We start from the raw sequence: 144,179 nt of genomic DNA, 5'->3' as shown, positions 1-144,179 counted from the left end.
GTACAATATTTTTCTATTTTTATGAATTTTGTTTATTCTTTTGTTGCCTGTGCCTTTGGAATCATATCTAAGAAATCACTGCCAATTTCAATGTTGTGAAGTTTTATGACCCTGGTTTTCTTCTAAAAGTTTATAGTCGCCGGGCGTGGTGGCCCACGTTTGTAACCCCCGCGCTTGGGAGGCAGAGACAGGAGGATCGCGCAGGTTCGAAGCCAGCCGCTCTGGCTTATGAGACCCTGTTTCCAAATAAAAGTATAAAATAGGTCTGGGAGTGTAGCCCGAAGGTAGAAGGGTTTCCAGGAACCCCAGTACCACCAAAACCAACCAACCAACCAAATAAATAAATAAATAAATAAATAAAAAGTTTATAGTCTTAAGATTTACATTTAGGTCTTTTATCTATTTTGAGTTAATATTTGTATATGGTGTTAGGTAAGGGCCCAATTTTATTCTTTTTCATGTAGTTATTATTTTTCAACAATATGTAGTGTAAATATTATTATTTCCTTCACCAAATGTTCTTGGGAACCTTGTCAAAAATAACTTGACCATATATGGAAGAGAAAAAAAACCAAATAGATCAAAGTTAATCAGGAAACCAAGCATGGGAAGGAGGGAGGGAGAGGAAAGGGTTAGAGATAGGGTAGGGGCTGATTGGGTGATGTGTGCGTGTATATCTCCACAAGATTTTTATCTCATTAAGATGTATGACTACAATGCACCAATAAAAATGTATTTAAAAGAAAGAAATTCAGCACTAAAAAAACAAATGATTCAATCAAACTATGGGCAAGTGAACTAAATAGACACTTCACAATGGTTTTGTTTATAGTAAAAATTAATATAATCTTATTGACATGGTCATAGTTAATTGAGGAATTTCAGTGTCCATGTTTATAATTGCTTTTGCAATTTCAGTACCCACATTTACAATCACATTTGTAATTCCTTACCAACCAGTCTTACTTTGGTTGTCACAAGATAATAAGAAAAAGAAGAAATGAACTCTATAAGTAATTTATGAATTTACACCAAACAAATGCTGGAAAATTCGGCACCCTTGCACAAATATGAAAAAGGTATACCTTTCCTCTGACTTTAAGACAAGTTGCCCTGTTATATGCAATAAATACATCAAATGGGTAAGTTGTATATTGCATAAAGGTGATAAATATTATGGAAAGAAAAGAAAAAATAAAGGTAGAGTAGGTTAAGGGGATTTGGTAGGACTAGATAGATCAGGTTGGGTCGCCAAGTTGCAGTACTTACTATGTTGACCAGCATTGGACCCATTAAGATGGTGACATCTGAGCAAAGAATAGATAGATGTGGGAAGATACCTAGAAAAGCAGATGTCCAGAGGAAGAGGATTTGAAAAGAAGACAGCCAAGTCACTGAGGTGCACGTTTGTAATCCCAGCCTTGAGGAGGCTAAGACAAGGGAATCTCAGTTCACAGATAGCCTCAGCCACTTAGTGAGGCCCTCTGCAACTTAGTGGGATCTTATTGCAAAATAAAGAATAAAAAATAGAGCTGGAGGTGTAGCTCAGTAGTAGAATGCCCCTGGGTTCCATCCCCAGTACTCAAAAAAAAAAAAAAAAAAAAGAAGGATCCAAGTGACAAAGGTACAAAGGTAGAAGCAAGATGACCTACCAGGAGGCTGTGTGTGTGTGTGTGTGTGTGTGTGTGTGTGTGTGTGTGTGTGTGTGTGGTGGTATTGGGGTTCCTGGAAGCCCTTCTACCTCCGGACTACACTCCCAGACCTATTTTATATTTTTATTTGGAAACAGGGTCTCTTCAGCCAGCGCGGCTGACTTGGAACCTGCGCGATCCCTCTGTCTCCACTTCCCAAGCGCAGGGATTACAAGTGTGCGCCACCATGCCTGGCCAGGAGGCTTTTTTATTGGTCCAGGTGAGAGATGGCTTAGGTAAAGGTGGTAACCAATGGTGGTGCTAGGAAATGGTAAGATTCTGGTTCTATTCTGAAGGTAGAGCCAGTTGCCTTTGCTAGGATTAGATAAGGATGTGACAGAGGGAAGAGTGGACGATGACTCCAACACTGTTGGCCTGGATGGTTGTAAGACGGATTTTCCATCTTCCCTGAAAGAGAAGAGCAGTATTGGAAGGAATATACTGAGTTCAGGATATTTATTAGATATTCAAAAGAAATATATATATATATTTATATATTTATTTATATATTTATATATTTTATATATATATATATATATATATATATATATATATACCTAGCCCATCACTTAACTCATATCTGTCCCACCTGCCCCTACGGACCTGTGAGCATGAGAAAGAAAAACGAAGACAGGAGGACCGTAGGTTCAAGGCCAGTCTCAGCAGCTTGGTAAAACCCCATCTCAGAATAAAAATGGTGATGTAGCTTGAAGGTAGAATGCCCCGGGTTCAATCCTAAGCACCCAAATCAAAATAAAACAAAACAGAAATAGAAAGGAAAGCTTTTTGCAACGACACTCAGTTTCAACTTAAGACAATAATAAGCCTACCATCGTATTGCTCTAAACCATTGAACTTGTCATCTACATCACTGTAGCAATGGCTAACTATTCTAATCACACAAAAGTCTTCCCAGATACTTATAAAACCCAAAGAGAGCTGGGCGTGGTGGCACAAGCTTGTAATCCCAGCACTTGGGAGGCTGAGACAGAAGGATCACACAGGTTCAAAGCCAGCTTCAGCTACTTAGTGAGGCTCTCAGCAACTCAGTGAGACCCTGTTTCCAAATATATTATAAAATAGGGCTGGGGGTGTAGCCTGGAAGTAGAAAGCCCCTGGATTCCAACCCCTAGTACTACAAAAAAAAAAAAAAAGGAGAGACTCCTCTCTAGGATCAGAACTGCCTTCGTTTGGTTAGATGAATGATGTGACATGTCTTGCACTGCATTATGTGGCAAAGATTCTTTCCCGTTTGTGTGTGTTATGTATGTGCATGTTAATATTTTTTATTGATGTGCACAGTCAGGCTCTGTAATCATTGGATTAGATGACTTCTAAGGTTTCTTCCAAGTCTAAGTGTTAAGATTTTGTCTAATCTGGCCAATGGCATTTGTTTAGGGCTTCACATGTTTGTAGCTCCTTCATCCTGGCAGCTTCTGCTTCAAGTTAAGTGGAGGTCACCCTCTGTCCCTCTGCCTCAGCGTCATTATTTCTGAGGTGCTAAGACCTCCACCTTTTCAGAGGCGTAGCTTACATCTTTAAAATATGAGGGAGGGGTGGGAGAGTGGAGCTGGAGTGAGAAATGGCAGGAGTGACCACACAGTGTGGGGAGGGGCGGGAGAGACAGTGGGTGCTGGAGGATGCCTGTTCCTGGATCGCACAGCTACCCTCAAAAATCCTTTTGGGTAGGGATCTAGCAATAGGGCAAGATTCAGTAAATAGCCCAAATGTAGTAATAAAAGTACCATACTGGAAAAATAGATAGATATTCACAATTGGCAGTTAACAGACTTGCCATTTGAATAGAGAGTCTATGATAGAGAAAAAAATGAAAGCTATGTGGAATATTTGGAAATCTCATGCTCTTAAATGACCCACTGACATCTTAAAAATTCCTAGACAGGGTCCAGCCTTATGTGTAGGTGGATATTGGGAGAATACCACAACCAACAAACACACAGACACTCTAACTTCTAAGGATCATACAAAATTAACAGAGTATACATTTTACCTTTAGGGGAACTCCTGAATACTTTCAGAACTGTGCTTTACCTTAAGGTGTCAGTAAAAAAAAAAAAAAGTAAATCAGGATTCATAACAACCCCGCAAGAATTCTTTCTTTCCCAAGAGATTAAAGTTTACTAGATCAGAAAGGAATTTTTCTTTATCTATAGAGATTATGGATCAGAAAGGAATTTCTTTGTCTATAGAGATAATAGAAGCTTTTCTTTTGTTATTTCTCTTCTGGAAGATTGATTTATTTCTATTTTATTCTTACTGATCTATCTCATCCTACACCAAAGATATTGAAGTGAGCTTTGGATATGCCACAGACCATGTTTCATTGTACTACTATATTCAGACAATGTTTTCAAAGTACTGTAATAAAAGCATTAGGATCCCTTAAGCGATGCTAACTTTTCTTGAACATCTTGAGACTGTTATTTTTTCTTTAGTAACCTTTAATTCTAGCTCAAAGGGCATGGGTGAATTGTGTACATGAGTGAATGCATGCACGTGTGTGTGTGTATGTGAGTGTGTGTTCAAGCACCTATGTTAGAAACACACACACACACACACACACACACACACACACACCCTTCAAAAATGTACCTGATAATTAAAGTCACTCTGGAAGACCATATGTTAATACATTTTGGGGCATTTATTTAAAAAGTTTTTATGTGGTGCTAAGGATTGAACCCAGGAGCATTCTACCTCCAAGCTACATCCCCAGCTTAATTTTTTTTAATTTTATTTTTTATTTTTTGGTGGTACTGGGGTTCTTGGAAACCCTTCTACCTCTGGGCTACACTTTCAGACCTATTTTATATTTTTATTTGGAAACAGGGTCTCTTAAGCCAGTGAGGTTGGCTTCGAACCTGTGTGATCCACCTGTCTCCGCCTCCCAAGTGCGGGGATTACAAGTGTGCGCCACCATGCCCGGCTATTTTTTTTTTTTTTAAACAGGGTCTCACTAAGTTGTGGAGGGCCTTACTCAGTATCTGAGGCTGGCCACCAACTTGTGATCCTCATGTCTCAGCCTCCTAAGTACTAGGATTACAACTGTGCATTATGTTCATCAAAAAATGTTGTTGTTGTTGTGGCACTGAGGATGGAAACCAGGGGCTTTCTACCTCTGAGCAACACCCTCATCCCTATTTTTTATTTTGAAACAGGGTCTCACTAAAGTTGCAAAGGGCCTCACTAAGTAACTGAGGCTGTCTGAGAACCGTGATCCTCAGCCTCCCAAATGCTGGGATTACAAGTGTGCGCCACCATGCCTGGCTCATCAAGATGTTTTTAAAGGATCTATATATAATCTCTAAGTTCCAGAAATGTTATCTAAATAAACATATATAAATTAAGTCAATTTCATTTAAATAAAAGTATGGTACCTGCAATAGAAAGCATGTGTATTGAATTACTATTCATGTAAGGGGAACAAAGAAAAATATATCTGTATGTATATTTTATATGTATATATATTCATACACATATACATATTCACACATATGCATACCCATATGTACACACATATACACACATTCATAAAAGCATAAAATATTTCTGGGAAAATACACAGGAAGGATAGCTAGAGATGAGGTATGAAAGAAATAAACCTATTTGTGATTGTGTAGCAAAAATTAGAATGTGTGTATTTTACCTATTACGTAAAAACAAAACCCCCACAAAATAATAAGATAGAAGTCTGTATCTTAATCTCATTTTTAGTGGTCATGTAGTAGCGTACTCTACTGGCAAGAGGCTGTGCCTTAGGGTCAGACAGGCTATAATCTGGATCCACATGCTACCTGGCGACTTCTTACAGTTCCCTTAACTTCCCTGACCACCACCTCCCTTTCTGTGAGGTGGGGAAAGTGACATGATCACCTGAAAGGATTGCCCTAGGGTTCATGAAAACAATAATCAGAAAGGCACAATAGGCACTCAGAAAACCACAGCCTGCTTTGCTTCTCTGTGTCCAGAGTGATTATGAAGAGGTGGTTGAGGACAACTGTTTTTTCCCTGGGAGGTTGTAGATAACCCTTTGATGAGAAGTTCCTCCCTATGCCACAGGAACACAAAGGAAATCCATCTCCAACCAGGATCCTGGCTGGGGCACGGCCTTGGGGTGGGAATGGCAGGGAGGAGGTGGGTTTAAAGAAAAAGAAGAAAGCTAACTCTTTGTCTTGGTTCATGAAATTTCCCCATTACGTTTTACTCATATTATAGTGGATAGTAAGTCTCTAGCAGTCTTTAAACCTCATCTGCTAACACTCTGCAGGATATTAGCTTTAGCAATTAAAATCTTCCCCTTCCCCAAATACCACCACCCATAAAGCAGGGCTGTGAAAGAGAAAGCCAACCAGCCCTTCACCTGATCCAAACTGTAACTCAATGTTTGTTTAAAAGGCCTTCCTCGAGATGCTTTACTGCCATCTGCTGGAAAATTATAGGTATTATCACAGATTCCTCCATGACTTCAGATTAGACCTCCCTGGGGCCCACGCAGCCCAGAGCCTGTCCAACTTTGAGTATGATGCCCCCAAAACAAGCTTCACAACTCTGCCAAAGGCTGATGCTGCCAAAGGCTGATCCCAGGCGCTGCTAGTAAGTGGCTGTCCCTCTCGGGGAGGGGGGGGGTGCCTACCGTGAATTCTTCCCTGACTTGGTGATGTTCCTTGGTATAACTCTTGCCCATCCGTGGTACCAGATGGAACACAGCTTCCTTTCCCTACAAACTCTAGAATGGAATATCCACAGAGCCCCTTTAGACCATTCGAGAAGCCCCTATAGAAGTCCATGGCCTCCCCAGGTGAAAAAGTCTTTAAGGAGTGTGAATTCATCTTTCCATCACTGCTTGAGACAGTACCATAAATTGTGACAGCCAGGGAAGGCCTAGTGGAATGCAGCATCGCAGGCAGGCTCCGTGGATGGGAAACATATCTGACTAGGTGCCATCAAGACAAGGCAACTGGCCCTTGAAAACTCTGCCGAGGTCTAGGGTACTGGGGAAAGAAGTCCTGTGGGGCTCATCCAGCCGGCCAGCCACCTCCCCCAACCTCTCACAAAGACAGACATGAGGTTTGGCTTCATTTTTTTCAGCCCACTGATTGCTTTATTTCAAATTATCCTAACTACTTAGCATGGTAAATTAAGTCAAAACCCCCAAAAGTTTAAGGAGGATGTCATCTAATCTGATTAAAAGGAATATTCCCATCACAAGCTAGGGAGGAAATGGAAATTACTCTGAGTGCACTGCTATTAAATAATTTGCATAGACTTGCATATGCTGTACATCAGAAAAGCATATGCTCTTTACATTTAATGAAATAATTTTCCCTCCTTCTCTAAAGACTGTTAGAGTCTCTGTCCTTCCATATCTGTCTTTTCCTCTTCCCATCTGTCTCTTTTAGAATGTTAAAATTATTTCATGGGACGGGTACATAGCAAGGCACAAATTACATGAAATATGCTAATAATCTTCCTGCTGGCAGGGCTGGGAGGTCCTGAAGCTGCCCTGCCAAACTTCCCAAACGTCCTCCTTGTCAATCTCACATAATTAAAGGCTCCCTTTACAGCCCTTAAAAGCTTCAGCTTGATTCATCTGGGGCTCCCATGATGGAGTGGGGGGGGGTGATAGTTAAAACCAATTATGTGACTCTACTTTCCAAAATAATGTCTTCCTAACCCTATGGGACAGCATCTAAATCAAGATGGAACTTAAAGGGAAAATCGCCATCAAGCACATGTCATCAGCATCAGTTGAGTCTATGACACTGCCATTGTGGCTGCGCTTGTACCATAATCATCTTTGAAAGATTCTGTGCCTGCTCCGCTTTTCAAGGTCCAAACCCCTTGACGAATATTGGCTGCTGTTAAAGCATCACCCCCATTTTATCAATGGAGAAAAAGGAAGCCCAGATAGATGGACATGATGGTTTAGTGGCTAGAGGCATGGGAAGGAGGGAGGAGAGGTGGATGAAATCTATCTATTTTTGTATTCTCTATGGATAGTCTCTCTTTTTTGGGTAATATTTTAGCAGATCTCATGTTCAGTTGTAATGTAGCCAACAGAGGAATTCTAGTGAATTCCCCAACAAAATTACATTAGGATCAAATGTGATCGTTATAAACACTATCCAGATGTTGGGGATGGACTGGATATAACTCTTTAAGCCCCAAATTACAGTATAATAAATGCAAGCATGGGGATCTGCCAATACATCTGAACTTCGTGTCGGAAACCAGGTCTGACCTTAATTTAACTCTATAAGGAACTATGAGTTTCCCCACTTGTATAGTTAGGATGCATCCAAAGATCTCCAAGTGCTACGGTGTCACAGGTTTAATCAGTTACTTGAAGTGTGACCATATCAGATTCTGGAACCAAGCCAATCCTAATGCAAGCATTTTATTAACACATTTAGAAAGGAAACGGAATTGCAACTAGAAATAACTATCGAAGTTATTAAACAAACCTGCGAAATGGAAAACAATAAAATATTTAGATTACATTTGTCCTTGGTAAATCTCAGGGAGTTAAGATACTATAATAAGCACACACTAAAATTGTTTTACAATATAAACCAGGGATGCAAACTCTTACAGGCCCAGAGAGACAGATAAAATTTAGGAAAGAAAATACTTCATAATATGCGCCTGAATTTTATTTAATCAGCAGAGTTTATATAAATTAATACCTTTGTGCTATAGCTTAAGATCAGCTCTGAATATAGCACCATTACAATTCCAATAATGATAAAGAAAGATAACTATTTCAAATATCCTCGTATCAAATATAAATAATAGAAGGCATTTTGGAAAGCTGGAATCAATAGACTAACCAATTTGTTAAGTACTAAACAATAGCATGACTACTATCTGCATATTTTGTTGAATGATGTTGGAAGAAACAAAAAGTAAAAAGAAATGTCTTAAGGGGTGCCAAATATGCGTCGAGTCATCTAAGAACTGTGTGTTCTTTATCTGATCCTAATTTTGGATATGCCATACTGTAGAATGATCTCCCTCAGAAGAAACTTAAAATATAATGCCAAAGATATGAAATATACCACCTCCCAAAATTCAGAAGTTGAATCACCAATTGAAATAATAAATGTCACAAGTCAGCAATAAGTACAGCATTGCGGGTGGCTACATGGCCCTCAGCATAAAAAAAAAAAAAAGGCTTATTTGCAGCAGTTGTAAAGTACAAAAAACAAAAAGTCAGCTACCAAAATTAAGGGTGAAACCTATTGTCATGCTTATAGTCATTTGATAAGAGTATTTTTTAGAATCATTCACTTATTTGCAGAAGGAAATAAAAAAGGATCATTAACATATCCATTCTTAGAGGAAGTGTTCATCCACAGGTGAATTGATAACCAAAATGACTATTCTACAGTCAATAGAATATTGTTCAATCTTTAAAAAAACTGAAGTACCGATACATGCTACAACATGAAAACCTACATGCTACAACCTTGAAAACATGCCAGGTGAAAACAGCCAGACACAGGACAAATACGATGCGATTTCTCTTATATGAGGTTTCTAGAAGCGCATTCCAAGAAAGCAAGTAACACAGTGGTTAGTAGGGATTGAGGGAGAGGGGTGATGGGCATTATTGTTAATGCTTACCAACCTTCAAGTTGAGATGAGGAGAAAGTTCTGAAAACAGATAGTAGTGATGATCACACAATGTTGCAAATGTACTTAATGCCATTATATTGTACGATTAAAGTGAATAAAAGCTAAATGTGGTGATACTTGGTAATCCCAGTATTTAGAAGGCTGAGCCAGGAGGATCCCAGGTTTTTTTTTTTTGTTTTTTTTTTTTTTTTTTGGTGGTACTGGGGTTCCTGGAAGCCCTTCTGCCTCCGGGCTACACTTCCACGGGCAACACTCCCAGACCTATTTTATACTTTTTTTTTTTTTTTAAATGTGGAAACAGGGTCTCTTAAGCCAGCACGGCTGGCTTGAAACCTGCACGATCCTCCTGTCTCCGCCTCCCAAGCGCAGGGATTGCAAGCGTGCACCACCACGCCCGGCTAAGGATCCCAGGTTTGAGACCAGCCTCAGCAACATAGCGAGACTTTCAGCAATCCAGAGAGACCCTGTTTTTAACACAAAACAAAATTATAAAAGGGCTAGGGGTGGCCTGGCGTGGTGGCTCATGCTTGTAATCCCAGCATTTGGGAGGCTGAGACAGGAGGATTGTGGTTCGCAGGCAGCCTCAGCTACTTAGTGAGGCCCTTTGCAACTCATTGAGACCCTGTTTCAAAATAAAGAATAAAAAAAGGGATGGAGGTGTAGCTCAGAGGTAGAATGCATCCTGAGTTCAATCCCCAGTGTGTGTGTGTGTGTGTGTGTGTGTGTGATAAAGAGAGAGAGAGAGAGAGAGGAAGAGAGAGAGATAGAGATGAGAGAGAGAGAGAGAGAGAGAGAGAGAGAGAGAGAGAGAGAGAGAGAGAGAGAGAGAAAGAAAGAGAGAGAACACCTGTGGCAGTGTCTGCCCCCCGGAGCATACAGGGAAAAGAGAAGATGAGTGTGGACAGAGCAGGTCGCATAGGCAGGTTTGCTCTTGTGCTCAGGTACGTGACTATGCATAAGACATTAGGGAGTGAGGATACCTAATCATTTTAGAAATGTCTGCTCCATATAAAGGCAACAATTTAACCAGAACATAAAGCAAACCCTATATAGGCAGTCTATTCAAGACAAAGAAGGGCACCACATTTTCACTTGTCATTAGACATTAATATGATGTTAGACCTATTTTTGTACTTATAATATGGCTTGTATTTCTATGTATATCTGATAATAAAAAGAAGGTAGAACATGGGGAGTAAAGGAGGGAGATAAGAAGATGGAAAGGCACCGCCAGCACCATCATCTATAGTAAGATTACCATGTGCAAGGGCCTGGAAGTGATTTTTAGGTTTTTATTGTTGTTGTTGTTGTTGTTTTTTCAGTTCTGGAGATGGAGCCCAGGGGCATTCTGCCTCCGGTGAGACCCCTAGCCCTATTTTTTATTCTTTATTTTGAAACAGTGTCTCAGTGAATTGCAAAGGATCTCACTAAGTAGCTGAAGCTGTCCGCAAACCGTGATCCTCCTGTCTCAGCCTCCCAAATGCGGGAATTACAAGCATGTACCACCACGCTCGGCTTCCTGGAAGTGTTTTGCTTATATTTTCTTATTTATTTATTTATTTTTTACAACTAGCTATGTAGTAGGAGCCCTAATTACCCACAAATTTCTTTCTTTTTTTTTTTTTTTTTTGGTGGTACTGGGGTTCCTGGAAGCCCTTCTACCTCGGGGCTACACTCCCAGACCTATTTTTACATTTTTATATTTGGAAACAGGGTCTCCTAAGCCAACGCGCACGGCTGGCTTCGAACCTGCGCGATCCTCCTGTCTCTGCCTCCCAAGCGCGGGGATTACAAGCGTGCATCACCACGCCCGGCCCACATATTTCTGATGCTGAAACAGAGTGGTCAGGTCTCTCCCAGCAAGTAAAAGACAGGAGCCAGGCAGGAGATCCTGTTTCAAAGAGCGGTGATCCCCAAATGGGATGCTTTTCCCCAACAAAGAGCTAAAAAGACATTGTATTTAAAGTTGTAAGAGTAAACATCATATTTAAAGGTGTGGTGGAGCACAGTTGTAATCCCAATACTTGAGAGACTGTGACAGGAGGATCGCAGGTTCAAGGCCAGCATCAGCAACTTATTGAGGCCATCAGCAACTTAGTGAAACCCTGTTTCAAAATAAAAAATAAAATAGGACTGAGGTGTATCTCCAAAGTAAATGTCCCTAGTTCAATCTCCAGTATGAAGAAAGAAGAGAAGAAAGAGGAGGAGGAGGAGGAGGAGGAGGAGGAGGAGGAGGAGGAGGAGGAGGAGGAGGAGGAAGAGGAGAAGTTGTGAGAATAAACAAAGTTGGCAAAGGTAAGTGATAAGTAAAATAAAAAATTAAATGCGAGTAAAATAAAAATAATGTGCGTACGGCGGAGTGTGAAAAACACGAGAGAGGTCCGGTACACGTGGCATGTAAAGTTTTAATGGCACGGCTCTCCCGGGGATCAGGGCGAGGCACCATGGGGCTCGCGCGCCTGTCCGAAGCTAGAGGACGCGGGCTCTCCTTTTAAAGGCATGCATCTCGCGAGATGAGGGTTTACTCGCGGGAATGCCCAATTCTCGCGGGGGTTTCAGCCCCTCCCTTGCCCTGCAGAGGTCATGTGACACAAAGTCACATGAGTGCAGGACCCAACTTAACATTCCGGCCTTTTGATGGTAGGGATAATGGATGACGTTGGACCCTCTAGCTTCTTCCTGCTGTCAAGGGGCGTCGTCAGGGGCCCCAGGCCGGGAGGAGTCGGGAGTTCAGTCCCCCAGAAGGGGGTGCAGGTGGGTGCATAGCTGCAGTGCGAATTGGAGGTTACCCTGGACAGCTTAGTGATGTGCGCTTGAGGAGGCTTGAACAGGCAAGGGCTATTAAAGAAAAAAACAAATCATGAGATTGAGCAGGCGACCAAAAAGGAGACTGGTTTACTCAGTACCTGGAGAGCTACCCTGAGCTGGCAAAGAGGATGGAGGTTGAGGGATCCAGGAGCCATCAGTCTTCAGCCAGGCTGAGTAGGGCCAGCGGCGGGGCCTGGTCTGGAAAGGTGCTCCCCCTGTGTTGAGGCACCTGGGGCCCACCCTTTTCCAAGGGCACTGTTCCAGTGGCCCTCCTGGCCACACACGGAGCAGTCTGATTGGTGGGCGTGGCTTTGCCCCACTTGAGGCAGGTTCCTGGAGGTAGTTGTTGTTGCAGTCCTCCACACCTAGGTGGCGCTCCAGAGGGCTGAGCCGCCACCGCCAGCTGAAGGGCAGCTACCAGGGATCTGCTTTTTGGCAAAGTCGGAGTGTACACTCCATTTCCGCCTGTTTCTCTCTGGAATTAAAGCTTAGATGCCATGTTAAGGTTCTGTCAGCTGTGACGGACCTATACTCACAAAGAGCGCGTCCTGGGGCTGGTGTCCAGCAAGAATGGCAATGCAGACTCCCCACGGGCAGAGGGTGTCGCCCCAGCCCCGGCGTTTCCCACAGCACCTAGGGCGCGCCCGAGCGGGCCGCCCAGCAAAATTGCAGTCTGGCACGGGCCAAGATGGTGACTGTGACATCACCAGGCAGTGACTACGCGCCATCACAAAATGGCAGCTGGCGGGAAAATAAATGGAAGCTGATGGGGGAGAGCATTTGGAAGGATACCAGACCGCTTATAAAAGTTCCTAACTATTCCTGGGCCACCGCAACCTATTTCCCAACTCGTATCAAGGCAGACAGGCTCTCAGGGCATCTGCTAGTATAAAGGTTCGACTCCCCATAATTGGTTCGCGGGCGGAAACGAAGAACAGGAAATGGGCGTCCCCGATTTCCCTGCTCAATCGTTCGGAAACAGAGGTTAAGAGATAGGGAAGAACGTCTTCATTCCTTCTCAAAACCGGAGGATGACCTGGTCATCCGCAGCGTGGTCCCAGTGGACCGGGGGACAATGGGTCACCAAGCGCTTGGATTTTTAGGTCCCAGTGGACCGGGAGACCCAAGTCCGGAACCCGCTAACCAAGGGAAGGAGGCAGTTTACCGGAGTGAAGTGTTGCCAGCCAGCGCTGGCTTCGACAGAAGCGCTGAGAAGCTGCTGGGAGCGTGGTGGAGCCGGGGCGCGTGGATGCCGGTGGCTGGTGTGGATGGCACTGGCGGCTGGCGCAGGTGGGATCAGTGGGGGTGCGCAGGCAGCATGGCTTGCCGGGCCCGCGGCGTGGAGACAAAATGGCTTCCAGGCACACGCCAGACGCTGAGGCTGGGCCCCGAGGAGCACCGCCAGTGAGCCTGGCTCGGGGCGGGTGGGGCAAACCGGCCAGAGGTCCCGGCGGTGACCGGAGAACCAAGCTGGAACGGTGCTTTAGGAGGTACAAGCGGCAGGCAGAGGTCCTGGCCCGCGCAGGTGGTTGGCAGGCAGAGCAAATGCCAAGCTGCCTGGCTCGGGCCAGAAAGATGGCCGCCGACTCCTAGGATTGGTTAGGAGTGGAAAGGGGGAGGGATTAAAGATTGTGAGGCCTCCAGTGAGGCCATGAGGTGGGAGGGGTTAAAGATGGCGAGGCCTCCAGTGAGGCCATGAGGTGGGAGGGGTTAAGGATGGCGAGGCCTCCAGTGAGGCCATGAGGTGGGAGGGGTTAAGGATGGAGAGGCCTCCAGTGAGGCCATGAGGTGGGAGGGGTTAAGGATGGCGAGGCCTCCAGTGAGGCCATGAGGTGGGAGGGGTTAAGGATGGCGAAGCCTCCAGTGAGGCCATGAGGTGGGAGGGGTTAAGGATGGCGAGGCCTCCAGTGAGGCCATGAGGTGGGAGGGGTTAAGGATGGCGAGGCCTCCAGTGAGGCCATGAGGTGGGAGGGGTTAAGGATGGCGAGGCCTCCAGTGAGGCCATGAGGTGGGAGGGGTTAAGGATGGCGAGGCCTCCAGTGAGGCCATGAGGTGGGAGAGGTTAAAGATGGTGGGGCCAAGATGGCGGCCCCCCAGTGATTCCACATGTGCAAGATGGCGGGCCAAAGCTGGCGACCCCCCCCCCCCCAGTAATCCCATGTGGCTGCTTACCGGAATGGCCAGGCCCAGGCAGCAGGGGTGGGCAGGCACAGGGTGAAGGGCGCCAGGGCGCGAGTCCGAGTGGAGGAACCAGCTGGAGCGCGGGCTGGACTTGGCGGGCTGGGGGCTGTTTAGCAGAGTGGCGGCCGCCTAGATGGAGGAGGCAGGCGGCCCCGGCAGGCGGGTCTAAGCAACGCCAGGCGCGGAGAAGACATAGGTGCGCGGTGTGGCGCAGTCCGCGGGCGGCGCGGTCCCATTCCAGCGGCGGGCGGCGTGGGCAGGCGGGAACGGCGGTTTTAGGAGGTCCAAGCGGCAGGCAGAGGTCCTGGCCCGTGCAGGAGGTAGTCCACGCAGGCACGGGGCGGCAGCGGCGGCAGTGGTGGGAGCAACGCCTGCAAGCGGAGCGCTGGTGTGGGACCTCGCAGTCAGCTGCTGGCGGGTCGGAGAGTCCGGGGCTCAAAAAGAGAGTAAAAATAAAAAGAGAAAACAGAAAAAAAAAAAAAAAGGAAAAAAAATGGGGAGGGACCCAAGAGTTCTCCCGGTTCGGCACCAAATGATAAGTAAAATAAAAAATTAAATGCGAGTAAAATAAAAATAATGTGCGTACGGCGGAGTGTGAAAAACACGAGAGAGGTCCGGTACACGTGGCATGTAAAGTTTTAATGGCACGGCTCTCCCGGGGATCAGGGCGAGGCACCATGGGGCTCGCGCGCCTGTCCGAAGCTAGAGGACGCGGGCTCTCCTTTTAAAGGCATGCATCTCGCGAGATGAGGGTTTACTCGCGGGAATGCCCAATTCTCGCGGGGGTTTCAGCCCCTCCCTTGCCCTGCAGAGGTCATGTGACACAAAGTCACATGAGTGCAGGACCCAACTTAACAGTAAGCATCTACGAAAAGGAGCCAATGAGGTCCAAAGAGCATCTTATGTCCATCCTCAAGTGGAAAACAAAGGAGTTTTTTGGGTGGAAACTGAGTTGCACAGAGAGGCGAAGGAAGAGATCACCAGGCCAGAGGAAAAGAAGCTTTCAAAGAATTCAATTCTATCAGGTGCTGTGGCAATTAGAAACAACCCCTAAACCTCAGGGCTTTAAAAAAACAGATCTAATTCTTGCTGGAGATACATTTCCGTTATTGGTTGACGAGGACATCATCCCCACCTAGATGCTCTGCCCCCAGGACCCAGCACCTGAGCAAAGACCACCTGCAGCATGGCCGTCACTGTGGGAGAGGACAGGACAGGGCTGAGGAGGGCCCAGCTCGCAAAAGACTCTGCTCCTGAGGGTACACGCCACTTCCACATGTCACCTTGGTCTAAGTTAGTCATGTGGCCACATCCAAATGCAGGGGGTTGGGGAATGTAATCCTAGCATGGGCCAGAAAGGAATCAGAAATATTTGGCAGACAGCACTAATAACTACCACACACACTACCCTCAGGAGTAATCTCAGTAACAATAACGTTTACATAGCACCGCACAGATTAAAAACATTTCTTACATATATTATCTCACGAGAGCCTCACAAATCAAGGTCTGTGTTATTATTTCCATTTTAAAGCTGAGGAAACAGGTTCAAAGAAATTAAGTTACTTGCCCAAGGTCATGTATTAGTAAGTGGAAGGACTGGGATTTGAACCCTAGTTTCCTGACACCTAGACCAGTCCAGGGCTATTTCCTGGATGCCTCCAGGCAGGCAGATTGGGGCTGATGCCAGATCATGGTGGTTGACAAATCATTTGGAAGTGAAGAAATGGAAGGAGGGACACTAAGAAGCTTAGATCTGATCTTTCCTAGCAGGAGACTGACAGATTATAAAGGAATGTTTTGAAAAGCTTTCTTTACAGTCCTTCAAGGGTGCCCCAGAAAGCATTCACACACTCCTGGAAGGAGTCATAATGGTTTCAGCCTTTTGGCAAATCAGCTTGGCAACCTGGATCAGAAGCTTCTTAAGGAAAGTTCATCTTCTTTTAGAACACTTCCACAGGAATATGACCAGATAAGGATTAGGCTTACATGCTGGGTCATTAATATTACAGAGAAGTATTTTAATAGCAAACAAAACCAAAACCAACTCTTGAGGAGAGCTAACATGCCTGAAGGGAAAATAAGAAAATGTATGGTTTCTCCACGAGACAGACTATGAGGCAACGTTTCAAACAACACTTTTAAAGAATTCCCAGTGGCATGAGGAAAATCATCCTGCAGTGAAGTTAAGAAAGCAGGATATAAAATTATACAGTCTTAAAACAATTATGAAAATGTACACACAACTACACATCCTCTGGGAGGCTGGATTATGAATGATTGTATTTCATTTGGACTTCCTGAGTTTTTAAGTTTTCTAGTGTACAGGCGTTGCTTTGATGAGAAAAAGTAATAAAAGTTATAAAAGAAAAGGCAACTGGCAACCACACAGGATGAAACAGAAAGAAGAACGTGGAGGGGAAAATCTGGTCTTTTATTGGGGGGCATAGGAGAAGAAGGGAGGTTCTTTATTGTTATTTTATTAATTTGGGGATATACTGTCTGTGAGCAGAGGCACAGCCACTATTGGGAAAGCCTTGGTTATGCATTACAGCCAAAATAGACCAGCAGAACAAATCAGTAGTCAAGTACCATAGTTTTATTCAGCAGACTCTTTTTATAGAAAATAATAAAATTAATTTTGACATTAGTCAGAATGTTACTGTTTTTGTGACTAGTTGTCACAAATTTATGGTTTAGAAAAAGATTGGTCTGAGCGACCTGACCCCCTGGACTCTCGCACGAACTACTAATATCCTGGGGAAATTGGTCTCCATTTCCTCATCTGTTAAAAGGCACAGGGTTAAAGTAGGTGATCTCGACAACATTTTCAAGCCTTAAATGCTATGACTATTTTAATCCATATTAATTTCATGCTAATGAAACCAACCTGTAAGGGCATTTGTGTAAAACATTTTCAGCTAGACCACCCACCAAATCAAACTATACTGGAATGCCGTTACATGTGCCAGTCCTCGAGGTGCCATATTAAATTAAAGCAGAGTCCTTTCTCTGGCATTTCATGTTTTTAAAGATGGTTTGTGAACTTCTAGGGAAAGTTGCATATGAAATTTGTGAAAAGCTTTATAATAAAACCATCTTTTTGTTTTGTTTTGAATCTAAAGACTAAAAGGAGCCGATTGGAGGTGGCAGGTGGGGAGCACATTTAAGCACACAAACACACCACAAATGACAACATTTTGGTGCCATTTCCTTGCTTGGGTACTCAGTAAGGCTGAGCTTAATTTTTTTTTTCCTTTTAGATGAAATTGCCCTTAAGTAAGACATCTGGGAAGAATGCTTCCAAATTTAAGATGCAGCAGGTTGAAAATATAAAATAGGTCCTATTCATCTGAATTTCCAAATAAAGACAAAACCTTCAGATGGGCCTGGAGGCACACTCCTGCAATCCCAGTGCTTGGGAGGCCGAGACAGGACGATTGCAAGCTTGAAGCCAACCTTGGCAACTTAGGAAGGCCCTCAGCAACTTCTCAAGACTGTGTTTCAAGAATCAAAGAATAAAAAGGGCTGGGGTTGAGGACGCACGCTTGTAATCCCAGTACTTGGGAGGTTGAGAGAGAAAGATTGAAGTTTGCAGCCAGCCTCAGCTACTTAGTGAGGCCCTTTGCAACTTAATGAGAACCCATTTCAAAACAAATAATAAAAAGTAGGGCTGGAGGAGGTGTACCTCAGAGGTAGAATGACCCTGGGTTCAATCACCAGTACTGAAAAAAAATGTTAAAAGGGCCGAGAGTATAGCTTAGAGGTAAAATCCCCAGTAACTTACACACACCCACCCCCAAATACGAAGGTCTCTGTCCCAACTACTCAGCTCTGTTTTTTGTTTTTTTTTGTTGTTGTTGTTTGGTTTTTTGCTTTTGTTTTTGTTTTTGCTTTTTGTAGTCCTGGGGGTGGAATCTGTGGGACATTCTACCTTCAAGCTATACCTCCAGTCCTATTTTTTACTCTTTATTTTGAATCAAGGTCTCACTGAGTTGCAAAGGACCTCACTAAGCTGAGGCTGGCCATGAACTGTGATCCTCCTGTCTCAGCCTCCCAAATGCTGGGATTACAAGTGTGCCACCACGCCCGCCTCAGCTCTGTTTTTGTAGTACAAATGTAACCATGTACAATATGTGAACAAGTGTGACTGTGTGCCAATAAAACTTTCTTTGCAAAAACAGACTTCCAGCTGTTTGCGTATTCCTGTTGTTAAGCATACATTCTCTTCAGAGTGTGTCCAGTTAATGTTAGGAAATGAGGGTGAAGAGAAGAAGAAGGAAACCCCAGAGTGGAAAGACTGAGAGGGAAGGGGAAGAGCAAGTCAGGAGGATGAGAGAGAATGTGAGGAGGGTGGTAACTTGAGACCAAGGAAGAAATTAAGGTAATACTCAGAAGATGCTAGTGCAGAAAAGGAGACAAAGCCAGGTGGAGAATGAGAGAAAAACAAGGTGATGAGGAGAAATAGCACAGAAGCAGGAAACCTATTTCTCTCATTATCATTTGACCACGGAGGAAAATGCTAAGCAAAGTAATGTTATATTCCTAGGTGATGGGATGTGTGCATGTATAAATGTACCGCTTTCAGACTCACAATGATATATAATTACAAGGCACTAATACAGCTATTTAATAAAAAGCTAAGTTACCTGGGCATGGTGGCGCACGCTTGTAATCCCAGTTCTTAGGAGGCTGAGACAGGAGGATCGCACAGGTTCGAAGCCAGCCTCAGCTACTTAGTGATACTCTCAACAAGTTAGTGAGACCCTGCTTCTAAATAAAATATAAAATAGGTCTGGGAGTGTAGCTCTGAGATAGAATGCCCCTGGGTTCCACACCCAGTATCTCACACACACACACACACACACACACACACACACACAAATAAAGCTTAGTTATTTGTATACAACATGTCTAACTAAATTGGATGTTTAAAAAGTGTTTTTACTCATAGGTTTAAACATTCATTTGAAAACAAAACCAAAGCCTGGCATGATGGAGGAGGCTTGTAATCCCAGTACTTGGGAGGCTCAGACAGGAGGACCTCGGGTTTGTTGACAGCCTCAGCTACTTAGTGAGGCCCTCTGCAACTTAGTGAGATCCTGTTTCAAACCAAGGAATAAAAAATAAGGCTGGAGGTATAACTTGGAGGTAGATTGCTCCTGGGTTCCATCCTTAGTACTCAAAAAAAAAAAAAAAGCAATGTAAGAAAAACAGACTGATGGAGAAAGACTAAAAGTAAAGAGATGCAAAGTTAAAGGAGGTGGAAAGAGAGTTGCTAAATGGGGACAGAAGCTGGGCAATGGTACCTTCAGGTAAGACACAGGGAGACATCCACTTTTTCCTGTTTTTTCAGTCTCTGCCTTCTAGATTTCCAAGTGTCAAGTCAGTCTGCAAACCTTTGGTTTTTCTGGAGATTACTGGGTCAGAACAGTCAGCCGAAACATAAGCAACAATGACATGGTGGTCAGCCATACCCATTTCCCAGCTCTTCACTCCTCCCAAGCAAGTGGTCTTAGCCTGCAAACCACTTGCCCTCCCTGACACGCAGATGTCCTTTCCTCTACTGTGAGCACAATTTGTGCACTGGTCTTAAAGAACAAGGATGGACCAGTGTTTTCCTCCACTGGCTACACCTTAGCATTTTCTCTCAATTAAGAATTATAGCCAGGCGTGGAGGAGCACGCTTGTAATCCCCGCGCTTGGGAGGCGGAGACAGGAGGATCGTGCAGGTTCAAAGCCAGCCGCGCTGGCTTAAGAGACCCTGTTTCCAAATAAAAATATTTTTTAAAAATGGGTCTGGGAGTGTTGCCCGGAGGTAGAAGGGTTTCCAGGAACCCCAGTACCACAAAATAAATAAATAAATAATTTTTTTAAAATTATAGGCAAGGATCTCCAGACCTGGGAGTCCTTCAGCACAGTGGTCCTAAGGACTGAAATCTCCTCTTCAGTTCTGACCTTTTAAACCTTACAACCAGAGATGTAGGTGTGAGACAAGAGAATGAAGGTCTCAGACCCTTTGGGTAGAATTCCATTTAAGCTACCTTAGCTAGATGGGGATTGATCTTTTCCTTGTCTCTTTGATTTCATTTCTCATGCTCTCTCTCTCCTCTAAAGGCAATTCAAACCCCCTTTTTCCAATCCATACAGGCTTTAAATAGTGTTCACATTCAGGAAATTCTTTACATTTAACCCCAATCTTTTCTGCTGTAGTTAAAACCTGTTTCCTCAGTGGAGATTTGGAGCAGCTGGTTCCCATTCTCTTTATGGCGACACTTCTTAGAGATTCATAGGTTTATAAAGGACATCCACACCAACCTCACCTAAGGCACATAGCTCCTTTTGAAAAGCGTTTCCCAAGAACATTCTCCTGTACATATGTTAATGACCAACTGCCTAGTTTATGGAAATCTGACTCACTGAACAGATCTCTACAGCTCAAGATAGACAACAGCCCCTTTCCAGTAACTTGAGGGGGAAAAGAGACATAAAAGGACATCACTGTGTTTTGTTTTGTTCGTTTTGTTTTGTTTCTTGGTACTGGGGATTTGAATGGGGGGGCACTGTAACTGAGAGCTCCACCCTAACCTTTTTATTATTTAAAAAATGTTAAAACAGGTCTCACTAAGTTGCTGAGAGCCTAAGTTGCTGAGGCTGGACTCTTAACTTGTGATCATCCTGTCTCAGTCTGTCAAGTATGGGGCTTATAGGCATGCACCACCGCTCTCAGCATCACTTTTAAGTATATCACATGTACTTAAATTATTAAATACCTATTTGAGGGAAAACATTGTTAATTTGAAGTATGGGGCAGAACAAAACCTCAAACTACACCTAGAGCAGAGTGCTAGGTCTAAAAAAGAAAGCACGTGAAAATGACAAATCTTTGGCCAACTGCCTACACTTCTGCTAGAGAGTATCACCTCTTTGTGGGAGCAAGGTGAGGTATTTTAGACTTTTGACAAATAGCACCCAATGCTGGTCTTGCAGTGAAATTTGTAACTGTCTTCTCCCCATCACACATCTCAAACTGTTTCTTCTCCAAAGCATTGAAAAAAACCAAAAACTGGAGCTACACAAAAGATCTTCAGCTGACTTTTAGGAGCAAACAACATATGTTCTCAAACATCTGTGCTTTTCCCAAGCTTTTTTTTTTTTTTTCCCATTATTGTCAAGAGAAAAGAAGTTTAGTGGAATGTTTCTCCACAGAGGCACAAGTCTATAATACTCCCTGTTGATTACATATAAAAGACACAAAATATTAGTTTATTAAAAGCAGCTTCAACCATTGCCACACAAAGCAGTTCTCCGATGAAACAGATTTATGAAGTAATGGCTGAAAGGTATGCACATCACAAGATCCATGACAAATGTACTTTATTACACGGATCAGAAATTCCATATGTCCTAGCAGTCTCTATACAATGATACACGACACCCAACTAAGACCACTTAAAGGGTTTTGCTGATATTGAAAACTATAAAGACACAATGTGAGAGAAAGTGTTTCATAAGATAGCATAATGCCAAGATAATTAATCACTTTAGGAAATAAAATATATTACGCATATTATAATCTTAATATGTTAGAAAGCTATGCCATCCTTTAAATTAAAGTTTGAAAGTCTTTACCCCATTTATTGTTTAAGGCAGATGTTCATAACATTTTTCTATACTTTAATTTGGTACATGATTGAAGACCAGATTTAGCATTAACAAAATTAAGGCAATTTCATGTATTTTTATTTCCATCAAAAAAAGATAACTTAAGCCTATAATCATGTAGTGTCAAATGACCTCATAGTGTAAAATAAACATGACACATTTCAAAATGGCAACTTTGTACAAGGCATTTCTTGGCTGGAAAGGATTTTAGCAGCTCTCAGGCTGAACACCAGCGTTTGAGTCCGTTCTATTATATTTCAACCAAGTGGCTGGCCAGCCCGAGTTTGATCGTGAGGGTATCAATCCTAATTCATCCCATTTCATCTCCCAGCTTCTTGGTTGCAAGGATCCTTTACAAATTAAATCAGTTTGTCTCTAACTTCCTATCATAGTTATTCATTATATACTTGGGACAGCCTTGCTCACTACTTAATAGTTATATAACTTTGAACATTACCTCTTCAAATCATCCCTTACTGGAAACTCGGAATAAGAGTATTGTTCCCACAGCATTGTTTTATAGATTCAACAATATATGTAAACCATTTAGCAATATACATTCTCCATATGTGGGCGTGTGTCACTTTTACTACTACCAAATGAGTCTTATTTAACATCACATTGTATTTTCTCCTTGCTCTAAAATAGGTGCAAAAGACCCATGACATTCAACGCTGCAAGTTTTAGGGTTCTTTTTGAAAGCAGCCCCAAACCTGGTCCTGGTCCTCCTCACTGCCTAACAGCCCCAGGGACAGAAGGGTAGAAGTACTTTAAAGGTCAGCCCTCATCCTCAAATATATATATATATATATATATATATATATATATATATATATATTTTTTTTTTTTTAATTTGTATGTGTCTGCTGCAATAGTGTTTCTATATGCTGGTAAATACAAGAAAAAATTATATTTTGTGCCTAGCACAAATTTGAATCACTCTGCCATGTGGCATCTGAAGTTAATCACGTAGCTAGTAAGACTGGTCAACAGCCTGTCTGCATTTCAATATTCAATGTCTGTATTTATAGATTTGGCAATTCCTTCTAGTCACTTTAGAACCCTCTAATTTTTGTTTCATAGCTAGAACATCACTAGCTTAAACTATATACCATCATCATCCCTCACTGTTACCACTAGGTCATTTTAGATATTTGAATCAAGTTGTTTATAGACAGGTAATTTTTCTTCTCCAATTCCTAAAAAGCATGTCCTAGATATATGAATCCAAACTTTGAAAACATCCAAATTCCTTCATAAGCAAAAATATATTGCTGCAGATTTTTACATAGCATGTGAAGTAGTGGGAAAAGACACACTTCTACATTAATGTGACAGCAAAATTAAAAAATGTGGCCAAACCCACTACTTGATTCTACCTTAAAGCTCCAACTGCAGGTCACAGTTCTCCATCAGTAGCTTCAGCACTAATGATTTCAGCCTGTATCTTTTGCTTTTAGATAGGCCAACTCAGTCCTAAGTGCTGCCTCAGAAATCCAGGTTCTACAAATCATTTCTCTACTAAAACCTGCTATTCATCTCATCCTAAATGACCCCAAGCCATCATGGGTTGAATAAAAAATAAATATTATGCCCCCAAATTACCTTTCCTTTTAGCAACTTTGGCATCCTTAAGAGGCAAAAATAGCACTGTAAGGGTGTAGAGGGCTCTGGGACCCAACTGCTTGAAAGTGAATGCCAGAGATACTGCTGGTTTTAGTTATACGGCCTGTGTGACTCAGTGTTCTCTTACACGAAGATAGTATTAGCACTGATGATGATAGGATTTCTGGGTGGATTAAATTAATCAGTACTTTAAGCAATTTTGATATGCTTAGTTTATTTAAAAACAACAAAATGTGCTAACATTCAATTCCTAATGTGATAGCTTGAGCTAATTTAAAAAAAATGATTTGGTGCTTAGCTTGAGCTCCACCTGGTGGTTTTACAGCAAGCTGCTCTTTGGAAAATATTAGCCAAATAAAAAGATGACAAAGTTTTAAAAGATAAAATAATTTTATAAAAGTTTAAAGAACTATGCTATACATCTCAATTTATTGTTATCAAAATTATTAGAAGAATTAAGTGGCAAAGAAGTTACCACATCCCCGCACTGATTTTAGAAAGCCAGTGTAAATTTCCTTTCAAAATTAAGAGATGGGAAGAATCTGGCCAGCAGCACAGTTGAGGAGCTCAGGGCCTTAGCACTCTCCACCAGGTACAAGGCAGCTTCTCTTCAGCAACCACCTCTCCAGGAGCCAGGACAATCCAATCCATGATTTCCAAGCGCCTTCTAGTAATTTTGCTAACTCTTAAATACTGAATGGACAAATTTCACAATGGACAAACTTTAGTGAACATCCTAAAGTCACGGAGAGGCCCACAATGAGCTCAAAGCTTCTACCACCAGAGTCAAACCAGAGGTCACTGGCCACAGAGAATGTAAAGAAATCTTTGGCACTGATCTCTCACTTCAACTTAGAGGAAATACTATTAGAAAATACCTAACCAAGTTGCCAAAATTTATGAGTGTCAAGTGTACAACATCCCTAATATAGCAATTTCTATAAGTAAAAGATAAATAATTCTACTAGGTTTAAATTTTTGCAACATTTCTTGAATATATATTTATTTTTCCTTCACAAACAGTGTTATTCATAACTGTAACAAAACACAACAAAGACCATGAGTGATGTCCACCTCTTAAATGACATATCTATCTTGGCTTTTGTGTGTGGTGCTGCAAATTAAACCCAGGACCCAGCACATACCAGGTGAGTGCTCACGACTGACTCCAGTCCTTTCTTAGCTTCTTTTAAAAAATATTTTAAAGTTATTTACTAATTTTCAATGAACTACTGGGCAAATTGAGAAAAACCTATTAATTTTAAGACTTTGCTGGCATTAAATTTTATAGATTCCAATCTCTACAGGATTTGTCATATACTGTCTCCATATTGTTACTCAGCCTAGCAGTGTGCTTGGCATTATAACCTCATGGCGTAGTGACCTTATTTTAATCTATTTCACTTTTGCTTGGTTTTCCTATAAAATTAACATCCTTTTCTGTGCAGATGTACAGCTTTCAGCCCTGTAAGGGCAGAATATTTTGTCTTGTTCCTTATATCCCTAGAAATTAGAAAAGTCCCTGGCACAAAACAGATACCCATGCATGTTTATTTCAGTAAACATAGGAAATGATTAATCTGATAAGAGTGAAACTTAAAAGGAAATGCTATATTTAGATTTCTTAAAATTAAAATGAGCAAGTCAGAGCTAAAAAATAACTATTATAGTACCAGCATTTCCAATAGTATATTCTGTTTCTTAGAAAACTAGTTTCAGAGTCAAAGTTGAGCTTTTTTTTTTTACTTCAAGATTTCTGAGACTATTAATACTATGCTAACAAATACCTATAAATCTTCAGATATTGGTATTTCCTAAATCAATGTGAATACAAAGAAAACACTATATTTTTAGCCAAGCCATCTAGAAAAACTGATTCTAAAGAACATACTCTGGGAAATGCTGCCCTGTATTGCATTAGGCTGCATAGTATTATAACTGAAGAACATTAAATAAGCTTCCAGGAAAAAAATGAGATGTTTGATTTCCTAATGGTATATGCCCATAATCCCAGTACTTTGGAGGCTGAGACAGAAGGATCATAGGTTCAAGGCCAGCCTCAGCAACTTAGTGAGACCCTGTTTCAAAAAAATAAAAAAGAGCTGAGGGTATAGATCAGAGGTGAAATGCCTTGGATTTAATCCCCAGTACAACATACACAGAAGCACTGAGTTTTACATGTTAACATTCTATCTAAAATTAAGACTTAAAAATTTCTACTGAAATATCTGATCGGTAGTTTTGGGAAACCTTATGTATATATAAAAGATCAAATTTCAAGATTTACATTTAAAATATTTTTATTATGAATTACAGAAGATCAAAACTCCAAGTAAATACTATTTACTAAGATGCACTGATGTCACACTTTTAGATGAACATATAATAGCATTTTAAAATCTTAAGTTTACTCAAATTTGTCAGTGTGTAACTTATCTTTACTGACTATAATTACCAAGTTGTAAGCTCTAACAATTACAACCACATTAACATTTGACAAGATTTTGATACCTAGGTATTGGGCAGCATCCAATTAAAACATCAGTATGCTTTCATCTATAAAAGAAAATATATTTTTGGTTTCTAAAACAAATGAGTTACTTTGGGTTTGAAATGAAGACAAAAGGCCAAGCTAAAGTATAAAATCAGTTTTCTTTTGGGTATAGCTGAAACCAGTGTATACATTCTCTAGTCAACATCTGTCCCGTGTGGTATTTGTCCGGCTTTTAAGGGCCTACCAGGCCAGACCCTTGGCTGCCTTCACTGCTTTGGCTTTGCTTTTCCCCCTTCCTTTCTCCCGCTTTGCCTTCAGCCTTTTCCTCTGCCTCTGGTTCATCCACACTGGATACTGTCCATGCTGGTCTAGAAGAGTCTTTTTGTTTCTCTTAACCTCAGTTTCCATTTTCATGTCATCTGGATTAAAAAAAAAAAAAAGGAAAAACTATTAACACTCGTGTAAAAAAAAAAAAGGCATGAAAGCATATGAATACAAAGAGATCATCAATGTTAAAGGTAGTCTGAGACTTCAAAAGAAAAAACCCCTTATTTGTAAATGCTTTTGGCTGTCATTGAAAACTGCTTGCAGCAGCAAACTCAATGAAGTCATAATATAACAAACCAAAAAACAGGAGATCAAAGAGGATCAATCCAAGAGACTGAAAAAGATTTTAAAAAAGGGTCAATAAGCATGTAAGATGTTCAACCTCATTAGTCACTAGGCAAATGAAAATCAAAATCTTAATACACTACTTTATACTCACAAGAGTGACTTTAATTAAAAAAAAAAAAGGAAAGCATTAGGAAAGGCTGTGAAGAAACTGAAAGCTTATATGTTGGTGGGAATGTAAAAATGGTGTGGCTAATGTGGAAATAGTAAAGAATTATCATATGACCCAGCAATTCCATCAAAAGTCCATACCCAAAAGAACTAAAAGCAGGTATTAAAACAAAAACTTAATACACAAATGTTCACAACAGCACTATTCATACTCAGAAGGTAGAAGCAGCCCAAATGCTGTATAACCAATTAACAAAATATGGGATATACAATGGAATACTGTTCAAACTTAAAAAGTACTGAGTGACCTCAAAAATATTGTTAAGTGAAAAAAGCATAAAAGATCACATATTGTATAATTCCTTTTATATGGTGTATATAAAATAGGTAAAATCTATAAAGACAGAAAGTACATTAGTTGTTGCCAGAGGCTAAGAGGTTGTAGAAGAGGCTACAGGGTTTTTTTTCCCAGAAATGTTTTGAACTAGAGGTAATGATTGCACAACTGTGAATGTACTAAATACCATTGAATAGTCTACTTAAAAATGGTAAATTTCATGCTATATCAGTTTGCCTCAACAACAACAACAACAACAACAACAACAAATGAGTGGGCAGGAGCAGTATATGTGTGAGGAAAGGGAAGTACAACAAACAAACCAAGTGTTTCGGAAGTTTCAAGGAGAGCTAAAACAAAGCAGAAGATTGAGAGAAATGAGAGAGAGAGGGAGTGTGAGATAGAGGGAGTCATTTTCTTTTTTGATATGGGATATCTCAGACACATTTATGCTGTTGGGAATGCCCCAGCAGAAAAGACTGATGGGACACATGCACAAGTACAGGCCTTGTGCAAAAGGGAAGAGAATTCATAACACAAGAGGAGAAATGGTCCTTCACAAGATAATGAATAAAAGGGGAAAAACAGATTATACAAATTCTTATAGATGTGGGTAGTAGAAAGATGAAGGCATCTCTATTGATTGCCTGTAATATTTAAAGAAACTGAAGAGCTTTTTGGAGTTTTTACTTGTATGGACCAAGAGATGGATGGAGTAGGAAAAAACTTTAAAATAGTCATCTGTGAAAAATGGGGAAAAAATTTCTAGAATCAAAATGTTGACCCTAGTAATCAAAAGAGAATAATACTCTCTACCTCAACCACAAGACAACAAATAAATATACTACTTGTGAATGGTTAATTTAGCTTGCTGCCAAATTGGAACATTAAGATGTGAAATCCAATAAACCTGTTCCTCTGCTGAAAACAGCATTATATACAAGCCTCTAACTTTAGATTATTATTAAGATACAGAGATTCCTAGAATCTGTCAAAGCAAAATATAATGAAACTGGAAACAACAGAAGTACACAGCACTCCCAGAATGGGAATCTTGCAAAGAGTAAAATGAAGACCTGCTTCTACCCAGCCTAGACACTGATGAAATTGTGCATCCTTCCAATCAGGTCATATCTAGGTCTGTCTATTCCTGTAATATTGTCTATTTCTGAGAAAGTCATGCTACTGCATAGTTGATGAAAACCTACCTTGAATAATCTACAACAAGCCTATTCACATGAACTGGCTTTAAAACTGTTGAACATGGACTCTCTAGTAGCACTCTAGGTCTTTATGTACATTAGGAGTGGAAGTGAGAAGACAGTCAAAAGAAGGAAAAGAATCACAAAGGAAACTGATACATTTATTTTTCAATGAAGCACATAAACTCACCTGTTTCATTGTTCACCACACATTCCATTTTCTCTTGGTAATGTTTGGGCACCACCACAGTTGCTATCTCTTGAACATCTTTCATTAAAACATCACTGTCTACTTTGAGAATACTTTTAAGTCTGTTGAGCTCTTTTGGAGCATTCTTTTTTCTTTTTTCAGCCCGCATCTTCCTTTTCCACTTACTCCGTAAGCTTTTAGCCATGTTTTACCTGGCAGTGAATAAAAATATGCATTCAAAAGCAAATTATTTACTACTTTTAAGAAGAGGATAAATCCGTGAATAATCAGGTCAATAGATATCTCTACAAGACCAGAACAAATAAAAGGCAAACTTTGCTCTGTGTTCAAAACTTATGATGGTTAAATGTTCAACTTATGTGAGGATCAATATGGCTCATATAGCCATTGAATAAAAGACAAATGAATCAAACTCCTGATGGTCAATGGCAAACTGGAATCAAGGCAATTCTGAAAGCTCCATAGTTGTCTTACAAGATGCAGAAATTTAATTTTTCCAGAAATGTGAAGAGCATCTCCACCTTTTATCTGTGTGTTTACAAACTATAAAATGTTTTTATAAACACTTCACTACAATCTTCTCCAGTATTCATCTCAAGTAACCCCATTTAAACTCACTTATTTCTACTTGTGCTTTCTCTCCACCTCTCAATGGTTAGTAAAAGCTCAGCCCATATCCCTGCCTTTCTTAGACTTCTTTAGTGACCTTGCCACTCAATAGACTCAAGACCTACAAGGGATTTGTCATTTGTCCCCTGACTCTTCCCACTTGATCTCATCTTACTTTCTACTCTCCCCCACACATCTGCAAGCTCCAATTACATCAGAAACAAGCCAAACTGATGGGGACTGGGCCTGTGTTGATTGATAATAGGTATTAATTGCTAATAATAAGCTCTCATACTTAGGCAGCAAAATAAAATCTTTTTCTCTGTCTCTAAGCTGTCAGCCAAGAACGACAGCCAAGGCTGACCTTGGTTAACTAAAGTTGGCTGTTATCCCAGCTGAACGCTGAATGTTTAAAAACACTGACACCTACACTTAGAAAAATTATATAGACTCTCACAATAATTTACACTAAAGCTAAAAGATGAAAAAGCAAAGTGATATTAACTCAATATTAATTACTAATAACACAAATAGTTACAGCCCCCAAACTTCTATACTTTAGTATATGTGCTGCCAAAGCACAAACCTCTATACTTTAAAAATGAGTTTTCAACATAATAAGCAACTTCTAGAAGACAGAGATAAGGAGAGGCTGACAACTCACCAAGGACATAGGTGGACAACATATGCTTTAAGAATAAAAATAAAATATAGAAAAAAGCGGGGTTGTACCATGCAGCCCCCTCACTTAACTTACCAAGTAACACATTTTGATCAATGTCGTCAGACCTATCTATCCCTCTAATGATGAACGAAGAAGGTTAACAGAAAAGGCTTACATGGCAGAGATAACTAGTGGGCCTGCAACTGCTTTTGGTAGAAAAAGAACTGGTTAAGCAGGATGGGAGAAAGGAGATAATGAATTCTTTAAAAGGTATGTGTTCAAAGACATCAGTGTTCTACTGTCAAGGCATTTCACTGCGTCTCCTTTGACCTAGTGCTCTGACTAGGTTCTGTCTCCACTTTCTACCTTATAGTAAAAAAAAAAAAAAAAAAAAAAAAAAAAAAAAAAAGTTAGCTTCAGCTTGCAGCAGTATAATTCTATTTTTCTAAACTAGCCAAGAACAAAAACCCAAAGGGACATCTCAAACAGTTACAAACTATGTCCATTTCAACGCTTTTCCATGTCCAGAGCTTGCTATCTTCCAGAAACCTCAGAAAGGTCTGTGACCCCTGTAGGCTCCTGCTCTTAATACTTGCTGTACACTAAAGCTATTTTGTGAGCCTCCGTGAAATGGAGGCACTATGAAGGTAGATGTTAAGAAGACTTTGCTCACCGTTGGATCCCTCAATTCGTATAAACATTTGTTGAACGAATGAATAGCTGGACACACCTATTTGAAGGCCAGCAATCACAAACTCTGCTCCCCGGTCTACCTCCCCAAACCGGCGCGAGGCCAGGAAAGTAAAGGTTGCGGTGAACAACCTTGAGGGCCTAAGTTAACTTCAGCAGAAATGTGTGACAAGTGCGGGCTCCGTTTTACACAGAACTGAGGGCCGCCATCAAGACCACGGGGCACTCCAGCTCTGGACGGAGTCCTGCCTCTCCAGAAAGAGGTCGAGCGTGGCGGAGAGAGGACCAAGGCTTGGGGAAAAACCTTCCACGGACGGCGGAATCGAGCCCCAAATCCCCTCCTTCACGGGACAGCAGACGCTTGGACCTCACCTGAGAAACTCGCAAACACACCAAAAGCAGAGAGCACGCCAGCTGGAAGTCGCCGCACTTCCGTCTTCCGGCTAGGGCGGGCGCGGTGCACGCCGGGAGCCGCCGCGTCCGGAACCGGAACCGAAGCCGCTGTGGGGGGCGGGGCCTGTGGGAGGCCGGGTTCGCGCGCAGGCGGCTTTTTCTGTGGTGAGGGGACTGGAGGCGTGGCTGGCCCCTCACAGGTGTGGAAGTCGGATTTGGAGGATTCTAACCAGAGGCTGTGTGTAGGCCTGCTTCCCAGACCTGGGCGGGTAACCCTGAAATTCTGTCATCGAGGTAAACGCGTCCAGGTACATCTCCCTGGCGTCTGGTACATCTCCACCCCGGCTTCCTCACCGGATACTCCTGGGTTTTCTAAGAGCTAATCGTCCTACATCACGTGTTTTTCTAGAGTCCTTACTCTGAGATCATCTTTACTTGCTGTCTGGAAATTTTCCCCTCGCGGCCGATGATCTTCCCAATGTACACATATGTCCAAACTTACCAAACTGTTAACTTTAAAAATATGCAACCTACTGTATGCTAATTATGCCTCAGAGCTGTTCCAAAACTAGAAAAAATCCTTTCCTATCCCCAGAGAGATCTGAAAGTGTAAGATGATCCAATTATTTCAGTTCAACCACTGTTTACCTGTCAGAATAATTAGGTAACACAGTGCTAACCCTAGAACATTGAGGTCTAAAACACTATTATTTTACATAATATGATCCTAATAGTTCGGGTTTTAGAATCACACAGGTCTGGTATGGGTGAATAATTAGTGTCCTAAAGTCTGCCTTGCCCTTAAGAAGTTAATACAATCTCACTGATCCTAGTGGGGTGATAAGAGCTCAGTAAATGGTAGCCCCTTTTCAATATTATAGTTTCAAACAGACAGCTACCTAGAACTATTTGTAAGCAGTGTTTTTAGAGGTTTACAACATATACCCCCAAACAAGAAAAGAATTGTCTTAATTCTTTTTTATGTGATACTGGAGATTGAAACCAGGGTGCTTGACTTCCAAGCTACACCCCCAGTCCTTTTTATTTTGTTTTGAAACAGTTTCCCTAGGTTGCTGAGACTGGTTTAGAACCCATGATCCTTCTCTCTCAACCTTCCAAGTTCTGGGATTACATGCATGTACCACAATGTCCAACAAGAATCGTCCTTAGCCGGGCGTGGTGGCGCATGCTTGTAATCCGAGCATTCGGGAGGCTGAGACCAGAGGATCGCAGTTCGCGGACAGCCTCGCTACTTAGGCGCTACTTAGGCCCTCCGTAAATTAGCGAGACCCTGTTTCAAATTAAAGAATAAAAACTAGGGCAGGGAGTATAGCTCGGAGGTCGAATGCCCCTGGGTTCCATCCCCAGACCCGCAAAGAAAAAAAAAGGAAAAAAAATTGTCCTTAATGATGGCCTAGTAAATATCTGTCTCGTTGCTTGCACAGAAAGTTGTGAGACAATTTTTTTTCTTCATGTCATTAAGAAACCATGCATAGTATGGATATTACTGAATTCGGACTATAACAAGTTTTTAAAGTATAACCCAAAAAACACAAACACATGCATATATGTACATATATATAAATACACACACAAATATAACAATTACCAGGGAAACCTCTTTTCTTTAAATGGATGATTAAGTTTTTATATAGCAAATAAATTTTCTAAGTTAACCATGCATCTCGTTTTTCAAATTAGAATTTAGCCATCTCTCCCCCAAAATACATGTGCACATTTCATTTTAAACTGGAGAAAGCTCCTTATCAGATAGTTAAAACTGACTGCATTTTGCTTAACATACGAAACAATTTTTTTTTTTTTGTGGTACTGGGGTTCCTGGAAGCCCTTCTACCTCCGGGCTACACTCCCAGACCTATTTTTTATACTTTTTTATTTGGAAACAGGGTCTCTTAAGCCAGCGCGCGCGGCTGGCTTCGAACCTGCGCGATCCTCCTGTCTCCGCCTCCCAAGCGCGGGGATTACAAGCGTGCGCCACCACACCCGGCAACATACGAAACAATTTTAACAGAACCTTGACATTAGAAAAAATAACTTACAGACATCATGGTGTTAAAATACCACAATTCAGCATTACAAATACTTTTAAATCATCACTGCATTATGAAGAATACATTTTTACTTGTCTCTCACCAGTTTGTATAAAAGCAGTTCTAAAAGAATAGTTAAATGCCCTTAATATATTTAAAAGTACATAATCTGCTTCTTCATTTGTAGATTCAAGTATGAGCCTGCTGTTGGGGTCCAGCCTCGACCTGTCCAGGGGTTTTGAAGGAGATGTAGGGTCGGCGAAGTTGAAGAATGAGAGACGCCTGTGCTTAGTAGCAGGGGGAAGGTATCTCTGTCTGTGCCTTAGAATATACTTTATTTATACATGAGTCTGACAGATTACAGCAAGCCACATTATACATACTTTGTTTTTCATTTAATTTTTCAAAACCACATTATACATATGTTGTTTTTCATTAACCTAAATTCCACGGAGCAGGTACACCTCGAATTGCCTGTTTTTCCTGTTTTTCACTAATTCGTTATGAGGTGACCTACAAAACAACTACTCTACATCACACATAATAAACTTTAACTGAACTTATCCTATCTTCTATTTTAACTACTAAGTGCTAGACTTACTATCTTCATTTCTAAAATTACTAATTTTATCTGCTATTTTGACCACCAGGTGTTAACTTATTCTGACCCAACCACCAAACCCACACTGAACTTATTCTATTTCTCTAACATACAATGTGTACACCTAATTTTCTATAATACCTATTAAATTGTTTACTAGAATTCTTTTTTGAATATTAAAGATGTTTATTTCAATATCTTCATTCTTTGCTATAATACATTTGAGTCTCCATTTAATATTGAGTTTTATAGATAAGACTTAATTTGGGTAACAGTGAAACTATCCTTCAGACTTGTAGACCTCAATGGAACCTTAACCCCTTCAACACATAAGTTCTTCCTCTAAATTCCTAGCATTTAGGCATTAAATGGGAGAGATGGTCACTTTTGATTTACATGAGTTCAGTTTATACATATTTGAATCTTGTTCTAATAACTGACTTGTTTCTAATAGGAAAAACAAATTTTAAAATAACTTGATCACCTTGCTTCAAACACAAATGTTCATATACCATCTTTGTAAAAATCCTTGTAAAAATAAATTCAACTGTACCGAATCAGATTAAATCCACCTAACATCAATGCAGTGAAGTTCAGCTTTCAAAAACACGAAAATATGCCGGGCGTGGTGGCGCACGCTTGTAATCCCCGCGCTTGGGAGGCGGAGACAGGAGGATCGCGCTGGTTCGAAGCCAGCCTCGCTGGCTTAAGAGACTCTGTTTCCACATAAAAATGTTAAAAAATAGGTCTGGGAGTGTAGCCTGTGGGAGTGTATCCCGGAGGTAGAAGGGCTTCCAGGAACCCCAGTACCACCAAAAAAAAAAACAAACAAAAAAAAAAACCACGAAAATATGGGTTGATGAAAAACTTCCAGGATGCTACTACAAGTAGCTTTTTATCTTGCATAATAATGCACTGAAACAAAATATTTAAAATATAGACAGATTATCCATTCTTTCTAAACCTATTAAATACCTTCCAGAGTTTCATAATTCAGTCCTAGAAATTCTGTTCGGAAATATGACCTCTACAAAAGCTTCCAGGAGATTTCAGAAAATATATCTTATTTAAAAGTTGATTTGCCAAATGATGCAGCCAGATTTGCTTCTCTAAAAGCTTCTGATAAGGTCGAATGAGCATGGCAGACTCTAGCTATAGCTTGACAAGATGCTCCATATTCCAAAGCCAAAGCAGCTTCATTTACCATTTATTTCCCCAGCACCTGGTCCTAGAATATGTGCTCCCAGTACTCGGTCTGTTGATTTTTGCCCAAGAATCTTCACCATGCCATCTGTGTCAGCATTTGTTTTAGCTCTGCTGTTAGCAGCAAATGAGAATTTTCCAACTTTGTACTTAATACCCTCTTCCTTCAACTGCTCTGATTTGCCAACCCACTCAACTTCAGGATGTGTGTAAATCACACAATTGTAGTCTATGTGCACAGCACCACTAGCCATTCCTTCAACACAGATAATGCCTTCATTCTCTGCTTTGTGGGCCAGTATTGGACCAGCAACCACATCGCCAATAGCGTAGATATTTGGAATTTTAGTTTGGAATCTGGTATTGACTGGAATTCTACCTCTGGGATCTAATTCAATTCCAAGCTCTTCTAGTCCCACATTCTGATTAAAAGGTTGTCGCCCAATGCAAACCAAAAGTACATCACAAGTGATAACTTCAGCTTTTCCACCAGATGCAGCTTCAATACAAACATCAATTTTTCCATCTGACTTCTTGGTGGCACCGGTAACTTCTGTATTCAATTTAAATTTAAACCCTTGCTTTTGAAGGATGCGTTGAAAATTTTTGGATACCTCCATACCAATTCTGATTCCACCTACATGACCCAAAAATTCAACTGCTGTCACATCCACACCAGGTCTTTGCCAAACTGAACCCAATTCTACACCAATTACTCCCGCACCAATAACAACCATCTTTTCTGGAACTTTTTTTGAAAGATAAAGCACCTGTAGATGACACTATTTTATCTTCATCAATCATGATTCCAGGAAAAGGAGTAACTTCTGAACTGTGGCTATAAGAATGTTCTTTGTATCAATAACTTGAGTGCTTCTGTCAGCTTTCGTAGCTATGACCTGATTCTTGCCAGTTATCTTTCCATATCCACTGACATGAACAACCTTATTTTGCTTGAATAAGTGGGCAATTCCACCTGTTAAAGCTTTTACTGCAGTACTCTTCTGTTCCATCATCTTGTCTAAATTCAAGCAAACTTCAGACATTTCAATTCCCCTAGATGCAATATCTTTTCCATGGTCCATATGGTAATAGTGAGAGTTATTTAATAAAGCCTTAGAAGGAATAAAACCAACATTCAAGCAGGTCCCACCAAGTATTTCATTTTTCTCAATGCAGACTGTCTTAAAGCCCAACTGGGCAGCTTTAATGGCAGCAACATATCCTCCAGGACCAGAACCTATCACCATTACATCATCATCAATTGATTGATCTGCATAATTTCTCAGAGGCCCTGCAGAAACTCTCTAAGGCCATGAGATATTCAATTGAAATGTTCTCTCTTGGCCAAAGCACAGTACACATGACTCCAGCTCTGCATGTTCCCAGCACTTTCCCTTCCGTCAAAGCTTTCACCTCGGTCCTAAGATAATTCTTTTGTGCTTTTGTGAGCAGGCACCAAGGAGGTCCCTGCCTACCCAACCTCTCGATAAAAACACATTTTCATGCCAAAACCCATTTTCCCTTAATCCTTACTATCCATGCTCCATACTTAAAATTGCTGTAAAGGGTGGTGGTGGGGCTGTGATTAGCTCTGGCTCCCTGAAGTGGCAACCATGACGCTCTCTTATCTCTGGTCCAATTAATTTTGCAGGCATCAAGTCAGGCTTTTCCTCAAAAGATTCAGTATCTATAAACAACTGTAATTGTTTCAATTTCTGCTAGTCAGATTCTTACTATTTGGGACTTTATGAATTTCTGAGCAATTTCCAGGTTTCTTAATGCCCTTTTTCCTGTAACATCTTCATAGGTAAAGAACAGCATGTCTCAATGAAACCACCCAGATCATTTGGCTTGATTAATAATCCAATTAGGACACAGAATACAGAAAGACAGAAAACAGGTCCAGTGTGAGCATAGTCATCATCCTCCTGCCTTGCAGAAGTCCTCCTCTCGCTGGTAGTTTGTTAAACAGCTCGAGGGACACAGGCCTTGCCACTCTCTGATAGGTACTTCACTGAATATTCAAAGGTGAAGGAAACTAAAGGGAAACCCCTGATGGGGAAATAAGGATGAAGGATCAAAAGAGACACAGCCACAACTCCTTACAGAGCTGGAAGGAGCCCAAGGAAGTATGGTACAGTGGGTAGTGCTGCACACCTAGCAGGAAACCAACCCATTATCCATCTAAAAGACTTTCTGTACTACTGACTCAGTCCAGTGAATGGGGCTCCTGCATTCAGGCCTCTTAACATGAAATCCCTGATTTACATAATGACTTAGTAAAGAACAGGAAAATTTCTAGAATTCAGATGGTGACTGCCACATTGTTTATTCCCTAGAGATCATGAGTACTTTAGGACTAAGCTCTAAAAAAATAAAAAAGTAAAAGCAAAAGGATTCTAGTTCTACTTCCAAAAGGCCTGTAACTGACTGCTAATGCCACTAGTCTCCAGAACTACATTAAGTGGATTGGATTAAAGCCTAGTCCCTTAAGCCTGCACAGGAGATGAAGGCAGGCACACGGGAACCACTGGACCTCTTTTCCCATTTGATATTCAATAAATAGAAAAGTTCTCAGCATTTTGTTCTTTTCCTCCTACCCCTACGGCTGTTCTTCCTTTGTCCCCTACACATTGAATTTCCTGTTGTTCTGTCCAAATCCTAATTTTTTTCCTTAGTATTCCTCAGGTCTGCATATTTTCATCTTTACTTGAAGTAAAAAAATTGAAGTTATACACTCTTATTATCTTTATTTTTTTATTTTTTGAGATGAAACCCAGGGACATTCTACTTCTGAGCTACACCCCCAGCCCTAGTTTTTATTTTTTATTTTGAAACAGGGTCTCACTGAGTTGCAAAGGGCCTAAGTAGCAGAGATTGTCCACGAACTGCGATTGTCCTGTCTCACTCAGCCTCCCAATTGCTGGGATTACAAGTGTGTGCCACCATGCCTGGCTCTTATTATCTTTATATCTACCAATTCTCTTCTAGGTATATTCCCCACTTAGCCACTTCTCATGCCTGTGCACAGTAAGATACATACAAGGATGTACGGAGAAGCATTGATTGTGACAGTAAGAGTAACCATATGAAATTCGTTAACAGAAAAAAAGTATTATTATGGTCCACTTATAAAATGTAATATTTTATACCAGTGGTTTTCAAATTTTTTGATCCTGGGATCCCTTTACACTCTTAATAACTATGATATCATTTCAGAAGTTAAAATAATTTTTGAAGACTTAGGTCATTTAATAGAGAAAAATTCATTAGGCAACATTTTTATGAAAAATAACTATTGCCTAAATGAAAAATAATTTAGTGTAAAGAATGCACTGTTTGAGATTTTTAAATTTTTCTTATGGATTTTAATCACAATTTAATCTATTACACACTTGGGTTGAAAATATTGCTACTCATATCTGCAGCTGACAATTAGTTGATATAATTATTTCACTTCATCCTTTTGAAAGCCCAACACAATATCATTATCATTTTTATTTCCATTATAAAGATGAGGCAAAAGACCTAATTAAGGAGGGGTAAGAAACTTGCCAAACATATGCAACTGGCTGCAAAGATTCTAATCAAGATGCTTTTACCCACTCTGCTATGTTGAACTTATAGTGCAACATGCAATTGGGTATTCAACAATTAATTGATGATAGACTCAAATGTACATCAAAGTCACTGGAGACTAAATTTATACTATCATTCATTTCAACTTAATAGTTAAAAAATGATGCTTACTTATTGTTATGGACTGACTTGTGTCCCCTAACAATTCATATGCTTAAGTTCTAACTCCTAGTACCTCAGAATGAATATATATATTTGTAGGTAGAAGGTCTTTAAAGAGATTAATAAGTAAAAATGGTCATTAGGATGGTACCCATCTAATATGGTTGATGGCCTTAAAGAAAGGAAATTTGAGCAAAGACAAAGAGAATGAGACCCAGGTGAAGACAGCAAGATGACAGCCATTTACAAGCTCAGGAGAGAAGCCTCAGAAGATAATTATGTCCACATCTGACCTTGGACTTCTAGCCTCCAGAACTGTAAGGAAACACATTTCTGTTGTTTAAGCCTCTCAGTGTTAAATACTTTGTTATGGCAGTGCTATCAAACTAATATAATAGCTCCACTCTTCGGTAGTAGATATATTCCATGACACATGGTAGATGTCTGAAACTACAGATTGTACCAAACCCCAGGTACACTGTTTTTAACTTATACATGTATACTTGTGATTAATTTTACCTTATGAATTAGGCATAGTAAGAAATTAACAGTAACTAATAAAACAACTGTACAGTATACTATAATAAAAGTCATATGAATGTGGTCTCTTTCCCAAAATATTATACTGTAACCTTCTTGTGATGTGATATGATCAGATGCCTATGTGAAAAGATGAAGTGTGATGAATGACAGACTTTGTGATGTAAACAGAGGAAGACTACTACTGACCTGCTGACAATTCATCAGAAGATCCCAGATCAATAAGCATGAAAAAGTAGGTCATATAAAGCATGGATATGCTGGACAAAGGGCAGATCATATCCCAGTCCGGAAGGAACAGAACAGCATAAGATTACATCATGCTACTCAGAAAGACTTGCAATTTAAAATTAGGAATTATTTTTGGAATTTTCCATTTAGTATTTTTGGACCAGAACTGCCTGCAGGTAACCAAAACTATGGAATGCAAAACTACAAATAAGGGGGTACTACTGTACAGTGAGGGGATTTGTCAGCATTACATTGGTCACTGGTACACTGATCTATATGCTGTGTGGAATCGACACAAATGGAACTATAAAACATTATTTTCCAAATATTTTTATTAAGTCAGATGAACCAGTATCTTTGGGATTCTTTATTATAGCTATATGACCTAGCTATAATTTAATGAAACCTTTACTTTAAAAAAAATTTGTCAAATTTTACACCATAAATCTATCAAGTAGGCCTTTAATTTTCAATACATCATTTTATAATGAAATGTCATTAGTACTTTAATACAATACTGAGTAATTCTCATAGGATTTAGCTTTTATATTTTTCTTAATTAAGATTATGAGAAATTAAAATCTGAGATTAAAATCTCCTAGTAAAAGAAGATTTATATTTTGTAATGGTAGAGAGACTAGTGTTTTAGAAATGAAATCTGTTAAGAGAAAATTTAGATTAAATCTCTAGGCAAAGATAAATTGATATTTTTAATCTAAAATACTTAATAAAATCATTTTTGAATTACAAATGACAACTAATTTTAGCCAATATAGGATTAAAATTAAAAAAGACAGAATTTTTGTATCTTCTACCCAAGAATCTCAGAAGTGCACAAAATACCAACAAAGAGCATAAAAGTATTTAATACTTAATTACACTGCAAAATTTGTTATTTAAGAAAACAGTTTTTGTATACTGCTTTCAATTACTTTTTATTAACTGCTTCCAAGAACCGTAACAGGTGCAGGAATAAATTGATAATATCCAAGTAGAGGCTGATGGCAGCTAATACATATTCCTCAGGTGACAGTTTATGCATCAGTGAGTGTGTGTCATAGATGATAAATCCACAGAAAAGAAGGGCTCCTCCAGCAGCCAAGACCAACTCCATTGTTTGACTGTAAAAAAATAACTAGAGGCAAGAGAATAAAGAAATAAGTTTATATTTGAGAACAGTGTTAAGACTCCTTAAGTTACTTCCCCTAATGATCTATTGCTATATACATATAATATATAATTAATACAATTAATATATAATTTAATAATATACATAATTTTGAACATAAATGTTTAAAAGCAGAGAAGCAAGGCAGGTCAAATTTGCTTTTGTCTGAAGAAAGGATGAATGATGGATGAATGAATATTCACTCTTCTTTTGATTAAATTACCCACTTGACTTTACATAGTAGCACTGTAAATATAAAGGTTGTCAGTTATAAGTAAGGGCCTTTTTCTACATAATTTAACTCATTTGCTCATTCATTTGTCTTTCAGTCAATAATAATGATCAACATAAAGCCTCGGTTTTTTTTTTTTTTTTTTTTTTTTTTTGGTGGTACTGGGGGTGGAAACCAGAGGCTTTATACCTCTGGGCTATACTCCCAGACCTATTTTTTATTTTATTTGGAAACAGGTTCTCACTAAGTTGCTGAGAGCCTCACTAAGTAGCTGAGGCTGGCTTTGAACCTGCGTGATCCTCCCGTCTCAGCCTCCCAAGTGCTGGGATTACAACCGTGTGCCACCACATCCAGCTCAGGCCTCGATTTTTAAGAGCTTATGCTATAATCATTCTACACACAGGTATTCCAGATAATTATAATTAAGTGTCCTCTAAGAGTAACTACTTCAGCTTTTTGAAGTTATTTATATTGTCAAAGCTTGATTATATTTCAGGTTATTCCAAAATAACTTACCTTCAAGAATCCTGACAAGCATAAAATCCACAAGACAGCAAACAGCCTATAAAAAAAATTTTAAATAATTTAGGATAGTGTTTATTAAAAACTTTGTAAGCCTATTCAACACTCCCCCCCCCCCCCGCGGGTCTGGAGATGGAACCCAGGAGCACTCTACCTCCAAGCTACACCTCCTGCCCTATTTTTTATTCTTCATTTTGAAACAGGGTCTCACGAGGTTATGGAGGACCTCACTAAGTAGCTGAGGCTGTCCTCGAACCGTGAACCTCCAGTCTCAGCCTCCTGAATTCTGGGATTACAAGTGTGCGCCACCATGCCCGGCTCATCCAACAACTTTTGAAGAAACATTACACTCACATTTTTCCAAAAAGTAATTAAAGTGTAAGAATTCATAAACAATGAATACTTAAAATACTTACTTTGCTATCCAATATTTTTTATGTTGAATAAAACTAGTTAGGTTTATTATTTTTAAAGTTTTCAAAAAACTTTCAAAAAGGTGTATTATGTTTAAAGCACAAAAAATTTGAAACAGGCAAAAATTACTAGAAGTATTTTAATAGAGATCTATAAAAATGTCTAGAAAATACATACATGAACAAATAAAAGATAACTGCATGTTTAAATCAAATAGCAATGGCAAATTGTTCTGTGAATATGCATATCTATTAACATTCACAATGTACTTCCTATTTTATTCTTATATATTGGGGAACTTAATTTATGTACACAAACCTGTCACTGATATAATTTTATGAGTTATCATTCAGTTATACACATAAACTTTATGATGAAGAACATCTAAGAAGTCAGTATTTTTTACCAAATTTGGGGCATTTTGCTGGTTCAGGCCTCAAGGAACTAGAGAAGCCCAATTTACCCTCCCTGCTTAAATTAAACCAGGTAAAATATATTAAACAGCTTCCAGACAATGGATAGCAAGCAGCACAGGACAGGGATTCTAGAGATTAGAAACAAAGATCTGCAATCGCCCAAGGAGATGGTTTTTAAGCTACAGCAGAAAACCTTACAGAGCCTTTTGGTCTCCTTGAGTTAAGGAGGCAAAAATGATCAGGAAGGCCAGGCTTACTAGAATTTGCAAGGCTTAATGCCAGGTAGAAGTGGTATACACAGAGAAAGTGAAAAAGGAAAAGAGGGAGAAAGAGAGCGAGAGGAAGCATGAGCAAGCTCGGATACTATGCAGTGTTCCCCCAAGTCTCTGAGTACTGATCAGTACATGCATATGTGAACAAGATAAGCAAAAGAGTCCACACAGGGAGGCAGGAAGAACAATCCTCACAGTTCACATAGGGCCAGGATAGGTTGCATTCAAACCAACAAGGGAAGAAATGCTTCTCAAAATTTGGGGGATTGAGTACTCAGAACAGTACTGTCTGATTAATAAGCCAAGTGATTTCTAATCTTAAATTTCTAATCCTGTCTAATAGAGTCTCCAAAAGGTTCTGGAAATTCCAGATAGGTTCAGAACGTTTCCAAGGAACTTAACTTTAGGCTACAACCTGGAAGAACAAGGCCAAAAATATTTCAGGTCATACAGAAAAATTTAGGATTCAATAATATAAATTTACAATGACCAGTATCCTGTCAAAATTATAAAAGCATACAAGAGTGCAAGAAATACTGCCTATAACAGGAGAAAAACCAAGCAGAAACATCCAGAAGTGACACGATGATACAATTAGTAGATAATAACATAAAAATATGTTCTCTATAGGAAAGCATGATCATGAGGAAAAAAGAAATGGAAGATATATTTATTTTCAAAGACATAAATTAAACTTCTGTAGATGAAAAATATGGTATATGAAATAAAAATATTTTAATTAATAGATTAGACACTAGAAATGGAAAGATTATTGAATGTGAAAACTGCAATAGAAACTAAACAAGACTTCCGACAAGATGGCGACCAAGAAAAGCGGGGCTTAAGAGCCCCGCTAACAACCAATCTCCATTACCACAAAATCAGCGCCTTTCATAGCCAGAAAACACCATCACCAGAGAAACAAAAAAAATCACCAGGCTCCAGAGAGAAAGCGGACTGAGAACAGAGCTCAGAGCCACAGAGGAGATACACCGGCCTCACGCCCGAGGACGTGGCAGCAGCGCCATACTGCTGGCGGCAGTGGCAAATTCACCGGATGGCTACAGCAAGCCGAGGTGAGCCGCTGCTGCACAGCCAGGCGGGATCTTTCAGCGCAGGGAACATCTAAAGCTCCCAGTGGCTGAGCTCAGCACACGCTGCAGGGACTCAGAGTGGAACTCAAAACCAGAGAAGAAAAAATACGCCAGCCTCATGGCCGAGGGCGTGGCAGCGGCTCCATATTGCCACTGGTGGCAGCAGCAGTGAATTCACCGAGTCCAGTATAGCTACATCTGCGTACTCAAGAACAGTGAGTCAAATTGCGGGCCCCAGAGGAGAAATCCCAGTACTGTACTCCCTGGACTTGACCCAGTGGGGGAGTGGCGGTGGCAGAGATATCACACCATAGGAGAACGTGCAACCTGGCACCCCCCATAGTCTAAAGCAGCCTCTATCGACTCCCTGGGTCTGAGACTCTGTGATACAATCCAGTAAAGGAGTAGTGGGGTCAGAGATACTACAGACTCGAGATCCAGAGCACCTTAAATGAAGTTTTAATGACCCAAGGGAAGAACCCAGAGAAGGCACAAACTTCCGAAATCATAGGAAAGAGGAATAACACTGGAGCAATGAATGCCCACAACCCCACAACATCAGAACCCGATAAAACAGAAAATCAGAGATTTCTAGAAGATCAAATCAGGAAAATAACTGTAGAAATAATAGAGGTGCTTCGAAAAGAATTCAGAGAGAGCCAAAAAGAGATAAAGGATGCAATTAATGAATTAAAGGCCTCAATTCAAAGCATGAACAACCGATTAGACCACATGGAGAACAGAATCTCGCTCTTAGAAGATGATCACTCCAAAAATGAACGCAAAGTTTCTAATCTAGGAAAAAATATCCGAAGCAGGAATCTGATATTGAAGAAATATGGGCCCATTTTAAGAGAGCTAACCTAAGAATAATTGGAATAGAGGAGGGAAAAGAAAGTGAAACCAAAGGGATCAACAATCTCTTCAAGGAAGTAATAGCAGAAAATTTTCCAAACATAGAGCAAGAGGTTGATACACAGATCCAGGAAACTTATAGAACTCCCTTTAGACAGGATCGGAGAAGAGGATCCCCACGCCACATAATTTTCAAAATGACCAATGTGGAAGCCAAGCAGAGAATCTTAAAGGCAACAAAAACAAAGGGCCAAGTGACATTCAGAGGCAAACCAATTAGAATCACTCCAGACTTCCCAAACCAAGTCATGAGAGCCAGAAGGGCTTGGAGTAACATATTCCAAACTGTGAAAGAAAACAACTTCCAGCCAAAAATTTTCTACCCAGCAAAACTTTCTATCAAATTAGATGGAAAAATAAGAAGCTTCCATGACAAACAGAAACTGAAGGAATTTATGTCTTCAAAACCAGCAGTAAAGAAAATACTCAAAGAGATTAACTACAAAGAAGAAATAGGTAACACACACCAGAACCAGAGAAACAAGAGTTTCCATCCAACAGTCAACTAAGATTGGTTATCTGTGGAGATTCATTACTTATGTTAGTCTTTTACCTATCTCTAAATGGTATTGTTTGCCTTTATTGTTGTTAATTTTTAGGATGTCTAGTTGGAATATTAATATACCTTCAGATATAGCATTTGGAAATATTTTATCCCATTCTATTAGTAACTTTTAACTCTGTTTACATTGTCTTTGGATATACAATATTTTTTTTTATTTTTAGGGAGTTTGTATACTCTTCTGTTGCCTGTGCCATTGAAATCATATCCAAGAAATCACTGCCAATTTCAATGTTGTGAGGTTTTATGACCCAGAGTTTCTTCTAAAAGTCTATAGTCTTAAGATTTATATTTAGGTCTTTTATCTATTTTGAGTTAATATTTGTATATGGGATTAGGTAAGGGTCCAATTTTACTCTTTTCCATGTAAGTATTATTTTTCAACAATATTTAGTTAAAAGATTATTATTTCCACCACCAAATGTTCATGGAAACCTTGTCAAAAATGACTTGACAATATATGGAAGAATTTAGCTCTAGGCTTTTATTTAACTCCATTGGTTTATATATCTGCCTTTAGAACAGTACTACACTGATTTAATTATTGTAGCTTTATATGGTTTGAAATCAGAAAATATATATCTTCTAGCTTTGTCTTTTTCAAGATCGTTTTGGGTATCTAGAGTCTATATTCCATATTAGTATAGATTTTTTTTCCTGAAAAATAAATATATAAATATATGATAGTTTCACCTAAAAAAAAAAATAGAAAAAAAATATTCTCTGGTAAGAAAGAAAGCAAAAAGAAATATTGAAATGTTATCTTTAAGTCATCAAAAGCTTGGTATCAGACAAATGAAACTGTTATGTGAGATTATCATTTTTAATTTTGGATAAATTGCTATAATACTAGATGTCAACCACTAAGCCAAGCATGGGAAGGAGGAATGGGGAGGGAATGGGGGGGGGATCGGGTGGGGGCTGACTGGGCGATGTGTGCATGTATGTCTACAAAATTTTTTATCCCACTATGATGTATGAATACAGTGCACCAATTAAAAAAAAATAACCTGACAATATAAAAAAAAAAGAAACTAAACAAAAGGAATAGAAAAAACACTAGGAAAAAAAGAGCAGAAAACAATGAGCTGAGACATCAAGAAGTCTAATAGACCTGGAACTGAAGTGTCAAAGTAGAAAGCAAGTGATAAAAATATTTGAATAAGTAATAACCACAATTTTTCCATAGCTGATGAAAACTTTGAACTGACAGATCCAAAAAGCAAAAGAAAACTGAAAGAAAAAATACCAAAATATATTATAACCAAATTACTAAAAACTAAGCCAGGAATGGTGATTATTTGGGAGGCTGATAGGAGGATCACAGATTTGAAGCCAGCCTCAGCAATTTAATGAGGCCTGTAGCAACTTAATGAGAACATGTTTCCAAATAAAAAATAAAATAGGGCTGAGGGTATAGCTCAGAGGTAGTACACCCCTGGGTTCAGTCCCAGTACCCCCCCACTACTGAAAAAGAGAATATGTTAAAAGTAAGCAAGGGGATTAAAAAGACATGAACAAGGAACAAATACAGGAAAGATGGTGGACTTTTTGTCAGAAACTGCATAAACCAGAGGGCGATGGTATAACATCTTTAAAACAGTGTAAGATTTTAAAAGATCTTTATGCAAGAAAAAGCCCGAAAACCTAGGATACTATATGGACAAAGATAACATTTTAGGGCAAGGATATTACCATAGATAAAGAAGATTATTTCATAATGATAAGGGATTTAGTTCATCAAGGGGAAAAACAATTTTAAATATTTTAGCATCTAAAAACATCTTCTAATACAAGGATACAAAACTTAGAAAACATACAGGAGAAATAGAGCCATACACACTTCAGCTGTAAATATCAACATCCCTGTAACATTAACTGACGGACCAAGAAGGCAGAAAATTACTAAGTATACAGAAGACTTGAACAACACTGTCAGTCAAACTAGACCTAACTGACATTTATCAAATACTCCATCCAAAAGCAGAACACATTCTCTTCCATCACAGTAAGAACATTTACTAAGATACCATAAAACAAATCTCACCAAATGCCACAGGACTAAAATCTTACAAAACATAGTCTCTAGCAATAAGATAAATAAGATATCAAATATACATACTATTATAATGTTGTGTGGCAAATGGAAGATAGGAGATCCAGTTGCTTCTCTAAAATAGCCACACAATTTCTCAAAACAGGCCTAATACACCTAAACTAGAAGGAAGCATCCTGCCACCTCTCACTATACATTCATTCAGGATTGTTAAGATCTTCAGACTTGCTATTTCATTCTTAATAGGGAAATTCCAAAGCTTCAGTACCAAGATTATGGAGAAGTTGGTACTAAGAACTATACAATGTCTGAGATTTCACCCTATTTTCAGGCCAATACATTAGCCTGGTACAATTTCTTCAATGCTACAAGGTATCCTAAGTGTAAGATAAATAACAGTGTACATGAGCAATAGCAGTGGTCAGAGAATTAGAATTTTTACACCTGCGAGCCCAGTTCATAAGGGATGATGTCATGAGGCTAGATGACACCTAGACAGTGGGTTCCGCTGTAAGAGAGGAATCCTGAATTTAGGGAACCGAATCTTTTTTTTTTTTTTTTTCTCTTTCTCTGTATCTCCCAAGGCTGTTCACTTTAAAAACAACCTTGAGCCGGGCGTGGTGGCGCACGCTTGTAATCCCCGCGCTTGGGAGGCGGAGACAGGAGGATCGAGCAGGTTCGAAGCCAGCGGCGCTGGCGTAAGAGACCCTGTTTCAAAAATATAAAATAGGTCTGGGAGTGTAGCCCGGAGGAAGAAGGGCTTCCAGGAACCCCAGTACCACCAAAAAAAATAAAAAATAAAAAAATAAAAATAAAAACAACCTTGAAAAGACAATCTGAAACGACGGGCAGTCAGTACATCATCAGAAAATAGTCAGAAACACAACAGGCTCATGAAACAGCTGTCTTCCAAAAGGCATTAAGATGATTCCTGGAGCTTTTTGATAAGATATTAGGGTAAGGCTACGAGAGGTCTGGACATTAACTCACTCTATTACTCACAATAACTGGACACATAAAGATGCTACATTTAAGCATGGCTAGACACTATGGATAATCAGGCCTAGAACATACATCTTTTCTTCACTTACAACAACCAGGTTGAAATCTGGCAAACTTAAGCTAAGTATGCCCACCCCAGTGACCTAGGTGCACACAAATAAAGATGGTTGTTTAGGTTCACAGGCCCCATTTGGTAAGTCTCTGGTAAGAATGAGAACCAAAGAGTTTTCACTTTAACTTATCTGCTATAAATGCAGTAATAGTCAAGTAAAGATTTGATGATCATGTCCTGCAAAATAACTCCTACGTTGTTACTTTACTTTGACTTATATCTCATTAAATATTTAAACACCAAAGTGCAAATTATCTGAGAATATAGGTTAAAAATAGATGATAAATTTCACAAATATAGTGCTGACTTTGCCATCCTGATACCAACTACAGGACTGACAAAAATAAATTCTATCCTCTTCTATCTCAATAAGATTAGTGATGTGTTTGTAAACTGGCTCTTCAAAGGATACCAAAACAAAAAAACAAAACAAAACAAAAACCCATTATTTGTAGCACTTCCTAACTTCTGTGGTGTAAATATCTCCACTGTGAACTCAGGGGCAGTCTCTCTCTAAACCATACCCTCATCCCTATTTTTTTTCTTATTGGTACACTGTAGTTTCACATCATAATGTGGATCATATTGACAAGTGGCACTATGGCCTATTTTAAGCTTCCAACAATTAACAACTACCTTGCAATATTCTTGTAAGCTGGGTCTAGAATATCAATGACAAGTTAGCTTATGTAGTTATAAGATTCAGTTCCTTCTGTGACAAAATTACTAGATAACAAATGATAACACAAAAAAATAATGTTCCAAGCCTCATTACAGCTTTAAGTTAATATATGAAGTACTGCCACCACTTTATTCTGTAACCAGACATTCACACATTTAACAAGTATTTCTTTAGTCTCTAACGTATCCTATAAACAAATCAGAATGAAAAACCTATAAACCTCTTTAAAGAAAAGCTTTTTGCTTGGTCTTTGTATCCCTTTTTGGCACTTAGCCACCACAATCATTTTGGCTTTGAGGCTTCATGTTAATTAGTGCTGTTAAAATTTGTTTAAATGCAGTAAATGCATTTTAAGTATCTCAATCTATGACACACTGGCCAAAATAGGATTATAATGAGGGATTATTCTAGAGAGTTATTATATTGCAATATCCTACAATTGATGTATCCCCAAGTAGTAGTAAAGTGTTAAAAGGTTTAAATATTCCATGATTGTGATTTCATTTTTGAAATACCTAGCTGCTGTGCGGACAACAGACTGAAAGACTGGGGATAGAGAGGCTAGTTGGTAAGAGACAAAGTTGAAAGGGTTCTTCTTCCAGTATTATAGCAAACAAGGCTATTCAGACTAAGTATCACATCCATCCCTATCCTCCCCCAAAACTAAAATGATGGACTAAAAAGAAAGCAAATTAAAAAACTTTTCTAAGAAACAGCAAATAAAAGCCGGGTGGACACTTGTAATCCCAGCATTTGAGAGGCTGAGACAGGAGGATCGGTTCGCGGACAGCCTCAGCTACTTAGTGAGGCCCTTTGCAACTCAGTGAGATCCTGTTTCAAAATAAAGAATAAAAAAAATTGGACTGGTGGGTGTAGCTCAGAAGTAGAATGCCCCTGGGTTTCATCCCCAGTACACACACACACACACACACACACACACACACACACACACACAGCCCAGCAAATAAGTAACAAGGTAGAAGGAAATTATTATCAAGCCAAAATCTTAAGTAAAAGTGGAAATCCAAAAAGAAAATAATTAATGGTATTTCACTGGAGTGGCGTAAAGTTTATGACCTTAATGTCAGAGATACCATCTATTACCTCCTCATCCTCACCCAGAGACTACATGGAAAGTTATCAATGCAAAAGGCAAGGTTAAGGCAAGGGAGGGGCTTGTCCCTGAGAAACTGCAACATCAGCGATCCCTGTACAGATTTGTATTACAAATTCACAACACCTGGGTGGTTAGGATATGGTAAGTCATAAATTTAGTTTCAGTGGACCCAATTTTATTTTAAAGATCCAGGCCAGTGCAAACCCAAATAACTATGGAAGAAGGTACCAACAACTTAATCTTCAAAGAAACTCAACAAAAAATTTAAGAATAGTTTTATAATATATAACCAAATACACAAGGAAATAAAAAATGTAAGAATTATCAGAAATAACCAACTATATAAAGACTTCAGAAATGTTTGGTCTCAGATTTCTATATGATAGGTATAAAATCAGTTTTATCAATAAATAGAAATGTGTTATGAAGAGGCTAAAATATAGGTTAGACTGTTTACCAGAACAAAAGTTCAAGAGAGATACCTGAATGAATTGGAGGGAGAACAGTTAGAGACTAGGATAGAAAAAGAAAACATGATAAACCGCTTACCATGTACCCCACATAATATATATGAAACATCTCCCCAAAAGAAAGAAAAAGAAAAAATCAAAATATAGCCTCTCCCTAAACCAACTCTGCTGTAATAAAACTATTTAGGCAACTTGCATGACTATATTTCATCTCAATTGGGATTTCTATAATCTAGACTACCAGGAAACAAAAGACAAGAGGAAAAAAAGTTTTACAAGAGTAGACTTTTGTAGATATTTAGTGCTATAACAGAAAAAAAAAAAAAAAGACAGAAAATGGTTGGGTGATGGTATGCCAACAGGCCATTGTGCCCTGAGAAGAGTATGCATTCTTACCAGATGAGGTCAACACAGTACCACTATCCTAATATAAAAGAGCCATTCCATATATTTGTTTAAAGAAGGACACAGGTAATCTAGATAGTTTTAAAATTTAGGTTTTAAAGTTCATGCAGACATCTCCAACATCTGAACCAGTTACACACCTTTGCCATAAAGATGTAGATGGTCTTAGTAACACTCATGCTAAGACAAAGACCTAAATAATTTCAATAAATTCCACAGTGTTCCTAAAGCATAAAAGCCGATCCTCTCAGGAAAGCTGGCCCCTTTTTCCCCTTCTATTCACTTTGCTTTCAGTACAAAAGGGAAGGAAATGACCCAACCACCTTCCATCTCCTATCTATTCTGAGAAAGTAGGCCTGGCCCTAATATTCAATGAGACTATCTCTGATTATCCTTCATTATAAGGCACCTCAAATTCACAATATAGCACTTCTCTCAAAACCATCTACAATAGGAAAGCCATCTATCAATTATGTCAAGAATATATAACTTACCCTGCTCCAAATTTGCTGAAATCTCTCTTAGATTGTAGAGTATATACAGTCAAACCAAGAAACACTGCAGTAGTCAGGACAAAAGCTTGCAGAATAATATACACATCATAGAAAGTAACTGTAAAATTAAAACGTTGGTTAAAAATGTACAAAAACATGCTCAATATAAAACAGCTTTTTTTCTGTCATTTTACAGGAATCTTTATTTTTCTCTTATATTACTTGCCAATAAAACAAAAGATTCCATATCCAGCCTCAAATATATTAGTACAACAAAATTGTACTCATTATGCAATAAAAAGTCTGCAAAAATTAATTCACAGAAAATAAGGAGTCACATTAATTTTGAGGTTATAAAAAGACTATAGAGATGTTACACATGGAATCAGATAGCAGTTCCATGGATATGATAGAATGATTCTCAACTTTCTCTGTTCCAGTTGCAGTTTATTACCATCTTTAGTGACTGTTCGTTATGGCTTAAATATCAACAGAAATGATTCTGGGTCCCCTAGCTAGCTAGGAATTCCTAGACAGTGGTAGCAATTCAAGCAATCGCCTGGTTAGTTGTACCCAGTTCATGAGCCTAACTCAAGGCAACTGAGCAAGAAAAAACACAAGGGCTGTCTCAAGTGGTCCTTCATTACCTTGAAGAAGAATGAATCCAACTACTAATTGCTTTTTATCTAAAGCTGTATATCTTGGAATACATTATCATGGGGTTTACTGAATTCGTATCAAATTATCTGCTGTAATTTTAGATAATCATCTAGATTGACTATGGTTATTGTAAAATAACTGCTGAACATTTTAACAGAATGTTAAATTGTAACCTCTTTGAAGGAGGTGGGTGCTTTGAACCCCAAACCATTTAAATAATTTTTAACTTTTCAAGGATGAATTATCTACATTATTTCTATTCTCAAATTACTAGAATTTTTCTACTTATTGCATTTAATATTAGAAAGCTGAACACAGAAAAAATTATAAAAATCAATCTTGCTTCTTGTCAATAACTTTAGTATATAATCAGGAAGAAAAGATATGACATTGATGAGGAAAATAATGTTTTCAGATTAACCTGTATGCATTTTTATCCACAATTCCATTAAGCCTGACCTAAACTTCGCTCCTATATAGTTACATGAGATGCACATGCTAATATTTATTTATTTTCCTTTTTGCAGGTCTGGGGATGGAACCCAGGGGCATTCAACCTCCGAGCTACATCCCCTGCCCTATTTTTTATTCTTTGTTTTTGAAACAGGGTCTCACTAAGTTGCAGAAAGCCTCACTAAGTAGCTGAGGCTGTCCACGAACCGTGATCCTCCGGTCTCAGCCTCCTGAATGCTGGGATTACAAATGTGCGCCACCATGCCCAGTACATGTTAATATTAATAGTAAGTAATAGTAATAGACAACACTGATGATAAGTTAATGTTAATACTTTCTATGTTGACAAGATTCAATTCTACTTTAGCATTTCTTAGTACTTATTTATATTCTGATTCTTTTAAAAGAGTAGTAGATCATCAAAAATACAGATTAAGTGATAGTAATGATAAAAATAGAAAAGATAAAGATTAATAATTTTTTCTTGATTAGAACAGTTAATGCTGACTTTTTGGTACTCAAAGCTAATCACTTCAAGGCAATCAGAATTCTTACTGTTAATTTCATGAAAAGTTTTTACTTGAGGTATTACACAGGGAATATCAAATAATTATGACAGACACTTGGCCTTCAAACACACAACATAAAAACCAGACATTACCACTATTTCTTGCAGTGCCACTTAGTAAATGAAATATGAGGATATGGCAGTAAAGCACAGTTCAAGGCAGGCACTTCATAGGGAGCTAAGCCCATGTGCATGTCTCACAACACACGCTCTCAATTCCTCAAGATCCCTTTAAATAGGGGGAAATTAGCTGTGCTTGTCTTATTTTTTATAAATAGGTAAACAGAAGTGGAATATTATTCTCCATTCCTTTCTTTTTTCTAAAGCTTCTATTTCCTCTAAGCTCAGCTGAACTCTGTAATGCATTAACATTTACATTTTGTATATATTTAAGTAGCCATTTTACTGTCACATTTTTGAAACATGACATTGTATGATGTTAAATTTTAACTACAAATAATTTTTAACTGAAAGATTTACACATTAAAAGTTCCTATAACATATAGAAATATAATTATAACTTACCAACAACTGCCACAGTCAGAGCTTCAAACAGAGTCTAAGGAAAAAAACATCTGAAATTAACTAATGCATGTAGAAGTTATACTACGTTATGTACACTTTCTAGTGTCTGTCAGGTCAATGTGATCCCAAGTGATGATAACTGAGAAGCCTGGTGAAGTATGTGAGACATCTATTAAGACGATTATAATGAAAATAATTCCACAACTTGTGGAGTGAGAATATTTAAATTCCTATTGTGGCAGAGCATGGTGGTGTACACCCATAATCTTAGTACTTGGGAGTCTAAGACAGGAGGACCTCAGGTTCAAGAACAGCCTTAGCAAGTCATGAGACTCTTCAATCTGAGAAACCCTGTTTCAAAATAAAAAAATAAAATCGGGCTGGGGCTGTAGCTTGGAGGTCAAATGCCTATGGGTTCAATCCCCAGTACCACACAAACAAAAAAAATTGTAATCCTATCACTCCTTAAGCTCGAATGTTTTGTAACTCCAACAGGAATATTATACAGTAAAAATACAAAAAATTATATTTTTCTTACTCTGAGATAAATATAAACAAAAAAGATATTGCAAATTGTACATATTTATAAAAAACCCTCAATATCTCACACAAAAATAAGAATAAAACATTTAGGGAGTACTTGGTGTAACAGTCTTAAAACTGTCTCCCAATATTCATTCTCTCTTTCTTCCCTAGTGTCAAATTTTTTTCATGTACATCTGGCTGTTCAGATTTAACATTATATTTTTCAGTCTCTCTTGCAGTTAGGTCCTACCATGTGCCTATTTAATGTGAGTAGACAAGTATTACTCTAGCTAAACTTTTTTAAGCAAGTGATCACAAAGACAAGGCCAGATGTAAAGCAGAGGCTGAATAATCATACTTCTGGTAGAAGCAATCCCTGTGCCCCATCCCACCTGAAATCAACAAATCAGAACCAGAGCAAAAATGGAATTAGAAAGTGCACGTGTGGAGGGAATAAAGCCACTGCTATATTTTAATGTTGTTGGTAGTGACAGGGAAGTGACAGCAAAAGATGACAGAATTTTTTTTCCCTTCTGTCTGGGGATTGAACCTAGCATCATTCTACTTTGGAAATATACTCCCAACCCTAGTTTTACTTTGAAACAGGGTCTTGCTAGGTTAATGAAAGCCTCACTATTGCTGAGGCTGTCCTTGAACTTGTGATCCTACTGTCTCAGCCTCCCAAGTACTAGGATTACAAGCTTGTGCCACCATGCCCAGCTTAATGCCCCCCCTCTTTTTATGGTGAAAATGAGGGTTGAACCCAGAGGCATTCTACCTCCAAGCGACACCCCCTGCCCAGCCCTATTTTTGTTCTTAATTTTTTTTTTTTTTTTTTTTTTTTTTTTTTGGTGGTACTGGGGTTCCTGGAAACCCTTCTACCTACAGGCAACACTCCCAGACCTATTTTATATATATTTTTGGAAACAGGGTCTCTTAAGCCATCAAGGCTGGCTTCAAACCAGCACGATCCTCCTGTCTTCACCTCCCAAGCATGGGGATTACAAGTGTGCGCCACCACGCCCGGCTTGTTCTTAATTTTGAAACAAGATCTCACCAAAGTTGCAGAAAGCCTCACTAAGTAACTGAGGCTGGCAGCAAACCTGTGATCCTCCTGTCTCAGCCTCCCAAGTACTAGGATTACAAGAATGAACTACCACCCCTGGCTTAATGTCCCCTTTAAAACATACATGTATACATACCTCCTAGGGCAAAGTAAGATTCATGTCCTTTTTTATTTTGGTAGAAAATAATAACAACAACAAAAATATAGTGTGAGAGGTCACTGAGTAATCTGAGATGTACCTTCCTTTGTTCCTTATTTGTTAAGCCACGTTTAGCTATGGGTATGATGAATGGATTTAGTAATAAGTGACCATCTTGTTTACAAGCATTTGGCTGATGATTTTCTAGTGAGGCTTCTCCTCTCTGGGCAAAATTGGCCTGTACCTTCTTCCTACATTTAAACCAGTCTTTCTTAAAGAAGGCTGTGTATGGACTTAGAGAGGAAGTCTACAACATGATCCTGTTTATAGTGCAGGCTTCCTCTCTCCTGGCACACAGCTGGCTGGGCTAGGAGGTTGAAATCTGACCCAAGGCCTGGGGACCCATATTTGTTTAACAATTTACAATGTGACCTGTGCCAACAACTAGCTGTAACAATCAGATTCTTTCTCACTCAGGAATTTGGCTCAAGGAAGTGGAACAATGACAGCAGAAGCTAAAGCTAAAAGGTAAATGAGTAACTGTGGGGCCAACAATGGGTCATATAAAAATTAAAAACAAAAAAAATGGAAACTAATGTGTATGGACAGTTCTAAGGTAAAGAACAGAATAAGAGAGAGGAGACCACAAGCTCCTCCTCCCACTGGATTTCCTACAAGAGCATCATTTCTACAACCATCCTCTCTTTCTTTTCTTTTCTTTTCTTTTTTTTTTTTGGTGGTACTGGGGTTCCTGGAAGCCCTTCTACCTCTGGGCTACACTCCCAGACCTATTTTTACATTTTTTTTATTTGGAAACAGGGTCTCCTAAGCCAGCGCACGCGGCTGGCTTCGAACTTGCATGATCGTCCTGTCTCTGCCTCCCAAGCCGGGGATTACAAGCATGCGCCACCACGCCCAGCCTCTTTTTCTTTCTTTTCTTTTTTTCTTTTTTTTTTTTTTTTTTTGGTGATACTGGGTATGGAACCCAAGGGTTTTCTATCTCCGGGCTATATTCCCAGCTCTATTTTTATATTTGGAAACAAGGTCTCACTAAGTTGCAGGGGGGCCTCACCAAGTAGATGAGGCTGGCTTTGAACCTGCGATTCTCCTGTCTCAACCTCCCAAGTACTGAGATTACAAGCACATACCACCACACTCAGCTCCAACCTTTCTCTCTTTCTTCTTAAGACCTGGTATGTTTGGGTTGGTGGGTTCCCAAGTTGTTATACCCTTAATATAAATTCACTACTACTTGCAATAATTTGGTTTAGGACTGATAATCTTGCAAACAAAAGAGCTTAAGATTTAAATGAGTAACCTTGAGCCCTGCATGTTGGCGCATGTTTGTAATCCCAGCATTCAGGAGTCTGAGACAGGAGGATTTCGGTTGGCAGACAGCCTCAGCTACTTACTGAGGCCCTCTGCAACTTAGTAAGACTTTTTCAAAATAAAGAATAAAAAAAATAAAGATGGCGTGTAGCTCAGAGGTAGAAAGGCCCTGGGTTCCATCCTCAGTACTATAAAGTAAATAAATAAATAAATAACCTTGCCTATAACTGAAACTTCTAAAGTCAGGAGCTTTCACTATGTTAGCACAAATCCATTACCAGAATTTACAAACTTTCTTTAATTAGAAACATTTTAATCTGATCCATAACTTTTTCACTCTTACTTGAGCCTGGTCCTCCACCTCTTTCTCCTTAATTCTATTCTATTCACTTTGTTTCTTTCTTTTCTTTCTTTCTTTCTTTTCTTTTTTTTTTTTTTTTTTTTTTTTTTGGTGGTATTGGGGTTCCTGGAAACCCTTCTACCTCCGGAATACACTCCCAGACCTATTTTATATTTTTATTTGGAAACAGGGTCTCTTAAGCCAGAGAGGCTGGCTTTGAACCTGCACGATCCTCCTGTCTCAGCGTGGGCCACCATGCCCGGCTATTAGCTTTGTTTCTCATGCTCACTCTATCAGCCATCTGATAGACCATCAACACAAAGGCAAAGCCAGAACTAACAGCAGTGACTGTTGTTTACATAATGTTTCTTTTTTTGTGTGTGTGTAGTACTGGGGATTAAACCCAATTAAACTCAGAGGTATTCTGCCTCCAAACTACACCTCCAGCCCTATTTTTCTTCTTTATTTTGAAACAGGATCTCACTAAGTTGCATAGGAACTCATTAAAGTAGGCTGAGGTTGGCAGCGAACCCGCGATCCTCCTGTCTCAGCCTCCCAAGTACTGAGATTACAGGTGTGTGCTACCACACCAAGCATATTATTAATAATTTAGAATATTTTGAGCCAGGTGTGGTGGTGCAAGCTTGTAATTCCAGTACTTGGGAGGCTGAGACAGTAGGATACCAGGTTTGCGGCCAGCCTCAGCTACTTAGGGGCCCTTTGCAACTCAGTGAGACCCTGTTTCAAAATAAAGAATAAAAATAGGGTTGGGGGTGTAGCCTGGAGTCGTAGAGTGCCTCTGGGTTCCATTGCTAGTACTGCAAAAAAATAAAAAAAATAAAAAAGAGAATATTTTGGAATAAATTTTGAGGTCAGAATCTCAATCATATTGGATATGAGAAGAGACAAAATGTGAAAATCGACTGAGCATTACTAATCTTACTTAGACTTAAAGTGAGTTTTTACAGGTGACAGAGTTTTAAAGTTAGATTCTCCTATGTATGAATCTGAAAAAAAGTAAAGTACATCATTTGAGCAAAATGGTCCTCTAAAAAGAACAGAAAAATAAGATAGAAATGACACTGATGAGTTAATAGAAAAGGATTTAAGTTCAATGAGATTAAGGCCACAAATAATTCCTTCCCCCAAATCACAGAATATCAGAGGTAGAAAGTATCACTGGGATTATCTATCTTAATCCTTTTATTTTGCATATGGAAAAATAATTAGTTGCAGAAAGATTAAAAATGCCTTGCCAAAATGTCACAGTTGAAAAGCCAGGTCATCTGATTCCAATTCAGTGTTTTTTACCCCAAAGTCTAATAGAAAAACCTTTGATGCAAGTGGTTAAAAATTACAAAAGACTACAAAATTATAAATAACTACCTAAAATACTCTCATTAAAACTAAATTCAATTTTGTTCTCTCATTGTTATATGTGTATATGCATTCAATTAAATTCTTTAAAAACTCAGGCTAATTTTAAAGGAATAAACATGATAAAAGTACTCACAAATCCAAAAAGCAGATACAAGTTAAGAGGGTGCTTATGTCTGTTGATAGTCAATGCAAAAATCAAACCCAAAGATCCAAGAGCAAACACCAAAATTAAGGCAGGACTGAAAGACATAATATTAAAATGTTTTAAGTTTTAAAATACTATGAATAGTGTTATCCAATTTAATAAAATTTATCTATCTTATGTGTTAATAAAAGGGCAATAAAAAATCTGAAATGATCCTTTCTCAACTTTCAAAATAAATTACTTTTCTATCTGGAAAATTTGAGGGGTATGAGATGAACATGGGGACAAGGAAAAGACCCACCAAGAATGTGAGAGAACATTCCTTCTTTATGACTTCTATCATATTTGAATAAGGTTGGTAATTAGTATAGTGCTTTTATAAGTAAAACACAAAGCCGGGTGTGGTGGCGCATGCTTGTAATCCCAGCATTCGGGAGGCTGAGACCAAAGGATCGCAGTTGGCGGACAGCCTCAGCTACTTAGTGAGGCCCTCCGCAACTCAGTGAGACCTGGTTTCAAAATAAAGAATAAAAAAGAGAGCAGGGGCTGTAGCTCAAAGGTAGATTGCCCCTGGGTTCCATCCCCAGACCCGCAAAAAAAAAAAAAAAAAAAAAAAAAAGTAAACTACAATAGAGAAAAGATATTAAGCAGTAAGCAAATTTTACACATAACTACTTTTTAGGGTATTTATCATATAGCTGTAATTTAAATTAATTTATTCCAAATAGTAAATAATTTAAGACTTTCCTTTGTGCCGGGCGTGGTGGCGCACGCTTGTAATCCCAGCATTTGGGAGGCTGAGATGGGAGGATTGAGGTTTGTGGACAGTCTCGCCTACTTAGTGAAGCCCTTTGCAATTCAGTGAGACCCTGTTTCAAAATAAAAAAACAAAAAATAGGGCTGGGGGTGTAGCTCGGAGGTAGAATGCCCCTGGGTTCCATCTCTAGTATGGAAAAAAAAAAAAAAAAAAAAGGACTCCCCTTTGGTAGAGGGAGGGGAGACAAAAATTCTTTACTTTTAAGAAAATGTTCATTCTTCATGTTTCCTTTCCTTCAATATAAAGAAACCATATTATTTTCAGCCACAGAAATAATTATGTTGAAAGTAAAACTTTTCATTAGGGATCAAGTGGAGCTCTTCTAGAAATGTCAAAGTGAAATAACCCTAATCATAAACCAACACTAAAATGAACTAATGTTTGTCAAGTACCTTTATTTTTCAAACACTGTCCTATGCTTTAGGAACAGAGGAAATACTAAAATAAAATTAAACAGACTTGACCTGCATGTAAAAATTCTGAATACTATTTCAGGAGATGAAGGCTAAACCCTAAGAAACAATAAGCTAAAAAGAGTAAAGAACTATGCTGTGCAGCATTTTCTTCATCAAAAACAAAACTAATCTGACTTATAGGTGTTAGAAAATGGAGCTTTTTTACATTTTAACCTCAAAAGCTGAGAGAAAAGAAATGAACTTTGCTTATATATGTCTTCTTGATTGTATGTTATGTCTGAAAATGATTCAAAGGCATCTCATTATCTTACCTTTCATGTACAAATGTCCGTATTGACTCAAAGTATAAGAACACGGTAGAGGTCACTGTCGTTAAGAGAACTTGTAGAGAAAGGATGCTGTAGACTTTTCTGAGAAAGGCTAAAAGATAAAATGTTACATAAATATTATTTATTGTAGAACTGATCCCAAAATTATGTTTTTACATTTATTCTTTCCTAAATAGTAATCTAAGTAAAGTAACCTGTAACTAAACTAGGAAGAAAAAGCCTCCGAAGTAATTTATTAATTATAGAGAATAGCTAATCCTCTGAAAAAAGTGAGATTTTAAATTAAGTTAATGGGCCAGTAGGGTAACTATAGCTAAAAATAATGTAAGGTACATTTCAAGATAACTAGGAGAGGACTTTGTTATCACCACAATGAAATGATACATGTTTTAGGTGATGGATATGCTAATTACCCTGATTTAATAATTATACAATAACTATTACACTTTATCCTGTAGATATGTATAGTTGCTATGTATAAATTAAAATAAAACTTATATTAAAAACTCCTGACATAAAGATGATTCAAATAATACATTGAACTAAAAAATACAATGAACTACCAAGAAGTCACTATGACCTTCAGAAATAAATCATTAACAGTTCTCACATTTTCTCTTTGTACATACACTGATAACATCCCTTTCCCCTCAACCCCCTAGCTAACTTCTAATCAACCATCTTTCAAGATTCAGCCTTTCTCAGTTCACCAGTCCAAATTAAATGTTCCTCCTTCACATTTCCAAGAAACCCTAAATACGCCCCTAATTACTCCATAATAAGTCTATTTGTACTTCACCCTCATTAAATTATCAAGACTAAACATTCTCTAATCATAGGAGAAAGGCTTATTCATTTCCATACCCCTGGCAGTCATTCTAGACAATGATATGGAATAAATAATCATTAAATTTTGATGTTAAATAAACTGATATGGAATTAATGGAGAATTTTGCAATTAAAGGAACAGAAAAGATACTATTTTGAAACATAATAATGGAGCCACATAGCTTCTTAGAGTTCTGTGCTTAGGTGGGCAATAAAAACCATGTTCAATGACCTTCACCCAAAAGTCACTGTAGTCTGGAATATTCGCAGAAGGATAAATTTTTATGAATTTACAGATTTAGCACAAGTTTCTTTAAAAATATTATCTGTTACAAAAGCAATAAATATTTATAGGTAGTATCTAAAAAACACAGATTAGCAAAGAACTGAATATAAAAATTATTCTATCAGACTACTCAGAGAAAACCACTAACAGCTTTATGTATATTGTTCCAGTTTTTCATGACATGTAAACTTGTGTGTATACATACACATCCATATAAACATTACATATTTCTATATACATTGAAAAAAAGTATGTGTGTGATTTCCATGACTGGGTCATAAAAGGTGCAGTGGCTTTCTCCTTGCTCTCTCTCATGTACTGCTTGCTCTGGGGGAAGCTAGCACCCATGCCATGATATGTTCAGCCTTCATATGACTACAGCTGTGGCCATCATCTTGACTAGAACCTCCTGAGACCCTGGTGGAACCACCTCTCTAAGCCACTTACAAAGTCCTCACCCTCAGAAATTATGTGAGATAATAAATATTTGTTGTTTTAAGCCACTAAATTCTGGGATCATGTTACATAGCAGTAGATAGATAATACACCTGGTTAGTTCCTTCTCAAACAGCCCAACTGCTATCTCCCTTAAGAGTTCTTTCTCTGGCCATTCCTTAACTACAGTTGCTGCCAGCCTATGCTCTATTTTCTAGTCACACCTCTCTATCAAAGTCACAAGTTTATTCATTGGCTTGGCTTACTTCTTTAGGTCTGTCTCCCCTACTCTCCCATGCAAATGACAACTTTTGAGGGAGGACTGAAACTACATCTATCCACTTTATATCTCTAACATCTGATACAGACTCCAATCAAGTTTTTTTGTTTTTTTGTTTTGTTTTGTTTGGTGGTACTGGGGTTCCTAGAAGCCCTTCTACCTCCGGGTTACACTCCCAGACCTATTTTTACATTTTTATTTGGAAACAGGGTCTCCTAAGTCAGTGCCCGCGGCTGGCTTCGAACCTGCGCGATCCTCCTGTCTCTGCCTCTCAAACGTGGGGATTACAAGCATGCGCCACCACGCCCGGCTCCAATCAAGTTTTTAAAATGAAGAAAAATGCAAATTAAAACAATTTTTGTTGTTTTTGTTGTCTACCATAAGACTCAAAGAACTATGACCCTCTGGCCAAACCCAAACTACCCACCTGACTTTGTAAGTAAAATTTTCTTGGTACTTTGTCACATTTACTCATTAGTGTATCCTTTACATTTTGCTTCTAAACCATAGCAGAGTTCAGGAATTGGAATAGAGACCTTATGACCTACAAAGCTGAAAATATTTACTACTCTGCCCTTTGTAGAAAATGAGTGTCCCCCTGATCATTGCAGAAGATTAAAAGTTTGATTATTCTGTGTTGGTGAAGGGCACAGAATCAAGTACCCTCATACACTGTTTGCTAAAGAGTCAACAGGCACAATCATTTTGAAGACCAATGGACAACTTTTGTTTTGTTTTCTTGTGGTACTGGGGATTGGACCCAGGGGCATTCTACACGCCAGCCCTTTTTGTTTTGGTTTTAGAAAAAAGATCTTACTAGGTTGCTGAGAGTCTTGCCAAATTGCTGAAGTGGTGTAGAACCTGCGATCCTCCTATCTCAGCCTCCCAAGTATGGAGATTCCAGATATGCACCACCATCACTGGCATAAGTCAAATTTAAAATGTACATCTTTTGTTCCTATAGCTTCATTTCTAAAAATTTACCCAACAACTATCTTGAAGAAATTTACAAAAATATGGAAGGATGTTCCGTGAAGCACTATTTAAAGGGATAAAATAGAAAACAACTATCATGAGACAGTTAAATAAATTATACCCAGGAGTGGAATTATTGGATTATATGGTAATTCTATTTTTAACTTTTGAAGGAACTGCTATATGGTTTTCCTTAATGGCTGTACATTTTTGCATTCATATGTTGAACCATCCTTAACATTCTAGGAATAAATTTATAGCTATATAATTTTTTTAACTTCAAGAGAATTAAAGTAGGGTCTTGAAGAGCTAAATGCAATCCTATATTCATAACTATTATTTACAGTTGCCAAGAGGTAGAACCAAAGCAAATGACCATCAATGGATGAAGGATTAACAAAATTTAGTATATACATACAATGTAAAATTCAGCCTCAAAAGGGAAGGAAATTCTGACATGTTACAACATGGATGCATTAATCCCAAACTTTCAAATCTGTAACTAATTCAATGAAACTGACACAGGTTCACTAAAATAGGTTGAGAATCATAATCTATTTTAAAGCCAGATGTGGTACAGCATGTTTGTAATCCCAGCACCTGGGATTTGAGACAGGAGGATCAAAGGTTCAAAGATAGCATCAGCAACTTAGTGAGACCCTGTCAGGTCCTTGGCAACTTAGTGAGACCTTGTTTTAAAATAGTAAAATAGGGTTGGAGGGTGTAGCTCAGAGGTAGAATGCCACTGGGGTCAATCCCCAGTAAAACACACACTATAGCATAATTATATTCTTATTATATAATGCTATGATATACTATATGCAAATTTTATTAGTGTTCCACATCTGGAATGATGGGACAAAATAGGTTAAGAAATTATGCTAATTAAAAATAATTCAGTTATAAAAAGACAAACACCATAAAGTTCCACTCATACAAGGTATTTTGATCAGTCAAATTCAGAGATGAGAAGCAGAGTAATGGTTGTCTGGTAGAAGGGGAGGAGGGAATGGGGAGTTGATGTTTAGTGGGTATTTAGTTTCACTTTTGCAAGATGAGAAAGTTCTGGAGATTGGATATACAATGTGAAAATATACAGTACTGAACTGTGTACTTAAAATGGTTATGATAGTAAATTTTATATGTATTTTAAACAACTTCAAAAATATTTTAAGGGAGCTCACTTGTCAAAATAAGTTCAAAATTCATTCCAAGAAATATAGATACTAGGCACAAGATTCTTCATCCATCAGAACTATCTGCATAATTCAGTTTCTTGAATCAGCATTCAACTGCCCAGACAGGCTGAACATCTAGGTCAGCCTCGTGATCTAGTGTGGCTGAACTAGGACAGGCAGTGACTTCGACTTACTTGATATTTCAAATTCAAAAGAACATCTGCTCACTGGATCTTGGATACTAACTTAAAACATGGCATTTTGACTGATTGAAGAAGCTTCTGATTCCAGCTATTTCCTCAGTAATACTCAAACATCTGTTTAGTTCTAGGCCCTGCAGAGAAAATACTGAGCAAGACGGATAAAGTCTCTGCCCTGAGAAGGCTTTCAGTCCAGCACAAGAAACAGACAAGCAAATAAAAACTTATAACAAGTTCACACCCTTTCAAGGAAACACATCGAGTAAGCTACTGCACTTGAGTGGACGTCGCAAAGCTCAACCTTTAGTCTTTTTCAAAGATGAGCTCACATAGAAAACTTATTTTCATTAAAAAAAAAAAAAAGGTGCCAGGCATGATGGCGCACGCTTATAATCCCAGCATTTGGAAGGCTGAGACAGGACGATCGCAGTTCACAGACAGCCTCAGCTACTTAGTAAGGCCCTTTGCAACTCAGTGAGGCCCTGTTCCAAAATAAAAAATAAAAAGTTGGGCTGGGGGTGTGGCTTGGAGGTAGAATGCCCCTGGGTTCCATCCGCAGTACTGGAAAAAAAAAGTAACTTTCCCTCTGTTTTAATTTTAAAAATACCAAAAGTTAAAGCTGGCCGGGAGTAGTGGCGCCGCACGCCAAGAAATCCCAGTACTTGGGAGGCTGAGACCGGAAAAGATCGCGGGTTCGGGACCAGCCTCAGAAACTTAGCGAAACTCTGTTTCGAAATAAAAAGATAAATAGGGCTGGGGTGTAGGTTAGAGATAGAATGCACGTAGGTTCAACCCCTTAGTACTACTACCATTAACAATAATGATGACGATGATGGTGACAATGACAGTGCTGATTATGGAGGTCCCCCGGGGCGGGAACGACCCTCCGCCAACCCCTGAGACGCCGGCCTGCAGGCGACGCCGACACCTACCCATTCGGATGTGTACGCTGGCCGACGCCACGCAGCTGCCATAGTTGAAGTCGTCCTCGATGGAGGAGCAGGGGTAGCGGGGGTCGGGGCCCGCCATGGCGGCTGCAGATCCCCCGCGAACCGGGCGGCAGAGCCGGCGAGACCTCCCAACACCACCGCCTCGACCCGCTTCCGGGAAGAAGCGACCCAGACCGAACTAGCCGAGCTGCCGCGGCGAGGCGAGCCCCGAGCGCATCGATCGCCTCCCTTTAAACGGGTCAATTAGGCTCAGAGAAAGAAGGGGCAGCTTCAGGTTAGGGTGAGAGAGATGGCAACTTGCGTTCCCAGCGCCTTCTTGAGGGAAACGTTTTCTTAGATTTTCCTCAGTTTATTAAGTCCTCTCCCCTGCAGAGTTGCAAAAAGTGATAGAGGTGATGGATTTGTCCATCTATTCAACATAACACTCATCTCATTGACCCACTTCAATAATCTCACCAGAAAAGCACTTTTATTATTATTATTATTATTATTTATTTTATTTTATTTTTTTTTTTGGTGGTACTGGGGTTCCTGGAAGCCCTTCTACTTCCGGGCTACCCTCCCAGACCTACTTTTACATTTTTGTTTGGAAACAGGGTCTCCTAAGTCAGCGCCCTCGGCTGGCTTCGAACCTGCGCGATCCTCCTGTCTCTGCCTCTCAAACGTGGGGATTACAAGCGTGCGCCACCACGCCCGGCCTTATTATTCTTAACAATAATAATCCCTACATTTTTGGAGCACTTTCTATAACCCAGAGTTTCTGAATGGTGTACTGCTTCATCCTGATAGGCAAGTAGGAACCAAGCAGAGAAGAATGATGTAAACAGGTTCTCTGGGAACCTTCTGCAGAGACCCAGAGCGCAAAGCCCAGTTGTTGTCAGAGACAGGCCTCAAGGAAGGAGGCTGGATAGATAAAGGCCAGATCACTGTATGGAAATGTAGAATACACTGAAGAAGGTCTCGATCAAAGGCAGAAAAATGAGGATATTGTAATAATCTAAGAGTTAAAAAAAAAAAGATGGTGGCCAATACAATGGCTCAGAGTTAATACTGATGACATTGTTGTCATTCTCACATGAACATGAGGCATGGGCATACCTAGAATAATATCATCTCTAAGATCCCTTGGAACATTTTCTGAATTAGTTTTCTTTGATCTGCCCTCATTTTCAGTCCTGATTTTGTTGTATGTAGGTTTAGTGAGAAATGAGACTCAAGAGTCCAAGGGGAAGTGCCAATTGAAGCCTTTATTAGCTGGCCAGCGTCGGTACCCTCAGTCTAGAAATCTGAATGGAGGAGCATGGGCTCTCTGCCTGGGAGAGGGGCTTATAAAGGGGAGAAAGAAGAGAGAGAGGGAAAAATAAAAAAAAAAAAAACAAGAGAAAAAACCACACGCAGGTGGCGACCTTAAGATGAGCTAGAGCAAGCAAGCCATCTTACAGAAGCAGAACTGGCAGTTATCTATATTTGGAGATGAGATCTCTAAGGAATTAGAAGGTTAAATGAGATTATAGCTGGGTGTTGTAACACAGGCTTGTAATCTCAGTACTTGGGAGGCTGAGACAGGAGGATAGAGGGTTCATGGCCAGCCTCAGCAACTTAGTGAGGCCCTCTGTAACTTAGTAAGAACCTGTTTCCAAATAAAGAATAAAGAATAGGGCTAGAGGTGTACTTCGGAGATAGAATGCCCCTGGTTTTAATTCCCAATACCACAAAAATAAAATAGAACTTTTGACTGTTAAAATGTATTATTTCTGTGAGTAGGAAATACTTAAATGTAGAAAATGATTTCTGAGATTACAAGTATGTGACACCACACCTGGCTAATTTTAGAAAGTTTGAAATGCATAAAGCACAAGAGAATGAAATTACAAATAGTTCTTCCCATCAACCCTAAAAGGATACTTGTTAAAATTTTAATATATATCATGTTATTAATAGATTTTTAGAAAAATGTTCTTAATATATCAAATGGAAAAATGTTGCAATAGGAATGGAAGCCTAGTGTTTTTTAAAATGTGTATGTGTGTGTCTACATACATATACTCACACATGTCTAGAACTGGAGGAATAATCAGCACATTATTTTCATGAGGTCATTTTGGTAACATCTTAGTAAAGTATTCAGATTTATTTTTTCAGAATTATCAAATAATGTGTACTATAAATGTCTTTACCCCCATTCCTGATTTTTCCTGTTCCTGAACCCCATTGAATATATGACCCTATAAGACAAAATTCAAGGATGGGTGAGGCTCAAAGATGGAACAGGCTAGGTATCTTCATTTTGGAAATTGCTTCCCAAACCAGAAAATACCATGAGTTCCACAAGCCCAAGTGACCTTATTCATCTCCAGAGATGTTTGTAAATAGCTACTGCCAGGATAGTTATATCATATCTCCTCGCCTATTTTCTCCTTCATTTGTTTCTAGATTTCTGAGTCCTTTCTGCCTGTGCTTAGCAGAGGCTTGATCCCTGATCATATTGTGTGTCTGGGCCATTGTCACCATAGCCTTCAGGGTTGTGAGATTGTAAACCTAATGCCTACATATAAGTGTGTGTATGCTAATATAAGTATAAACCTGATGCATATCACATATATATGTTAATCTTAATGCTTGTATGCATATATACTGCTCTTTTTATATATAAGATATTCTATCCTAATGCTTTTATATATATTATATTATATATAGTTACTCTAATGCATATATATATATATATATATATATATATATATATATATATAAACATTTGTTATTTCCATTTGTCAATCTTTGCAGTTCATGTCTGTCCAGCTGGGATGGAAACACTTCCTTCTAGTTTCCAGTATTTTGAGGGGTTTGGAGAGGAGCCAATGGCACAGGGCTAGGTCACAGAGTGAAACCTTTTTGTTACACCATAGCCCTCTCTTTTCCGGAAACCATGTATGCTGGGAATGGGTGGATGGAGTGGGGGTCAAGGGTCAGAGTCTGCCTGGATTCTAGTTCAGGCTCATGTACACTTAGAGCTACAGACTGCTTCTGCCTGTTGCCTGTCATTCTCTACCAGTATTTGCGTTCTATAGGTCGACCAGTTGTCTTTCTCTGTAACCCAGTTTTCCATCTCTCATTCCACCAGGCAGGTATGTTTGTATACATTTGAACTACAGTTTTAGACAAGGCTTAATTTCTTTCCCATAGGTTTTTTTTGTTTGTTTGTTTTTTGTTTTTGTTTTTGTTTTGGTGGGGGGGTGGAACCCAGGGGCTTTCTACCTCCGGGCTATACTTCCAGACCTTTTTAATATTTTATTTGGAAACAGGGTCTCACTAAGTTGCTGAGAGCCTCACTAAGTAGCTGAGGCTGGCTTCGAACCTGTGCAATCCTCCTGTCTCAGCCTCCCAAAATAATAATAAATCCCATAGGTTTTATAAGTGCTAAACAAATCAGGGACAATGGCAGAATGCCCAGCAGTATATCATCTAAAATTCATTTGGCTGCAAATAAGATTCCTCTCTTAAAAACAGGTTTAAGCATGGTCATACACACCCATAATCCCAGTATTTGGGAGGCCAAGAGAGGAGGATTGTAGGTTTGAGGACAGCCTCAGCAACTTAGCAAGACCGTCAGCAATTTAATGAGACCCTGTTTCAAACTACAAAATAAAATAGGGTTGGAGGTGTAGCTGGAGGTAGCTTGCCCTTGGGTTAAATCCCTAATAAAACACACACATACACACACACACACACACACACACACACACACACACACACACTGGTTTAACAAGGCTATTTATCTTAATTATGAGCCCATGGTCAGGACAGACCTTAGGCTCAGAACTAGTGAGTTGCTCAACATCCTGATCCAGGACCTGGTTCTTCCTTTCTCTAGACTCTTCCCAGGACTTATTTCATTCTAATATTTTGCTTCCCAGCTCCTGTGAAGCGAGCAGCCTCCTGTCACACACCCTGACCATGGTGTATTGCCTTGTAGCAGGCCCCAAGCCAACAGGGCCACGTGTCCATGGACTGAAACCTCTGAAACGCTCAGCCAAGATTCAGTGTTCCTCCTGTAATTATTTGCTTCACAGTGGCAGAAAGCTGGTGAACACATACATCCGCAGTGGCTTCCTGGTTCAGATGCGTATTTGAGTGCACCTCTCCTGTTCTAGAAATTTGAGACCTATCAAATACAGTGCCTAATTGTATCTTGTCTCAGTTGTCCCAGGCATGGTGACGCACGTCTGTAATCACAGTACTTGAGAGGCTGAAACAGGAGGATCACAGGTTTGACCAGCCTCAGCAACTTAGTGAGATCTTGTTTCAATATTAAAAAAAATAGGACTTGGGGTGTAACGCAGAGGTAGAATGTCCCAGGGCACAACTTCCAGTAGCAAAAAAGAAAAAAAAGGAAAGAAAAATAGAGTTTCATAGACATGTACAGTCTGAAAAAAAAAAACCTTAGTCATTTGAATGAAGGGATATCAAAACTCTTTGCCCAAACAGTTTTTATTTTACCAATTTTTAGGTATGTTTTTATGGAATTTTGCTTTCAGAAATTCGCTATCAAATGCTAGTGTATTCTTCCTGTTATCTCTAGAGGGAGCTATTCCCAAGTAATAAACTTTGGAGTGTATTAAATGGGTGCTGACGTTTCTTAGCTCTTCCAGTCTTAAGGTTGAGATTTTTTCCCACCGCTTTTGAAGCCTCTCTTCTTTTGTCAGTAGTATTTGTATCATGCCTAGGGCGGGGCTTAAGAGTAAAAAACGGTAGAAGATTGCAAAACAGCAATCAACTTTACTTAAACGCCATGTTGAAAGCAAAAGGAAGATTCTGTGAAGCACTTTGAGGAAGAAAAAGAGTGGTCAAAGTTTCATCACAGAAGCCCAGGAAAAAGAGAATGTAGTTAAACCACATAGTTGTAGAGAGGAGGAGGTGCCTTTGGAGGAAACACAATTTTGTTCTGATTACATAATACATAATAAAATATACATTATATATTACATTATATATAGGCTATACAGTATATCCTATGACACATTACATAACAGAAGCCAGAAATATAAGAGAAACAAGTGCCTCTTGTTCCTATTGTTGGCTTCTAGTCTGTCTTTTCTAGCAATCACTCCACCTATGCTTGTTTTCATCTGCTTCAATTTGCTAAGAGGTGGAGTATGACTTGTGAGTGGCTGTGTTCAGCTGAGTGAAGTCATGAGTTGCTTTTTTTCTTCTTTAAGTTTTTCGGTGTTCCTCCATGAATACATATATCATATATTTTCTTTTCTCTTTCGGGCAGGGAGCTACTGGGGATTGAAGCCAGAGGCATTCTACCTCCAAGCTGCACCCTCAACCATATTTTATTTTATTTTATTTTATTTTATTTTATTTTATTTTATTTTATTTTATTTTGGTGGTACTGGGGGTGGAACCCAGAGGCTTCCTACCCCTGGGCTATGACCTATTTTATATTATTTGGAAACAGGGTCTCGCTGAGTTACTGAGAGCCTCACTAAGTAGCTGAGGATGGTTTCGAACCTGTTCGGTCCTCTTGTCTCAGCCTTCAAAGTGCGGGGATTACAGGCGTGCACCACCACGCCCAGCAACTCTACTTTATTTTTATTGTTTGTTTGTTTAGTTAGTTATTTTGTGGTACTGGGGATGAGACCCAGGGGCATTTTTTCCTCTGAGCTGCACCCCCAGCCCTATTTTTCATTCTTTATTTTGAAACAGGGTCTCACTGAGTGGCAAAGGGCCTCACTAAGTAGTAGCTAAGGCTGTCCTCGAACCTCGATCCTCCTGTCTCAGCCTCCCAAATGCTGGGATTACAAGCCTGCGCCAACATGCCCATCGTGCTTTGTTGTTTTAATTTTGAAATAGGATCTTACTAAATTGCTGAGGCTGTTCTTGAACCTGCGGCCCTCCTGTCTCAGCCTCCCAGGTACTGAGATTAAAGGTGTGCACCACCAGGTCTGGCAGTATCTCCTTTCTTAGGGAATAAACACACTTCTTAAAGACTTTGTGATGACAGCTCTCCCCTTCACCCCGGCAGGCAGTAGGGGAGGTGGGCGCACACTATATTCCGCAGACCTGGTCTCTCTCTCCAGTTACATCTCAAGAGAAAACACAGGGCCCTCCTTCGGAACGGGAAGCCTGGGAAGGAGGGAGCGGGGGCAGCCCGGCCGCCAGCTGCGGGCATCTCTGGGGAGGGAGCGTCACGGGTCCGCCCCTCGCGGCGGGCGCGGCGCTCCGAGGTCTTGGCCGCGGTCTGGGGCCAGGATTTCCGCGGTTGTGTAACGGCGCCTGGCGGTGGAGAGGCCTGGGCTCCGCATCCCCTGGCGGGCGGTCCGGCTGCAGAGCCATGGCTGGGCGCTGCGGGGCCCGCGCCGCGCTCTCGCCGCGCACGCCGCTGTTCGACCTGCCGCCCGCGCTGCTGGGCCAGCTGTGCGCGGTCCTGGACAGCTGTGACGGCGCGCTGGGCTGGCGCGGCCTGGGTGAGTGCGGGACCCCGGCCCACCTGCCCCGCCTCTCCTGGGAAGGGGCTGGGGCAGATACCCCCAAGACTTACGCACTCGCTGCTCCCCGAACCTTAAAAAATCTTGGGGTGTCTCTGTTGCGTTATCACGTGAGTAGAGGCTCGGGCACCACATGTCAGCGCCAAAGCATCTGAGGCTTATAAAACGATTCCTGCCTTACAGCTAAGTAAGAACTCATATATGAGCCGGGCATGGTGGCGCACGCTTGTAATCCCAGCATTCAGGAGGCTGAGACCAGAGGATTGCGGTTCTCGGACAGCCTCAGCTACTTAGTGAGGCCCTCAGCTACTTAGTGAGACCCTGTTTCAAAATAAAGAATAAATATTGGGCAGGGGGTGTAGCTCCGAGGTCGAAGGCTCCTGGGTTCCATCCTCAGACACCCCCCCACCTCGAAAAGAAAAAAAAAATACTCATATAGGATGTAAACTTACTGCAAAATAATCCCAGGATTTTCAGATTAAATCATTTTTGCAATTTTAGGATGTGTATCCTCTGATATTTACAATGTACCCACTCCTGAGTCTCCAGTGTAATTACTTGCAGGTGAAATGCTAAAGTTTCTGTTTGTAATGAATGTGGCTCCAGGTTTCCTTAAATATATCTTATTTACTGAATATAGTGGAATGAAAGTTTATTCTTTTTTTTTGAAGATTTAAAGAAGTTTATTAGAAAGATAGAAATACAGAAAATAGAAATACAGCTCCATAACAGATTGGCATGGAGGGGTGACTCGAAATGAATACACCCGTGAAAGTTTATTCTAAAGAATGACTTTTTTATTATTTATTTTGTGGTATTGGGGACTGAACTCAGGATGCATTCTACCTCTGAGCTACTCCCCAAGCCATATTTTACTTTAATTTTTAAATTTTATTTATTTAGTTAGTGGTGCTAGGGATTGAACCCAGGGGCATTTTACCTCCAAGCCACACCCCTAACCCTATTTTATTTTTCATTTGGAAATAGGGTCTTACTAAATTGCTGAAGTTATCCTGGAATCTGAGATCCTCCTGTCTCAGCCTCCCAAGTACTAGGATTACAGGTGTGTACTACCACACTTGTAATTTTTAATTTAGAAAGGTGGTTTCAAAACTCCCCTTTTATGCAGACTTTGTAAAGTTGAGCAAGTGCCTGTTGAAAAGTGGTGAGTGGCCAGGCGTGGTGGCGCATGCTTGTAATCCCAGTACTTGGGAGGCTGAGACAGGAGGATCGCACAGGTTCGAAGTAAGCCTCAGCTACTTAGTGAGGCTCTCAGCAACTTAGTGAGACCCTGTTTCCAAATAAAATATAAAATGGGTCTGGGAGTATAGCCTGGAGGTAGAAAGCCTCTGGGTTCCACCCCCAGTAACACCAGGAAAAAAAAAAAAGTGGTGAGTGTAAGTCATCAGAAATAATTAAAATAAAAATCTTTCGTTAAGTACAAGTGCTTTGGATTAGATTTCCCCCCCCTTTGGTGGTACTGGGGTTCCTGGAAACCCTTCTACCTCCGGGCTACACTCCCAGACCTATTTTATATTTTTATTTGAAAACAGGGTCTCTTAAGCCAGCGTGGGTGGCTTCGAACCAGCGCGATCCTCCTGTCTCTGCCTCCTAAGCATGGGGATTACAAGTGTGCGCCACCACGCCTGGCATGGATTAGATTTGATACCTCACACTATCACGTTTAAAGTTAATTGTAAATAAGGACATTTATGTCAACATAGCTTTGTTTGAAATAGTGATTTTAAATATTTTTTATTTTTTGTGGTACTGGGGATGGAACCCAGGGCATTCTCCCTCTGAGCAACACACCCAACCCTATTTTTTAAAATCCTTTATTTTGAAACAGGGTCTCATTGAGTTGCAAAGGGCATAAGTAGCTGAGGGCATTAGTGAACCGTGATTCTCCTGCCCCAGCCTCCTAAATGCTGGGATTACAAGTGTGTGCCACCATGCCCGACTTTTGAAATAGTGATTTTTCTTATCAAGAGTAGCAGAAGGCCTATAAAGAGAAAGTTTTTCTTGTTGATAAACAATATGGCTATGCTTTCTGGAACTGTAGCATTGGGCATCTAGTTATGTAAGATTTCTTTATATATTTTAGACTCTATAATTTTTAAATTATGGCCCTTTGTTAAAAATCTCCAAAAAGGATACATGACTCTGATTTCTGGAAAACATAGAGATTTCCACTATGCATTTGAGAGATAAGATTCCTCTCCCACCCGATACTTGTGAGCTGTGTCTTGGCATAGGTACTGTTTGCTATGTTTTCCTGGTCGAGCGGGAGGCTTCATTGTATAAACAGTGCAAGGTGTCAGGCAGGTCTGATTTGCATGAGGACACACGGGCAGGCTGACTAGAGGGCGGTGGCCTGTGTGAGTGAGCAGGTATGCAGATTTGGCTTTTTCTCTTTAGTCCTAGGTTGAAAATAGGAGCAATTATTAATCAGTTAGTCATCCAGTCCTGGTGGTTCTGAGACCAATTGCTGCAAGAGTTAGGTTACTGTTTGGCTTCCTGGACTCATTGCTACAGATAGTACTCTTGGACAGGTCACTATACACAGCAGGTTAGCTTCCTGGGCTTGAGTTGATACATACTATAGGCCAGATTTCTGTCTTTACTTACAGTCTGGCCATTGAAGCTTTGATTCTCTCATACAGGGAGGGTGTAATTACTTACTTCTTGATGCTCCACCTGTATTTCAGTTGTGCCTACTGATTGCAATGGCCCAGCATGAAGCCCGAATGGACCAGCTCTGCACAGACTGTTCCTTAAGCGCGAGAGAAAACTGGCCCAGTTCAGGGCATCCAGGGCCACTGCCTGTGTGAAGCGTGCTGCATTTCTCTACTGGCATAGTAAAGGGAGAAAGAAGGGAGAGTGATGAAGGGCTGAACCAAGAAGCTGTGCTGAGGGCTGTGTAGCTCAGTGGTAGAGTACACATTTAGCCTGCTAGTGGCTGCACACACACCCACACCCACACAATGTACTTTTATGCTCAGAACAGATGAGAGCATGCAGGTATAGAAGGCCCCAAATTTCAAATAGAAAACTGTAATAGTAATAGGTAAAACCGTCTGATCATGATACTTGATGGTAGTGAATGCCAGGCTATATTGACAAGGCAGGTCAGAAGGTCAGACATGGGCAGATCGTACAGCATCCTTCACAGTCTGAGTGTGTGCGGGGTAAGATAGTCTGGTCATTCACACACTGGAAATCCCTGAGCAAGCTGTCAAATATAACTCCCCCTGCCTGCTTCACGTCCTGGAATGGCTGATTCAGCAAGTCTGATTGGAGGGTCTGGGATTTCCTATTTCCTGCCAGGCCCCAGGAGTATGAATCTGATGTACAGCCTGGTTTGGGAACCATCGGCTAGGCCAAATTCTCCCCTTCACCTAATTCTTTGTACCTTTAAGCATAGTCTAGTTACTACTCTAAATCACTTTTGTCAAGTATTGTTATTAAAACTAGTCTAATCCCAAGATAATATCTAGTTTATGTTGATGACTTTATGGTTTTATAGTGAAAGCAAACACCCAAGTTAGAAAATGTTATTTACTTTGCAGACATGATGATAGATATCGAGAACCTCTGGTGACAACTCCTTTTATTACACAATCAAACTTGGTATTTAAATTAAATTGTGTGGAGCCAGGCACAGTGCCATTTGTCTGTAATTCCAGCTACGCAAGAGGCTGAGGCAGGAGGATCAAAAGTCTGAGGCAAATGTGGGCCACTTGCAGAGATTCTGTCTCAAAATAAAAAAATTTTAAAAAGGCTGGGGTATAGTTTAGGGGTAGAATGCCCCTGAGTTCAATCCTCAGAACAACAACAACAACAACAACAACAACAACAACAACAACAACAAACAATATTGTTTGGAACAGCTCACACTGTAAAACTTCTGAGCACTTATGATACACTGAAAGAGAAACTGATTCTACAGTTTCTATATAATGGTGATATTTGTTTCTTTCCTCTTAAAGAAAAGCAAAATAAAATTATATAAATTATTACTAATTACTTTAAAACAAGTTAAATGTAAAATCACATTTAATGTGCATTTGAGTATTTAATAAAGATTTAAAATAACAGCACCGATCATTTATGATAATAGCATTCACCTATGAAGTCTTTACTGTTTGCCAGAAACTATGCTAAGCCTTTTACTAATTATTTATTTACTTATCACAAAAAATTATGAGGCAGGTACTCTTCCTATTTCCATTTTGTTGATAGGAAAATCGATTCTTATAGAATTTAAGTAACTTGCTTTATGTCACAAAATGTTAAATGACAAACTAGGCTTCTAATCAAGTAGCTGAATTTTCTAGTCTATGTTCTTTATTTCTCTTCTTAATTTTATTTAATTTACTTATTTTTGTGGAACTAGGGATTGTATCCTAGGACATTCCACCAAGCAACAGCCCAGCCCCTTTTAATTTTTGTTTTGAAACAGGGTCTCTCTAGGTTGCTGAGTCTTGATAAGTTGTTGAGGCTGGTCTTGAACCCATAATCCACCCCAGACCTATTTTTTAATACTTCTTATTTGGAAACAGGGTCTCTTAAGCCAGCGGAGGCTGGCTTTAAACCTGCGTGATCCTCCTGACTCCGCCTCCCAAGCGCGGGTATTAAAAGCGTGCGCCACCATGCCCGGCAATGGTGTTTATTTTTCAGAACAGTTTTCAATGTACAGAAAAATTTAAAGATGGTACAAAGGGCTCTCATATACTATATCCTCCATATATACTCTGTACCCAGTTTTAGCTGTTATTAACATCTTACATTAGTACATTTGTTACTAATATTGATCCATTATTATTAACTAAAATTCACTCTTTCTTCTCACTTCATTGTTATCTAATGTCCTTTCCCTGTTCCAGGATCCCATTTAGTTGTCATATATCCTTCATCTTTTTTCTTTTTTGATACTTTTTTGGTGCATTGTAGTCTCACAGCATAATCTAATTCCGAGTGATAGGGACACACAACACTTGGTGAGCTCTCCTGCCTCCCTCCACACTCCACCCCCTGTTCCCCATAAAGGATATTGAGATTGGCATTGATAATTTCACATATGTATAACGTAAATGGAAGTGTTTACTTCATTAATTCTTCCTCCCCTCCTCCTCCACTACCCTCCCCTAGACCCCCTCCATCACTCCACTGGGGATTCTTCTCCATTATCTAAAGTCCCTCTGGTATCCCAATTACTCCCTAGCTTCTGCATATGATAGGACATATATGGCCCTTCACTTTCTGTGACCGGCTAGCCTCACTTAACATAATGTTCTCTAGGTCAATCTATTTTCCTGTAAATGGCATCATTTTGTTCTTCTTTATTGCTGAGTAGAATTCCATTGTGTGTATGGCCCATAATTTTGTAATCCACTCCTCTGTGGATGGACATGTAGACTGGTTCTATAATTAGGCTATTGTGAATTGTACTGCTAGAAGCATGGCTGTGCGTGTATCACTGCAATATTCAGACTTCAGTCCCTCTGGAAAAATACCCAAGAGTGGTAGAGGTGGATCGCGTGGTGGATCTATTCCTAGTTTTCTGAGGAATCTCTTCACTGACCTCCACAGCAGCCGTAGCTCTGTGGTAGAGCGCGGACCTAACGTGTGTGAGGCCCTGAATTTGATCCCTGGCACCACCAAAACAAACACACAACAACAAAAAATCCTTACCTTCATCTTTTCTGACTGTGATGGTTTCTCAGACTTTTCTTGCTCTTGGTGACATTGACACTTTTGAGGAGTACTGGTTAGTTCCTCAACTGGGATTTATCTGATGTTTTCCACATTATTTCTCAATATTATGCATTTTGGGGAAAAATACCATAGAGGCAAAGTACCATTTTCATCACAGCATATCCAGGGTATTTACTATTTGTGAGATATCGCTGTTGCTATTAACTATGGCTTAGGTAGTATCTGTCAGGAATCTATACTGAAAAATTATTCTTTGCCCTTCTCTTTCTGCATTATAGTGTGTGTGTGTGTGTGTGTGTGTGTGTGTGTGTGTGTGATACTAGGGACCCAAAGCAGAAGCATTTTACCTCTGAGCTGTACCTCCAGCCCTTTTTATTTTTGAAACAGGATCTTACTAAGTTACCGAGGCTGGCCTTGTATCTGTAATCTTCCTGTTTCAGCCTCCCACATACCCGGATTACAAGCATGTACTGCTAGGCCCAGCCACAGTGTGCTCTTTGATAGGAAGTCACAATGTCAGTCTGTTACCTTAGGAGTACAGAAATATACTTCCCCTCCCTGAAAGTAGAGAAGATCCTGTTTTTTGGACCACTGTGTTATTTCTTCCCATCTTACAATGTGCTCTTTAGATCTCACTTCTACTCTCAGCTGCCATTCAGTTTCTCTATTCCTTTTTATGATAAAATTCCTCAAAAGGGCTATTTATAGGTCAGTTCCTTTAATTCCCCCTTTGAACCTTCTCCAACCAGGCTTTCATCCCCACTCTTTGACATTCCTCCTCACTGTGGCTAAATCCAGTGGTCATATCTCATCTGCATCTTATTTGACTCAGGTAACTAACCACTCCTTCCTCCTGGAAGCATATTGCCTACCTCTAGGACAGCACACTTCCTTACCCGGGAGCATTCTACCCCCGAGATACACCCCCAGCCCTATTTTTTATTCTTTATTTTGAAACAGGGTCTCACTGAGTTGCAAAGAAACTCACTAAGTAGCTGAAGATGGCCTCGAACCTGGATCTTCCTTTCTCAGCCCCCTGAATGCTGGGATTATAAGCATATGCTATCACACCTGGTTTCACACTTCCTTACATTCTTTTCTTCTTTTAGGTTCCTCTCTATCTCTTAGAGGGCGCCCAGGCTTAGTCTATGAACCTCTTCTCTTTATCTGTTCTACCCACTACCTCGTAAATTCTTTCTATATGCCAATAACTGCCAAATTTCAAGCCTGACTCTCTCTCTTGAATATCAGCACCATCTATTTGCCTACTTGATAGTTATCTCCACCATAGCATTCCAGAAATGCCCTTCTCCCTGAAGTTTCCCCATCTCCGTTCATGGCAACCCGATTGTTTAGGCCAACCTAGTAGTTTTTTGTGACTTTTTGCCTTCTTGCACAAACCACATCTTATCTCTCTCAACAAGTGATGCAGTCACCTCCGTCTTTAAGGTCTGTCTCACAATCTAACCACTTCTTACCATGACCACCACATTCTCCTGGTCCAAACCACATCAGCCCTCACCTGGATTATTTCAGCAGTCAACCAGTTGGGTTCTGCGCCACTACCTGCATCCTGCCTTAATCTCTTTTCAACCCAGCAGTCACCAAGGCTACAAAAATGTAGAGTGTATTTCCCCTCCATTATCTGGAGTCCCACTGGTATCCTCTGTGTTCCCTAGTTTGGGCATATTAGAGGAAACATATGTACCTTCTCCTTCTGTGCTTGGCTGATCTCACTTAACATAATGTTCTCCAGGGCTTTCCATCTTCTTGCAAATGATATAATTTTGTTCTTCTTTATGGCTGAATAGAATTCCATTGTGTGTATTCCCCACAGTTTTGCTATCCATTCATCTGTTGATGGAGATCTGGGTTGGAAAGATAAGAGAGGAGGAAGGCTGATCTTGATTAATGAGGGTCTACATCTGAACATGTGTAAAATTATGAATATGACATGGTTAACCTGGACAACCATTGGTGGGAGGGGGGAAGGGAAAATGGGGGCGGGGGGGAGAGGGCACCAAATATAGTTTAAATGTATACTATTTATGTTCAATAAAAAATTGTTAAAAGAAAAAAAAAGAAATGTGAAAAAAAATTAAAAAAATAAATGTAGAGTGTATCCTATTATTATTCCGTTCAGAATCCTCTATAGCTTCCCTGTCAGGGTAAATGCTGAAGTTCTCCATGGTTTCTCTCATTACCTTCTCCTTGGTTGGGATTTCTTTGACCCTCACCACGTTAGCCTTCTTTTTCTTTGAACATGCGAGGAACAGTTTTTCCTGCAGCTAACCTCAAGGCTTGCTTCTGCACTTGCTTCATGTTTTTGCATAACTATTACCTACCCTAATCTTTCTAAATCGATGCCCCTTACCCCTTTCCTCTCCTGCTTTATTTTTTTGATCCCTTATCACCTCTCACATCCTTTCTGTTTGTTTATTATCCATCTAGAAATGAACTCTTTACAAGAACAGGGGTGGGGGTTTTTGCCTTATTTTATATGAACTCTCCTAGCATCTAAAATTTACATTTGGTGAATATCTGTGTTTTGGAGTGAATTAATGGATAAGTAGACATCTATTTAATGTCCAAAACCTTGTTGGGCAGAATCTTAGACAAAACATTTTATTAGATGTGACATTATGTTCCCAGTTTGTAAAGACTTTCCAGTTCAGTGTAAATAACAGACCTGTATAAATTCTATAAAAAGTTAAACAAAGGGAAAATGTATGGGAAAGCAGCAACAGTCACCACCTGGATATGAAATTATGTAGCTTCTGAGTTGTATAGACTGGTGAGCTGATATTGAGGGTGGCCTGTTTTTAAATTCTCTCCCAGAGGTGTTTAATATTAGATCTTTACCTGGTTCCAGGATTCATAGAGCAAGACAGATGGAGGAATACCTGAGAAAACACGCAGGCTCCCCCCTTTTTACTGGAACTCCCCCAGGTATGGGGTAAGGAGTACACATATACTTAAGCTCAAAACAGGGCGTTTTATTTCTTCTAAAATTTATTCACTACTACGTGTCAGTGCCTACAGTCTAGTAGGAAGAATAGAACTAACTTACACTTTTGAGTTTAATTTACTTTTTTGAAATTAAAAAATATGAAGATAGTGCCAGGTGTGGTGACGCATGCTTGTAATCCCCACGCTTGGGAGGCGGCGACAGGAGGATCACACAGGTTCGAAGCCAGCCTCGCTGGCTTAAGAGACCCTGTTTCTAAATAATAAAAAAAAGTATAAAATAGGTCTGGGAGTCTAGCCCGGAGGTAGAAGGGCTTCCAGGAACCCCAGTACCACCAATATATATATATATATATATATATATATATATATATATATATATATATATATGAAGATACAGATATATGTATATGTATCTATATATCTCTATATCTCTATATCTATGTATCTATCTGTATTTGTGTGTTTGTGCATTACTATGATTAAACCCAGGGGCATTTTACCACTGACCTACACCCCAGCACCCCAGCCCTTTTTATTTGTTTTGTTTTTGAAACAGGGTCTAACTAGTTTGCTGAGAGCCCCATTGCATGCTGAGGCTGTCCTCCAACCTGAGATCCTCCTGTCGCAGCCTCTCAAGTACTGGGATAATAGGTGTGCACCACCATGCCTGGCTTAAAAATATCTTTAACGTTTATTTTAAAAAAATTACCTGATTTTCTCATTTGCTCTATAGAGAGAGGCAGTTTTCCTTTTCTGATTGTTATCTCAAAACAAACTTTGCAAGAATGCTGTCTTAACTTCCTAAGGTTTTTGGCATGTGGTTATATGCAAATACAACTATTCTATATAGGGGTGTGTTGCGTTATTCTAAAAAACCCCTTCAGACACATATTTGCATAGGGAGATGTGATTTCTGCAACTGAATTCCCCAGTGGTTAGCACTACTTAGACAGCTCTTCACTCTCAAACAACCTCTGAGGAATTTTGAATATCTAGTAATATTGATTAAGTAATCATTAACTTCAGAGAAATTGATTTCTCAATTTCTCAGGTCGCCTTTTTGGAATGTATTATGCCAACATGCCTTTCAACAAAAGATTTGTTATCCAAAAAGTGCATTTGAACACTCTGCACCTACAACTTATTTTTAAAATTTGTGTTTTCATCTTGGAACACTCTTAACTTTAGCAACATGGTCACTGAAAACATTCCTCTATTTTCATTTGATTTGTTCTGTGCATAAACCAGGTCCTATATTCATAAAGGGAACAAGTAAGGAAGGGCTAGAGAAAACTATGAGTATCTAAGAATGTAATGAACATATCAAGAATTTGCACTCTTGTTGCATGAAATCAGAGCTATGGTTTTATAGAATTTGATATAAATGAATTATACATCTTAGGGATGCTAATAATACTCTTGTAGTAGTCTTTCTATTCAGAATGCATCATCCTTTGAGAAAAGCTATTAGGTTTGCCCATAAGTCACCAGTTAGAGAAAGAGAAAATGAATTTTATTTCCTTTCTCGGATACGATGTCTTCATGTAGGCAGTATCCATTTTAACTGAGTCCTGGTCTGTTTTGCACCATGAACTTCTACTGTAAGAAAAATGTTTTTGCCTAATCTACCTTTCCTTGGGCTTTATTGTAAACTCAGTCACTTTTGCTCTGTTCGGTATTAGGGAGCTAAAACCTCAGCTCAATTGGCATTTATTTGTTGCAGCCGAATCTCAGAAATGTGCTTAAGGAGGATCAACTTACACTAGTGTTTTCTCTGCCAAGTCACAGGTTTCTCGGCCAAGTCACAGGATGGGAGAGCACTGGGTCACAGCCTTTAAACTTTAAAAAGGCAACTCAGAAATTAACAACAGAAAAATTGGGAATGAAATTATGTGGGGAATCCCCTGGATTTCCTTAATAGTTATAAACTCTTCCTTTTCTATGATGGAAATTGGTTGTGCTATACAACGTTTATACCTTTTTATGTGTACATATTGGGTATGAGGCTCCTGAGATTATAGTCAAGATTATAGGGAGATCTTCCAAAAATATGAAACTGTGGTTTTTGCATCACTTTTCAGAAATCTGAGATTGGTCCTGTTGCCTTTAGAATGAAGTTTAAGTTCTTGAGCTAACACTCTGGGCCACTATCTGTCATTCAGCGAGTAGGGATTAACCATCTCTGTGCTAAGCATGTTTCTGGAGATACAAAGGTAAAATGGGGACTTCATGGGACTTGTTCTCCTTAACATGAGCCTCTGCTCTAGTCATACGGTTCGCCTCTTCACTCTCTTGTGCCCTCTTCGCTGTTTCTGAAACAATTATCCATCTGACAGACACTTCTGTCTTCTTCAGCCTAGGCGAACCTCCCTGCGACCACCCTGGCTGCAAGTCTGGCCACTCTCTCTTCCTTCCCTCACTGTGGCGGCTCATGAGACCATCTTCACTCTTTTTTCCATATTTAAAATCATTTGCAAATATGTCTTATCCCAAAGATTCAAAGTGTAGAGGGAATTCTTTTATTTTTAAAAGGCAGAAGCCTGTCCCATGTTATGTAAATATTCATTATTGTTCATATATATGGCATATTATGTTTAATTTTCCATAAATATTGGCCAATTAATTTTCTAGTAAAAAAAAGGTAAAAATCTAAATTTTCCTTCTTCTTAAAAGGGATATTCTTTTTGATATTTAGGGTTCTTTCACTGGGATGTTAATTTTGAGACTGGGGAGTGTTTTAAAGACTAGAGCTGTGTGTGGTGGCACACACCAATAATTTCAGTACCTGGGAGGCTGAGACTGGAGGATCACAGGCTTGAAGCCAGCCTCAGCAACTTAGTAAGTCCCTCAGCCACTTCGTGAGACTCTGTTTCAAAATAAAAAATAAAATAGGGCTGGGGGTTTAGTTTAGAGGTAGAACTCTTCTGAATTCAATTCCTAGTACCACACACACACACACACACACACACACACACACACACACGAGGTGTTTTGCTTTGTTTTTCTTTGGTGCCAGGGATTGAACTCAAGGCCTCTTTCATGCTAAGCATGTCTTATACCTTAGCCATACTCCCCAACCCTTAAAGAATTGATGGGTTTTTAAAGTCCATGATCATAGCCAGGCATGGTGGCACATTCTTGTAATCCCAGCATTTGGGAGGCTGGGACAGGAGGATCTGGGTTCGTAAACAGCTTCAGCTATTTAGTGAGGCCCTTCGCAACTCAGTGAGATCCTGTTTCAAAATAAAGAACAAAAAACACGAGCTGGGGGTATAGCTCGGAAGTAGAATGCCCCTGGGTTCCATCCCCAGTACTGCAAAAATAAATAAATAAATAAATAAATAAATAAATAAATAAATAAATAAATAAAGTCCATGATCATATAATCAGCAATCCAGCAGAAAGCAACCAAATTTAGTGTATATTTTAGGTGGGACAGCTCCCCAAGACTTTACTTATGAGAAGTTTGCAACTGTTCAGTGGGGCTGTGACTTGCTTGCTGTTGTGTCATGGGCCAAGGCAAAGCCACCACTAAACACGCATGTTCCTGCACACACATGCCCACAGCGGAGCTCTGTTTGCATTGGAGTCTTTACTACTTGGAAGACAGGATACTCAAGGGGGCTGAGAGTTGTGTGTCTTGCTTTCCAATAGAAACTCCCCAGTCTAGCATGCCATATCCAATACTTCTTTAGAATTGGCTTCCCTTTAGAAATACTCATTGCCTTAACCTGAGATCAGGGTCCAGGAACCACCCCTGTAGGGAGCCTTCCCCAGTGTCTCTGACATTAGTTAGGGACCTGTCTCCATGCTCTGTTCACACTTGGTACATGCGACTATGGTCTTGCTGTACCATGGTAGATACCAACAATGCTTGAAACTCACTGATTTTCAGTGTCCTCCCAAGTTGAAGTAAATGAAATATTCCACCAAAGCCTAGGAGAATTGACACTGTGGGGGAAGAGGATGCCATATTAAAGAGGAAATGTCTGCTGTTCTGATGTCTTGATTTAAAATACTATGACTGGTATAGCATCTCCATAAGAAATTAACAGACTTTGAACTCTGAAACAGACTTTAAGCAGAAGAAAGTTCCATAAAGCTAATTGTTCCTCTCAGATCAGAGCACCCATTGGCTTTTTTAAAAAGGCATCAGCCATAGCCAGGCATGGTGGTGCACGCTTGTGATCCCAGCATTTGGGAGGCTGAGATCAGAGCATCGTGGTTTCCGGACAGCCTCAGCTACTTAGTGAAGCCCTCCTCAACTTAGTGAGACCTTGTTTCAAAATAAAGAATAATGCCCCTTCCATCCCTGGACCCACAAAAAAAATAAAAATAAAAAAAGACATCAGCCAGCCAGTTATGATGGTGCATACTGGTAATCCTAGTACTTGGGAGGCTAAGAAAGGAGAATCAAGGCCAGGCTCAGCAACCTGAGGATACCTGTTGAAAAACAAAACAAAAGACTGGGGTTACAGTAAAGAAGAAGAAGAAGAAGGAGGAGGAGGAGGAGGAGGAGGAGGAGGAGGAGGAGGAGGAGGAGGAGGAGGAGGAGGAGAAAAATCTGCCCCTGGAGCATGGTGACACACACCTGTGATCCCAGTACTTGGAAGGCTGAGACAGGAAGATCTCAGATTTGAGGCCAGCCTCAGCAACTTAGATCCTCAGTAACTAAGCAAAAACCCATTTCAAAATTTAAAAAATAATAAAGTGCTGAGAGGTTTAGTTCAGAGGTAGAATAGAGGTAGAATGTCTCTGGGTTCAATCCCCCATACCAAAAACAAATATAAAGACATCAGCTTTTGAAGAATAAGGTATTTATATAGAACTGAACAGTACACTGCTCATATGCACTACTCTGGAGCAATGGAAAGCCTGGCATCCCAGTGAAACATTTCTCTGCTCCTACCCAGATATTAGCTGTTAATGACTCAAAAAATGTTTAAAAGTGAAACAGTGTGAAATAAACATTGAAAACACCATTGCATAAAAATTTCAACAGCTAAATCTAACCATATTAAAACAAATAATAACCACCCTGAAGGGGTGAGGAAGGAGAGAATTAACCTAAGTAACTCTGGGAAATAGCATCTTAACTGGATGCTTTTAGGCTGAGGACGGTAGAATTATTACACTCTAATTTAGTTAATGTATTTCTCATGGGGGTGGCTTAGCCATTCTGAAAGTACTTTATGAAGTGTAGTAGAATTAAATGGATAAATAACTGTAGTGTCAGTAACAAGGGAAGAGTTTCTTACTGTTCCAGAGTGGAGTTACAAATGAGGAATGACTAAGATGTTAACCTGTGGCATCGGGTTGAAGTCAGTATCAGAATAAACTCTTGACTGTAATAGAAAAATATAGATGCAGAGATTTGTGTACATCTGTATTTCCTAGCTCTGTCTGCTTAGAAGGCCTTTATGCAATGAAACTCTGGGCACAATGGGTACATCTAGCACCTAAATCTTAGCTTCTAAACACCATTGTCTAATAAAGAAACCAGGGGCCGTTGGGCAAATAATTAGTTCCTCTGATGGGAAGGGAAAATACAAAATGAACCTGAAGCCAGAAAATAAGAAAGTGCTTAAAGATTGGTCTTGTTAGAATACAAGAGCCAACCTAAACGGAAAAAAAATTAGAACAACTTTAGCCACAAAATAAATAAATAAAGATAGTGTGTTAGTCAGGTTTTCATTGCTATGACCAAAATACTGGACATGAATAATTTAGAGGAGAAAAAATTTGTTTTGGCTCATGGTTTCAGAGAGAAACCCATGGTTGGCTGGCTCCACTGCTTTGAGCCGGCAGTGAGACAGAACATCATGGCAGAGGGGTGTGGTGGAGGAATGCTGCTTCTCTCATGGAAGCTGGGAAGCAGAATGCAGAGAGAGAGAGAGAGAGAGAGAGAGAGAGAGAGAGAGAGAGAGAGAGAGAGAGAGAGAGAGAGAGAGAGAGAGAAAAGATATAGTCCCCAAGGTAGCCCCTCCTCAATGATCTACTTCCTGAAACCCTGACCCATCTGCCTACAGTTTCTACTTCCTCCCAGTACTCCATTCAAATTATTAATACATCAACTAGATTAATCTACTGCTAAGGTTACTGCTTCATGATCCAATTACTTCCTTAAAGCCCCACCCCTGGACATTGATATATTGGGGACCAAGTTTCCACACATGAGCTTTTGAGGGACATTCTAGGTAGTATTGGATTCTAACTTAAATTAAAAAAAATATCCACGAGTCTATACTGACATAAAAAGTTTAATAAATAAATAAACAAGAGAATGGTTTATTCTTTATTACAGAAAAGTGATAGTCAATGAACCCGAAAGGAAAATAGAAAGTAGAAAATCATCATGAAGGAAATAGTATAGTAATTGCTGTGATAAACAAGATTCACTGGTAAGTGCAAATACTAGAGCAAATCTGAGGTGGAGCAGGGTATCTCCAGAACCTCAACATGTCTCTTCCAGTATAGTTATTAATTATAAAGAGAAAAGTGGTTGTATAGTAGAAAAAACCATACAGGCACCACCTTAGCTAAGCAATCAAGATAAATATTAATGGTGCTAAGACATCCTGGGTATTATGGACTGAGAAGAACACGATCTCATTTCACTGTCCTGAGAGATGGGGAAAGACTGAGGAGCCATCATCCACGGGAGGACGTTTAGGAATGTAAGTGATCCAAGGTAATGTGGGGAACTAGGAAGGGTCTAAAGATAGAAAAGGACATAAGTGGAAGAGCTAGTGAAATTGGAATAAGGTCTACAGTTTATTACTGATAGTGATAAGTGTGCCATGGTTAAGATGTAAATGCTAGTGAAAGGTGAGTAGAGTACATGCTAAGGTAGTTCAAAATAATAAGCATTTTAAATTATGTACTAATTAATAAAATGAAATAAAAGCATAAAAATAACAAAGACAGGTATCCCACTAAGAGCAAACTATTCTTTGATTCTTTCTATCACAATTTCCACAGCGGAGCGACTTTCCAACAGCTGGCTAGATGTTCGTCATATTGAAAAATACGTGGACCAAGGCAGAAGTGGAACGAGAGAATTGCTATGGTCCTGGGCACAGAAAAACAAGACCATTGGTGACCTTTTACAGATTCTCCAGGAGATGGGGCATCATCGAGCAATACATTTAATCTCAAACCACGGTAAGCACATCTTTATGAGGTGGCTCTCAATTCGCTCTATAGGAATTTTAATTTGTAAATGGAAATATGGTATTTTAGTTACTACACTGGCTCATCACACTGTATGCCAGTGATTCCTTAGCTGTTGTTTTTACCTGCAGAGGATTTTTACAGTATCATAGTGTGTGTGTGTGTGTGTGTGTGTGTGTGTGTGTGTGTGTGACTTTCTTCCCTTGTTGCCTAACTTATACAACACATTTCTTTTTACAACTCTGGGTTTTGTTTTTTTTTAACATTTACTTACAAACTACAGGCTTGTTTTTTGTTTTGTTTTGTTTTGTTTTTGGTGGTACTGGGGTTTCTGGAAGCCCTACTACCTCCGGGCTACACTCCCACGGGCTACACTCCCAGACCTATTTTTTAACTTTTTTTAAATTTGGAAACAGGCTCTCTTAAGCCAGCGTGGCTGGCTCCGGACCAGCGCCATCTTCCTGTCTCTGCCTCCCAAGCGCGGGAATTACAAGCATGCGCCACCATGCCTGGCTACAAACTACAGGTTTTAAAATGTTTCTTTTAGGTCCTAGGTGTGGCTCAGTGGTAGGGTGTTTGCCTGGCTAGCATGTGTAATGTCCTAGGTTCAGTCCCTAGCACTGAATAAAAATGAATAATTAAGTTAAAAAAGAGATGGGTTTCTCAAATGTTTCAATCCTAGCAGCTAATAGAATAACTATTCTCTCAAAAACTCAGAAACTGAATTGTAAGCATAATCAAAAGTCGGGAGTGGAACTGGGCATGGTAGCGCATGCTTGTAATCCCAGCAGCTGAGAGGCTGAGACAGGAGGATCGCAGTTCAAGGACAACCTCAGCTACTTAGTGAGGCCATTTGCAACTCATTGAGACTCTGTTTCAAAATAAAGAATTAAAAAAAAAAAAAGAGCCAGGCATGGTGGTACACACTTGTAATCCCAACATTCCAGAGGCTTGAGACAGGAGGATCACAGTTCATAGACAATTTCAGCTACTACTTAGTGAGGCCCTTTGCAACTCAGTGAGAACCTGTTTCAAAATAAAGACTAAAAAATAGGGCTAGGGGTGTAGCTTGGAGGTAGAATGCCCCTGGGATCCATCCCCAGTACCACAAACACACACAAAAAAATGTGAGATGTGGTGGCACACACCTCTAATTCCATTAATTAAGAGGCTGATACAGGAGGGTCAAAGGTTCAAGGCTAGTTTCAGCAATTTAGCGAGACTGCTTCAAAAATAAATAAATAAATAAAAGCAATAAGGAAAAGGGCTGAGATTATAGCTCAGAGGTAGAAAGATCCTGGATTTAATACCCAGTACAAATATCTATTTCTATATGTATAGATATAGATATACATATATATGTGTATATATGTGTATGTATGTATATAATGTGCATATAATCAGAATCAAAATATTAAGATAATAAAGCTAAGCGCGGTGGCACGCACTTGTAACAGTTCAGCCTCAGCTACTTAGTCTACTTAGTGAGACCTTTTGCAACTCACTGAGACCTTATTTCAAAATAAAGAATAAAAAATAGGGCTGGAAATGTAGCTTAGAGATAGAATGACCCTGGGCTCCATCCCCAATACCGCATATATATATATATATATATATATATATATATATATATATATATATATATATATGACTATAAGTTAGAAATATAACTGGATCTTCCCCCCTATAATTTCAGTGTAAATGATACCTCCAAAATAAACTCAAGATTATTTTTTCATCTTCTCTGCTGTTTTTTGACACAACTTTTAACTCTGCCTTCCCTGTCTATTATTCATTTCATAGTTCTCTGGATGTCTTGTCTGTTTCTGATGTTGTATGAGACCTTCCATTCAGAGAAAACTGATAACAAAACCCATGAAATTTTCTCTATTTATTTTTTGTCTATATAATTTTTTGTTTATATAATTGTTAACAACATTTGTCAGTTTCTTCCACTTGGAGTTATTCGTGTTGACCCTAAAGATCTCGAGTAGTCTTGGGCCTTTGTGTTACATATCCAAGACGCAGGTGGAAACTTCTGAATCATCATCCTTATTCTTTGGATCATCTCACATTTTCACTTTGGTGTCTTTGCACACATGTTCCTTGATCATTAGTTAGTGTGCATGAACCTCTCCCTCATTAACAAAGAAGAAATCCCAAGAGATGTGTTACCAGAAAACTATGACTTTAGAATGACTTTAATCTGGTAGTTTTTTTTATTAATGAGATATTGGTTCTTGATAAGCTTATACCTGTCTACCTAGGCTAATCCGTTTTACTTTTTGTACAGTATGTCTTCACTTGGTTTAGGAGAGCAGAATGCTTCACTCTGAAGCTGAGCAAGAGAGACATAGTAAGTCCTTGGGAACTTTAAATGATCTGAGCCTTTTCTAACTTTGGGAACCTCCCACATGGCTTGCTGTTCACAGAATAAACCCACCCCAAATTAACAGGACACATGGGCACGATTTATACTTCAGTATCCTGGAATAGATTTCAGGGTATATTTTCATTCTCTGTGCTGTTTATTTATGCAGCAGAGAACGATTTGGACTGTAAGGAAGGAGACAAGTTTTACATTCCTGGTTAACTTCTAGTCTGCTGCACATACAAAGTTGATTTCGTTTTTTAAACGTGACATTAGCAGATCAGTAGAAAGATAATTTATTGCTATAGTACAAGGAGGAAGGTAAGTTTGAGATGAAGAGGATAGTGTCTGACTTTGATTTCTTTACTCAAGAAAATATTATTTAATTATAATTTCAGTTAATTCCTTAAATTACATTGGTGGATGTGCAGAAACCACTTAGTAACAGCAACCTGAATTGCAGGAGGAGCTCCTGGGAGGAAATATAATTACTATTTTGAAATTATAATTTGGAAATTATAATTTGGAAAAAGTTAGATAGGTTGTTAAAAGTGAAATGTGATGATTTGTTGGAAACATGTATAGCCTGATGAACAGGTGTGTCCTTTTTCCTGTGGTACGTTCAGAGAAACATGATGTGTTTTTCTCTGAATTAGGAGTTGGGGCTCCTAATTGGAAATTCATAAAAACCCAGGTGTGGTGGTGCATGCCTGTAATCCCTGTACTTGGGAGGCCAAGAAGGAGGATTGTAGTTATGAAGCCAGCCTCACAATTTAGTGAGGCTGTCAGCAACTTGGTGAGAGCCTGTTTCAGAATAAGAAATAAAAAGGGTGTGTTGGTGCCTGACTGTAATCCCAGTACTTACTTGGGGGGCTGAGACAGGAGGATCAAAGACTGAAGGATAGCACTAGTAAGTAAAGAGACTCAGCAACCTATTGACACCCTATTTCAAAAACTAAAAGTATATATATTTTGGAAGTAGTATTCCCCTGGGTTCAATTTCCAGTTCCACAAAAAATGAAGTAGGGAAGACTGGGAATGTAGCTTAGAGATAAATTGCCCCTGTGTTCAATACCTGGCACCTAGCCGGGCATGGTGGTGCACATTTGTAATCCCCGCTCTTGGGAGGTTGAGACAGGAGGATCGCGCAGGTTCAAAGCCAGCCTCAGCTACTTAGTGAGGCTCTGAGGAACTTAGTGAGACCCTGTTTCCCAATAAAATATAAAATAGGTCTGGGAGTGCTACCCAGAGGTAGAAAGCCACTGGGTTCCATCCCCAGTAACACACACACACACACACACACACACACACACACACACACAGAGAAAATGAATAAAAAGATTTAGTCTTTCTATGCTGCTACTATAGAAAGATCGATTCATTATTCAAATAATCAGTTTTGCCTTCTTTTACTTAATCTTTGTCCTGTTTGATGGTATGATTTTTATTTAGGAGAGGTTTGACGGTTTTATTTTAGAGGTGGTTTGACCTTTAATATTCGAACCTCCAGGATTTGGGTTGTTTTCTGAGTCTTACTGAGAAATGCCTTCTATTTCCTCCCAGGAACTCCTCCTGCTCTTCAGGTTGCTGCTACTAAGTGGTTTCTTCACATCCACCAAACATCCCTTCAGATCTCAGGCCATACCAATTATTCAAGAAACTAGAGTCTTTACTTACTGTTATTTTCTTCTTCCTTCCTTCCCTCCCTCCCTCCCTCCCTCCCTCCCTTCCTTCCTTCCTTCCTTCCTTCCTTCCTTCCTTCCTTCCTTTCTTTCTTTCTTTCTTGCTCTTTCTCTCTTTCTTTATTTCATATTGGGGATTCAACCCAGAGGTATTCTATCTTTGAGCTATACACAGGATCCTATTTTATTTTTGTTTGAAACAGGGTCTCACTAAGTTGCTGCGAGATTTTTACGTTGCTGAGGCTGTGCTGGGACCTGCAGTCCTCCCGTCTCAGCCTCCCAGGTACTGGGATTACAGATGTGCACTACCGCTGTTATCATATTTCAACACATTTTTCATTTGTATTTCAATGATAGGCAAATTTCTCATTTTGATATGAAATCCACAGCTTTCTATTGGCTTCTTAGAAGAGCCATTTTGAATCTCCCATTTTATGACAATAAAACATTATCTCTCTTTTCATTAACAACAAAAGGACAATGACTTTTAGTTCCCTAACAGGCCACAAACTTCAAATTTTGTTCTTCACAGTAATACGCAACTCAGGATGTTTTAATTTCTTTTATCTCTTTTTCTGGCTAAAACCTGGAATCTAATACGAGAAGTGGCAAGACTAGACATCCCTATCTTGATCCTGATCTTAAGGAGAAAACAGTCAGTGTTTTATCATGGAGCATGATGTTGACTGTGAGTGTTTCACAGATGCCCTTCATCAAATTGAGGAAGTTACTTTCTGTCCCTGTGATGTTGCTGTGTTTTGTTTTTATCATGATAGGGTATTAGATATTGGTCTGTACTTTTCTCATGCTATCTTTGTCTGGCATGGTTATCAGAATAATACTGGCGTCATTGAATGACTTGGGGAGTTGTTCTATCCTCTTCTGTTTTTGAGGATTTTGTGTTAAACTTTAGGAATTTGTTAGAATTAAGCAGTGGAGTCATTTGAGCCTGGGCCTTTCTCTGTGGGAAGTTTTAAAATATTAAATAGCTTCACTTGTATTGGTCCATTCAAATTGTTTATTTCATCTTGAGTTAGTTTCAGTAGTTTTTGTCTTTCTAGGAATTGGTCTATGTTACTTAAATTACCTAATTTCAGGGGGATACAAGTGTTCGTAGTATTCTTTATAGTTCTGCATGTGCGGGGGTACTGGGATTGAACCCAGAGGCACTCTACCTCTGAGCTACACTCCCAGCCCTATTTTATTTTTTTTATTTTGAAACAAGGTCTCACTAGGTTGCAGAGGACCTCACTATCACTAAGTTGCTGAGGCTGGACAAGAATCTGCTATCCTCCTGTCTTGGCCTCCCAAGTCCTGGGACTGATTTGCACCATGCTGGGATTCCCTTATAATTCTTGTTACTTCAATAAGGTCAGGAGTGATGCCTCCTCTTGCATTCTTATTTTTAGCAATTTAAGTCTCCTCTCCTTCTAGCTAAAGGATTGTCTATGTAGAGTTGATTTTTAAAAGAGCCAACTTTGCTTTTATCAATTTTTCTCTTTTGTTTCTTATTCTCTTATTTATTTATATCCAGTCTGGTTTTGGTTGTTTCCTTTCTTCCACTTGCTTCAGCATTTTAGCATTTTAGTTTATCCCCCCCCCTTTTTGTTTTCTTAAGGTAAAAATGTAGTTTATTGATTTGAGCTATTTCTTCTTAAGATAAGCATTTGCAGCTATTAATTTTCCTCTAAATGCTGCTTGTGCTGGATGCCATATATTTTGGTGTGTTATGTTTTCATTTTCACTCATCTCAAAGTATTTTCTAAGTTACTGTGTGATTTTTTTCTTTGAATCATTTATTATTTATTAATTTATTGCTCAATTTCTGCATATTTGTGAATTTCTTAAGTTTTCCTTATGTGGCTTTATTCTTTAATTTGCTTGTAGTCAGAAAATATACTTTGTATAATTTGAAACCTTTCAAATTTACTGAGTTCTATTTAAGTTTTCAATGTATAGTCTATTCTGGAGAATGTTCACTCTGCACTGAAAAAGTGTGTATGTGTTCTGTTTGGGGATGGAATGTTCTATAGATGTCTATTAGGATTAGTAGGCTTATAGTGTTATTCAGAGCAGGTTGTTATTGATTATATTTGGTTGCTAGTTTTCTAAGCAATATAATATAAAAACACTAGAACATAATTTAAGAAAAAGTAGAGCCGGGCGTGGTGGCGCACACTTGTAATCCCTGCACTTGGGAGGCAGAGACAGGAGGATCACACAGTTTCGAAGACAGCCTCGCTGGCTTAAGAGACCCTGTTTCCAAATAAAATATAAAAAATAGGTCTGAGAGTGTAGCCCAGAGGTAGAAGGGTTCCATCCCCAGTACCACCAAAACAAAACAAAACAAAACAACTAGAAAATGAAATAAAAAATTTCTCTAATCAAACTAGAACTAAAATGTTAAAAATGACAGTAAACTGGAGTAGGGTTTTAATCTTTTTTAGGAAGCTACATAGACTGTGTTGGTTTAGAAAAAAACTATAAAAGACCAAAATTATAGTGTATGTGTGGGAAGGGGTGGTGAATATTGGTGGTTGATATCACACACACACACACACACACACACACACACCACACTCATATAATGACCTTGAATACCTTCTAACACAAAATAGTATAAAAACAAATCTCTGAAGATATAATCTTATGCTTGTGAAAATGTAATCTATATACAAAAAGCTGGTAACAATGTTACATTTTTCCTTTCAATTTTGTACTTTGTATTTAATATTTTAATGTTTAAAAATTTAATTTTTAAACATTTTAAATTTAAATTTAAATTTTTAAACATTTTAAATTTAAACATTTTAAATTTAAATTTTAAAAATTTAAATAAAAATTTAATATTTAATGTATTTTAATATTTTAATATAAATGGATATTCATGTTTTAAGTGAACAAAAGTATACCTATGTAGTATTTGATCATTAGAAAGCTACTTTACATGTGTGAATGTGTAATCATTCCATTTGGATGAAACTGAACTTCAGAAATGTACATTACTAGCAAAAGAGTTATTATCACTGTCTCAGAAAGAAAAATAGTTACATTAGGGACCTAAATATTTCTGGATACAAAAATGTATCCAGCTCCCTTTATTTCTCTTTCAGGAGCAGGCTTGAACCCTTTAGAGCAGAGTCACGAGGAGCATGGATTTCCCAACATGTCATCCAAGGTGGAGCGTGTGTGCATGGAAAAAGGACCCTGGAACCCCACTGCATATGTAATTAAGCACAAGGAATGAAATTCTCTGCAGAAAAATATCAGACGTGCAGGCACTTTTTAAGAGCCAGAAATGCCTCAGTTCTCATTATCTAATATGTAGCTGAAGATTCAGGAAATTAGAGATTTGTAAATATTTAAAGAGTAAGAGTTCCCCTCTCTGCAGTTGGTTAAGGCTAAAACTCAGAACCCCTAAGAGTGCTACGAGTTATGCATTTGTCTTAACTCAGCTTTTAATTTTACTTTTCTAGTTTGGTGTTTTGCATGCTGCTGCCAGTTTTTAATTAGAACAAATCAGCAGTAATCATTTTGTAGCATTAGAAGTCATTTAAAATCAACTATAATTGTCGGGCATGGTGGCGCATGCTTGTAATCCCAGCATTCAGGAGGCTGAGACCAGAGGATTGTAGTTCGCCACCAGCCTCAGATACTTAGTGAGGCCCTCCGCAACTTAGTGAGGCTCTGTTTAAAAAAATAAAAAATAAAAAATAGGGCTGGGAGTGTAGCTTGGAGGTAGAATGCCCCTGGGGTTCATCCCCAGTACTGCAAAAAAAAAAAAAAAAAAAAAAAAAAAAAACCAAAAAACCCCTGAAACTATGGCATTGACTCCTGGGATTTTACAGTTGATGTGGAAGCTTTCAATATATTTGGCAATGACTACTACTGAATAAATTAATATAACTGTTTCATACTAGCTTCCTTCTAAATTAGATTCCATTCTATAATCTCATAGGGAACTTTGGGTTTCTGTTGAGGATTTGTTCTTTCTGAACTTATTAAATCGGATTTAGTATGTATTTCTTCTTTTAGGGACCAGCCAGTGTCACAGTGGATAATGTCCTTATTCCTGAACATAATGAAAAAGGTAAAAAACAAAACTAAATACAAACACACATACAAAAACTCAACAACTTTTCTTTAAATCATGCTTTTGTGTAAGTAAATTTAGAGAGAAAAAGACCCAATAACCACTGTAATTGTTTATACTCAGATTTAATTTAAAACTTTCGAAGACATTGAAATATTTTCAATTTTAATTGATTTGTATAGTTCAGAAAGAAGATATATTGTTAAGAATTCATTGGCTAATGAAAAACATAACTGTGGTCTCTTCTAATAGATGGACTTTTCTTTGTTAGTAAAATTTGCCATTTTTTTTAAGCCGGGCATGGTGGCGCAGGCTTGTAATCCTTGCGCTTGGGAGGTGGAGACAGGAGGATCGTGAAGGTTCGAAGCCAGCCTCGCTGGCTTAAGAAACGCTGTTTCCAAATAAAAATGTAAAATAGGTCTGAGAGTGTATCCCGGAGGTAGAAGGGTTTCCAGGAACCCCAGTACCACCAAAAAAAAAAAAAAAAAAAAAGAAAGAAAAAAGAAAAAAATTGCCATTTTTATGTAGTATAAGAAAACATTTAAAGACTTATGTTGAGTTTTATATAGCTTTAGAAATGTTCCTAGGAACTGCAAAAAAGATCTTTCCAGATGATTCCAAAGCAATGCTGAAGGTCAGTATGAAATCCAGTTACTTCCCATTTTAACCTTTCTACTTTATTTGTAGGGAGACTAATTTAGTCCCACCTGAGAATCATTCTGATAAAATTTAAAGACTGCTTAGGGCTGCATTATCTAGTCTTTGCTACTCGATCTGATGCTTCTCTGGTTGAAAAGAGAATGAGAAAAGTTAGATAACATTTTAGTTCTTTAGCAATAAGACCTAAACCACACTATAATTGTCTTTAGAGAGTATTTTGTATTAGCAGTGGAAATATAGGTAGAATTGGGGTTCTAAAGGATTTAGCTAAGCTTTTAAAAATTATATTTGATTATTTCGAAATGTTTTCTCCTAATGTCCACTCTGGGTGACTTTTAAGAAAGTGGAAGCCTCTTCCTAGTTTGCTCTGAGGAAGTAAGTTACTCATCAAGAGTGTCTCCATCAGTCATACTTGGAGAATAGTGTTTGGTCCTATCAAGAGTTCTTCCTACAAAGTTTTCAGTGTTTTTAGGTTCAAAATGGGTCATGTCTAATACATTGACCTAATGACATGGAAACAGCATTTCAGAAAAGTTTCCCCAACTGAGCTTTTTGGCCAATCTCTTTGGAGAGGTGGTAAAATAACAATAGGAGTGTTGAAGGATCTCGACAGCCATTGGTTCTATGAAATGGTGAGAGGCAGATTTAGCTAAGTACATGTGCAGTTAGTACCTGGTAGGCTTTAGTCTGAGTTCCTGGGCCTTCCTGTGGACTCTGATGTGTCTCCAGTATGGAAATCCTGGTTATAATGGTAACATCGATTCTTTTTTGTTGTTGGTGGTGGTGGTACTGGGGATGGAACCCTTCTACCTCTGGGCTCCGACCTCCACTCCCACACCTATTTTATATTTTATTTGGAAACAGGGTCTCTTAAGCCAGAGAAGCTGGCTTCGAACCTGAACGATACTCCTGTCTCCGCCTCCAAGTGCGGGGATTACAAGTGTGCGCCACCAGGCCTGGCAACATCGATTCTTAAAAAGAGAAAAGGTAGCCGGCATGGTGGTGCACACTTATAATCCTAGCATTTGGGAGACTAAGACAGGAGGATTGTGGTTTGCGGACAGCCTCAGCTACTTAGGCCCTTTGCAACTTAGTGAGACCCTGTTTCAAAATAAAGAATAAAAAACAGAGCTGGGGGTGTAGCTCAGAGGTAGAATGTCCCTGGTTCATACCCAGTGCCGAGAGAGATAGAGATAGAGATAGATAGATAGAGGGTGGCCGGGCATGGTGGTGCGTGCTTGTAATCCCAGTACTTGGGAGGCTGAGACAAGCTCAAGCACAGCCTCAGCAAGTAGTGAGACTCATTAATCTAGGGAGACCCTGTTTCAAAATCAATATTAAATAGGCTTGGGCATAGTTTGGAGGTAGAATGCCCCCTGGGTTCAAACTCCAGTACTGCAAAAATAAATAAGTGTGTGTGTGTGTGTGTGTGTGTGTGTGTGTGTGTGTGTATGTGTGTATATATATATATATATATATATAGAGAGAGAGAGAGAGAGAGAGAGAGAGAGAGAGAGAGAGAAGAAAGAGAGAAGATGGCTTATATTCTCCCTACTTTTCTACCTAAGGAATATTGCTTAAATCCTCCATCAGCTTTCAAAACATCATGGAAGGAACCAACAATTTCCACAAAGATTTCCTAATCGGAGAAGGGGAGATTTTCGAGGTATACAAAATGGAGATTCAAAACCGAACATATGCCATTAAATTATTTAAACAGGTATGACAAGAATTACTATCACAGTGGGGTACCGAATCCATTTATTTGCTCATATTTCATATTTACATGTGTCATTTTTCATCAGTAATAAAAGGGAGTATATTTGAAATTAGATGTCATAAGTGGACATAAGATGTATGACCTCAGGGGCCTGGAGAAATGACTGAGAAATGAATACTTATCTTGCCAGGGTGTGGACAAAACATGCAGAGCCTTTCTATCCCTAGAGGGATTAGGTATTGCATGAGAAAGACTTCTGGAAAGTCTTCTTGGGCCTGTGGGATTTTGTTAAAGGGATCCGGTTGTGCCACTTTACTTAGTGTCTTTTTCCGACACCTTCTTGGCTGGACTGTAGACAGGCACTCAGTGCTACTTCGTCCATTGTCTTCTATCATACTTGAGGATGGCGGTAAAGCAGAGACGTGGAATAGGAGCGAGAAGCCAGTGATCAGGGTGGGAGGTCAGAAGGCAGCTGAGTGACTGTGGCCAGTAAAGCACAGGGGATTAGCAATCAAACTTCAGAGTCACGGCTGATAGTTACTTTCGCAGACAACACGGAAGAGATGAACTGCTTGTTCTTCACCATTAGTTTAAAGGTCAAGAAACATTTATTAAACTCCATCTATGGACTGGGCATCTGAGCATTTAGGTGTTTGAATTGAATGAAGCATGCACGCTCTTTTCAAGAATTTTGTTGCTAATCACTAGGAATCAAAAGACCTAGAGACTAACAAGGACTGTATAAAGTTCTCCTGCCCCCAGGCCCAACCTACATTTAAGTACCTCTTAAGACGGTAACATGCTTTTATCTCCACCTCCTCTTCCAGTCCAACACATAGCTAGGCAGACACACACATGTAAGCTCACACACACCTACCAGGAAAAATGAGATCACTTCATGAAGACTTAGCTACAGAACTTTCTTTTCTTTTTTTTTTCTTTTTTTCTTTTTTTTTTTTTTTTTTGCAGTTCTGGGAATGAAACCTAGGGGCATTCGACCTCTGAGCTACACCCCCTACCCTATTTTATTCTTTATTTTGAAACCGGGTCTCACTGAGTTGCAGAGGGCCTCACTAAGTAGCTGAGGCTGTCCACGAACCGTGATCCTCCAGTCTCAGCCTCCTGAATGCTGGGATTATAAGCGTGCGCCACCATGCCCGGCTGAACTTTCTTTTTTTAAAGAAACCTAATTTTGTAACACTGGGGCATTGCCTTCAGTTACTTTTCTTAGTGGGCCTGGCTGGAATTGTACCTTTTACATTTGTGCATTGAACTTCAGTGTGTATCCTGTCACCTGGGAAACATTTTACAATTCTGATTCTGCTTCAGCAGTTCTGAGCAGGAGCCCTGCAGGGTAGGCAGCATTTCTCAGCAGCTCCCAGTGTAGCTAAAGTGTTATGGGCATAAAACACACTTTAAGTATAAGGTGTGAGTACTAGATTAGCACAACCACAAGAACTAACCCTTTCATTTTTTAGACTGAGAAGACCATGACTTCAAGGGGACTAAGTAACTGAACAAAAAGTAAAAAATAGCAAATGATAGGGATAGGCCTGAAAACCAATCTAGCTGCTACCCAGGCCAGTTCTACAATTTGACTTTTAACATGTAAATTCTGACAATGTAGTTCTTGGCAATTATTTGTTAGCCTGGTTTATTGTTTCTGCTATAACTTGGGCAATAGCTTCTGGAATTTCTGTTGGATTTCTCTCTATTTTTGAGGACAGTGCTCTAAAATCCTTCCCTCTTTAGCAATTTGCAGATAAGAACCTTACAGTTGATGTGACCTAGGATCGTACTTAATTTAACTCTTTTCTGGTAACATTTAGGAACTCAACATCGAGGTACATGTAAGCACATAACATGTTTGAAGGCAGCAGAAACAGTACCAGGTTCAGAGCAGGTGCTGGGTACAATCTTATTCAATCTATTAGTGTGTTCAGTATTCTTGTACAGGGCTCTGGGTTGGCTTCTGAAGCTTCTTTATAGTAAGAAGTCATGCTTTCATTTGTTTAGTAGGCTCATCTTTTCAAAATCAGTGCAGAAGTAAACTTGAATTGACATATCCAAATGAGTCAAACCACAAATTGCAAATTAGTAGAAATTTTCAAGAGAATACAGGTACCATAAATTGGATTTTTATTAATCGTTTGTGTATTTATCATTATTGTAAATGATCGATTTTAATTTTTTCGTGTGGTACTGGGGGTGGAACCCAGAGGCTTTCTACCTCCAGGCTATACTTCCAGACCTATTTTATATTTTATTTGGAGACAGGGTCTCGCTAAGTTGCTGAGAGCCTAAGTAGCTGAGTCTGGCTTCGAACCTGCGTGATCCTCCTGTCTCAGCCTCCCAAGCGCGGGGATTACAAACGTGCGCCACCACACCCGGCTAAATGATGGATTTTAAAATGTACTTTAAGGAGTATACTAAAGGAGATGCCAAAAATTTACCCAAGTGAGATCAAGTGAGGAGTTTCTGTCATGGATTTGCCTCAAATTAATAATATTTTTAAATGGATGTAGATAGGTGTAAATGTGGTGAAAGAGATTAGATATAAAATTTGGCAACATGACATAGCACACAAAAAAAGTTTTAATTCAAGAGCAATGATTCTAATTTTTGGGGGGATTAATGGATTCTTGAGAATCTGATGAAAACTAATAAGAGTCCTCCCCTGGAACAATGCTCCAGTGCATTTATACCAAAAATTAATCTAATTTCAGGGAAACTGTAGACCTTAAGTTCAGAATCCCTCCAGTAGAGGTCCTTTAAGTTCTTAATTTTTCTTGTATCTTTTCTGGGTGTTATTTAGGAGAAGAAAATGCAATATAAGAAACATTGGAAGAGATTTTTATCTGAACTTGAAGTTTTGCTGCTGTGAGTATATTTTGTCTGGAACCCCCCCCCCCCACACTTTGTATGTGGGTTTCATCTCTGTTCCTATTTGATTTTACAGCACACTGTTTGGCATGGTTGGCATTCAATTTATGTGGGTCGGATATTAGAACAGTGGGTAATTTTTTGACATCTGCCTTAGTATATTCCTTAAAGTACATTTTAAAATTAATCATTTACATAATTCACATGAACATATTTTAACAAGAAGCCGTCACAAGGAAATGGGTTAAATCATGTGGGACTACCATGCCTGAATAATAATTCTTAAAATGTTAGAATTGTGTACATTTTACCCTTTTCCCTTCCTTAGAGACATTCCAGTCTAGAAACTGTTTCATCAGTAAAACTCTCTTTAGGAAGAGAGTTGTAGACAAAGAAATCAAGTGCTTTTGATGTGCATATCATTTTCTGGGAATTCATTCATGAATCTGAGAGTCCTTGGAGCCAAATTAAAATGGCTTTATTTTCATATATATTTATATTTGCAGCTGTGCAGTCCTCCTCCTTGAAGGCCTCTAATCCAGTAAAGTTTACTCATCATCCTTTTCAAATAGAAAATATTCATTTCAGATGTTTTCTGAACAGAAATGTAAAATTTGAGAAGTTGCTAAAGAGGAAGGTGGAGAAAGAAGGCATTAAACTGGGTTCCATTCCTTTTATACACAGGACCAGAAACCAGACTATTAGAGGTTAATCATAAAAACATGATAACTATTATTTAGCCAATAAAAATTGAACCCAAAATTGCAATAATAGGTTTCACATTTAAGTTTTACTTATTTGCTAATGAGAGTAAGATTCTGACATTTCAGAATTCCAAAAGTGCAAAAGGGTAAACCAAGAAAAGATTTTTCCCCACCACCCAGATGACTTTTTCCAGTGCATCAGTGTTATCAGTTTCTTATAATCTCAGAGATATTTTGTGTAAACACATATTTCATTTTCTTATTTTCTCCTTTTATACAAAAGTAGCATAAACATGTCTCCCACTTTGCTTACTTTCATGTTCTATTCTATACTGTCCCGTACTGTTCTCATTTTGAGGTCTTTATAAATATTTTTCTAATGTCTCATTATTCAACAATAATATTACAACAAGAAAACCTGTGCTTTTGACATCATGTCCAAAAAGTAATAAAAATAATTACCAAGACCAATGTTTTCTTTTTTCCCCCCTCGGACCTTACGCTTTGAGTCTTCAGTACATTTTGAGTTAAATTTTGTATCTGATTTAAGACAAGTCTAACTGCATTGTTTTACTCGAGATACCCAGTTTTTCCAACACCATTTATTGGGGAGACTTTTCTTTTTCCTTGTGTATTTTTGACCCCCTTGTCAATGACCGGTTGACCTTATAAAAATAGGTTATTCTAGACTCTATTCTGTTGGCCTCTGTCTCTGTTTTCATGCTGGTATATAATGTTTTGATTACCACAGCTTTGTAATAGAATTTAAATTCAGAGAGAAAGTGCTGTCAGCTTTTTTCTCTTTCTCAACTTTGTTTTGACTATTTGGGTTCTTTGATGGTTCATATGAATTTTAGGATCATTTTTCAGTGAGAAGTCATTGGAATTTTGGTAGGGATTACATTGAATCTATAGATCACTTTGGGTTGTGTGCATATTTTAACAATACTATTTCTTCTGTTTACTTGCGTCTTTAATTTCTGTCATCAATTTCTTCTGTTTGTTTTTCTTTTTCCTTTTTACCTCAAGGTAAGGGAAAGAAGCCAATAATTTTAAGAACCTGATATAAATACCTAAGTGTTTTAGCTTTACTTTTTATAATAGTCTTGAAAAATAGATGTCTTAATTCCTGCTTACAGTTTCAGAGAGATAAAGTAACTTGCCCAGTTCACACAGATGATAAAAAGGCCAGAGCTTGAAGCTCAGGTTTTCTGTTCAAGTGTGTCTGCTGCACCACACCGTGGCCACTGCCACCATTTTGTCTGCAGGAGGCACTCAGAAAGGCTTGCTGAACTGATTTCAGAAGATATCAGACCTGCTGATGTTCATATCTGTACAATTTTAAATCCTACTAATTAAAAGATGTGTCATAAAAGGACAGTTAGAAACAATTCCATAGACTCACAACAGAAGTCTAATCCATAGTATCCCCATGTCCCATACCTTGACAACTTCTAGTACCATTTTTCTACTCCATCAGTAATGTTAAAAGGAAGCAAAGGGTCACTTCTGTGGGCAAGAGAGTAGAACACCAGGCCATGACTGTGTCTATATGATGCCTGCTCTCTGCTGCCTTCCAAAAGATTTCTCTTTTTGAATTATTTTAAGTTGAAGGAAAATAGGCCAGTCAATGGTATCAACTGTTTATGTAGCTAAAGAGACCTCCTCAGTTTCTTTTCAGTCCCTTGCTTTTCATTTTATAGATATAATCTGAATCATAATAGGTGTAAGAAGTTTGTATCATAGAAGTTTTTGACATTTAAAAGTTAAAATCTCACCATATGTTTGTGCATATATGTGTTTGAACACACAGACATATAGACATACAGACATACTTCCTTCCTTGAGGTAACAAGGATAAAAATAATTAGAAGCTGTATATATAATTATATATGTGTTATATGTGCATATATGTAATCTATAATACATATTGTTTGTATATACATATGGTATTTTTATACATATGTAAGATATAAACATACACATATATATGTGCATGTGTGTATGGGAAAGTTCTGCTATTAAAGAAAGAAATAAAGGTCTTTATAAATAGGAGCTTTTAAACCGGGCGTGGTGGCGCACGCTTGTAATCCCCGCGCTTGGGAGGCGGAGACAGGAGGGTTGCGCAGATTCAAAGCCCGCCGCGCTGGCTTAAGAGACCCTGTTTCCAAATAAAAATACAAAATAGGTCTAGGAGTGTAGCCTGGAGGTAGAAGGGTTTCCAGAAACCCTACTACCACCAATAAATAAATAAATAAATAAATAAATAAATAAATAAATAAGTAAATAAGTAAATAAGTAAATAAGTAAATAAGTAAATAAATAAATAAGAGCTTTTAATTTTTTTACAGTCCTCATTTATTTTAATATCTCCAAATATGTCTAGAACATAGTAGATGTTTAGTGAATAAATACGGAAGTAAAGAGTTCATAATATGTGGGAACTTTACATGTCTTACATTTTATAGTGATTACCTGGGTTCCATTGGTCTTTATAACAATAACACATACATTTAAGAAATAGTTTTTGTTAGTAGGCAAATAGATGATTATGAGGAAAGGTACCTGAGAAATGTATTCTACACTGACATAGAAATCTGTCATTTAAAATCAATGATATATATTTTCAACATTAAACTGTATTAGTTTTGTGGATTTGGGATAACAATACAAGCCTTTGGGGATGTTACTGTCTCTTTTTGGTTGTGTAACTGGTGCCCAGCCCAGTAACCAACCTAATAGTGCTCAAGAGATTAGTAAGTAAAAATAGTCTTTTGTACTCCTATATTTTTGACTCCCTTGTCAACGACTGGTTGACCATATAAGAATAGGTTAATTTCTCTTATACTTGTATACTTTAACAAATCAAATAAACAATTTCAGTTGTATTATCTTTATTTATTTACTTACCAAATCATATTGTGTTTAATATATAGGTTAATATCAAATAGTGCTATTTTTCATAAAGTTCCCCAAATCTCAAATTTTAAGAACTCTTTACTTTCTTAAATATTCTTCATTGTATTTGGTTATTTTCTTTTATTTGCATAATCACGATAAATTAAAAAGAGTAACTAATATTTGTTAGAACTCTTGAGACCAATTTAGAAGGTTAATCTGTGCTGTGTATGTTCAGTAAAATTACTTCTCCCTTGGCCAAACTTACCTGCTTCTTTTAGTCCTGTCCTCATTCCATCTTACTACCCCCAAACCAGAGTATTACTTATTTCCTATTTGAATAAACAATTTGATGATTTAAAAAATCTTTTGTTTCAAGGTTTCATCATCCGAACATATTAGAGTTGGCTGCATTATTTACAGAGATTGAGAATTTTTGTCTGGTTTATCCATATATGAGAAACGGAACACTTTTCGACAGATTGCAGTGTGTAGTAAGTAATCTCTATATTTTTCCTGGTCCTGTACCTTCTAAGCCACAGCCTTCTGAGGAAGCTGTGAGGCCAGCTGTGTGCACATGAGGAGAAAAGCCAGAATGAGCTTCCCAAGGAAGTAGAGAGGACTTCTCTATGAATTAATATCTTATTTTTAGAAGGCTACATAAATATGTCGCTAAGGGATCTTTTGTGTAACATGGTAGCCAAAAGATTTGTTGGGTCTTTACTCTGTGCTGATTCTATGGCCTGAGTGAGTTTATATCAATTACCTTTATTTCCTAGATAAATTTAATTTGTGTAATTTTATGCAAAGTATCACTCAATAAAGAGGACAGACATAAAAGTGATATGGATTCTTTAAAGAGAAGGACGTTGGGTAGATCTTGTGGTTTCTTATTAGGTGTTTTTGAAGGTAAGCTTAAAAGTTTATTTCAAATAGGTTAACTTCAGTTGGGATGAGAATAAAAGCAGATTATTCACATTTATCCATGCTCGTGTGCCACAAATAATAAAAAAAAACTTGCTTAATGAACTTTAACCACTCTTACTTTACTAGCTAGGTTTTGCTGTTTTTCTGGTGTTGGAAATCAAACCCAGGGCCTTGTGCATGCTAAGCCAATGATGTTCTGCCACTAAGCTCCATCCTCAGCCTGCTAGCTGTGTTTAGGTTAAGCTAATATTAAAAATTCTTGGATATTTCCATTATCTATAGAGAGGCCCAGCACGTATAGTAGAGGGAAACATCTGAAGTTTAAAAAATAGATTGTAGCAAACCAAAATATTGGCTCACTCGCCTCATCTGCTTCTATTCTGCCATGCTTCTGTGTAGTGAGCACATAGAGAGTGTGCGTGTGCTCAGAAAGTGCAACCAAACCAACCACTGTTGTCATGTAGGGTGACACGGCCCCACTCTCCTGGCAAGTTCGAATCAGTATATTAATTGGAGTATCCAAAGCTGTTCACTACTTGCACAACACTCAGCCGTGCTCGGTCATCTGCGGCAGTATCTCAAGGTAAATGATAAAACCCCAAGCTTTAGTTACTCCTGAAAATCCCTTCCACTGTCACAGGTAAGCCATCCTTCATACTTTTTTTTGTCTATAGTTTTCCTTATATGTGTATAAGAACTCCCATTGAAGCATTAAAAATATTACATTTTCATTAATGAAAATGTGTCTCCCAAGTTTGAAAAGCTATGTTTATATTGCCAAAGGGAAAGCTTGTAGTATCTTTGGGGACTATCATTATTATTATTATTATTATTATTATTATTATTATTATTATTTATTTATTTATTATTTTCTTGCGGTACTGGGGATGGAACTCAGGAGCATTCTATTTCTGAGCTACATCCCCAGCCCTATTTTTTATTCTTTATTTTGAAACAGGGTCTCACTAAGTTGTAAAAGGCATCACTAAGTAGCTAAGGCTGTCTGAACTGTAATGCACCTGTCTCAACCTCCCAAATGCCGGAATTACAAGTGTGCACCCCCATGCCCAGCCATCTTTGGGGCTTATTAATGAAAACCCTGTGTGCACTTATTTATACTTGATAGTAGGATGTGAAATAAACTTATATTAACCACTAACCCCCTTTTTGTGATGCCAGGAATGGAACCCAGGGGCTTTCTACCTCTGGGCTACACTACCAGACCTATTTTATATTTTATTTGGAAACAGGGTCTCACTGAGTTGCTGAGAGCCTCATTAAGTAGCTGAGGCTGGCTTCGAACCTGCACGATCCTCCTGTCTCAGCCTCCCAAGCACTGAAGTTACAAGCATAAGCCACCACGCCCGGCTTCCTCTTCCCCTTTTTTAAAACTGAGGTTTAAACTATATTTGGTGCCCTCCCCCCCGCCCCCGTTTTCCTTTCCCCCCTCCCACCAATGGTTATCCAAGTTAACCATGTCATATTCATAATTTTATACATGTTCAGATGTAGACCCTCATTAATCAAGATCAGCCTTCCGTTTAAATGTGTACTATTTATGTTCAATAAAAAATTGTTAAAAGAAAAAATTATACCACAAAAAAATAAAAAAATAAAATAAAACGGATGTTTAGGGGAAGATGAAGCAACTCATACAGGGATTCCTAGCAAGATAACTGCAATTGAAATCCTTGGTCCTTGAGTCTCTGGTACCTTGCTCAACCCGCTGAGGCTGTGGCTTCATAATTTTTATATGAATCTGTGACAAGCGGAGCAGCAACCCCAGTGTTCATTTTTAAGATGTGAAAAAGTTGGAAGCAGTATCTTCTTTATTTCGTCCTCAGTGGACATAAAGACTCATTCAGACAGAGTAGATACCCTGTAGCAAAATCCCCCTGCTGAATTTCTCCTGTGTGCCCTTTATCTTAAACCTGTCCAAAAGTACATAACCATTACCTTTGCTGAGTATCAGGGGAGACTGAATTTAGAAGGCGACTGCCTCTTCTGGACCATTTCCTAGTCTCTTGGAAAAAGCTTTTAGTGTACTTTTGACTTGAGCGGAAGAGGAGCTGATTGCTTATTTGTTTTTCTGGGGAAATGAGTGCCATATGACAAGACTCTAGATTTTCACTTAGTCCTGGGGGAGTAGGGAGAACTACCCATAGATGTCTGTTTTGTTGCCATGTGGAAATTCGTCAGTTGCTAGTGGTTCCTGAAAGTTATCATACAATTGGCGCACTTTTGTGGGACCTGGACATGGAGGCACACTGAAGGTCTCAGGGATCAGAAGAGTCACTCACAGGGATCAATTCTAAAGGGATGAGGTGGCCACCCCCAACCTAAAATAATCCCTCCTCCACCCAGACTGCAGCCAGTGCTGAGTACCGTAGATCAAATATATGGTTTATTGAATGAATATGCATGTGGAATTTTGTTTTACATAATCTTCCTTTGGTTTAATCTTTAAGTAAGCTTCAGTGTATTTTAAATCCCATTGGCAGTGCACTGATTTTATTAAGTTTCTCTCAGGTGGCTGAGTTCATCAAATCCTTTCCTGAAGCAGAGTTAGAAGGAGATAGAAGAGAAAGGTTCCGGTTCTTGATGGGAGAGAGGAACAAGTAGAGCAGGAACTTGAGCAAAATGGGTATCAGGGGAGGGAGGGAGAGAGCAAGGGAGGCAGGTCCAGGCTCTGCCCACTTCCCAGCGCTTTCCATGGCTATAACTGAGGCAAGTGGGATGCACCCAGCCAGCATCTCTCCTGGTGCAAACACAGGTGTGGGTCCACTTTCTTTCTCTTGGTTCATATCTTCAGGCAGGTCCTAAGAAGATCAGCCAGCTCCAAGGCAGAGATTAGTCTTCAGGAGATTTTTAGAGAGAGTTCTCAGGAGCAATAATGCAAGGGAGGGAAAGGGGGAGGCAGAATTGGGCAGGTGGAGAGGTGGAGCTGCTGATGTGATGGGGAAGTGCTGAAGCTGGGATGGGCCTTCAGAGATGCCACACAGTTAGGCAGGGTGTGGGGAGCTTGTGTCCCTGTATCTGTCTAGTCCTGGGATGGGACTGTAACTTGGGTGAGGCAGCTCAGTTCTACCAAGGACAGATCCCAGATTGGAGCTCAGTTGCTAATCCTCCCTGCTAGGGAACAGGGGCCTCCCTGGAACCTGAGGGAGCACTGGGCAGTGGTGGTGGGCAGGTAGACCCCACACCATAGCCACCGTAGTCATGGAGGAAGATTTGACTTAGATCTCTGAAATGTGTGACCCAAGGATCTTTCTTTCACAGAGATTCCTCCTCCCATTCATTCCTCTCAGCCCAGCATCCCATAATGTTTAAATCAGACTTGATTGAAGAAGCTGACCTTCCGCTTAAAGAGTGATTCTGAGATTACAGTCTTCTCTAAGCCCCAGTTTTCTCCTCTTCAAATGCAGATCAGCCCCTTCCATAGCCACTGAACTCTCTGCCTTTCTGATGAGCTTCCAGCAAAAATGGTAATGAGTGCCAACTCTAGCCATAGATCCCACTCTCATTTGGCAATGCACACACCTGTTTTCTAGAAACTGGAATGAAACCAACTCAGTTCTTTCAGACCACTGATTATCCATCAGATAGAAATGACACTCAGTTCCCAACAGTCCTGACCAAACATGGACTGGCTGATCTAGGATCCCTTCCTCCTTCTCTTTTAAACGAATTCTTCATTACCAGGCATGGTGGCTCATGCTTGTAATCCCAGCACTTAGGAGGCAGAGACAGGAGGATCACAGGTTCATGACCAGCCTCAGAAACTTAGTGAGACTCTGCTTAATAATAAAAAAAAGAAATCGCTGGCCTGAGGGTACAGCTCAGAGGTAGGATGCCCCTGGATTCAATCCATCCCCCCGTACCATTAAATAAATAAATTAATAAATCCTTTACTTCACTCTGAACCTGGACTTTCCTGATTCTTTGCCTGGTGTGTATACAGTCCCAGTGCTTTTAGGGATGTCTGCAATTCTGGCCCTTTCTGCCTTTGTTGTATTAGTCTTAAAAATCTTTGGAAGGAAAAATAGCTTCTAGAAGGGGTTCCATTTTTACTGTGCAGCTCAGATAATTGACCCAAGAAAGGATATCTCAGAATGTGCCTTAAACAGTGACCTTTTTCATGAGAAAGTCAGCACTGGATTTTTCTGGAAAAATGAAAGATGTTGGTACCTTTATTTTATCTTCTGTATTTGGCCATCAGATTAATGGATCACAGAAGATTTTATTGTGAATTATTTGACATTATTAAGTAACTTTAGTAATAGTATGAAATAACATGGAACAATGTATATAAAATGAGATTAAGTGGAAAAGGTAAATCAAAATAACACACAATATATAATATATAATTATAACTTTGTAGAGCTACAGATTCATTTACAAAGAAATCAAATTTATTAAAATATGCCAAAATACTAACAAGGCTCTTTTTGGATGGAGAGACTATGGCTTATTTTTTACTTCTTTCTTTCTTTTTTTGTGTGTTTATATGTGTAATGGTACTAGGGATAGAACCCATGCCATTCTACCTCTGAGTTACACACCCCCAACTCTTTATTTTTTAATTTTGAAAGAGAGCTTTGCTAGGTTGTTGAGGCTAGTCTTAAACCTGTGATCCTCCTGTCTCAGTCTCCCAGTTACTGGTATTACAGGCATGTACCACCATGCCTGGATTATTTCTCTTAAAAATAAAGTTGAAGGAGTATTCTCTTTTTTTTTTTTTTTTTTTTTTTTTTTTGCTTGTGTGGGGATGGAATCCATGGGCATTTGACCCCCGAGCTACACCCCCTGCCCTATTTTTTATTCTTTATTTTGAAACAGGGTCTCACTAGGTTGCAGAGGGCCTCACTAAGTAGTAGCTAAGGCTGTCCATGAACCATGATCCTCCAGTCTCAGCCTCCCGAATGCTGGGATTACAAGCGTGTGCCACCATGCCCAGCTCGCTCTTTCTTATAATAAAAAAATAAAATAAAATTTGGTAGGAAAATACAACTTGACATCAGACCTTTCTATCTCAAAACAACTAATTAGAAGAAATTTCAAGGCAGTCTCAAGTTACTAAATGAAATTAATTTATCATTCTAGTCATTTTCTATAATTAATTATATCCATATAAAAGCTCAATGTCTTAAAATGTTTAAGGCTTATGCTCTTTTCTTGTGATAAAAATAAAATCTTATAGAAAAATATAGCTTGACATCAGACCTTTTTATCTCAAACTAACTAATTAGAAGTAATTCCAAGAAAGTCTCCAGTTACTAAATGAAACCAAGTTATCATTTCAGTGATTCCCTGTAACTAATCATATCCATACAAAAGCTTGACCATCTTAACACCTTTAAGAGTTTATAAATAGTTTTACAAATGAAGAGTGTAGAGTTATTGTTCAACAGCCCAATGCTCAGAGTGTGAACAATACCTTTTGTCCAACTAAGCAAAATGAATGGCATCCACGTTGTTGTTGTCGCTGGGGAGGAGGGGGACGAGTGTGGGAAAAACACAAGACCTCAGATCTGCCCCCACCCCCCTCCCGTCTGGTTTCACACTGGCCACAATTTCTCACTTGCATATGCAGAGCCAACCAGAAGGATAGAAAGTTGTCTTCTTGCTTTCTGATTCTTTGACCTCACACCTGCTTAATTTTGTTCTGTGCCTATGCTCATAAATCTAGCTGTTGCAACAGGAGAATGATAAGACCCCACATTCTCTTAAATCCTGACCAAGCTTTCCTCACCATTTCTGGATTAGGAGGAGTTCAGATCTGATTCAGGGGTAGGGAATGTAGGGCACCACCAGCTACTTGCCCTTCCTGAGGCTGCTCTTAGAAAAAGTTTTGAAATCTCTGTTTTCTTGTACTAGTATTTTCTTTGTCCTTCCTCCCTTTTTATCAACCACCTCAGCAATCTCACTGTTATCCCTGTTATCACTGGGTAAGAATATGGCCTTTGGGGTCACACAGATGTCAACACAAATCCCTGTCCCACTACTTTATAGCATTGTGACCTTGAGCTAGCTCCTTGATGCCCCAAGGCTCAGTATCTTTCCTCATTTGGAACTGGGCATGAAGCCATTACACCTTTTCCCAGGGTTGTGAGGATGAAATGGGTCAATACACAGAGAGCAAAGCTGTAACGATTCCCATCGAATGTAGACTCTCCTCTTTCACATTTTAAGTGGTTCATCCAACCTGTCTTTGGACTCTGGCCATCCTGAAGGGCCCAGCACATGGGAGCCCCTGCTCTATTTGAGTATATTTCTAATTACTAGAACTTCTTTTATATTGAGCTCAAATCCTGTGACTCACTTTTTAATTCATTTTGCCTCTGGAGTCATCTACATACAACTAAAGAAACAAAAGGTAAAAGCTTATTCTTCTTTGTAATCAACAATTTCTTAATCTTTTCTTCATATAGCTGAATAAAAAGATTTTTTTTTCATTTAACTGCAGTAAATCAAAAGAACATCAACAGAGAAATAGCAGGGTTAGGTTTTAGTTCTGGCTTTGCCATTAAGCTATTGTGCATAGAATAAGTCATGTCAACCACATGGACCTCATTTGCCTCATCTGAAATAGAAGCAGTATACTGTAGCTGCCATGACAAATCAGTTTTATTGCACATTCCATCTTGGATTGATTAGTAATGGCTTCCCGAGTATAGTGTTGAAAGGGAATCTATGAGTGGGTGCTCTCTGAACTCAATCATTTATGTCTGTCAATAATGAGGAAGGGTATTTGGCAACATTTGTGTTGCATACTTGTCATTCCCATGCTGAGTGGCGTAAGGCCATTATGGTTTCTGATCCTCTTAATGAACTGATATGTCACAAATATTTATTTAGTTTCTTCTGTAGGTTCAGCATTATGGCTATGTAAATAACACATGATAGTCTCTGTTAACTACTAAATGGTATTAATCAGGCCACCCAATGGGAACTTGGAGGAAAGGGGAGCACTGGCATTCAGTGGTTGAAAGGGAATCTATGAGTGGGTGAAAACCTCATGGAGGAAGTGACTCTTATGGTCACATGGAAGATTTGGAGATAAAGAAGGGAGGAAGGAGTGCTTTTCAGATGAGGACACAGCATAATGAAAACCCCAAGACAGCCATCAGCTCATCTTATCCTGACTGCATCGTTAAGTACCAACACATTAATGGTGGCAAGTAGACGGCAGGCAGATTAGGGAATGCAATAAAAGCCAAAGGTGTTTTGACTGACTGTAAAAGTCAACTGAATACTAGTTATGAGTCCTCCCAGTGATCCAGAGATTAAGCATCACTGCTATCATATTGATGTGACAGGAGAAAGTGGAGGCTTCCGGAGGTTAGTAACTTAACCTCTGTCATGTGGCTGTAGCGGGGACATGTATCATTTGTGTTTATGTGAGTCCAATCATCATACTTTTATTAGAGAATGAAAGGTCTGGGATTATTGGGATCATATTGGCGTCACTGTCATGCACACAGAGAAGTTGGAATGGAGTGGAGAGCATGGTGAGTGTGCACAAATTAGGGGATGTGGACATTTGACTCCTGGTGAAAATGGTGGTAAGCAGCTGCCTCTTGGACTGTGGATTAGCCTGAAGATTTGCACTCTCAGTCGAGTTTGTTGGAGCAGTCAGAGCAAATGGCTTTCTAAGAAAAAAGCTATCAAGGGCATGGCTGAAGAACACCCACAGGAGGAAGCCCACGCTGCAAAGGTATTTTCAACAAATCTGGTGATGTAGCCCCAAAATGTCTTAGTGACTTTAGCTCTTCCAACAAAACTCACTTCCAGATGGTGGAATTTGAGGAGGATAGAATTTAAGGAAAAGAATTTTGAAGAGTTGCAGTTGGTATTCTTGGCAAAAGACTCTCACATTTTTACTTAGGAAATGAAGATGTTTTTGAATTACAGGATCCCGTGGAAGCATCAGAAGGCAGTAAACCCCCTCGCTATTTGCATCGTGTCCCTCACCATGCTTAATTGTTTTCACATTTATGATCAGTTTTCAATTGCAATGCAGTTTATCCTCCAGATTTTTTGATCCCAGACATTCGTTCCCACTAATGTTTCTGAAGCAACGAGATGATCTTAAGGACCATTTCCAGTGTTTCCCATGGGGTCCTGTCATTTGTCTCCTGCCAAGTTAAACAGTCTTCCATACAAAAAGAGAAAGGAAGCAAGAAGCCATTTGCTTAAAATTGGATTTTTGAAAGATGGAAATTGATCAGAGATGTTAGGTTGAAGTGAGGATGTGCACAGAGCATTAACTTTGTGAGGGGCTAGAAAGACTGACTGGTGGGGAAGAAGGAGTAGGGAGCCACAGATTGTTCCCTTCCAGCAACCATGCCACTCTTACCTGAGGACACAAGCTCCTCCCGCTGCCACCCCAAGTCTGATATGTATTCTGTGAATTGATGTGGGGCAGACTGGTGAGGTTGGGCTCCAGCCCAATGTTTAATAGCATGTTAAAGCCTGCAGGGAAAGCAAAATCTGTGTGTTTGTTTGATTGATTGTTTAATTAACCATTCTCCTCCCCCTCCCTTTTCCTGCTCAAGAAAACCTTTTTATTTTTTCAGAAACATTTTAGATATAAAAATTCTTTTTTCCTCAGATTTTTCTATTTTCCCCCTTTCTTTTCTTCTTCTAACATATCCAGATGTGTTTATTCCTTCCTCTAAGGGATTCTAAGACAAATAAATATTGCATAAATTAAAATTTCCCCTACTCTGTTTGTCACTTTATTTAAAACCCCAACTTTATTTACTATAAATATAGGCATGTACATGCCTGCACAATACATGCTTATTTTTTCTTTCTCCATAGTCTTAAATTATTTAGAAATATTACTACAGTTAGGTTTGCCCAGAACTTCTCGGGAACTATTTTAAAACTTGACTGATTCTTTGAAAAAAATCAACCTAAGGGCCATCCTGTAAGCCCTCGTACCATTGCTACTTATATCACAGAGCAAAGCTTCATGGGATTTTAAGGTAAGAGAATGGATATAGAATGGGTGGTGGCAAGTCTACATCCTTTAAAGCACACTTGGAATAGCAGGGTGTAATCCCAATACTTTGGGAGGCTGAGGCAGGAAGATCACAGGTTTGAGGCCAATCTCAGCAACTTAGTTAGACCTTGTTTCAAAATATTACATTTTAAAAAGGTGGTTAGGAATTTAGCTCAGAGGTAGAATGCCCCTGCATTCAATCTGTAGTACAAAAAAAAAAAAAAACCCAAAAACCCTCAATTAACCATTACCAGATTTTTTTCTTTTAATACCTCCATGGAAGCCAAGGCTCAAGCTCACCAAGTCCTGCTAGGTTGGTTGGAGTTGATGGTTCACACCTGATGTGATGTGGCTGGATGTGGCATTGCATACCTGCGATCCCAGAACTTGGGAGGCAGAGACAGAAGCATCACAGGTTTAAAGCCAGCCTCAGCAGCCGGGTATGGTGGCACACACTTGTAATACCAGCATTTTGGAGGCTGAGACAGGAGGATCGTGGTTCAAGTTAGCCTCAGCTACTTAATGAAGCTCTTTGCAACATAGTGAGACCCTGTTTAAAAAAAAAATAGGTCTGGGGGTGTAGCTTGATGGTAGAATGCTCCTGGGTTCCATTCCCAGTGCTGCAAAATAATAATAAATAAAGCCAGCCTTGGCAATTTAGTGAGGCCCTTTTTCAAAATAAAAAGATAAAATAGGGCTGAGATTGGAGCTCAGAGGTAAAATGCCTCTGGGTTCAACCTCCAGTATCACACACACACACACACACACACACACACACACACACACACACACACACAGTCTCTATTTTCTCTCTCTCTCTCTCTCTCTCTCTCACACACACACACACACACACACACACACACACACACACACTATCCCCCTCTCTCTCTCTCTTTTCAGATCTGGGGATGGAACCAAGGGGCATTTGACCTCCAAGCTACACCCCCTGCCCTATTTTTTATTCTTTATTTTGAAACAGGGTCTCACTAAGTAGCTGAGGCTGTCTGTGATCCTCCGGTCTCAGCCTCCTAAATGCTGGGATTACAAGTGTTTGCCACCACACCTGGCCACCTGGCCAGCATCCACTTTAGTTGCGTCTTGCCCAGAAAGGCAAGGCAGGGAGCTGAATCTCATTCATATTCCCTCTATCCTCTCTCTCTCTCTCTCTCTCTCTCTCTCTCTCTCTCTCTCTCTCTCTCTCTGTATGTGTGTATCTTTTCTGGTCACATGCAGGTTCTGGGGAAACTGGTCTTGCCTCATCTTAGGGAAGGCAGGACATCTAAGATCTAAGGAGGGGTGTTTGGGTGCTGTGACAGCAGCGATGCAAACAGCAACTGTGTCCTGTTGTCACAAAGAGGGCAGATTGGTCTTTATTTCTGGAGTCAACTGGGTAGAGTCCAGAAATTTCCTGAAGGTTTCCATGCTAGCACTCAGTATTCAGCACCAATATATACATTCTTTTAAAATCAATCATGCTCTTTCATGTCAAACATGTCCTCAAACATGTCCTTTGCACTTAAGTCCTCCATGATAAGTCAGGTGTATCATTTTTCTTTCTTTTTTTTTTTTTTTTAGGCCTGAAGACATTAACCAAGTTAGGAAACAAATTGATGAGCAATTCCCACTATAAAGTGGGATTTTGGGGTATTCATGTCCTCCAAAAGAATTGTCCTAGAGGTCCCTCCTCTTATGCCCCCTGACTCAGGATAGAAACGCATCCTCTGTGTAGAATGCTTTCCACTCTCACACAAGGTTCTTCTGCTATAAGAATTATCAGGAGATATGACCATCTCTCTGATTATGGTTAAAAAGCTTTATGGTGAAGAGTAGGAAAAATAGGTTGTAGAAACACTAAATTGAAGATGTGGGTCATTTGGTTTGGACCATGACAGCTCACAAGCTGCCCCTTTGCATTATATTGTTATGATTTTAGTTGTTTTATGTTGTTTTTTTTTTGTCAGTCTAATTTCACCCCACAGGATAAACTTTCTCAGTTGACCTGCACAAGAGCTAAAAGCATTTTATGTTGGAACATTCAATTTGAGGCTGAGGCAGGGGAAAGAATTAGGGTAGAAACTGATCGTTGAAGGGCCTTTTGCAATTTCCACTTTCCTAAAACAGAACATCCTTCTTCCTCAACTACTGTTAACCTTTATTTGGAACAGAGTAAATCACTGGGCTCAAAATTTATGTTGTGTACCCGGGCCTGCTAGCAAATAGCCTGTCTTTTCACCAAATGTCACTGTTCAGTGTGTAAATGTGAATAATCCCACGTCTCATTGATGGCCTCTCCCTCAGCCAGCCCACAGTGGGTGTTTTGGGATAATGTATGGTGTGGCTGCTCAGCTGTCCTCCGCCCAACTCTCACAGGTATGTGACTCACCAATTTCTGGAATCTTACCACCGATTTTGCTGGGGATCAAGTACATGAATTAGACTATGAATAGGGTTGTTTTTCTTGCCTCCCCTTCACCCCTCTCATTTGTACTTAAAAAGCTTCAAGGTCTCTTAAAATGTTTCATGGATTCTGTTTGGGAGGTAATCCATGGTTCTCGATTTACAAATGAAGATACCATGCCTTCTTTAGAGCTGGGGTAAAGGAAGAAGACACTGCAATCTGGCATTGAGACTTTTTCTCTCTTTCCTACTGCTAAAATGAGGTGAGGTGTGCAGAAGCCGCTCTTAGAGCAGGAGAAGCTACAAGGGCAGAAACTTGGGTCCTGGCCATGAGGGTTGATGAATATTCCTGCCCACCTTCTCTTCTGGTCCACCTGGAGGACTCCTGTATTGATGTACCCCAGAACTCTGAAATCATCAGAGCATCTCTGGAAGCCCCAGACTTGACATGAACAAGTGATGAGTACACCCATTGGAGAACTAACTGTGAACAAAATATCTGGAATTTTTTATGGTTCTGGGATGGAATCCAGAGGCATTCGACCTCCAGGCTATATCTCAGCCTTGATTTTTGGTTCGTTTGGAAACAGAGTCTTGCTAAGTTAATTAGAGTCTCACTTCTTGGTGAGGCTGTCCTTAAACCTGTAATTTTCCTGTCTCAGCTTCCTAAGTACTGGGATTACAGGCATGTGCCATCAGGCTTGGCTGTTCTTATCTATAACTAAAGGCACAGTGAGACCTGACCCCAGTTTATAAATTCCCAAGCTATTGGCTCTTTGCCTCCTTCTCATGAAAAAAAAAAATTACTCAGCACCCCCCTGGGTGTGTCTACAACCCATTTATTTTTATTTGCTGTACCCCAGTTGCACCTAAGGCTGCTATTGCCCCCCTAGATCAGTTCTTTGTATCCTTCTGGGGCAGAAGTATTGAAGTATTGCAAACTTGTGAAATCTATGCAGCTCTTCCTCTTCTGCAGAGATAAAGATGGTCCGGGATAGTCAGCATTGTTCTTCAAATGAGAAAAATAAAAGAATGAGCAAGGAATGACACAGAGGGGGCCATAGAGACCCAGACTGGCTCTGGATGCTGCCAGGTTCTTGGGGAAGAAGAGGCGAGGCGAGGAGAAGATTGAGGATTGTGTACATTGAGACACATCTTGGGGACCAGGCCTTTCTGGCTTTTTCAGATGAAGCTCATGCATATGGTGGGTCCTTGTATCTCACAATCCTCTTGCCACCCTGATAATAAGGAGGGAGGAGTCAAAGTATAAAGCATGCCTTTCTCCTTAAAGGACCCTGCATGGCTCTTCATTTTGTCAGCAGTCAACTCAGTCCTAAACAAACTGTGGATTAATATTCTTGAGGCCTTCACTTCAAACATTGGACTCTTCCCCCCCAAATCCTTGCCATAGGAGTAAGTCTCTGAATCCTCAGAATAGTAATAAGACTGCAATTCAGGTCTTTGGAACCCAGGCCTGCCTGTTTGCTTACTTGTTCAACAAGAGCAAAGACTTTTAGAACCGTTGCTAAGATTCAATATTTGTTACAATTAAGGCTCTCTTATTACCCAGTAGCTCTTATCAATTTAATAACAGGCTGTTGTACTACAAATGATAGCACTTGGCACATTGGATAGACAGGCCTGGTAGTAATTACTTTAGTTTCAAGTGACAAAGAGCCAGCTCTGAATAGCCCAAAGCAAAAGTGAAAAGTAGGAGTGTCTGCTCTGACCACATCCCCCACCAAGGCTTCTTACACCCTCATGATTGATCATTAATCTCTCCTAGCTACCATTTATTGAGCAGTGTCTGGCAGTCGGTGCACTTTATATATCCCACATCAATCTTAAAAGTTATATTGCTCTCTTTGCTTGTGAGGAAAGAGGGACCTGAGGCTTAGGGGATGAAGTAGCCCATCAACAGTCTCAGAACCTGAGAAAGGCAGAGCCGGGCTCGCCCATGGGACTGCGTCTTCCTCTTGGCTTGGCCTTTCCCAACCCTGCTCTGAAGGCTTTTTGAAAGTATCAGTAAGCTGATACTTACTCTCAGTCAAAAGGTCAAAGATTATTATGGTTTTATGTGACAGCTGCTTAAACTGAATATAAGGACTTTGCCTTTGCTTCTGCAGGTATTTATATTTTAAATAAGAATAAAACAACAACAAAACCATAGAGATGTGACTGTAGGGCAGGACTGTATTTAAGGCAGTGGCTGCCAGTGATTCCTCAGATCATTCCTGGGTAGTGGCTTGGCTCTGGTAAGCCAGGCATTTCCCAGCACAGCTCTATGCACATAGCAGACACTTACTCATTAGATCATTAAAACTCAGTTCACATTCTCATTAACTGTAAGAAGAGAACAAGGAGAACCACTTTGGTGATCTTTAGCTTATTCTATTGACAAAGTCTCAGCTTTATCCTTATCTACCGCCTATGTATCTGTATCTGCAAATTTGAAATGCCCGCTCTTCGTAGGTCAGGGTTTTCTGTGTGTGTGTGTGTGGGGGGGGTGTCTGGAGATGGAACCCAGGGGCATTTGACATCCAAGCTACACCCCTAGCCCTATTTTTTATTCTTTATTTTGAAACAGGGTCTCACTGAGTTGCAAAGGGCCTCACTAAGTAGTAGCTGAGGCTGTCCGTGAACCGCGATTCTCCGGTCTCAGCCTCCCAAATGCTGGGATTACAAGTGTGCGCCACCACGCCCGGCTAGGCCAGATTTTTGCCTTCTGTTTTACACAGCATTTGGATTTACACATTTTTCAAGAATGGAACAAGTGTTTTCTAGTTTGTGGAAATTTGTGTTTGGCTTTATCACTGTTCTGAATTAACCAGATACGTAGCATTTATTTCATTGCCTTATTTTATGCCTTGGTGATCTTTTGTCTTGTCTGTCCTTGGTTACAATTATAGTGCAAATACACTTTTGGATGATCAGTTTCAGCCGAAACTAACCGATTTTGCCATGGCACACTTGCGACCCCACCTAGAACATCAGAATTCTACCATAAATATGACCAGCAACAGCAGCAGCAGACAGCTGTGGTACATGCCGGAAGAGTATATCAGACAGGGAAAGCTTTCCGTTAAAACAGACATCTACAGCTTTGGGATTGTAAGTGTCGATCACAGGCTAACATGGGGGAGAGTTTATTGCTAAAGGCATCCTAAACCCTAAGATTTTTTTTTTCCGGTACCAGGGATTGAGCCTAGGGGCATTCTACCTTCGAGCTACAACCCCAGACCTATTTTTTATTCTTTATTTTGAGACAAGGTCTCACTAAGGAGCTGAGGCTGGCTGTAAACCTGTGATTCTCCTGTCTCAGCTTACCAAGTACTGGGATAACAAGTATGCACTGCCATGCCCAGCTCTCCTAAAAATTTTTAATTACTTATTTTTGTTATATGGATTCACTTGTAGTAATTGTATAGATCAATGGGTTTTTCTGTGACATTTCCATAAGTGCATATATCATGTTTTAATAGTAACCACCTTCTCTACTATTGCCTTCTTTTTTCTTCCCCGGTTCCCATCTCCTTCCCTAATAGTCCTTTTAATAGTCCTTTTATTTTATTTTTTATTGGTGCATTGTGGTTACATATTTTAATGGGTACAAGATGGCAGAAGTATACATATGCACATCACTTGTGATAAAAAGGATTGTTTTCAGTTTCAACTTTTAGACTTACTGATTTCCTGTTATTCATTATCATGTACATTAACTTTGTGCAATCAGTGGAGTAGTAAAACACAAAGGCATTAATTAAAAAGAATTATATTCATTGTTATGGCTCATAATTGCAACAAATATCATGTATATATTTGACAAATATAGCTGACTTTCTATATATTCCTTATAGGTGATAATGGAAGTTCTGACAGGCTGTAAAGTGGTGCTGGATGATCCCAAACATATCCAGTTGGTAAAAATTATCTTCATTTTGGCACCTACTTTCTCATTTTTCTGACCAAGGTCTATGTAATAAGGTTATATTTTCCTCTTCCTAGCGGGACCTCCTTATGGAATTGATGGAGAAGAGAGGCCTCGATCCATGCCTTTCATTTCTAGATAAGAAAGTGCATCCCTGTCCTCGGAACTTCTCTGCCAAGCTTTTCTGTTTGGCAGGCCAGTGTGCCGCAACTCGGGCAAAGTTAAGACCATCCATGGATGAAGTATGTATATATATAGTTTCATTGAAAACTGAGCCATGGAAAATAAAAATTGAATAAGTTGTGTATCTAAGTGAAATATTTGTCACTGAGGCAAATACAGCCTACCCTGGAGAATTCCAGCCTGATAGATATCCTCTCCAAGTCCCAAAGTCACATCATTTGGCAGTCTGGTGGAGGTCACGACTGGATAGAACCAAAGCACCCTTCCAAAGTGAACGGAAAATAGTTTGGAGAGAATATTGTATTCAATATTTATTAAGATATCTGGCTGATTAACATTCCACATATATTTCCCCTGTTTGTTTTTAAATTTATTCTTTTGTCCATACATGTAATTATCCATTCATTGGTTTGTTTCTTTGCATATAAACAAATACTCATTTGGCCCTTACTTTGGATGTGTGAACTTTGTATTGGGGCTGGAGGTGCAGTAGTGGTCAAGATACAGTCAGCCACGTAGTTCGATGAGGAATCAGATCAGTAACGATGGGATCTGGGTCCTGCGAGATAAGCATAGTGAGAGGTGGGGGCCCAGGCTGCTGAGAGAGAGCACAGAGTCAGGACCACACACAGCCTGTGGCAGTCAAGGGCTTCTTGGGAGAAGTGACAGGTTGGAGTAGACAGTAGTAAGGATGGAAGGACATTTTCTACAGAGAGAATCAGCACCTGTGTGGGTATCCAGGTGATGGAGCTCCTGCACTGAAATTGCAGGAGCCCCGAATCATGGGAGTAGGCAGGGGGAGGGAAAGGCTGCAGGGCTTAAACCAGCGGAAGCTGCTGGGTGATAGAAAGATGTGAATTCTATTCTAGGAGTTTGGATTTTATCTCAAGTCATTGTAGAACCATGGAAAGGCCTCCTCCCCTGCCTCTTCCTCCTTCATCTGCACTGGGGCTTGAACCCAGGAACATTCTATCTCTGAGCTACACCTGCAGCCTTTTTTATTTTATTTTTTTTATTTTGAAACAGAGTCTCACTACTTGCTGAGGCCAGCCTTGAATCTGCAATCATCCTGTCTCTGCCTCCCAAGTATTGGGATTACCTGTGCCCCTGTGCCCAGCTTTTAATAAGAATTCGACATAATCAGAATGTAAAAAGCACTGGCCTGGGTTAGGAGAACATGTTCTAGGCTGACACTAACCAGTAAGGATGGTGGGGACACCTTTAGGTATCCTCCTCTCTACAAGAAACTATGAGCTAAGTCATGGAGGGATATAGAATTAGGAACCAGGAAGTCTGGGTTCAAGCCTCAGGGGTGTTCCTTAATGGCAGATGGTTTGATTCTCTTTTCTGAGCCTCAGCTTTATTTCTTATAAAATCAGAATAATGATGTTTTGTATACAATAAATGAGATAATATGTGTGAAAACATATTGCAAAGTGTAAAGCTCTCTATATGTATTATAAAAAGGTGTGTTGTATGTGCAGATAAATTACATTGGGTCAGAGGTTTCATATCTGACTGCTCATCCAGATCATCTAGGAAGCTTTTAAAAGACAAATTGAAGCCGGGCGTGGTGGCGCATGCTTGTAATCCCCGCGCTTGGGAGGCGGAGACAGGAGGATCGTGCAGGTTCGAAGCCAGCCGCGTGCACTGGCTTAGAAGACCCTGTTTCCAAAAAATAAAATAGGTCTGGGAGTGTAGCCCGGAGGTAGAAGGGCTTCCAGGAACCCCAGTACCACACACACAAAAAAAAAAATTAAAAAAAAATAAATAAAAGACAAATGTATGGTCCCTCATCTCCTTAGTTTTTTGAGTAATGATCTTTAGTTTGGAGCCAGGGATCTGTATTTACAGCAAACTCCCAAGTGGTTGTGGCGTCTGAAAATGGCAGATCTGGTCAACACTGCCTGCTCCCTTTCGATCCTCCACTTAGGATAATTGAATTAAAATATGTAAAGGGATTCACCGAAGGCTCCAAAGCTAGCTGGTAGCGTCCAGGGCTAAAGTTAGGTCTCTTGATATTTAACTCAATGCAACTTCTCTTTTATCTTGCTTCAATTCATTTATCCTTGAAAGGGTTTCTTTCTTCTTTGAGATCTAATTCAACATTCTGTAGTTGAACTTATTTCATGGGAATGAGAGAAAATTCCTTAATAGGAAGGAGGTGAAAGGGGATGTTATTTGAGCCTAACTCAATGTTTGTATCTTTGTTAATTAGGTCCTAACTACTCTAGAAAGTACTCAAGCCAGCTTATATTTTGCGGAAGACCCTCCTACATCGCTGAAGTCCTTCAGGTGTCCTTCTCCTCTCTTTTTGGATAACATACCTAGCATTCCAGTGGAAGATGATGAAAGCCAGAATTACCACTCACCACCAAAAGACAAAGGTTTGAGAAAAGATAGATTGACTCAGAAAACCCCTTTTGAATGCAGCCAGTCAGAGGTCACATTCCTGGGCTTGGACAGAAAGACAGGGAGTGAGAGAAATGAGGATGTTCGCAACATGCCCAGTTCTTCTTGTGAAGAGAGTTGGTCCCCGAAGCATGGAGATCTATCCCAGGATGTAAGTGTCATGGAGATCAGTTTGGGCCCTTCTTTAGAGAGCCCAGGCCATTCTCACAGGAGCAGGCCACTGGAGGTCGGATGCTCCTCTGAGTTTTTCTGGAATGATCATGAATTGTACAAAAAGGAATAAATATTACCAGAAGGTAAATGACAAAGCAGGTGTTTCTCTGGGGCACCTGAATAAAGAATGTTACCTTGAGAAGACAGGATCTCTATAAGTGATGCCAAGAAAATGCCTGATTATACATTCTGATTATGTCAAGGTAATGCCAGTGTACCATTTGGGTGATTCCATTCCTTCCTTCTCAAACCCCAAACAGAGCGGCGGGCGCAAATGTTTCATCACAGTCATTGCCTCATGGTCAAACCCAGGCTAAATTAGAGCCATTCGATATCACTCAAGATCCTGGGTTCTGACTCCAGCCGAACAAAGTGTTCAAAACTACCAAGAGTGGCTGGATTCCTGTCTCTTCTCCAGAGTCACTGTCAGAGTTGCTAGAACCGCCCTCTGCAAAGGACATTGAGTGGGTTCTGTGGTTTGGTTTAGCTTGCTTGCAGGGATTGTAGAAAATGTCTCATTTATACATGCCGATAGATAACTTTGAAAAGAATTGCCTTTTTACTATGACCCTTAATATTTTTCTGTTCACTCATGTCAAGGTTGACTGGGTGAGGAGGAGCCAGGCTCAAGCTTGGCTAGGCCAGGCTCTCTGCAGAAAGGGGATTCCTGACCAATGCCAATATTTCTATTTTGCATAGTGTACTACATATACTCTAGGTTTTTTATACTATTTTACATAGTTTTTAGTCAGAAATCTATTATATTGAGTAGAATATGATACTTTAATTCGTATTTTTTTTCTTTAGAAAAATGACTGGTCACAAGAGTTGATATCAGTTTTGTGCTAGGTTTTAGTCTATACCTTCCAACAGTGTCCCTCCCCGCCCACTGTTCCCTGAGTTTCCTCTTAAAATTCTACCCATTTGTCAGATTTGCAAAAGTCCCATGCTCCAGGATGCCTCCCTGATCTCTCCAGCCAAATCTGCTCATTCTGTCAGCGTTTTCATAACAATTTCTTTGCATTTCTATTGTATGCTTGTCTCTTTCCAAATTATATCAGCCACTTGGGTCATCTTGTCTCTTACTAGATTATAAACTTTATTTATTGTCTATTGTCACTATAACAGATTATCACAAATTTAGTGGCTTAAAGTAGCATTAATTATTTTACATTCTGGGAATTCCTCAGTTCATGATCTCTTTCTCCATCTTCGAAGCCACCAATGTAGCATCTTCAACTCTACCCTGCTCCTGATTTCTTCATTACTTTTTTTTTTAACCTGAGATCTCTACTTTAATCTTATAAAAACCTTTGTGATTTTATTGTACCCAATTAGATAATCCAGGAAAATCTTCTTCTCTCAAGATCCTTTTGTACCTACAAAGTCCCTGTTGTCATGTAAGATCACATATTATCATGTTTCTGAGATTAGGACATAGACATCTTTGGGGGACCATTACTCTTTGGGGGACCATTACAGAGTGTATAGGAGCCACCTCCTCAGGACTTAGAATCTCAGCCTACACAGAGCAGGTGTTTCCTTATAAATTAGGTTGAATTCAATTATATCTCTGAAGCCACATAATCATAAATTCAGCTAACATAAACATTTCTGAAAAAATTAACAAAGTAGGGATTACAATAATAGAAACACTCAAAGAAAACAATTTCCAGAGGAATGATGGAATCTCTCTTCAGGAAGCTGTAGAAGAGTAAATTTCTAGATTTCTGTGCATCAGGGGAATAGACAAATGATTTTTTTTCTGGTGAGTCAGTATAGTTGAGTTAATTATAGTCAGGTCAGAGCCCAAGTTCAAGAACAACTAATCCATAAAGAAAGTAATCAAGAATCAGGATCAAGTAAATAGACCGAGGTCAAAAGCATGGAGTTACAATTCTCTAAAATGGCACAACATGAGGTTAAAAACATGAGAAGTCTTTGCCTGATTGACAAGCCTAATGCTGGCCCCAGGTAAACAGGGCACCACTCTTCAGAGGCTGCAGAGAACCTAGATGTCCAGTGCTATCTTCTCATCTGCTCATCAAATTCATGCTGCAAAACTGGCCATGCATTAAGACTGGGAACTTTAATTCTTGCGCCTTGTCATAGTTTGCCATTCTTGACTAAATGTGTCAATGAAAGGAAGCATCAAAAGTCTTTAGCATTTGTGTTGTATATTGCAAATCACTCTGAGTTTGAGTTAGCTTACTTTAGAAATGCACTCGCAAAGTATATTGGCTGAATAGAGAAAATTAGCTTGGAATCATGTAAAATTGCCACTAATAATTCACAAAAGAGATAATCATGAATTGACTATGTTAAGCTGTTTTTCACTTTGAATCTGACCCCCTCCTCCCACCAGTACCTTCTATGAAATGCTACAAGGAAGCTTTGATTAGTACCAGGCCCATATAATTACTCATTATCTGTGTAATCTGTTGGGATTATGTTGACTTAAACTTGTTCAGTTGACTGAAAGTAAAATTTCTCAAATTAAATATGCATCAAAAGCTGAGCGTGGTAGCACACCCTTGTAATCCCAGCATTTGGGAGGCTGAGAGAGGAGGATCTAGGCTCACAGACAACCTCAGCTACCTAGTGAAGCCCTCTGCAACTCAGGGTCTCACTGATTATTAAAATAAAGAATAAAAAATAGGGCTGGAGGTGTAGCTTGGAGGTAGAATGCCCCTGGGTTCCACCCCCAATACTACACAACAAACAAACAAAAAGATATGCATCAAAAACTTGGAAGTCTTGATAAAAACAGAGACTGCTCCCTGCACCCTATCTTCCAATGCAGTTGGTCTGTGGTTACATATCTGACTTTCTAAAAGATTCCCAGGTTGTGCTGATGCTTGGGAGCCATACCTTGGGAGCCACTGCATTAAAGTTTTTTCAAATTGTTATACATTGGTAGCCTTTCACTGTGTAAATCTCATGAGAAAAAAAATCATTTTTGGTATTTTTTTATATTGATTATATTACCTAGAATATTGGATAACAGAGTAGGAATTCTAGAAATATTGTTTACCAGTAATCTTATTGACTAGATCATCTTTCTAAAGTATGAATATTATGCCCAAGTTAAAGGCCACATCAGATTAGCTGGCAGTGGTCTGTGTCAGAGAAATACCTAAATCTTCCATTGAATGATTAGTCCTCCTAACTAGATTTGGCTTCTAGTGGATACACTAATGAATGTTAATTGATAGTAATTAAGTTTTGCATCTGCTATAGTAATCGGAGGATATTTTCATGGTTTCATGATATGGAGACGAAGACATATAAGAAACCAAGAGTGACCCTTCAGGCCTCTGATCAGCAAAAGATGAATTTTAGTAAAGAATTTCACTTATTTTCATCCTTGTAATGCACTGTGGATAATCCTCCAGGCAGATACTATTTACTATTCTTCTGATGTTTTTTTCTTTTTTGTTCCATTTTATAATGCCCCAAACATGAAGAATTTTTTTTTGTTTTGATATCAGTATGGGATTTCTAACATAATGAATTTTATCGACTTCTTGAGAGTTTTAATGATCTGTGACTCATTGCATAATAGTGTAGTTTTATGAGATGGTACATCAGCTGGCAGAGGACAACTTTTAAGACTTTTGGGAGAATGTGAATAGAAAGGAGGTTTATCATAACAGCATTTACTAGCATCTGCTAGAATCAAGGCCTGTGTTAGCTGTTTGGGTGCTAAATATGAAACAAATAGTTTATCAAGGAAGGAAGGACTTCCACCCAAGTTAACCATTCAGTGGTGTTATGGTTTTGATCTGGAATGTCCCCCCAAAGCTCATGTGTTGAAGAATTGATCTTCAATGCAGCAGTGTCCAGAAGCAGGGCTTTGGGGAAGTGATTGGATCATGAGGGATGAACGCTCATCAGTGCATTCATCTATTTGATAGTTTAATAATCTGAATGGACTATTGGGAGAAGGTAGAAACTATAGGGAAGTGGGGCATGGTTAGAGAAAGAAGGTCACTACAGGCTATTTCCTTGAAAACTATACTTTGTTCCTGCTCTCTCTCTCTCTCTCTCTCTCTCTCTCTCTCTCTCTCTCTCTCTCTCTCTCTCTCTGCTTCCTGGCCACGAGTAGCCGAGCAGCTCTCCTCTACCATGCTATTCCACTATGATGCTCTGTATTGCCCCAGGTCCAAAGCAATGGAGCTATCTAATGATGGACTGAGACCTCTGAAACCATGAGCCCAAGCACACCTTTCTTTTAAGTTGTTATTGTCATATACCATGTCCACAGTGATGAAAAGTGGACTAACTGGAGTGACCTCTGTTATTTGAACCACACACCAATGGAACTGAAAATAAGTGCTTGAAAGGGTAGGACAAAGAACAAAACATTTTCAAGGGAATGAAGAAGATTTCTTGGAGAAGCTTCCAAAAAAGAGAAGAAAGATTAAGATAAATAGAAAACATCACTGAGGGGACATCCCAGGCACTGGGAGCTCATAGCCCTACTCGAGCTCTGCACAGCTCCATTTCTGGGGCTGGAAAGATGGGCGAGGGTGAAGGGAACTGGGTCTGGAGAGTGGCTGTTTGATTCTTACAGCCACCCTGAAGGTGTGCATTCCACCTTGCTGGCAAGGAAGCTGACTCTGACTTGTAGAAGTTAAAGAACATGCCTCAGATCCTCCCAGATTTGGAGGCAGAGGCAGAGTTTGAACCCACAACTGTCTGACTCCAAAGCCTATGAGCTTTCTCATGCTTCATGTTGCACAAAGAAACCACTGCAGTTTCAGTCTCCTGTGGCAAATGGGGAAAAGCCAGTTGTTGAGTCCATGAAGAGACACATGAGGCTTGTGATTGGCACACAAGGTGTGTAATTGCTTTTGCATTTTTTGCTATTCTGCTTTTCTGTTATAGGCATGTACCTCCTCCTCCATTTGATCTGATTAAATGAATTCACTTGTGCATCCATTGATTCGTTGAATACATTTTTTATCAATAACCTCCTTTGTGTTAAGCACTGTATTGCAAGTATTGTAGGAGCCAGGGCTGTGGTGAAATTCAAAACAACCAGGGTGTGAGAACCCTGTCCTTATGTTCCAGTGAATGAATCTAAGTGTGTTATCCAGTTGGAGGTCCCAGATTCTCTGTGAGTTCTTCCTAAGGGGTTCAGAGATGTTTTTTCCTTGTCTTGATGTATTCTCATATCCTAGAGTAGCCTGTTCCGTTGCTATTAGTGTGCACCACACAGCCTATGGCATCCTCTGTGGCAATTAGGGTGCCCGCTATGCTTCTGTTAGCTCAGGATTTCTTCAGGGCCTTCATTTGGCCACCACTGCCATCCTCAGCATTCTTCTTTCAAGGAGTCTGAAGCACCTAATCAAAACTCACCTCACCATCACACAATACTGGAATTGCCTTCTGGAAAAACTGGAAAAGTTCTAGAAAACTGGAAATTCCCTGAAGGCATGACTGTGTCCAATTCATTTCTGTATCCCTACTGGGTAGCACAGTACCTAGCATGTAATATGTCCAAACAAATATTTGTAAAATGAATGAACCAAATAGTTCCATTGTCCAGACTGCACTCCATTCTAGTATCCAGGATATCATCAGTCATTTGCTTAAATGACTCTATTTCACCACTATCAGAAAAGTATTAATTTTAATTTTAATTGCTGACACATTTGAAAAGAGGAATTAGACATTGTATATGTTGTTTGTAAATTTACTTTACGGTGGAAAATATTCCAAGCCATGTCTAAACAATGATAAAGCGATGTTTTAGCAGGGAAAAATAATTGATGTGTGTTATAGTTTTTCCTGTCTTCATATATTTAATGAATCATGGATTTCCCTTGCAAGTATTTTCCTGGGAGGTTTTTTTTTTAATTTTTTTATTGGTGCATTGTAGTTATACTTTTTTTTTTTGGTGGTACTGGGGTTCCTGGAAACCCTTCTACTTTCGGGCTACACTCCCAGACCTATTTTATATTTTTATTTTGAAAGAAGGTCTCTTAAGCCAGCGAGGCTGGCTTCGAACTGGTGCAATCCTCCTGTCTTCGCCTCCCAAGCGCGGGGATTACAAGCATGTGCCACCATGCCAGGCATAGTTATACATCTTAATGGGGTAAAAGATGGTGGAGAGATACATGCACACATCACCCAATTAGCCCTTACCCAATCTCCACCCTCTTCCCTTCCCATCCCTCCTTCCCTTAGTGATTGATTTTGATATGTTTGTTTAAGTATATCATGTGCTTTAGAGAGTTTCTCTCTTCCCCTCTCCCATCCGCTCATCTAGGTCACCTTATTTGCTCCTCTATAGAATCTCCTTCTTCACCTAGAGTTCTTCCTATGACCCATTTCTCCCTAGCTTTTACATATTAGGTAAAGCATCCAATTTCTTCTTTTTTGTGACTCACTAATCTCACTTAGCATAATGTCCTCCAGTTCCATCCATTTCCCTGGAAATGATGTAATTGGGTTTTTCTTTATGGCTGAGTAAAATTCTACTGTGTACATTCCCCACGTTTTTGTAATCTGGGAGAGTTTTTTTTTATTCCAAATATCTATATTTACCAAACTTATGAGCCTTCTTATGGATATCATCTGCCTTATTGCAAATTTTTCTGGCAAGAGAATACTCACAGGGTTTTTGAGGTTTTTGTTTTTTTGGGGGGACTTCATAATTTAAAGATGTTCTCAGAGGCCAACATTCATGGGAATGAGAGGTAAGAAGGTAGAAAGGGATTACTTGCAAGAGATGCAGACTTGGCTAGCATTGCTGTTCCTACTATGCTGGGGGGTATTTATGTACCATTTAAGCTTTCTACAACCTAGTGAGCTGGAATCAAGGAAAATGAGCTTCACAGGTTGGCTTTTGGCCAAGCAGAGGGGGCATACCTAAATTCCCAGTACTTGGAGGCTGAAACAGGAAGATTTTAGGTTCATTGCCAGCCTCGGCAATTTAGTGAGGCCCTCAGAAACTTACTGAGCCCCTGTTTCAAAATAAAAATGAAATAGGGCTGGGGGTATAGCTGAGAGGTAGCATGTATCTGGGTTCACATCTCAGTACCCCCTCAAAAAAAACCTCAAAAAAGTGGTGTCATGTCCTGAGTCACACCATTGCTGACCTGGGAATATAAACTGAAAACCTTTTTATCTCCTGTTTAAAAATAAAAAACAGAGCCAGATATGGTGGCACATACCCATAATTCCTATACTTGGAAAACTTGCCGGTTCAAGGACAGACTCAACACATAGTGAGACTCCCACCAAACTAAGGAGACTCTATTTCAAAATAAAATTAAAAAATAAGGCTGGGGGTGTAGCTCAGAGAGAGAATTCCTCTGGGTTCAATCCCCAGTACCACGAAAGAAAGAAAGAGAAAGAAAAAAAAGGAAACATCCATTTAATGTAGCGTGACTGTTTTTTTTTCTTTCTAATTTTGTTCTTTTAGACTGAGAAAGATTAAAACAACTGATTAGAATACCAGCAAATATGTATCCTTGTTCACTGTTGGCAGGGATAAGAATTGGTATAATCTTTCTAGAAAGCAATTTGACAATATGCAGCAAAATGACAATACAATTTTACCCAGCAGTTTGTTAGGAATTTATCTTAATGAGTAAAAATCACACAAGTATATATACAAGTGTATATGAGCCCAAGGATGTACTTCATGATGTCTATGAAATTAAATATTGAAAACAACCTAAATATCCCCAGTAGAAAATAGGTTAAATTATAGTACATATATACAATTAAATGGTATATGACTACCATTAAAAATTATTTAGTTCTATGTTTATTGCTATGAAAATTTGTCACTGAAATATTGTTGCATAAAAAAGCTGACTACTGAATGCCATATTTAAAATAAGCCCATTGATAGCACTGAATATTTTTAAATGGTATATGTTTTATGGAAAGCTCTTTGCTAAATGTTAATGATGGTTTTTTTTCTCCAGGCTGTGGTATTTCAATGATCTACACTTTCTTTAGACCTTTATGTATTTGAAAATTTTATAATGAGGCTATATCATTTTTATTATCAGAAAAGAATAAAGCTATTTTTTATTTTGAAAAAAAAAATCATCTTTCTCCACGTTTCTACATCTGCTTGGCTCTTTGCTTCCCTGTGCCCTTTGGTAACAACTAGCAACTAGGAATAATGCTTGGTTCCATTGTCCTTTATTATTTTAATCTTTCTGTCCAGTGACCAAAGCTACCACATGGATTTGTCTGCTGTCCCCAGAGTTAGCTGTCAGGGGACATGTGAAAAGCAATGTAAGAGGCAAACATCAGACATGCTGAAATACAGGAGAATGGAGAACTGATCACAGTGCTCAACTGAGAGTATTTGTAATTAAATATTGGTTGATTCTGGTAAAAATCTTTTAAAAATTGCCCTTTAAGGTTTATCCTTACAAATCAGTACCTCAATGAGTTACCTACAATTAAGTGAAAAGGTCTTTAGAGAGACACATTTTCCACCATAAAATATTGATTCCCCAGACTTGTGCCCCACTAATCACTTTTAGCCTACATAAAAATTTTAACTTGCCAAATTTAGTAGACTCTGGGCTATAGTTATCAGTTGGACATAAAACTTGTAATGGTGTAGAGAATGCATAACTGAATACAGCGCTTTTCTATAGCAGGTAGAGATGGAGCCTGGTTAACACTGTTAATGGGATCCACAGTAATGCACTAATTATGAAGGAGAATAGCAAAGTATACTCCAGGGTAAAAATACTTGTTCTAATGAGCTCTGTCTGAATGGACTGTGGACCTAAGTCTGCAGTGCGTAAATAGGATAAACCAATTCCTAGGTAAAACAGTGGAAAAATGAGTGTTAGGTTTAATTAATTTGTTTGTTTGATTGTTTTTGTGGTGCTAGGAATGACTTCCAGGAGCATTCTTCCTCTGAGCTACAACCCCAGCCCTATTTCATTTGAAAATAGGATCTCACAAAGTTGCTGAGAGCCTTGCTAAATTACCAAGGTTGGCTTTGAACCTGAGATCTTCCTGTCTCAGTCTCTCAATTACTGGAATTACTGGTGTGCATCACCACGCCCAGCTGAGTGCTAGGTTTTTGAGAACATAACATAGACACAAACTTTGTTCTTTTGATACCAAACTAATGTATTGGTACAATTTTGTGTTTCTTGGAAGGAAAATTCTAGTGATATCAACTAGGTAGTTGGCTAGTCTTTAGCAGATGGGGTCAGTTGGATCTAACTAGAAGTTTACCTGCAGAACCTTGCTCACTTTGACCCTCCTCCCATGTGGGAATGGGGTAGGGAAAAATGAAAGGTCACTGAAGTTCAAAATGCAAATTGCAGACTTCCGGGAAGATGGCAACCGAGAAAAGCGGGGCTTAAGAGCCCCGCTAACAACAAATTTCCATTACCACAAAATCAGCGCCTTTCATAGCCAGAAAACACCATCACCAGTGAAACAAAAAATCACCAGGCTCCAGAGAGAAAGCAGACTGAGAACAGAGCCACAGAGAAGATAACCGGCCTCGCGCCCGAGGACGCGGCAGACGCGGCAGCAGCGCCATACTGCCGGAGGCACCGGCGAATTCACGGGACGGCTACAGCAAGCCGAGGTGAGCCACTGCGGAACAGCCAGGCGGGATTTCTCCACGCAGAGAGCATCTAAAGCTCCCAGTGGCCGAGCTCAGCACACACTGCAGGGATTCAGAGTAGAAATCAAAATCAAGAAGAAAAACGCCAGCCCCATAGCCGAGGGTGTAGCAGCGGCGCCAATTTGCCACCGGCGGCAGCAGCAGCGAATTCAGCGAGGCCAGTACAGCCACATCTGCGTACTCAAGAACAGTGAGTCAAATTGCGGGCCACAGAGGAGAAATCCCAGTACTGTACTCCCTGGGACTTGACCCAGTGGGGGAGGGGTGGTGGCAGAGATATCACACCATAGGAGAACGTGCAACCTGGCAACCCCCACAGTCTAAAGCAGCCTCTATCGACTCTCTGGGTCGGAGACTCTGTGATACAACCCAGTAAAGGAGTAGTGGGGTCCGAGATACTACTGACTCGAGCTTCAGAACACCTTAAGTGAAGTCATAGTGACCCAAGGGAAGAACCCAGAGAAGGCACAAACTTCTGAAATCATGGGAAAGAGGAATAATACTGGAGCAATTAATGCCCACAACCCCACAACATCAGAACCCGATAAAACAGAAAATCAGAGATTTCTAGAAGATCAAATCAGGAAAATAACTGTAGAAATAATAGAGGTGCTTCGAAAAGAACTCAGAGAGAGCCAAAAAGAGATAAAGGATGCAATTAATGAAGTTAAGGCCTCAATTCAAAGCACAAACAACCGACTAGAACACATGGAGAACAGAATCTCGCTCTTAGAAGATGAGCAAACCAAAAATGAACTCATAGTTTCTAATCTAGAAAAAAATATCCGACAGCAGGAATCTGATATTGAAGAAATATTGGCCCATTTTAAGAGAGCTAACCTAAGAATAATTGGAATAGAGGAGGGAAAAGAAAGTGAAACCAAAGGGATCAACAATCTCTTCAAGGAAGAAATAGCAGAAAATTTTCCAAACATAGAGCAAGAGGTTGATACAAAGGTCCAGGAAACTTATAGAACTCCCTTTAGACAGGATCGGAGAAGAGGATCCCCACGCCACATAATTGTCAAAATGACCAATGTGGAAGCCAAGCAGAGAATCTTAAAGGCAACAAAAGCAAAGGGCCAAGTGACATTCAGAGGCAAACCAATTAGAATCACTCCAGACTTCCCAAACCAAGTCATGAGAGCCAGAAGGGCTTGGAGTAACATATTCCAAACTCTGAAAGAAAACAACTTCCAGCCAAAAATTTCCTACCCAGCAAAACTTTCTATCAAATTAGATGGAAAAATAAGAAGCTTCCATGACAAACAGAAACTGAAGGAATTTATGTCTTCAAAACCAGCACTAGAGAAAATACTCAAAGAGATTAACTACAAAGAAGAAATAGGTAACACACACCAGAACCAGAGAAACAAGAGTTTCCATCCAACAGACAATTAAGATTGGTTATCTGTGGAGATTCATTATTTATGTCAGTCTTTTACTTATCTCTAAATGGTATTGTTTGCCCTTATTGTTGTTAATTTTTAAGATTTCTAGTTGAAATATTAATATACCTTCAGATATAGCAATTGGAAATATTTTATCCCATTCTATTAGTAACTGTTAACTCTGTTTACATTGTCTATGGATATACAATTTTTTTAAATTTTTTAGGGAGTCTGTATACTCCTCTGTTGCCTGTGTCATTGAAATCATAACCAAGAAATCACTGCCAATTTCAATGTTGTGAGGTTTTATGAACCAGATTTTCTCCTAAAAGTTTATAGTCTTAAGATTTGTATTTAGGTCTATTATCTATTTTGAGTTAATACTTGTATATGGGATTAGGTAAGGGTCCAATTTTATTCTTTTCCATGTAATTATTATTTTTTAACAATATTTAGTTAAAAGATTATCATTTTCACCACCAAATGTTTATGGAAACCTTGTCAAAAATAACTTGACAATATAGGGAAGAATTTAGCTCTAGGCTTTTATTTAACTCCAATGGTTTATATATCTGCCTTTAGAATAGTACTACACTGTTTCAATTATTGTAGCTTTATATGGTTTGAAATCAGAAAATATATATCTTCTAGCTTTGTTCTTTTTCAAGATCGTTTTGGGTACCTAGACTCCATATTCCATATTAGGATAGATTTTTTTCAGAAAAATAAATATATAAATATATGATAGTTTCACCTAAAAAATAGAAAAAAATATTCTCTGGCAAGAAAGAAAGCAAAAAGAAATATTGAAATGTTATCTTTAAGTCATCAAAAGCTTGGTATCAGACAAATGAAACTGTTATGTGAGATTATCATTTTTAATTTTAGATAAACTGCCATAATACTAGATGTCAACTACTAAGCCAAGCATGGGAGGGAGGGATAGGGAGAGAATGGGGTGGGGATTGGGTGGGGGCTGACTGGGAAAAGTGTGCATGTATGTCTACAAAAGTATGTATCCTACTATGATGTATGAATACAGTGCACCAATAAAAAAAAGAAAAAAAAAAACAAAATGCAAATTGCAATCAATCACTCCAAATGTAATACATAAAGAATGTATCCAGAAGAACCATAAAGCCCAACATGTGAAATACTCCACACTGCTTTCCAGATATGAAAACGGACCCCTTGAGACCCCATTTGTGGAGTGTAAACCCTGGCCCCACACTGCTTCCCATATCTGGAAACAGACTCCTCCAGACCCTGTCTCTGGAGTGTAACTCCACTGCCCAGGCCGCCTTTCCATTCCTGGGAATGACCCATTGCAGACGCTTTCCCCTGGAATGTGCCCTTTTCACATCTCTTCACAGCCTTTCTCATATGATCCCTTCACCACTTCTTTTTTTTTTTAATAGCTTTTATTTTGTTTGTGGTACTGGGGATTGAACCCAGTGCCTCACACATGCTAGACAACAGCTCCACCACTGAACTGTATCATCAGCATAAAGGGGAACCACTTCTAAACCACGCATTGAAGTGAGGTACAGATAATCTCTAGCTGTCTTCATGGTCTTCTTAATCCCATTATTCACTAATGATAATTTCATGTCGTTCTGAAATTGTACAGGCTAATTATAGTGCAATCGTCAGACCATTAAGCACTGATTCTTGTGATGTTCTTTTTCCTTTTATGATTATAACTCAGGATTTTAAAAAAGAGATGCACTGACTTCAGCTAAGGGCAAATATGAAGCTATGACCTTTTATTGTTTTTATTTCGTATACCCTGGAGAAAAAAAAATTGAAGATTCCAACATGTTTATAAAGCCAAATGTGCATGTTTATGTGAACTCCCTGCTGGCAGCTCCAAGGCTATTGCCCGAGACAGGAGGCAGAGCAGTTGCTGACATTTCCATTATGCATTTGTCTAGCAGTTAGAAGAGAGTGAAATAATTTATATGACTCCTTATTGCCTATCTTGCCCATTAAAGTCTATTTCTCTAATAAAGAAATTATTACCGTATTTTAGAAGATGTATTCTGACATGTCCCCATCTTTCTCTCCACCTCATTTGTTGGCACTATCATTCTTTTTCTTTTTATCGGTGCATTGTGATTATACATCACAGTAAGCTTCAAAGTAATCCAGACCTACATGCATATCTCACCTGGTGCTTTTCTCCCCACATCCTATACAGCCTCCTCCTCCTCCTCCTTGCACGTTCAGTGAGATTGGTAGTGCTATCTTCATGTATGAGCATGACATTATTTGAACGGTTTCCTTCCTCAGGCCTCCTTTTTCCCCTCCACACTTCCCACCCCAACCCCCTTCCACTATTCTACTGGTCTCTCTCTCCATTTATCTGAAGCCCTTTCTGTTTCCTTTCCTCTCTAGCATCCACCTATCAAAGAAAGCATACAACTCTTGACTTTCTGAGATTGGCTAATCTCACAGCATAGTATCTATTTCCATCCATTTTTCTGTAAATGTCATTATCACTCTTGATTTCAATAGTCATTTGAGGGAACAAAGTAACATCATTGCCTCTTGGTCAAAATGTCTCATCAATTATGGTGGAACCACCTTTACATTTCACTTTAGTTACTTTTCCTGAGGCTGTGCTCTGGATCCTATCACCTCCTGCAATTGCTCCACACCAAAAATCCTGCTATATTTTCTCTGACACTAGAAAGGTATCCTGTTATCAAATCTCTCTATTATGTCTGGGCCTATCAACCTTCACCCTCTTCCCCCACCATCTATTCCGTTTTTCTTTGCCCAAGCTGGGCCATGGGTTCATCTATGATTGTCCTTTCAGGAAAACAGAACCCTTTTAAAGTAGTACAAAACAGAAGAATTTGATAATTGGACTTTGAAAATTAAAGTGCTGAAAAGATTAAAAAGGCAGAGAAAAGAAATATATGAAGTTACCCAGCAGGCCACTCTTGCACCTATGGATGGAGGAGACAATGTGTAACTGAGAGCCCATGGCTGCTGCACTGCTGAGGACTTGCTGCTCATGCTCCTGACGTGGTGCTGCCCAGGAGGAAGAGGAGCTGCTGCTCTCACTGCCAGGAGCCAAGTAAGCAGCAGAGAAGAAAAAGTTCTCCCATATTCCACAATCACAAGTTGCCTGCCAGGAATGGCTAGGAAATACAGTTTTGTTTTTCTTTGTCTTTTCAATCACAGAAAGAAGCATGAGAGGGCAAGCATTGAGCTAAGAGCTGCCAGACAAATCTTGCCCTTTGGCTATTCAGCATTCATGTATTTAAACTTTCAGTAATGATGACAGTATTATACAAATGTACTTAAAGAAAGAGAATGCTGCCACTCTCCTAAAAGATATAGCACAATTTCTCATCAGTCATTATCTATGCGATCTTAATTTTTCTTCCACTTTAGTTATACCCTACCTGAGTTTTCTAAGAATAAAGGTAATTGTGGATAACATTTCTTATATAATTTAGAAGGACAGATAAAGATAAATAATGCATGATTAATTTTTATTTTATTTATTTTAATACTTTTATTGATGCAGTATAATTATACATCATAGCAAGGTTCAGAATGATACAAACATACATACACATTGTACTTGGTATACACCTGGTTAATTCATATAAATACAAAGCAAAAAAAGTATGCATGGCTGCTACAGACTGTATGTTGTCCTAAGGGTGCAGTTCATAGCATTCTTCTATTTTCCTTCTATGTTGCTTTCATTTGGCACATTGGTTATTGTATAAGGGCTCTCCAGAGAAACAGAGCCAATAGACTATGTATAGGTATATAACAGGAGATTTATTATAGGAATTGGCTTCCATGGTTATAAAAGCTTTGGAGCCTCACCACTACCATCTGCAGGCTGGGGAACCAGGACAGCCAGTGGTGGAACTCAGTCTGACCCAAAGACCTAAGAAGAGGGAGGGCACTGTTCCCAGAGCCTGAAGTACTAGAAGTCAGTAGCCCTGATGTCCTGTCCTTGTCCAGGTCAAGGACAGAAAGAAAGTTTACTCTTCCTTTGCCTTTTTTTTCCCTATCTGGGACCTCAATGGAGTATATGACTCTCATCTGCATTGGCAAGGGCAATCTTCTTGGTCAAATGTGAATGTCCTTCAGAAACACCTTCACAGATACACCTTAAAGTAATGTTTTTCCAGCTATCACTATCAAGCTGATAAAAAATCAACACCATGTCTGTTTAGGTGTCCTCCTGTCATGGGGGGCACCAAACCTTCATTCTGAAAGGTCTGAGCCCTCAGGAATTCTGCCCTTACTGGAAAGCTAGGATTTTGCATTAACTTGTACAACTGGATATGGAAACATTAACACCCAGAATCTCCAGATGATTGCAAACTTAAACTGTGCTGCCTTCATAGTGCTCATGAATCTGATTTCCCCTTGATAATTAAGATGGGTACCCAGAGGCTCCTTCTTTCTTCTTAGTTCACTGGCATGGATAATCCAAAATGACAGTCTGTCAGCTTCCAGGTTCATAAAAGCATTGTTTTGTGCACATGAAATCATTTCTTGCCTGAAACCTAAGACCTTTAAATTAGCAAAACTCAGAGTTAAAGAAATGAAAATCAAAGATAAAACACAAATTGAGTGGAGTGAACAGTAAGAGGAGGTAGGAGTGTGATTCTACTTCACCCTTTGGTTGTCAGACATGTATATTCTGGCTGTGATAGAAATAGTACTGTGAGTTGGTCCTTGGCTTCAAGCCTATTTCCCCAGTCTCACAGTACTGTCTTTTGGATACTAGCATAACTGAGCTCTTAGGCTGCTTCAAAGAGCTAGACGGCCAACTGCTTCAGGGTGATGAAGTCCTCTCAGAGGTAGGACCAGTGGACTTCCATGGGTGTGAGCCCTATTGCTTCACTTACTGTATTGGAAAACAAGTTCTGTATCAGAGCTGTGTTTTAAGAGATGCTGTAAATCAACCAAGGTCCTGACAGGGACATCAGGGGCAAGGAAGGCAAATCCATTTCCAGAACAAGAGCTGATTCAGGTGAAGTCAATCGCTGTTCCCCCGGTGTTAGGTGTGCAATGTAATCAGCCCATCACCAGATAGCTAGTTGGATGGTTCCCCTAAGGAAGGATGCCAAAGCGTGAGCTCATTCTTGATTTTTACTGTTGGCAGGTTAGACACTGGGCCATGGTAAGCCACCATTTTAGCTTTGATGTGAAGAAGCTGACACAGAACTTTATCCCCATTACCATGGCCACTGTGTACCACTGATGCCAAAATCACTTGTTCTGGCACTGAGTCCTGAGTTGTTTTAAACAGTATTCTCTTATACACCATTATTCCCTAGTGCTTACAGAGAATTCTGTGAACACAAAATTCAATGTGTATTCCACTGCTGTGTTGATTGAAGAAACGGTCAGGGAAAGTCCAAGTTGCCGCTGGCAGTGTGGAACTATGCAGAAATCAAGAAAGACTTGACTTGACCTTCAGTATTTCTCAGTGAAGGAGGCTTGAGATTGTCTTATGCACTGGATGAATAACTTTTCAAAGGAGACTGCGATGTTGAGGTTCCTTAGCCAAGACAGTCCCTCCTTGGACAAGGCCTAGAGGACCACCTTCAACTTAACTGCGCACACTCCATTTCCTGTGTAGTTGTGGCCAAACAATATCTCTATCCAAAAAGGATTTAAAAAAGTGTTGTTAAATATCTGGTGACTACCTTATATTCTTGTTAAGGCTCCCATTTATTTACTCATAGATACTCTTCTGGTCTTCTTCTGTTCTTGTATGTAGATTTAGCTAAATTAACTGCAAGGAGAACCATATTTCTCCCTCACTGTCAATACTGTATAATGATAAGAAATCTAAAGAGATTGAATAATCAATCAATAGCTTATAATTCATCAGTAAAAGAAATGAGAATTTAAATGTGGTCTTTTTTCATTTTACTTTTTTGGGTAGAAATATCTAATAATTATCCAAGAAGACTAATTTTTAGCCTTTTCTACTCATTTAAAAGTATTTTTTGCTGGGTGTGGTGGTGCACGCTTGTAATCCCAGCATTTGGGAGGCTGAGACCAGAGGATGGCGGTTCATGGATAGCCTCAGCTACTTAGTGAGGCCCTTTGCAACTCAGTGAGACCCTGTTTCAAAATAAAGAATAAAAAATAGGGCTGGGAGTATAACTTGGAGGTAGAATGTTTCTGGGTTCCACCCCCCAGTACTTTAAAAAAAAGTATATTTTTTAATGGCTTAAATATGCATATACTTTTATCCTATAGAAATAATCATAGAGGCATAAAAATTAATAGCTAGAAGGATGTTCATTACTGTACTTATAGAATAATAAATATCTAAAAGAACTCATATGCCCTACAACAGGAAATGTATTAAATATATTAAAACTAAATATGTTAATATGATATTATACAAGATAATTCATATCACATTGTTAAGTGATATAAGACAGATGTCTTAGCATTGTGTAAAGTAGGATCTTACTTTTTGCAAAAAGAAAATGTATAGATACATAATAGTAGAAAAAAGATCAGAAGAGCAGGCATGGAACTTGAGAGGATGAGACAGGAGAATCACAGGTTCAATGCCAGCCTCAGCAACTTAGTGAGGACATCTGAAACTTAGCAGGACCTTGTTTCAAAATACAAAATAAAATAGGAATGGGGATGGAACCCAAAGGTAGAATATCCCTGAGTTCAATCCCTAGTAAAACACACACACACACACACACACACACACACACACACCAAAAGAAAATAAAAATATTAAACAAAAGCAGACATTAGGATTACAGTGATGTCTTACTTTTTCTCATCTATATTTTCTAAATTTTATACAATGATCATGTGTTACTTTAATTTTGAAATGTTCATGATTATTAGAATAGTTAAAAATTAATTTTTATATCCTATTTGATGGGATTTGGGTAGTTAATGAAAGCCATATGCAATAATATATCAGCATTTTCATTATTCAGCTTTCTATGTAAGAAAGCTGCTTTTATCTCTGTACTTTAACATATTATTAATTTTCTATAGTGATATTCCAGGGCTGTAGCTCTTCAAACTTATTAATTGTCTGTATTTCTACCCATGTAAGTGAAGACAAGGCTTTCTTGTTCTCTGAGATAGATTATTGTAAGATATTGAGGATGATGACTTCCAAGTAGATATTCACAAAACTAAGCTTAATTTGTTAGGGTACTACAGTGAAATTATAATAACTGGGATCTTGTTTCCAGTGTGAGAAAGCTGCTTTGTACTGAAGCGACATAATGCACCTCTTCATGGTCCATCCTGCCCACATGTTGCATTGGTTGGAACGTAGAAGAGGAGAGAATAAGAATCAGAACGAAATAGCCTTGCACTGCTCCATCAGCAGCACCGTGTTTGTATGTGAAGTACAGCTGCAGTTAGATCAGGAATGTTAACATTTAATTAAAATTCAATTACAATTTTAATTTAATCTCTAAATTCAAGGAATTTAAAACCAGTATAATTAAAGCAATGAAACGTAAAACCCCTCTGGTTTTGTGTTTGTGCTTCTATTCTCATCCCCATACACTTCTCTTCCCCCCAGGATCTATTCCATGCTCATTGCTGACCTCCCTCCCAGATGTAACTACTCTGGTCAGTCGAATGTTCACTTGCAAAGAAATCCTTCATTCTCAGCGGGCTTAGAGACATTTCACCCCATTCCTTGTCTTCACAAACTCAGCTCTTTCTCAATGATACTGCTTAGTTTCCTTTCCAACTCTGTCCAGCAGGGGGCAAACATTCTCCCATGAACCTGACTCCTTTAAGTCTGATAGGTGTGGTCAGATGCTCCTAACTTCACACTGCTGCTGCTGCACCATTGGTCTTCCAGTCCAGGGCTGGCTTCTCCGATGCCATCACATGGGGCCTGTGCACAGACCCACACTTGGAGTTTAATACTGTGCAGTTGCCATCTTGAAATTCTTAACGATTTCTATGGGCTGAATTGCATATCACCCCCAAATTCATATGTCCAAGCCTGCACCTTTACTACCATGACTGTGTATCCATCTGCATTCTTGCAGCTATAATCTAAAGATTGACCACATAACTTAAAGGAAAGCTTATTTTCTTAGGGTTTCTGGAACAGTCCATGTGAAGCTGAGGTTCACAGATCTCAGGGCATGGTGGCAGGAGGTGGAGGGAAAGCACATAGGCTATACTCTACATCATGAAAGCTGGAAGCATGACAAAGAAGAAAGAGGAGGAACCATTTATATTACTCCCAAGGCTGCACCCCCACCAGGAACTACCTCCTCCTGCCACACACTAAAGGTCTACCTGGTACCACCCGGATAAACCCATTACAATGGATTTATCAATTTCTGGGATTAAAACCCTCATAATTCAATTATATCAGCTTTAAACATTAATAAATGAGCTCTTTGGGAAACATTTTATAATATTTGAAAGTAATATCTTTTTATTTTATTTTATTTTATTTTTGTGGCACTAGTGATTAAGCCCAGGGACAAATTCTACTTCTAAGTTACACCCCCAGCCCTATTTCATTTTTTATTTTGAAACAGGGTCTTGCTAAGTTGCTGAGGGGTCTCACTAAGTTGCTGAAGCTGCAATCTTCCTGTCTCATCCTTCTAAGTACTGGAATTATAGGCATATGCCACCAAGGCCAGATTAAAGATAATGTCCTTAAAGAGCTAATTAAGTTTAAATGGGGATTTTGTGGCAAGTTGTTTTCTTTCAGAGTTGGAATATGATATTGCAGGCCCTTCTGGCTTTCATGACTTGGTTTTGGAAGTCTGGAGTAATTCTATTTGGTTTCCCTCTGAATGTCACTTTGTGTTTTGTTTTTGTTGCCTTTAAAATTCTTTCCTTGGCTTCTACATTGGTCACTTTGACTATCATATGGCACGGGGAACCTTTTCTCTGATTTTGTCTAAAGGGGGTTCTATAAGTTTCCTGTACCTATGTGTCGATCTCTTGCTCTATATTTGGAAAATTTTCTGCTATTACTTCTTTGAAAAGATTGTTCATCCCTTTGGTTTCACTTTCTTTTCCCTCCTTTATGCCAATTATTTTTAGGTTAGCTCTTTTAAGGTGAGCCCATATTTCTTCAATGTCTAATTCCTGCTGTCGAATTGTTATTTCTATGTTATAAACTATGTGTTCATTTTTGGAGTGATCATCTCCTAGGAGTGAGATTCTACTATCCATGTGGTCTAAGCGATTGTTTATCATTTGAATAGATGCCTTTACTTCAATGATTGCATCCTTTATTTCTTTTAGACTCTTTCTAAATTCTTTTCAGAATTCCTGTATTATTTCTACAGTTACAGTCCTGATTTGACCTTCTGGAGACCTCTGCAATTCTGTGTTATCAGGTTCTGTAATTGTGGAGTTGTGGGAGCTCATTGCTCCCTTGTTGTTCATCCTGTTCATGATTTTAGAAGATTGCATCTATTGCTTTTGATAGATTTATCTCAGTCTCTAGGTGTCAGCTGGTATATTCAAGGGCAGTTTGTATTGGATTCATCAGTGAAGGTTGAGGAAGGAGGGAAGTGCAGGATTAAATGGAAGAATAGGGTAAAATCTCAGAT

General features: G+C 39.4%; 3 protein-coding genes and 1 pseudogene across 5 annotated transcripts; 1 reads left to right on the top strand and 3 right to left on the bottom strand.

Annotated features, from left to right (window-relative positions):
- Nucleotides 1–26,364: 26,364 nt before the first annotated feature.
- On the bottom strand, nucleotides 26,365–28,841 carry LLPH (LLP homolog, long-term synaptic facilitation factor; the record flags this gene model as incomplete). Its single annotated transcript, XM_080706251.1, has 2 exons — nucleotides 26,365–26,543; nucleotides 28,637–28,841. The coding sequence occupies 2 exons, from the start codon at nucleotides 28,839–28,841 to the stop codon at nucleotides 26,365–26,367; spliced, it is 384 nt and encodes a 127-aa protein (XP_080562377.1).
- Nucleotides 28,842–34,728: 5,887 nt separating this feature from the next.
- Nucleotides 34,729–36,249, bottom strand: LOC308269473 (dihydrolipoyl dehydrogenase, mitochondrial-like; annotated as a pseudogene). Its single transcript has one exon. The product of its transcript is annotated as a dihydrolipoyl dehydrogenase, mitochondrial-like (transcript).
- A 4,062-nt stretch (nucleotides 36,250–40,311) lies between these two features.
- TMBIM4 (transmembrane BAX inhibitor motif containing 4) lies at nucleotides 40,312–65,219 on the bottom strand (the record flags this gene model as incomplete). 2 transcript variants are annotated; one of them, XM_080706051.1, is made up of 7 exons in its annotated part: nucleotides 40,312–40,518; nucleotides 41,300–41,345; nucleotides 51,317–51,434; nucleotides 53,523–53,556; nucleotides 58,435–58,540; nucleotides 59,991–60,099; nucleotides 65,123–65,219. In XM_080706051.1, 7 exons carry the CDS (start codon nucleotides 65,217–65,219, stop codon nucleotides 40,312–40,314), a joined length of 717 nt encoding a protein of 238 aa, XP_080562177.1. The 2 variants fall into 2 exon arrangements, with proteins under 2 accessions (XP_080562177.1, XP_080562178.1); XM_080706052.1 differs by having other exon boundaries at nucleotides 59,991–60,060; nucleotides 65,119–65,164.
- Nucleotides 65,220–71,376: 6,157 nt separating this feature from the next.
- On the top strand, nucleotides 71,377–123,643 carry IRAK3 (interleukin 1 receptor associated kinase 3; the record flags this gene model as incomplete). The annotated part of the gene is made up of 12 exons (XM_080704836.1): nucleotides 71,377–71,610; nucleotides 87,301–87,483; nucleotides 94,659–94,723; nucleotides 95,581–95,635; nucleotides 97,867–98,018; nucleotides 100,834–100,898; nucleotides 104,883–104,997; nucleotides 105,895–106,013; nucleotides 119,747–119,948; nucleotides 120,695–120,757; nucleotides 120,843–121,007; nucleotides 123,167–123,643. The coding sequence occupies exons 1-12, from the start codon at nucleotides 71,478–71,480 to the stop codon at nucleotides 123,641–123,643; spliced, it is 1,794 nt and encodes a 597-aa protein (XP_080560962.1). The 5' UTR covers nucleotides 71,377–71,477.
- Nucleotides 123,644–144,179: the final 20,536 nt, after the last annotated feature.

The sequence above is a fragment of the Muscardinus avellanarius genome, assembly GCF_963383645.1.
Source record: "Muscardinus avellanarius genome assembly, chromosome: 11".
Classification (NCBI taxonomy): domain Eukaryota; kingdom Metazoa; phylum Chordata; class Mammalia; order Rodentia; family Gliridae; genus Muscardinus; species Muscardinus avellanarius.
This window is presented reverse-complemented; position numbering and strand designations above follow the sequence as displayed.